This window comes from Salmo salar, chromosome 08, assembly GCF_965601325.2.
Source record: "Salmo salar chromosome 08, fSalSal1, whole genome shotgun sequence".
NCBI classification, from domain to species: Eukaryota; Metazoa; Chordata; class Actinopteri; order Salmoniformes; family Salmonidae; genus Salmo; species Salmo salar.
The window spans coordinates 27,662,209-27,806,387 of NC_138298.1; the positions used below are offsets into that span (position 1 = coordinate 27,662,209).

Sequence of the window (144,179 nt, forward strand, 5' to 3'; positions counted from 1 at the left end):
ATAGAACATACACCAAAACACACAAAACAAACACCCCCTGCCACGCCCTGAGCATACTACAATGACAAATAACCCCTTTTACTGGTCAGGACATGACATACAAGGTATTTATGACCATCATAAAACCAGTGGTGGGAGAGAGAGTGAGAGAGGAGGGCTGTGATACACACACCATAGGGCACATTGTGACGCCTTTGACATCTTTAACAATGCCTGGGTCTTTCTTTCTATGTAGGTCTAAATATACATTAAGTCACCGCTTCTAGAATTAATGTGGTGGTCTTCCAACATGGCCACCAGGAGGCGTTGAACATCAACTGCAAGCCCTCTATTCGTTAAGTCCCTGCTTCTAGTGATATCTCTGTCTCTGAGTCATCTGTGTGTCTCTGTCTGTGTGACTGCTGTAGGTGTTAACTGTAGGGATGTATCAACAAAATGACACGGGTATGCCAATACAAAAATACAGCAAGTTGCATACTTGTGTGCATTTGTGCTTCTGTGTGCATTTGTGCATGTGAGAGATTGTTACAGTGGTTATTGTTAAACCATTTTCTGCGGCACAATATAAATCATTCCATGTCTCTACATGGCCATCTTGTCCAGAGTATATCTCAACACAGTCCTCCTGCCCAGGGAATGGGACTTGCTATTATTTAGAATTCAAGGCACACTTAACCAGCATGGTTACCACAGCATTCTGCAGCGATAGGCATTCCATCTGGTTTGTGCTTAGTGGGACTGTCATTTGATTTCCAATACACCTCCAGGCTGTGTAAGGGCTATTTGACCAAGAAGGAGAGTGATGGAGTGCTGCTTCAGATGACCTGGCCCCCACAATCCCCCAACCTCAACCCAATTGAGATAGTTAGGGATCAGTTGGACCCCAGAGTGAAGGAAAAGCAGCCAACAATTGCTCAGGATATGTAGGAGCTCCTTCAAGACAGTTTGAAAAGCATTCCAGGTGAAGCTGGTTGAGAGAATGCCAAGAGTGTGCAAAGATTTCATCAGACTACTTTGAAGAATCTCAAATATAAAATAAATGTTGATTTGTGTAACACTTTTTTGGTTACTACATGGCTTCATGTGTTATTTCATAGTTTATGTCTAGACTATTATTCTACAAAGTAGAAAATAGTAAAAATAAGGAGAAACCCTCTAATGAGTAGGGGTGTCCAAACCTTTGACTGGTACTGTACATCAACATGTTCAGGAGGTCCAGGACTACAAACATGGGTCATTATAATGTCCATACAATATATTTGACACTACAAACTACTCCAAGTGGATATTGAGGGTGGGTAGTCTTATTAACCAGTGAGGACGAGATGACAACAGCGACCATCGAGGCTCTCTACATTTACCTTTAGTCATTTAGCAGACGCTCTTATCCAGAGAGACTTACAGGCCCAATTAGGGTTAAGTGCATTGCTCAAGGGCACATCGACAGATGTTTCACTTAGTCTGCTCAGGGATTCAAACCAGCAACCTTTCGTACTGGCCAAACCAGTACGTCTAGGCTACTTGCCGCCCTCTCTCTTAATGAACCTGATTGGTCAAGGAGATTTTGAGTGACAGTTGGTTAAACCACTGAAAAGATCCACTTCACTTCCCTCTTTTGGGACCCTTATGGGGGAACAATAGTCAAATATGAGCATTTGATTTTGTGCTTATTTGTAACTTGACAACAAAGACTGACTTTCAAAGATGATTAAGTAACATCCTTTGATACCCTTTGATATCTCTACTACACTCATTGATTGGAGATACAGTCAACTCCTATACAGTTTATGTGATGGTGGATTGGTACTGTTGAGAATGTTATCACCAGGCCTAAATTGGAGCATGTAAATGGAGCATGTAAATATCTGTAGCAAGTAAAAAGAATATATTAAATCTCTCAGATATAAGACAGAACAAACTTCCTTTAGATTGTTTTTTGACTACTTGTTGTTCCGTGTAGTGAATCTGTTATTTAATGCATTTCAATTGGCTAATAGCAGTAATGCCACATTCAGTGTTTCATCCAATAATGTTGTTATATATATTTTTAATATATTAAGGGGTCTTAAATTTAAAAATCCAGTAGCTAAATGATCCTTGGTATGACCATCTTAAAACAATTCCATATTTTAGTTTAGAACCCCCCACCCCATTTTAGACAGGGCTTATACTCTAGATGGATCATTTGTGGCTTTGTTCTTATGATAAAAGCCATGTATGTCAATAATTAAAAAATTCTGGATGAAAACAATAATCCAAAAAACAACCATGTGTAACGGGGTGCATAACTGGTGGCAGTGAAGTCAGATGCAGGAGAGCAGAAACGAGGAAATAGCAGGAGCAGTTTAATATATAAACCACCGGCAAAAACAAATAATCAATCATGTGTACAATACTCGACGCGCACCAGAAAACAATGTGCGCATGCACCTTACAATAAACAATTCCACACAAAGACATGGGGGGAACAGAGGGTTAAATACAGAACACTTAATGAGGGAAATGAGAACCAGGTGTGTAGGAAAACAAGACAAAACAAATGGAAAATGAAAAGTGGATTGACGATGGCTAGACGATCGGTGACGCCGACCGCTGAACGCCGCCCGAACAAAGAGAGGAACCGACTTCGGTGGAAGTCGTGACACCATGAGCCTATTGCGAATTCCATTACATGTTTATAATAAAAACTATTAATACAAGCGGGGGGGTGAACATTTTGGTTTTTGCCCGAGCACTACACAGCTGGTTCAAATAGCCAACTCATTATCAAGTTTGACGATTAGAATCAGCTGTGTAGTGCTAGGGTAAAAAACAAAATGTTCACCCAGAGGAGGGCTCCAGGACCGAGTTTTGGAAACCCTGCTCTATGGCTCTAACTCAATTTGTCTTTCATTGATTCCTCTCCTCCTAACTCCTCATCAGAGTGTTGTAACTGGTCTGTAGCTGGTCTCTCTCTTTAATCAGGGTCTTGTAGCTGGTCTGTCTCCTCAGTCAGGGTGTTGTAACTGGTCTGTAGCTGGTCTTTCTCTTTAACCTGATATGGATAGGGGGCAGTATTTTCACGGCCGGATAAAAAACATACCCGATTTAATCTGTTTATTACTCCTGCCCAGAAACTAGAATATGCATATAATTGTTTGATTTGGATAGAAAACACCCTAAAGTTTCTAAAACTGTTTAAATGGTGTCTGTGAGTATAACAGAACTCATATGGCAGGCCAAAACCTGAGAAGATTCCAAACAGGAAGTGCCCTCTCTGACCATTTCTTGGCCTTCTTTAGCCTCTTTATTGAAAACAGAGCATCTCTGCTGTAACGTGACACTTTCTAAGGCTCCCATAGGCTCTCAGAAGGCGCCAGAACATTGAATGATGACTCTGCAGTCTCTGGCTGAAAAACAGTAGAGCATTTGGATAGTGGTTGATCTGAGAACAATGCGTTTGACATGCTTCGAAGTACAGTAATGGAATATTTTGAAATTTTTTGTCACGAAATGCGCCGGCGCGTTACCCTTCGGATAGTGTCTTGAACGCACAAACAAAACGCCGCTATTTGGATATAACTATGGATTATTTGGAACCAAACCAACATTTGTTGTTGAAGTAGAAGTCCTGGGAGTGCATTCTGACGAAGAACGGCAAAGGTAATCCAATTTTTCTTATAGTAAATCTGAGTTTGGTGAGTACCAAACTTGGTGGGTGTCAAAATAGCTAGCCTGTGATGGCCGGGCTATCTACTCAGAATATTGCAAAATGTGCTTTCACCGAAAAGCTATTTTAAAATCGGACACCGCGATTGCATAAAGGAGTTCTGTATCTATAATTCTTAAAATAATTGTTATGCTTTTTGTGAACGTTTATCGTGAGTAATTTAGTAAATTCACCGGAAGTGTTCGGTGGGAATGCTAGTTCTGAACGTCACATGCTAATGTAAAAAGCTGTGTTTTGATATAAATATGATCTTGATTGAACAAAACATGCATGTATTGTATAACATAATGTCCTAGGAGTGTCATCTGATGAAGATCATCAAAGGTTAGTGCTGCATTTAGCTGTGGTTTTAGTTTTTGTGACATTATATGCTAGCTTGAAAAATGGGTGTGTGATTATTTCTGGCTGGGTACTCTCCTGACATAATCTAATGTTTTGCTTTCGTTGTAAAGCCTTTTTGAAATCGGACATTGTGGTGAGATAAAGGAGAGCCTTGTCTTTAAAATGGTGTAAAATAGTCATATGTATTTGTATTTCGCGCCACGCCCTATCAGTAGATATTGGAGCGGTGTTCCGCTAGCGGAACGTCTAGATGTAAGAAGTTAATCAGGGTGTTGTAACACTTACCTTGGGGTGGTCAGTATTATTATAGAGCAGTTGTCTCTTACCTTGGTGTGGTCAGTGTTATTATAGAGCAGTACTCTCTTACCTTGGGGTGGTCAGTGTTATTATAGAGCAGTAGTCTCTTACCTTGGGGTGGTCAGGGTTATTATAGAGCAGAAGTCTCCTACCTTGGGGTGGCCAGTGTTATAGAAGTATTCACTCACCTTGGGGTGATTTAACCTCTCGTTAATCTAACCACATTGTCCGATTTCAAAAATGCTTTACAGCGAAAGCAAAACATTAGATTATGTCAGGAGAGTACCCTGCCAAATTACCTGGGTGCTGGTCTCCTGGTCCATTATTAGGAGCAGTGTCTGCTGTCTCTTCTCTCTTGGTGCTGGTCTCACCGTCTCTCAGGGTGTCTGCACTGATGTAGATATCCACAATCCTCTCCTCCATCTGACCTCTGTTAAACTTGACCTTCTTGTTCATATCTGGTTCAGCATAGATGACCTTTGACATCTTTAACAATGCCTGGGTCTTTCTTTCTATGCAGGTAAACTATACATTAAGTCTCTGCTTCTTGTGATATCTCTGTCTCTGAGTGATCTGTGTGTCTCTGTCTGTGGGACTGCTGTAGGTGTTAACTCTAGGGAAGTATCAACATGATGACATGGGTAGTTGTGTCTATGCTAATACAAAAAATATAACAAGTTTGCATACTTGTGTGCGTACCTGTGTGCAAGTGCGCATGTGAGAGATTGTTTCAGTGGTTATTGTTAAAATATTTTCTGCAGCACAATATAAATCATTCCATGTCTCTACATGGTCATCTTGTCCAGAGTATATCTCAACACAGTCCTCCTGTCCAGGGTATGGGACTTTCTATTTGTGATGATGGACAGGACACTATCATACCAGGAAGATATAGAGGGGAAGTGGAGAACAAAGGCTAGCTGCTAACATATATTAAATATCATATGAAACAGCCCCAAGATAATTCAGGGAGTTTCCAGAACTCCCCCTTCCTTTCACTTTTCTGCTGATTTGGACCCTCTGTTTACTCCCAAATATACATCAACATGTTCAGGAGGTCCAGGACTACACACATGGGTCATTACAATGTCCATACAATAGATTTGAGACTACAAACTGCTCCAAGTGGATATTGAGGGTGGGTAGTCTTAACCAATGAGGAGGAGATGGCGACAGAAACGGACGCAGCTCTGTTCTCTCTTAATGAACCTGATTAGTGGAGGAGGTTTTGAGTGACAGCTGGTTGAACCACTGAAAATAACAACTTCACTTCCCTCTTTTGAGACCCATATAGCAGAGTCTGATGTACTATCTTCATGTTGTCTCTGGTAAACAGGAAGCTACAATATCAGGAAACAAGTAGGACTTTTATTAATATATTAATACAAACAAATACAACATTTGTGTGCATGAGTTTGAGACAAAGAGAGAGAGAGACAGAGACAGAGGAGGAAGTTCTGTGCACTGTAGTCTACTGTATGTGTTACAGCATGTTGCCATGGTGATTTTAAAACACTTTCTCACAAACCCAGTTGAGTTTGCTGCCACATGACATGTCATTCCATGCCTTTAGAGGACTCTGATCTTTGTGTATCTCAGCACAGTCCTCGTCCCCATTAGGACCTGCATTATCAGGCTGTTTGGCATACCAGTACCTACAGGGTTAAAAACAGTCAGATATCATGGTTAATACCAGTACCTACAGGGTTAAAAACAGTCAGATATCACGGTTAATACCAGTACCTACAGGGTTAAAAACAGTCAGATATCACGGTTAATACCAGTACCTACAGGGTTAAAAACAGTCAGATATCATGATTAATACCAGTACCTACAGGGTTAACAACAGTCAGATATCATGGTTAATACCAGTACCTACAGGGTTAAAAACAGTCAGATATCATGGTTAATACCAGTACCTACAGGGTTAACAACAGTCAGATATCATTGTTAATACCAGTACCTACAGGGTTAACAACAGTCAGATATCATGGTTAATACCAGTACCTACAGGGTTAACAACAGTCAGATATCATGGTTAATACCAGTACCTACCTTGTTAATACAAGTACCTACAGGATTAACAACAATAAGACATCACAGTTATAACATCATAATACTAAATAATATGTAGACATTTGTCATCTGATAGTTAACTGTGTTGACTGCTATCATCAATATCAGTAACCTGCATAGAAAAAGGTTGAAAGGAGCCTTATTGACAGATTAGTTATCATCTCTCACCCTGTGGTCAGTGGGGTGCCGTCCACCCATTTCCAGGTCCCCTCATTAACAGAGTCAGTCAGACCAATCCAGACTCTCTTCTTGAGGTTGAAGAGAAATGTCTGTTGTTGAGAAAGATAAATAAACAGATGTTTATGTTTGATCATATCTACCCCCTGCACACCCATCCCTCTCCCTCTCCCTCTCCCTCTCCCTCTCCCTCTCCCTCTCCCTCTCCCTCTCCCTCTCCCTCTCACCTGTTCCTTATCACTGTTTATGATCACCAGGTCTGCACCTCTCTTCAGACAGTCCTGTCTGCTCTCCTTCCAGGTTTTAGACTCAGTTGACAGGAAGTACCAACTGGATTCAAACTTCTGCCAGCCTTCAAGACAGGTTTGAAAATATTGATAAAAATAAGAATTTTCTTCAATTTATCACACTGGACACTTAATGAAAAAACACACTCATGATCAGTTGTGTATTGTTAATGATAATTTATTACTGTAGGTTTACTCACTGAGATTGGTAAACCTCCCGCTAAGAAAATCTCTCTCAGTCTGTAGCTTGTCTCTCTTTTTAGTCAGGGTGTTGTAACTGGTCTGTAGCTGGTCTCTCTCTTTAGTGAGGGTGTTGTAACTGGTCTGTAGCTGGTCTCTCTCTTTAGTCAGGGTGTTGTAACTGGTCTGTAGCTGGTCTCTCTCTTTAGTCAGGTTGTTGTAGCTGGTGTGTAGCTGTTTTATCTCTGCAGATGAGTTGGTCTTATAGGCTAAGAAGCTCTTAGAGACCCCATCATCTGTTATAACAACAACAAAGTGTATCAATAAAATAGATAATCTGGTGAATTGTAGGTGAATGCTGGTGAATTGTAGGAATTGTAACTTAAGACTTACAGTAGACAGACTGGCCTATGATCCCAGCCAGTAGAACACACAGCAGCCCCAGACACACTGCAGCAACTCTGGAGGATCTCTTCCCTGAGCTATCAGGCTCTGTGGACACAGGTACTGTACATAGCATCATCAATGAGACACAATCACACTTTAAAGTGATGTTTTCTCACCTCATCTCTCTTCCTGTTGGTGGGGACTTGTGGTTGTTAAAGATACAGCTTCACACATTAACAGGAAATATAGTGTCCAGCTACAGCTATCTCCTAGCCTTGCTAACATTAGGTAGCTAGCTAATGTTAGTAGAATTCATATGTTTAGGACATTCGTAAGATATTGTATGTTTTTCAAATTCGTAACATATACAAATTGTAGTTCGTAACATCATAGAAATTGTCATTTGTAACATACAAAATGGATCATGGACATCCACAAATTGATTCATATCATATGAAACCTATCATATTACACTAAATAGAGTGACTCGTATTTACGTTCAGAATAAAAAGAAATGCATTGAGACCAGGTTGGAAGTACACAGTGGCGATTTGCATTGGACTTAATGAACATGATAATGAATGTTTCAGCAGTTAGTAAACATCCTAAAATACAGAGCCTCAAACATTTCAGAACATTTAACCTCTAGTCTTTATAGGAACAACGTTTCATTTAGGAGATGTAGTATTTAGCGTTTCATGTATCCTTTTCCACAAGCATATCAATTCCAAAGCTTTCTCTTGTGAAGTAAGACCTATATTTGGAAGACACAAAGTATTCTGTTTTTGAATATTTAATAATCTGTTTGTTACAGTTTATTTTACTCAGTTGAATTTTGAAGCCTTGGAGCGTGGGGCATCGGCCTTCCTCATCACATTAACATAGGCACAATTGTTTATGCGGCAAGTGGAAGGATAATAACCATTAGTTTAAACTTCCATGTGTGTGTCTCTATGACTACAGTGTACTTACCAGTGTTCTGAGATTCAGGTTGTTTATCTATGCTCCTGTTCACTGTATCCTGTCCCCTGCTCTTCCTGTCAACATTAGCATAAATCTCCTGACTGCTCCATATAAAGGCTCATTCTAATTGCCACCTTAAAATATACTTTGGTACTTTATGTATCTACACACAGTACAACAAACAGTATATTATGTTGTATATCCTGTTATACAGCTGCTTTAGTTTAACAGTCTGTTGTGTCTGAGAACGTACAGTGTTATAGGTGTAGGGAAGACTTCACACCTTAACCAGTGGTTTGAACAGACAGCAACCTCCAGGAAGAGACACAACAGCAGATAGACACCATGATGAGTGTGTAGGTATGTAGTAGACAGGTCCACTGGTGTATGGTACATTGTGTTGCTGTTGGTAACCTACACGTTGTCTCTTGTACAGTGAAGGTTGTGAGTGATTCTCACCTTCTATTAGCATTGATTTTGTGTGAGTGTGTTTCCTCTCAGTAATGTTCTGCCCTCTATGTGTGTCCAGGTCACACTGTTTTAAGTATCCAATCACATTCAGTCAGGAAGCTGGTCGACCTTTTAAAATAACTTTGTTCCTTCATTTATTAATCTGTGCTTTTGTTATTCTTATTGTTGAAGTGTTAAGCATAGGTTAATAATTGGACCCACTTTTTTTGGAAAATCACGTGACATGTTTCTAATAAAACTAATGAAGAATAATTTTCCAGAGTACAGTATGTCTACGTATTCTCCTCTAAAACTAAAAAGATCAATTATTTGTCTTATTTTTTCTCTCTTCCTCATTCTCTAAATGTTCTTCTTCCTTCTCTATATCTCTCTCTGACACTTAGGCTCTATCTCAATTAGTCTCCTCTCCTCCTATCTCTTCTCCTCCTCTTATCTCCTCTTCTCCGTATCGCTGTATCCAACCATCAACATAGTAATTATTACCAGCTAGCTAATGTTAGTAGAATTCATATGTTTAGGACATTTGTAACATATTGTACATATTTGCAAATTCGTAACATATCATACACATTGTAATTTGTAACATATCATACAAAATGGATGACGGGCATCCACAAATTGATATATACCATATGAAAGGTAATATATCACATTAAAATGTAGTGTCTCTGATTTACGTACAGAATAATACGAAAGGTTTTGAGACTAGTTTGGAAATATACAGTGGCAAGTTGGTGTACATACTGTAGGACTTTATCAGCATAATAATTACTAGACTACAAGAAAAACAATGAGAGAGAGAGTTTCCAATCATGTTCCTAAAAGTATATGTTTTGACTCATGGATGTCATTCCATGAGAACTGTAGATGTATCGTAGAAGCCAAGTACTACTTGAATTTGAAAATGTAATGGAAAGAGAGAGAGAAAATATGTGTTGATAATGGTATGCTCATCTTTGACAGTGTCTTTAAAGCTGTAAAAATAGGACCATGTTTATAATTGAGGAGGATGTTTGTACCACAGTGTCTGACTGTCTGGATCTCTGTGTTGTTTAGGTACTGGAGGACAGAACAGCCTGATGGTAATTGGCAGGAGGACTGTGTTGAGATATACTATATACAAGATGAGCCTGTAAAGACATGGAATGATGACAAATGTAGCAAATATCAAAACTGGATCTGTGAGAAAGTGATGTAACAACAACCTACTATGACAATTCTCTCTCTCTCTCTCTCTCTCTCCTCTCTCTCTCTCTCTCTCTCTCTCTCGTTCGTTCGTTCGTTCGTTCGTTTGTTGATGGTGGAATACAGTGCTGAATGGTTAAGTGATGATTCCACCTAGTGGTTAAAGTGAGAGATGAAGTCACCATAGAGGTGAAATAGTGGTATTACAGACTTGTCTATGATCTCTTTCTCAGTTCATCTTTCCTCAATTCCTCCTCACATCCTCTCTCCTCCCCTCTTTCTCAAAACTCATTGGAGAATACAATCCTAGGGGAGGGACCTTGGACCTTCTCCTACAATAGGGTTGAGTGTGTGTTACCAGAGTACGGATCTCCTGGTCCATTATTAGGAGCAGTGTCTGCTGTCTCTTCTCTCTTGCTGCTGGTCTCACCGTCTCTCAGGGTGTCTGCACTGACTTAGATATCTACAACGATCTTAACCGCTAGAAGACCTGCAGCCCTCTCTTTTCATGAACCTGATTGGTTGAGGAGATTTTGAGTGACAGCTAGTTGAATGACTGAAAAGATCCACTTCACTTCCCTCTTTTGGGGCCCATATAGGGAAACAACAGTCAAATATGAGCATTTGATATTGTGCTTATATGTAACTTGACAGCAAAGACTGACTTTCAAAGGTTATTAGAACACACAGCAGCCCCAACAACACTGCAGCATCTCCAGAGGGTCTCTTCCACCACTGAACATTTACTGAATCACAAATTATTAAAGATCTTTGGTAATGTGTTTTACTGTATCATCCAGGATTGGGACAAATAAAGATCTAGTAACACAGGGTAACCTCACCTGTAATATATACTGTGTTATGTGTGTAGTGTGTGTGTGTGTGTTCATGCAATCTTACCTGAAGCAACAACTCCATCTCTTGGACTGGGCTTGAAGGCTCCTACGTTGGCATATAATTGGCCATCAATGTCTGTGTTCTTCATTGCATCAGGTTCATCATCTTCAAATCTATCTGGGATTTCATAGACTCCCTCTGACATCTTAACACACTTCTGGTCAAATACAGTAACTTCTACTTCTAACCTCAACTCTAATGTACGTCTGTAGCTGTGTCTTCTTCCTGCACTGTCCTGGGTCTGTGTGATTTATGGTTGTGAAACTCCTTGTCAGTCAACCACAGTGGATGATAAATTGTGAAATCAACAGAACACTGGCCACCATGTGACTCCAACCAGTGTTAGTGTGACAATATAATACATGATATGACTCCCACCAGTCTTAGTTTGATAATATAATACATGATATGACTCCCACCAGCCTTAGTTAATAATATACTGCACGATATGACTCCCACCAGCCTTAGTGTGATAATATAATACATGATATGACTCCCACCAATCTGAGTGTGATAATATACTACATGATATGACTCCCACCAGCCTTAGTTAATAATATACTGCACGATATGACTCCCACCAGCCTTAGTTTGATAATATAATACATGATATGACTCCCACCAGCCTTAGTTTGATAATTTAATACATGATATGACTCCCACCAGCCTTATTGTGATAATATAATACATGATATGACTCCCACCAGCCTTAGTGTGATAATATAATACATGATATGACTCCCACCAGCCTTAGTTTATAATATACTACACGATATGACTCCCACCAGCCTTAGTGTGATAATATAATACATGATATGACCCCAACAAGTCTTAGTTTGATAATATAATACATGATAAGACTCCCATCAATCTTAATGTGATAATATAATACATGATATGACTTCCACCAGTCTTAGTGTGATAATATAATACATGATATGACTCCCACCAGTCTTAGTGTGATAATATAATACATGATATGACTCCCACCAGCCTTAGTTTGATAATATAATACATGATATGACTCCCACCAGCCTTAGTTTGATAATATAATACGTGATATGACTCCCACCAGCCTTAGTTCGATAATATAATACAAGATATGACTCCCACCAGCCTTAGTGTGATAATATAATACATGATATGACTCCCACCAGCCTTAGTTTGATAATATAATACATGATATGACTCCCACCAGCCTTAGTGTGATAATATAATACATGATATGAATCCCACCAGTCTTAGTTTGATAATATAATACATGATATGACTCCCACCAGTCTTAGTGTGATAATATAATACATGATATGACTCCCACCAGTCTTAGTTTGATAATATACTACATGATATGACTCCCACCAGTCTTAGTTTGATAATATACTACATTGTATGACTATATATCATGTTATATGATGTATGTGTGAATTCACAAGGTCCCAATTTTGGATCTGCTAAAATAAATTGGGATCCTGTTAATATACATATAGACTACATATATCCTGACTGAGTTTACAGCACCCCCAGCCTTCAAATGGAGAGCACATTATGGCTCTCACTCTGTGACTGATGGTGTAGGGAGAAGTTGCACCTAGATGCTGACCTTAGGCCGATATTACATTTCCACCACTAATGGTTGAGGTTAAGATTGGGGAGGGAAACCTGGTCCTAGATCTGTACCAAGGGGAAACTTCCTCCTGAAGTGTGACCGGCCACCAATGACTGTATAGGGGTCTTGTTCTATATATGCTGACTGTGAGAGTTAGAATGAAAAAGCAGAAGTTCTGACAATATCTCCACAGTTTCAGTTTTAAGGGAAAAGAAAGAAGAACAAAAACCCTTAACATGTATTATGATAACAAGTTCATATTTCCACCCTGTCTTTTATTACAACATAACATATACATACTGGTTACATCTCATGACACAACTCTCTCTGCACTGATTCCACTGTTCCACATGACATCTACCTACATTAACTATTATACAACTCTATAGCTCTACTCTTTTCCACATGAGGAGAGAAAGCATCACACAGATCCTTAGATACAGGGACAGAGTCAAAGGTGGCCCCCTGGTGGACGTAGTACTAACTACAGGTACAGCTGTAGTGTTGGTGACAGAGACCTGGGTGGATGTAGTACTAACTACAGGTACAGCTGTAGTGTTGGTGACAGAGACCTGGGTGGATGTAGTACTAACTACAGGTACAGCTGTAGTGTTGGTGACAGAGACCTGGGTGGATGTAGTACTAACTACAGGTACAGCTGTAGTGTTGGTGACAGAGACCTGGGTGGATGTAGTACTAACTACAGGTACAGCTGTAGTGTTGGTGACAGAGACCTGGGTGGATGTAGTACTATCTACAGGTACAGCTGTAGTGTTGGTAACAGAGACCTGTGTGGATGTAGTACTAACTACAGGTACAGCTGTAGTGTTGGTGACAGAGACCTGCGCCCTCTTTCCCAAAAGCATATTATGGCTAAGTGAATCTTAGAACAATAGGATGCTATGGTAATAATAATGGACTTAGCCTTAAGAATTGAAACCTGTCCCTGGGCTGTAGAGCTCTGTCATGACGTTGGCCTCTTTTGGTACAGGGAGGACAGTTGACCTCCCTCCTTTTTGCACCACCACCCAACCTACCTTCCCCCCAATCCACCCTGTGTGTAAAGGGTTGCAAAAACTCTAAAATTCCAGTAGAGTCTCTGGCCACATGGCCCATAGAGAGACAAAGGAAATTCTTCCAACTCATAGAATTGGAGAACCGAGCGACATGTGTGTGCTGGAGAAGGTATGGAAGATTGGTGAAGAATCCAGCTACGAACTGATCCGCTTGGTACAATTTTGTGATACTCAGAAGAGACAATATAGCCATATTACCATAAAACTGTTTATATAATAGCATCAGCTTGAGACTTGCAACATAATGGTTGTATAGAATGTATTAATAAGGATAAAGCTTTTGTAAGACATTGAGATGCTATGTACTGATGTAATGTGATAGAATTGTATTTCTGTAACCAAGTCTAGCTCACTCATCGGCCCGCCCCCAGGGACACATACAGGACCAGGTGTCATTTGACAAGCCTGTTCTATGGGCACTATAAAACACCCCCTGATTTACATTTCTTCAGACCAGGCCTACACTCTATGGCCTATAGGTTTTACCATCCAATTCCTCTACTGAAAGTGAACCATACCACGTGGTTAACTTTTAGACTATTGATACCGACAGAATAAGAACAAGTCTTTGATATTAATTATTAGTCTGCAGCTAAGTAAATTATATCATTGAACGCAAAGACCAACGAAACAACCATTCGATGACGACATTAATAATTGTCGCTTTGAAAAATCCATTCTAACCGAGAGAGAGACTCTCCATCAGAACTACTCTCCAACAAGAATCAGAACGACACACTGAGCGTAAATATATATTGATTGCAATTGTTCCCGAATGAGTGAGCCTTCAATTGTCAATTGTTAATATTAATGAACTCGGTGTGCCACAGCTGACCTTTTATGATCCATTGTTCAACAGGCCGACCTGCCTGTTTTAGCCCACAAGGGCACATTCCTCTACCAATCCTTTGTGACGATAATTACTGTTTGTATGTTTTCTGTTAATTACTTAGTGTAGTAAATAAATGATTTTAAGACAATTGATGTATGGATGATTTTAGTAAAGACTGGGTTCGTGCAGATACAACAATTTACGACGTTTGGAATGAGACTGGACTCGAGGTAAAATACACCATTTAAACCAGAAGATAATCGGCCTATACTATAATAGAATATAATATTATAGTACAGGAAAGTTATATTAGGAAAATTATAGCTTTGTAATCTGAATATTCTCCTTGGTGCCCCGATCTCCTAGTTAATTACAATTGAACGATTCATCGGTTTAATCGCGTGATAATAATTACAGGGAGTTAATTGATAAACATATCTTCAGTTTAATGGTACCCCCAAAGACACGACAGCTCACAACCACCCCCACAGAGTCCTTCACTGAGCCCAGACACACACCCACGTTGCCTGCCCTTTCCACTACCACCAGTTCCACCTTCTTTGAACAGCAGGTGTTGATGTTGGCCACCCGGGTCATTTTATCGGCCCTGGGGCCCACCACCGTAGAAGTTTTGAGGGTCCTGTTGCCCTGGCATAGGGTGACTCAGACGATGCCCGTCCCGTTGATACCGTCGGTGAGGTTGGCAGAGGGCTGCCAGTTTGAGGAGCTGCATGCTACCGGGCTGTTGGAGGAAACCACTGAAGTATATTAAGAACTGGAGATATTGTCCAAGATGTCTGCCCGTTGTTTTCAAGGTATTCACGTTCTCATACGCAGGTTCATGGACATCTATATCCTGGTTGCATCTGGTTTACACAGCCCAACATCACATGCGCAGTAGCACTCAGCTCGAGCAGCAACGATGTCATTACATCATCCAAAAACATGGCAGACATTGGATGAATGTAAAAAAAATCAGGCGACAACAATTTGAATAATACATTGGATGTTTTTTGCGCAAAGGTGATGACTAAAGTGTCTTATTAGGTACATTTCAAATCTGAATTCTCTTTGTGGCCGTGTTTGTAAAATTGTCCTTCGGGGCCGGGCGTCCGTTAAACTGCAATACTGAAACAAAACTGTAGAAGCAATTGAACCCTGGCTTCTTGGAGGAGATGCCCGGTAGCCCGTTCTGGGGAGTGGTAAAATCTGTCACCTGGAGGGAGGAAGGGAGGGAAGGAGAAGGGGGGAAGAGGGAGAGGGGATAGAGAGAGAGAGAGAGAGAGAGAGAGCTAATGTAGCTGATTACAACTGGTAGCTTTCAGCAACCAATTGCTTTCAAATCAGTAGATGTGAGGGAGAGAGGATATGAGAAAGGGAGGCCATTTCAGAGTTTTGAAACAAGACACTTACTTTGCTGACAACGGACAGGGTTACATCCGTTCCTGACGAGGTGCTGGTGGGTGCCATGAGGCCCAAATGGAACCCTATTTCCTATATAGGGATGAACCCTGGTCAAAAGTAGTGCACTATACAGGGAATATGGTGCCATTTGAGACGTGCCCTTAATGTCATTATTCACATTCTGTTTGTCTATAATCTGCTTGTCAATGTGATGCTGGTCAGAAAACTCCCTCTTGTTGTGTATAATACCTACTTTTATAAGTGTTTGTCTCCCCCTACTGGCTGTTTTCTACAAGCTCAGTTTCTTCCTTCTATTATTTTGACCTTGATCCATAGAGATAGATAGAGGACTCATCTGTATATCTGTGCCCTTACAGCTACAATCCATAGAAAAACCAACCCAGTTGACAAACTTGACTTGTTTGAAATGGTGGAAGGACGGTGGACACCCCAGGTTTTCTTCTCAGTAGGAGAGGAAGTAGTACTTGCAGTCAAAGTATCTCCATCCCTCCTGACAATGCTGCTCTGTTGAATAGCAAAGGTGAACTCATTGAGAAAGTTAGCAAGTATCGTTATACTCACAAACCCATATATTTATACACACTATTGCTGTTGATTTTACTTCTAATTAACCATAGTTTATATCTCACCTATCACAAAAAGCTTTGCCTGAGATGGCCTCTCTCTTTAGTCAGGTTGTTGTAACTGGTCTCTCTCTTTAGTCAGGTTGTTGTAACTGGTCTCTCTCTTTAGTCAGGTTATTGTAACTGGTCTCTCTCTGTAGTCATATTGGTTGTATAAGAGAAAAATGCTTCTCTCGAGAGACTTTGATGCATCTGTTATCTGGAAAGGATTGATACATATTGCCACTGGTTAAAACACAGTTTCTTATTGCTACTGTAAGTGACAGGCCCAAAAAAACAGGCTGCACATTTCCTCCAGGAAGAAACGCCGTGCTACAGAGATGGAAGAGATTGAACTTCACTGAGTTCCGCCCCATTAGTTTGCACTATATAGATCAACGTTTTTTTCAGGGATCGAATCAATATTATATCAGCCTCTTTTCAATGCAACAAACCAAAACAAATATAACTTTGCAAGATTGAGTCTGCGATTTTGTTGTAGGCAGACCGAGAGCAGAATGGAGTAAAATTTTATTTGAAAGGGGGTTGCCCACGAGTGGTTTTTAAATAACCCGCGAGTGAATGCGCATTTCACATCAGTTCAGATCAGAGCGCAGAGTCGCTCGTGTGCACATTTTTGATAATCTTTGCTAGTTGAAGAGTTATTAGCCCAGTTATTGTAACATCTGCTTCCAACTCACACCCTCAAACACGTAGATCCCCTGAACGCACTCTCACTCTCCAGCCCACTTTCCAGCTCACACTCTCAAACACACAGATCCCCTGAATGCAGCTCACTGCCCAGATCCCAATTACTTGAATTCTAATCACCTGTTCACACATCTGTAGGTCATTATCACACACTATTTAGTTCAGTTCTTTGCATCCCGTCACTGTGATGTATTGTTTGTTTTGTGACACACGTCTTTCGGAGTGCTGTGTTTCCATGAATTACGCCTCCCGTGTATGATAGTTTTTGCCTGCCTCAATAACAATGCTGTTTGCCTATTCCCTGCATGTACTTTAGCCTATCGGATATCCTGTTACCTACCTATTTCCTGATCTCCTGGACTACGTCACTAGCCATTTCCCTTCCTGTACTGTTGCCTTTTTGAACCCCCTGTGTATGACCTTCTGCTGCCCCTGGACCCAGCTACCTGCCTCCTCCTGTGGTCCTTTGCAATAAACACCTGCTGCGTTTGAAACCAGCTCTCTGCCTCCCCTCGTGTTCATTACAGTTATACATTAGTATAGGTCAGTAATGGGGAGTTACTGCTTCCTACAAGAACACACAACATGTAGGATACATTTCAAGCTGTCTTTGAAAAACCAATCAGGTAAAAAGCTTATGTCTTAATTAAAGGGGCGATCTATTTTGAGACAGGCTTGAATATGCAAATAAGCCAATAGGCAGAGGGGAACCCTACATTGTCTAATTCTCTATGGTAATAACACATTTTATTTTGTAGAGTGGTGTCTTGCATAATACAACACAATACAATTTGTATATCGCTGATTCATCATTTATGCTAGGGTTTGTGCAGATATCCAAGAATTTTGCAACATTCAGAATGAGACTGATGAGGTAAATAATAATTAATGGACAACTAAAATGATAATGATATATTCTGATATTGAGTGAATTTGGGAAACGGTAACTCATTAAACAAACTTCTTCCAGGGTGCCCCAAGATTACTACTTAATTAGTTATATGATTAATTTAATTGCGTAATAATTGAACGTGGTAGTTAATTGAGTTCATAAAATAATCGTCATCGCATTAATGATACAAATGACACGACATAGCGAAACAATGTGAGAGAAGCGGCCGGCTCACCAGGCTACATTCTAAATACACTGCTCCAAAAAATAAAGGGAACACTTAAACAACACAATGTAACTCCAAGTCAATCACACTTCTGTGAAATCAAACTGTCCACTTAGGAAGCAACACTGATTGACAATAAATGTCACATGCTGTTGTGCAAATGGAATAGAGAACAGATGGAAATTATATTCAATAAGCAAGACACCCCCAATAAAGGAGTGGTTCCGCAGGTGGAGACCACAGACCACTTCTCAGTTCCTATGCTTCCTGGCTGATGTTTTGGTCACTTTTGAACGCTGGCGGTGCTTTCACTCTAGTGGTAGCATGAGACGGAGTCTACAACCCACACAAGTGGCTCAGGTAGTGCAGCTCATCCAGGATGGCACATCAATGCGAGTTGTGGCAAGAAGATTTGCTGTGTCTGTAAGCGTAGTGTCCAGAGCATGGAGGCGCTACCAGGAGACAGGCCAGTACACCAGGAGACGTGGAGGAGGCCGTAGGAGGGCAACAACCCAGCAGCAGGACCACTACCCCCGCCTTTGTGCAAGGAGGAGCAGGAGGAGCACTGCCAGAGCCCTGCAAAATGACCTCCAGCAGGCCACAAATGTGCATGTGTCTGCTCAAACGGTCAAAAACAGACTCCATGAGGGTGGTATGAGGGCCCGACGTCCACAGGTGGGGGTTGTGCTTACAGCCCAACACCGTGCAGGACGTTTGGCATTTGCCAGAGAACACCAAGATTGGCAAATTCGCCACTGGCGCCCTGTGCTCTTCTCAGATGAAAGCAGGTTCACACTGAGCACGTGACAGACGTGACAGAGTCTGGAGACGCCGTGGAGAACGTTCTGCTGCCTGCAACATCCTCCAGCATGACCGGTTTGGCGGTGGGTCAGTCATGGTGTGGGGTGGCATTTCTTTGGGGGGCCGCACAGCCCTCCATGTGCTCGCCAGAGGTAGCCTTACTGCCATTAGGTACCGAGATGAGATCCTCAGACCCCTTGTGAGACCATATGCTGGTGCGGTTGGCCCTGGGTTCCTCCTAATGCAAGACAATGCTAGACCTCATGTGGCTGGAGTGTGTCAGCAGTTCCTGCAAGAGGAAGGCATTGATGCTATGGACTGGCCCGCCCGTTCCCCAGACCTTAATCCAATTGAGCACATCTGGGACATCATGTCTCGCTCCATCCACCAACGCCACGTTGCACCACAGACTGTCCAGGAGTTGGCGGATGCTTTAGTCCAGGTCTGGGAGGAGATCCCTCAGGAGACCATCCGCCACCTCATCAGGAGCATGCCCAGGCGTTGTAGGGAGATCATACAGGCACGTGGAGGCCACACACACTACTAAGCCTCATTTTGACTTGTTTTAAGGACATTACATCAAAGTTGGATCAGCCTGTAGTGTGGTTTTCCACTTTAATTTTGAGTGTGACTCCAAATCCAGACCTCCATGGGTTGATACATTGGATTTCCATTGATTATCTTTGTGTGATTTTGTTGTCAGCACATTCAACTAGGTAAAGAAAAAAGTATTTAATAAGATTATTTCTTTCATTTTGATCTAGGATGTGTTGTTTAAGTGTTCCCTTTATTTTTTTGAGCAGTGTAGTATGTAGTATGATTAGAACACAGTAGTTTTAGTCAGTAGTAGTCAAGACAGATGTCAGACACAGTCTAGGTGGTTTGTCTATGAGGCAGGTTGACAATAAACATCAAATAGTACAACAATCAAGGATATATTTTAGTCATTGATATTTTATTGATCTGCCAAAGGGGGTTTTATATTCATATGAATGTCTCACACCTGCAAATGGGCAACACACTTATTTAGGAGTTGGATTCTGGGGAAACAAACATTTTAAATAGAGAGTTGACAGATGCTTCGGTCTAGGTAGGCTGCAGTGACATGGAGCATTCTTCACAGTTACCAAAAGAGGGAAGCATTTCACTTAATCAGCTAAAGGCATGATTGACAGAGAAAGCTTAGACTAGGGTTATTCAAATCCAGTCTCACACAGTAGGGGTTAGTTCCGTGATTGCCTAAATTCAACACACCTGTTCTTCTAGGTCGGTTAAATTCAAAACATGATGTGCCTGCTCCATTCCAGGACCACGGTTGCCTACAAGGTGCAGTACTTCCCAACCCTCTCCTCTGGCTTCACCAGACATGCACACCTGCATCAATTAGTCATGAGGTTGATGATTACTAGACTGAATCAGGTGTATCAGATGAGGACCACAGAAAACCAAACACACACTAGTTTACCCAGAGGCTTTTAGTTACTTGACACAGCTCATTCTGCACAGCAGCCAGAGGAGGGCAGTATTTAACTCCACAAGCTAAAGGAATGATTGGCAGACTAAGCTCTGACTAGGCAAACCTGTTTCTGGAGAGCTACAGGTACTGCAGGATTTTGTTACAACTAGAGACCACATTGAGCTACTTAGCTAATTGATCAGTTCAGTGATTGCCTAAATTCAACACCTGGTCTTCCAGGTCGGTTAAATGAAAAACACTCCAGGACCAGGGTTGCTTACTTGGTGCGGTACCTTCCAAGCCTGTCCTCGGAAATGACTAGACTGGCACATCTGCATCAATTAGCCAAGGGGTTGATGGTTAGTAGACTGAATCAGGTGTGCCAGATTAGGGGAAAAAAAAAAGTGAAACACCCTGGTGGTCCCTGATCAGAGGGTGGGAAACCCTGGACTGGGGACCTCAAGGTTCACTGTAGCGCTGCTTTCCTTTATTCTCTGTGATTGATTAACCTCCCTGGGCAAGGTGGAACGTTTGCAGCCAGTGGAATCGTGTGGCGCGAAATACAAATACCTCATAAATGCTATTACTTCAATTTCTCAAACATATAACTATTTTACACCATTTTAAAGACAAGACTCTCATTAATCTAACCACACTGTCCGATTTCAAAAAGGCTTTACAGCAAAAGCAAAACATTAGATTATGTCAGGAGAGTACCCTGCCAAAAATAATCACACAGCCATTTTCAAAGCATGCATATATGTCACAAAAACCAAAACCACAGCTAAATGCAGCACTAACCTTTGATGATCTTCATCAGATGACACTCCTAGGACATTATGTTATACAATACATGCATGTTTTGTTCAATCAAGTTCATATTTATGCAATCGAGGCGAGCAACAGCTCGAGAAGTACTTAGATATCGTGCACCAGCTGTTATTTACAAAAATACATAGTCCGCCACCCCTGTTCCATCCTGCCGGTGCAGCGTATATTGATAGTGTCGTCGTTCAGCCACGTCTCCGTGAAGCATAAGATATCACAGTTTGAATGTCCCGTTGGTAGCTAAATCTTCCGCGTAGATCAACTATTTTATTGTCCAAAGATTGCACATTTGATAGCAGAATGGAAGGAAGTGGGGGTTTATTCGATCGCCTACGAATTCTCAGAAGGCAGCCTGCCCTCCGGACCCTTTTTCTCCACCACCTCTTCATGCAAATCATGGAGATCTGGGCCTGTTCCCGAGAAAGCAGTATATCGTTCGCGTCGACTTCGTCAGACTCGTTAACCTGTCTGGGCAACGTGGGGCGTTTGCGTCCCACCCTAGTCAACAGCCAGTGGAATCGTGTCGCGCGAAATACAAATACCTCATAAATGCTATAACTTCAATTTCTCAAACATATGACTATTTTACACCATTTTATAGATACACCTCTACTGAATCGAACCACGTTGTGCGATTTCAAATAGGCTTTACAGCAAAAGCAAAACATTAGATTATGTTAGGAGAGTACCCTACCAAAAATAATCACACTGCCATTTTCAAAGCAAATAGCATGCATCACAAATACCCAAAACACAGCTAAATACATCACTAACCTTTGACAATCTTCATCAGATGACACTCCTAGGACATCATGTTACACAATACATGCATTTTTTGTTCGATAAAGTTCATATTTATATATAAAAACAGCATTTTACATCGGCGCATGACGTTCAGAAAATATTTTCCCTCAAATGCTTCCGGTGAATCAGCGCTACAATTTACAAAATTACTATTCGAAAACATTGGTAAATTATAATATTGTCATTCAAAGAATTATAGATGAACCTGTTATGGCTAGGGGGCAGTATTTTCACAGACGGATAAAAAACGTACCCGATTTAATCTGATTAGTACTCCTGCCCAGAAACTATAATATGCATATAATTATTAGCTTTGGATAGAAAACACTCCAAAGTTTCTAAAACTGTCTGAATGGTGTCTGTGAGTATAGCAGAACTCATTTGGCAGGCCAAAACCTGAGAAGATTCTTACAGGAAGTACCCTGTCTGACCATTTCTTGGCCTTGTTGATTATCTCTATCTATTACAGGGGATCTCTGCTCTTACGTGACACTTTCTACGGCTCACATGGACTCTCAGAAGGCGGCAAAATGCTGAATCGTGGCTTTGCAGGCTCTGGCTGAAACAAAGTAGCGCGTTTGGGTAGTGGCTGGTTACAGTACTGTGAGACTCAGGCTCGTGCCCGCGTCGACCGAAAGCTTTGTTTTCTTTCCTCTGTTTAGCTAAACGGAGATTCCCGGTCGGAATATTATCGCTTTTTTACGAGAAAAATGACATAAAAATGGATTTTAAACAGCGGTTGACATGCTTCGAAGTACGGTAATGGAATATTTAGAAATCTTTTGTCACGAATTGCGCCATGCTCGCAACCCTGATTTACCATTTCGGATAGTGTCTTGGAACGCACGAACAAAACGCCGCAATTTGGATATAACGATGGATTATTTTGGACCAAACCAACATTTGTTATTGAAGTAGCAGTCCTGGGAGTGCATTCTGACGAAGACAACAAAGGTAATGAAGCTTTGGTAATAGTAAATCGGAGTTTGATCAGGGCTAAACTTGGTTGGTGTCTAAATGGCTAGCCGTGATGGCTGGGCTATCTACTGAGAATATTGCAAAATGTGCTTTCACCGAAAAGCTATTTTAAAATCGGACATATCGAGTGCATAGAGGAGTTCTGTATCTATAATTCGAAAAATAATTGTTATGCTTTTTGTGAATGTTTATCTTGAATAATTTAGTAAATTGTTAGTAAATTCCCCGGAAGTTTGCGGGGGGTATGCTAGTTCTGAACGTCACATGCTAATGTAAAAAAGCTGGTTTTTGATATAAATATGAACTTGATTGAACAAAACATGCATGCATTGTATAACATAATATCCTAGGGTTGTCATCTGATGAAGATCATCAAAGGTTAGTGCTGCATTTAGCTGTGGTTTTGTTTTTTGTGACATTATATCCTGTTAGGGCTAGGGGGCAGTATTTGCACGGCTGGATAAAAAAAATGTACCCGATTTAATCTGGTTACTAATCCTACCCAGTAACTAGAATATGCATATACTTATTATATATGGATAGAAAACACTCTAAAGTTTCTAAAACTGTTTGAATGGTGTCTGTGAGTATAACAGAACTCATTTGGCAGGCAAAACCCTGAGACATTTTCTGACAGGAAGTGGATACCTGATGTGTTGTATTACATTTAAACCTATGCCATTGAAAAACACAGGGGCTGAGAAATATTTTGGCACTTCCTATTGCTTCCACTAGATGTCCCCAGCCTTTACAAAGTGTTTTGAGTCTTCTGGAGGGAGATCTGACCGAACAAGAGCCATGGAACGATGATGGCCCATTAGACACCTGGCGCGTGAGTTCATGTTGGGTACCCTCGTTCCAATACGTTATAAAAGAGTATGCATTCGTCCACCTTGAATATTATTTATGTTCTGGTTAAAAAAGGCCCTAATGATTTATGCTATACAACGTTTGACATGTTTGAACGAACGTAAATATATTTTTTCCCCTCGTTCATGAAGTGAAGTCCGGCGGGCTTAGATCATGTGCTAACAAGACGGAGATTTTTGGACATAAATTATGAGCTTTTTTGAACAAAACTACATTCGTTATGGACCTGTGATACCTGGAAGTGACATCTGATGAAGAGAATCAAAGGTAATGGATTATTTACATAGTATTTTCGATTTTAGATCTCCCCAACATGACGACTAGTCTGTATCGCAACGCGTATTTTTCTGGGCGCAGTGCTCAGATTATTGCAAAGTGTGATTTCCCAGTAAGGTTATTTTAAAATCTGGCAAGTTGATTGCGTTCAAGAGATGTAAATCTATAATTCTTTAAATGACAATATAATATTTTACCAATGTTTTCTCATTTTAATTATTTAATTTGTGATGCTGACTTGACTGCCGGTTATTGGAGGGAAACGATTTCCTCAACATCAATGCCATAGTAAAACGCTGTTTTTGGATATAAATATGAACTTGATAGAACTAAAAATGCATGCATTGTCTAACATAATGTCCTAGGAGTGTCATCTGATGGAGATTGTAAAAGGTTAGTGCATCATTTTAGCTGGTTTTATGGTTTTGGTGACCCTGTCTTTGAATTGACAAAACATTACACACAACTCTTGTAAATGTACTGTCCTAACATACTCTAAATTTATGCTTTCGCCGTAAAACCTTTTTGAAATCGTAAAACGTGGTTAGATTAAGGAGATGTTTATCTTTCAAAGGGTGTAAAATAGTTGTATGTTTGAAAAATTTGAATTTTGACATTTATTTGGATTCAATTTTGCCGCTCTTGAAATGCACCTGCTGTTGATGGAGTGCACCACGGGTGGGACGCCTGCGTCCCACCTAGCCCATAGAGGATATGCTAGCTTGAAAAATGGGTGTCTGATTATTTCTGGCTGGGTACTCTGCTGACATAATCGAATGTTTTGCTTTCGCTGTAAAGCATTTTTGAAATCGGACAGTGTGGTTAGATAAAGGAGAGTCTTGTCTTTAAAATGCTGTGAAATAGTCATATGTTTGAAAAATTGAAGTTTTTGTATTTTTGAGGAATTTGTAATTCGCGGCACGCCTATCATTGGATATTGGAGCAGGTGTTCCGCTAGCGGAACGTGTAGATGTAAGAGGTTACATCTCGTGAAAGCAACCGCATTGCAAGATTTAAAAATAACTTTACTGGGAAATCACACTTTGCAATAAACGAGGTGCTATGCTCAGAAAAATAGGCTAGGCGATACAGGTTAGCGCCATCTTGGAACCATCTAAAATCAAATATACTATTGTAAATATTCCCTTACCTTTGATTATTTTCATCAGAAGGCACTTCCAGGCATCCCAGGTCCAGAACAAATGTAGTTTTGTTCGAAAAAGTTAATAATTTATGTCCCAATAGCTCCTTTTTATTAGCGCGTTCCGAAGGCTACTCATAATGTACGAGGCCGCGTTACTTGTCGTCACGAATGTGCAAAAAATATATTTACGTTCGTTCAAACATGTCAAACGTTGTATAACATAAATCTTTAGGGCCTTTTTCAATCAGAGCTTCAATAAAATTCAAGGCGGACGATTGCATTGTCTTACTAAATGTTTCTGAACGAGAGGGTACCCACGGGCGCCCGCGTCATAGTAGTAATGGCCCTCCCTCTATGACCAACTTTCCAGTCCTCTCGTTCGGTCAGTTTGTACCGGAGAAGACTCAAACCACTTTGTAAAGACTGTTGACATCCAGTGGAAGCCTTCGGAAGTGCTAAATGAATCCTAACTCACGGTGTGTTTCATAGGCAAAGTGTTGAAGGTGATTCCACAAATCAGATTTCCACTTTCTGCATGGAATCTTCACAGGTTTTGGCCTGCCATATGAGTTCTGTTATACTCACAGACACTATTCAAACTGTTTTAGAAACTTTAGAGTGTTTTCTATCCAAATCTACAAATTCTATGCATATTCTAATTAATGGGCAGGAGTAGTAACCAGATTAAATCGGTATGTTTTTTATCCGGCCGTGCAAATACTGCCCCCTAGCCCCAACAGGTTTTAACCTCCTTCCGGGGACCAAACCATCTCGAGGCCGGATATATTCCCTGTCCGGTCCTGAGACCAAGGCCATGGAGGAGTACATCGAGGACTCACTGGCTGTTGGGAGCATTCGCCCTTCCGCCTCTCCCGCCGGCGCAGGATTCTTCTTTGTGGGAAAGAAGGTCAATACCCTGCGTCCATGTATCGACTAGTGGGGCCTGAATGACATCACGGTTAAAAAAATGTTACCCGCTACCACTCATCGCCTCGGCTTTCGATCCGCCCCAGAGGGCTACTATTTTCTCAAAGTTGGACCTTCGGAACACCTACCATCTGGTGTGGATGTGGGAAGGAGATGAGTGGAGGACAGCCTTCAACACGGCTAGCGGAACTATGACTTCCTGGTGATGCCATTCGGACTGACACACGCTCCTGCGGTGTTCCAGGCCCTGTTTATATAGATATTAATTTCACTTGAAGAAAATGTGTTTGTTCTCAGGTATATTTAGAAGTGGCTGCAAAGATATTTCGATTTAACCTCTCTAGGCTAGGCGGGACGAATTCGTCCCACCTACGTAACAGCCACTGCTATCCTGTGGCGCGATTTTCAAAATCTTCAAAATCCTATTACTTCAATTTCTCAAACATATGACTATTTTACAGCCATTTAAAGATAAGACTCTCGTTAATCTAACCACACTGTCCGATTTCAAAAAGGCTTTACAACGAAAGCAAAACATTAGATTATGTCAGCAGAGTACCAAGCCAGAAATAATCAGACACCCATTTTTCAAGCCAGCATATAATGTCACCAAAACCCAGAAGACAGCTAAATGCAGCACTCACCTTTGATGATCTTCATCAGATGACAACCCTAGGACATTATGTTATACAATACATGCATGTTTTGTTCAATCAAGTTCATATTTATATCAAAAACCAGCTTTTTACATTAGCATGTGACGTTCAGAACTAGCATACCCCCCGCAAACTTACGGGGAATTCGCTAACATTTTACTAAATTACTCACGATAAACGTTCACAAAAAGCATAACAATTATTTTAAGAATTATAGATACAGACCTCCTCTATGCACTCGATATGTCCGATTTTAAAATAGCTTTTTGGTGAAAGCACATTTTGCAATATTCTAAGTACATAACCCAGGCATCACGGGCTCGCTATTTAGACACCCGGCAAGTTTAGCACTCACCATAATCATATTTACTATTATAAAAATGTCATTACCTTTTGTTGTCTTCGTCAGAATGCACACCCAGGACGTCTACTTCAATAACAAATGTTGGTTTGGTCCAAAATAATCCATCGTTATATCCGAATAGCGGCGTTTTGTTCGTGCGTTCCAGACACTATCCGAAATAGTAAAGAAGTGTCGCGCGCTTGGCGCAATTCCTGACAATAAAATTCAAAGTATTCCATTGCCGTACGTCGAAGCATGTCAACCGCTGTTTAAAATCAATTTTTACGTCATTTTTCTCGTAGAAAAGCGATAAAATTCCGACAGGGAATCTCCTTTTCGGCAAACAGAGGAAAAAATCCCAAAGGCGGGGGCGGTCGGGGTCACGCGCATAAGCTAGTGTCTCTTGATGGGCCACTTGAGAAAGGCGATAATGTGTTTCAGCCTGGGGCTGGAATGACGACATTCTCTTTTTTCCCGGGCTCTGAGAGCCTATGGACGACGTGGGAAGTGTCACGTTAGAGCAGAGATCCTTAGTAAATGATAGAGATGGCAAAGAAGTTCCAGAAATGGTCAGACAGGCCACTTCCTGTAAAGGAATCTCTCAGGTTTTGACCTGCCATTTGAGTTCTGTTATACTCACAGACATCATTCAAACAGTTTTAGAAAATGTAGGGTGTTTTCTATCCATATGTAATAAGTATATGCATATTCTAGTTACTGAGTAGGAGTGGTAACCAGATTAAATCGGGTATGTTTTTTATCCAGCCGTGTCAATGCTGCCCCCTAGCCCTAACAGGTTAAACAAAGATTAAAAGTTTTCAAAATATTTGTAGAAATAAATTACATTAATGGCTTCGAAATAAACGTGATGGAGGGAAAACAGTAGCAGGGTTAGTAGTTTCCTGTGTCTGTGAGGTCAGAGTGAGATGGGAGGGAGAACAGTAGCAGGGTTAGTAGTTTCCTGTGTCTGTGAGGTCAGAGGGAGATGGGAGGGAGAACAGTAGCAGGGTTAGCAGTTTCCTGTATCTGTGAGGTCCGAGGGAGATGGGAGGGAGAACAGTAGCAGGGTTAGTAGTTTCTGTATCTGTGAGGTCAGAGTGAGATGGGAGGGAGAACAGTAGCAGGGTTAGTAGTTTCCTGTGTCTGTGAGGTCAGAGGGAGATGGGAGGGAGAACAGTAGCAGGGTTAGTAGTTTCCTGTATCTGTGAGGTCCGAGGGAGATGGGAGGGAGAACAGTAGCAGGGTTAGTAGTTTCCTGTGTCTGTGAGGTCAGAGGGAGATGGGAGGGAGAACAGTAGCAGGGTTAGCAGTTTCCTGTATCTGTGAGGTCCGAGGGAGATGGGAGGGAGAACAGTAGCAGGGTTAGTAGTTTCTGTATCTGTGAGGTCAGAGTGAGATGGGAGGGAGAACAGTAGCAGGGTTAGTAGTTTCCTGTGTCTGTGAGGTCAGAGGGAGATGGGAGGGAGAACAGTAGCAGGGTTAGTAGTTTCCTGTATCTGTGAGGTCCGAGGGAGATGGGAGGGAGAACAGTAGCAGGGTTAGTAGTGTCCTGTATCTGTGAGGTCAGAGTGAGATGGGAGGGAGAACAGTAGCAGGGTTAGTAGTATCCTGTGTCTGTGAGGTCAGAGTGAGATGGGAGGGAGAACAGTAGCAGGGTTAGTAGTTTCCTGTATCTGTGAGGTCAGAGTGAGATGGGAGGGAGAACAGTAGCAGGGTTAGTAGTTTCCTGTGTCTGTGAGGTCAGAGGGAGATGGGAGGGAGAACAGTAGCAGGGTTAGTAGTTTCCTGTATCTGTGAGGTCCGAGGGAGATGGGAGGGAGAACAGTAGCAGGGTTAGTAGTGTCCTGTATCTGTGAGGTCAGAGTGAGATGGGAGGGAGAACAGTAGCAGGGTTAGTAGTATCCTGTGTCTGTGAGGTCAGAGTGAGATGGGAGGGAGAACAGTAGCAGGGTTAGTAGTTTCCTGTATCTGTGAGGTCAGAGTGTGATGGGAGGGAGAACAGTAGCATGGTTAGTAGTTTCCTGAGTCTGTGAGGTCAGAGTGAGATGGGAGGGAGAACAGTAGCAGGGTTAGTAGTTTCCTGTGTTTGTGAGGTCAGAGGGAGATGGGAGGGAGAACAGTAGCAGGGTTAGCAGTTTCCTGTATCTGTGAGGTCCGAGGGAGATGGGAGGGAGAACAGTAGCAGGGTTAGTAGTTTCTGTATCTGTGAGGTCAGAGTGAGATGGGAGGGAGAACAGTAGCAGGGTTAGTAGTTTCCTGTGTCTGTGAGGTCAGAGGGAGATGGGAGGGAGAACAGTAGCAGGGTTAGTAGTTTCCTGTATCTGTGAGGTCCGAGGGAGATGGGAGGGAGAACAGTAGCAGGGTTAGTAGTGTCCTGTATCTGTGAGGTCAGAGTGAGATGGGAGGGAGAACAGTAGCAGGGTTAGTAGTATCCTGTGTCTGTGAGGTCAGAGTGAGATGGGAGGGAGAACAGTAGCAGGGTTAGTAGTTTCCTGTATCTGTGAGGTCAGAGTGAGATGGGAGGGAGAACAGTAGCAGGGTTAGTAGTTTCCTGTGTCTGTGAGGTCAGAGGGAGATGGGAGGGAGAACAGTAGCAGGGTTAGTAGTTTCCTGTATCTGTGAGGTCCGAGGGAGATGGGAGGGAGAACAGTAGCAGGGTTAGTAGTGTCCTGTATCTGTGAGGTCAGAGTGAGATGGGAGGGAGAACAGTAGCAGGGTTAGTAGTATCCTGTGTCTGTGAGGTCAGAGTGAGATGGGAGGGAGAACAGTAGCAGGGTTAGTAGTTTCCTGAGTCTGTGAGGTCAGAGTGAGATGGGAGGGAAAACAGTAGCAGGGTTAGTAGTTTCCTTTGTTTGTGAGGTCAGAGTGAGGTGGGAGGGAGAACAGTAGCAGGGTTAGTAGTTTCCTGTGTCTGTGAGGTCAGAGTGAGATGGGAGGGAGAACAGTAGCAGGGTTAGTAGTTTCCTGTGTTTGTGAGGTCAGAGTGAGGTGGGAGGGAGAACAGTAGCAGGGTTAGTAGTTTCCTGAGTCTGTGAGGTCAGAGCTCAATACTGCTCAATATATCAGCTACAACGAGGAGAGAGCTGTCTCGTTCCAGGCCGACTATATTGCAGTTGAGTTGCAACCAGCGACCAATGCTCATCAGATTTCTATACCATATGATGTGGTTAACTGATATGTTAAACACCTACCAGAAGTTGTGAGTTCTGTCAGGTGTTCGCAATTTAGTCAGCCTGGAACGTGGCCAATGTTATGACAGGGGTGGGAGGAGTGAGGGGGCGGGGCTCAGTTATCAAAAATCCTTTCAGCAGCCACGTGTTGTCTAACAGAGACCACAGTGAGCAATCATAAAACATACTGTCTATCTACTTTGACACTAAAGGGTTGCTTTGACACTAATATAAAACCAAAAAAATTATATAAGAGATGGACATGATAATGAATGTATTTTACAGTAATGGCACATGCAAAGTTACATATTGGTAACTAAATGACATTTATCGTATCTTTGTTCAGTTATTTGTGTGTTGTGGCTTACACCAAACTCAACCTGATGACTGTCTTTCTCACACCTTCAAGAGGGCCTCAAACTTGTTAGCAGGGGGTTTCTGAGGGGGGAAAGATCACTCAAGATACCTGTTAGGGACAGTTAGAAATTGTCCAAAATAGGGGTGGGTTGTCAAACTTTTCTTTTGCATTTGGGAGGGTAGGTCTGGGTTTTCTGGGCACAGGGGCACGTTCTTTCCCTGGTTTACATTTACCATTTGGCAGGTTTTACTATATAATGTACTCTGCAGTTGGATTCAGGCTAAACTTGGAACCTAACAATGTCACTAAGGGAGAGAGGGTAATGTATAACACTTATATTATGTCAGGATATGTTATTGTTAGCCATCAGGGATCCTATGGGAGGAGAGGAGACACAGTCTTGTATCAACAACCATGACAGCCTTGAGTTGGGGAGGAGTGAGCACTTTGGGGTAGAGGTCAGGCTAGATGAAGTGAGGAAGAACAGATATCACAAAGGTTCTGCCTAGCAACAGAGACACATTGGATGTTCAGTTGTGGGGAGGAGACTCAGCCTAGGAGAAAGGGTTAAATATCAGTGCTTGTGTGAAATGTTTTTTTTAAATCTGAATTTCAGCTGTAACAACCCTTTGGGAAGAATTAAACTTGCATAATCGTGAGTTATTTACTCTGAAAAATTAGAACCTAACACTACTGTATATAACCACATGTCTTCATCTGCTTGCATGCACTTCTGCTATCAAGGTGTTTGGTACTTGTCTTATGCACTATGCTTTTCCGCACGCTTACTATACCACAGGTCAATATAGTCTACCAGTCAACTGTCTATCCTGCCCTCTATCCACCATTCATAGTGACAATAGTGGTAGGTGGATCGTTTGTCCAGATCTGCAATAGGCTAACTTGCAATCATAACACACATAAAAGCATTCAAAGCTGCATCAATGTTTAATATAAATCCACAACAACAAATAGGAATTGCTGGTAGGCACCACAGAGGCAGGTGCATCATTACACATGAAAGAACAGTGAAGACACATGCAGCTCCCCTATTGATCTTGCTTAGGGACAATACAATATTTTTACCTAGACTAGCCCACGACTGTCACGTCCTGACTCTAGTAAGATGTAATTTTCTATAGTAGAGTAGGTCAGGGCGTGACAGGGGGTGTTTTGGGTTTTTCTATGTTTTCTATTTCTATGTTTAAGTTCTAGTTTGTCTATTTCTATGCTGGGGTTGTTTGGGTTGTTCTCCAATTGGAGGCAGCTGATCCTCGTTGCCTCTGATTGGAGATCGTAGTTAAGTAGGGGTTTTTCTTCCTGGGTTTTGTGGGTAGTTGATTTCCATTTTGTCTGTGTTACCCAACGGAACTGTTGGTGGTTTTTTTGTTAAGTGTTTTGTTAATAAAGTAATATGAGCACTCTACACTCTGCGCCTTGGTCCCCTTTAGACGACTCACGTTACAACGACACCAAAAACCAATGAATAATTGCATTATTATTCTACTCTAGGCTGTAGACTGCAGTAGAAATGTCATAATAAGACTTGTTATTTGAATGTTTCATTCCATTTGGCTCAGTTGTGGGCCTACTCTCAACAGATTAAAAAAAGGCACAGTAGCAGGCCAGTCTGGCTGTATTTTTACAGCTGATACTGATGCGCTGTCTGGTAAGGATCATTATTCTCTCAAGTTGTTCTATATACTGTGGCACATAGGCCTATGCTCTCAGCAGGCCCAGTTATTCAGAAAAGCTCAACACACATTCTGCCTGCTTTCTGATCTGAGCGGCTATTCCTCAACCTAGAACCTAAAGCTTAAATATAGCCTAAATACTTGTCATTTAACTTTTAAAATGTATCACCTTTTATGTGTGGCATAAACATAACTAGTCACAATGTTTTAGTCTGATTAGGCTACTTTAAAATGATCCAGTAGGCTACCTGCACACGCTCATCCACTCCCCTCTAATATAATTCCAGCAAACAAACTGCGCACCGGCCATTCCATTACACCAGATAATGTAAGGAGATTGTCAAGCCAAGACTTTAATACTGAGCAGGGAGGGTTATATATAACACAAACCATGATGATAAGCACTCAAAGTCAGTAATCGGTATGCAGTTCTGCATTGCTTATTGGTTGGTTGAAAATCTGTTGCATATATCTTACATAATTAAAAATATAGCAGCAAAATGTTGAAACTCTTATATCCCCCTGGTGGGTTGTATAACGTTTTATTCTGCTTTTGGGAGGGTAGTGCGTTTTTTTATTGGGCACAGGGGCACGTTTTTTCCTTGATTTACATTTGCCACTTCGCAGGTTTTACTATATAATGTATTCTACTGTATATAGCTGTCACGTTCTGACCAGTAAAGGTGTTATTTGTTATTGTAGTTTGGTCAGGACGTGGCAGGGGGGTATTTGTTTTATGTGGTTCGGGGTGTGTTAGTATATGTGTTTATGTAGAGGGGTGTTTGGTTAGAGTATTCCGGGGTTTATGGGTTATGTTCTATATTTCGTATTTCTATGCTCTGTCTATGTTGTGTATTTCTTTGTTGGCCTGGTATGGCTCTCAATCAGGAACAGCTGCACATCGTTGTTGCTGATTAAGAGTCATACTTAAGTAGCCCTGTTTTCACCTGTCCCTTTGTGGGAAGTTGTGGTTGCATAGCTGTGTGTTAAGCCTACAATCCTGTTTGTGCGATCGTTTTCTTGTTTTGTTTGTTACGTGTTCAATAAAGTCACTATGGGCGCTCAACCCGCTGCGCCTTGGTCCACTACGTACGACGACCGTCACAATAGCCACATTTCCTCATCTGCTTGCTTGCACTTCTGCTATCAAGGTGTTTGGTACTTGTCTTATTCACTATGCTTTTCCGCATGCTTAATACAGATTTACACCACATAAACACTCAGCCATTTTCACTGGACTATTAAGCCCCTGTTGCTGCCAAATGTATCATCACTAATACAGATTTGTTTCTTTTGAGCATTTCAGATTCAGCATCTGGAGGACCTGCTTTATCAGGAGAACAAACTGGAAACACAGACAATGGGGTCATTGTTCCTGACATCCCATGCCCCCTATTGAGAATCTACTGAGAATCTGTTGTGCTGCAACGTCAATTGAACCCTACCACTGACTTCTCATCTTTTGGTCAGGAGATATACATGCATGCTCTTCGATTAGTTATGAGTCTCCAGCCTTTTTAGGTGCAGTCCTCCCACACTAAGTAGGATATTGTTTTAGCCCCAGTGCCACTCTTGATAATGGCAAACATTTGTATTTTTTGGAGGAGGGTGAAAGGATAGCAGGCCCAGCTGTCAAAGTGAGAGAGTAGACAATTCTGGATAGAGCAGGTACTTTTGTGGAGTCAATTTTTTGTTTTTTCCTTAGCACTACACAGCTGATTCAGATGATCAAATCATCAAGCTTCAAGTGGTATTTATGTATTAATTTGTGACGCTATCCTTGATATGATCCTGCTATTGTCACACGCTACACATGCACATGAATCTATCTATCCAATGTTATCATGATTTGTTATACTTATATTATACAGGAAGTATTATTAAAGAGATGCTTTACATTGAAATACAGATATAGATGTAGTCGTCCCAGAGTTAATGATCCAAGGTCAGTTTTGCTTTTCACCTCCTGATGATTATGATGACTGTCCGTGTTAGAATATAAAAAACAAAGCTTAATCATGCTCTCTCTCTCTATCCATCTATCTCTCGTCTGCAGGTATGTTTTGATGTGAGAGAGGAAGCCAGTTCCGTCAGCGCCACATCACCCAGTCTTAACCTCTCTAGGGTAGGTGAGACGCTAGCGTCCCACCCACTCTTAAGATAACCTTCGGGCCAACTGGGAGCCCAAGGCTGTTTAGGAGACATTGCTAGAGACACTATGTAATTGTGATGAACTGAAAGAATATTAGGGTAACACTGTAATTCATTAATCATATTCTGTCTTCCCTGCTCCTCTGTTTTACCTCTTTCCTTTTCTGTCTTCTACACCTCTCTCCCCACCTCCTCTTTCTTCCTCTTTTTTTTATAATGCACACAATATGTGCATTGAAGTACAGATTGATCTTGCATTTATAATATTACAATTATCATAATTATAATGCATGTATTATGTATTTATAACACCTGAACTTTCAATAAAGTATTTCACATTCTCCACTGGTTGAAATTAACTATCCCATTTGAATTCTACACCTATCCTGTGTCCTCAGATTAATGCAGATGGAGTTAGATATGCGTAGGTGAATTTATGTATATACGAATTACAAATCAGCCTTTACTTGAATCACGTTTCTTGTCTATTGCATAGTTACAATGTGAAATAATTTATTTCCCAGGAGCAGGAGTGGTAAACACTGTTGAAGTGTATAATTGTAATACATACATGTAGACACAGCATCATTTAAAAAATTGAGTTTGATACACCTGGTATTGGATATGACTGAAAAAGAATGTCTGACAGAGATTCATACCTGATCTGCACCTTTGTTTGCCAAGGAAGAGTACATGATCAGTGAATATATTCAATGTACAGGCTACAATGTTGGGATCTCATGCGTGGTAATAACTACAGTACATGTATATAGGACTTGCATCCTTGGCACAGTAAAGTTATTATATTCTACTCAATCCATAGGTTCATTAATGCCATTCAGACTTGAAGTTGATACAACTATGATAGCTGAGGTTCATTGATAGATTCTGAACTAATATTCATACCAAAAGTTTTAGGGTCCGTGCACAGATCGACTACATACTGTAGCTAGCTACATATCCATAAGCATACAGTTATTTTTATCATTGCATGTTTACCAAATGTGATATATTTCATAAAATATTTTAATGGACAATAAAGATGTTCCATTTTATTCTGTCCTATTCTATTCAAATTAGAATACTTGGTACTGCCACAAAAACAATACTGACGTGAAGTTGTCTACACATTAGTGAGCACTGGAGTTTAGAGTGACTTGAATAACAAGTTGCAAAATGGTGCAAAATCAAACCTGAGAAGCAGCTTTTTTGCATTCATCAGAGCATAACAACATACTGACTAAACTGTTGCTTTGACACAAACATAAAACAAAATATCTTGATCTAATGAACTGTCATAACCTACTGACTAAACTGTTACTTTGACACTAACTGTTGCTTTGACACTACTATAAAACACAATATCTCTAAGAGATGGAAATGATCATGAATATCTATTTCAGCAATGATGACACCTGCATAGTTACATCTGGGAAACTGAATGACATTTATCTTCGTCAGGTTGTTTGTGTTGTGGTTGTGGTTTACACCAAACTCAGCCTGATGATGACTGTGTCACACCTTCAAGAGGGTCTCAAACTTTACTGTGGGTTCTGAGTGGAAAAATACTAGAAAAAGACACCTGTTAGTGGGAGAGAGATCAACAGTAGTCAGAAGTCACCCTGATGATTGACTGATGACTGGTATCATTCCACATTTGATCAAATGTGAAATATTTATGAAATATTAAAAAACATTTAATACCATTGACCACTTACAATCGTGGAAATTGACCTATATGGATAGGGCTAAATCGAAATGTTTCTTACAGAAGATATATGCATAACTGTCACGTCCTGACCATAGTAAGAGGTTTTTTTCTATGGTAGAGTAGGTCAGGGCTTGACAGGGGGTATTTTGTGTTTTTCTATGTTCTTTATTTCTATGTTTAAGTTTTAGTTTTCCTATTTCTATGTTGTTGTTTTTTGGTTTGATCTCCAATTGGAGCCAGGTGGTCCTCGTTTTCTCTAATTGGAGAACATATTTAAGTAGGGCTTTTTCTTCCTGTTTTTTGTGGGTTATTATATTTTGAGTAGTGTTTGTTTCGCTCTGCATCACGGTTTGTTGTTTTGTTAACCTGTTAGGGCTAGGGGGCAGTATTGACACGGCCGGATAAAAAACGTACCCGATTTAACCTGTTAGGGCTAGGGGGCAGCATTGACACGGCTGGATAAAAAACATACCCGATTTAATCTGGTTACCACTCCTACTCAGTAACTAGAATATGCATATACTTATTACATATGGATAGAAAACACCCTAAATTTTCTAAAACTGTTTGAATGGTGTCTGTGAGTATAACAGAACTCAAATGGCAGGTCAAAACCTGAGAGATTCCTTTACAGGAAGTGGCCTGTCTGACCATTTCTGGAACTTCTTTGCCATCTCTATCATTTACTAAGGATCTCTGCTCTAACGTGACACTTCCCACGTCTTCCATAGGCTCTCAGAGCCCGGGAAAAAACAGAATGTCGTCATTCCAGCCCCAGGCTGAAACACATTATCGCCTTTCTCAAGTGGCCCATCAAGAGACACTAGCTTATGCGCGTGACCCCGACCGCCCCCGCCTTTGGGATTTTTTCCTCTGTTTGCCGAAAAGGAGATTCCCTGTCGGAATATTATCGCTTTTCTACGAGAAAAATGACGTAAAAATTGATTTTAAACAGCGGTTGACATGCTTCGACGTACGGCAATGGAATACTTTGAATTTTATTGTCAGGAATTGTGCCAAGCGCGTGACACTTCTTTACTATTTCGGATAGTGTCTGGAACGCACGAACAAAACGCCGCTATTCGGATATAACGATGGATTATTTTGGACCAAACCAACATTTGTTATTGAAGTAGCTGTCCTGGGTGTGCATTCTGACGAAGACAACAAAAGGTAATGACATTTTTATAATAGTAAATATGATTATGGTGAGTGCTAAACTTGCCGGGTGTCTAAATAGCGAGCCCGTGATGCCTGGGCTATGTACTTAGAATATTGCAAAATGTGCTTTCACCAAAAAGCTATTTTAAAATCGGACATATCGAGTGCATAGAGGAGGTCTGTATCTATAATTCTTAAAATAATTGTTATGCTTTTTGTGAACGTTTATCGTGAGTAATTTAGTAAAATGTTAGCGAATTCCCCGGAAGTTTGCGGGGGGTATGCTAGTTCTGAACGTCACATGCTAATGTAAAAAGCTGGTTTTTGATATAAATATGAACTTGATTGAACAAAACATGCATGTATTGTATAACATAATGTCCTAGGGTTGTCATCTGATGAAGATCATCAAAGGTGAGTGCTGCATTTAGCTGTCTTCTGGGTTTTGGTGACATTATATGCTGGCTTGAAAAATGGGTGTCTGATTATTTCTGGCTTGGTACTCTGCTGACATAATCTAATGTTTTGCTTTCGTTGTAAAGCCTTTTTGAAATCGGACAGTGTGGTTAGATTAACGAGAGTCTTATCTTTAAATGGCTGTAAAATAGTCATATGTTTGAGAAATTGAAGTAATAGGATTTTTAAGGTTTTGAAAATCGCGCCACAGGCTGGCAGTGGCTGTTACGTAGGTGGGACGAATTCGTCCCGCCGGTCCCATAGAGGTTAACCTGTTAGGGCTAGGGGGCAGTATTTACACTGCCGGATAAAAAACGTACCCGATTTAATCTGGTTACCACTCCTACCCAGTAACTAGAATATGCATATACTTATTAGATATGGATAGAAAACACCCTAAAGTTTCTAAAACTGTTTGAATGGTGTCTGTGAGTATAACAGAACTCATATGGCAGGCAAAAACCTGAGAGATTCCTTTACAGGAAGTGGCCTGTCTGACCATTTATTGGCTTTCTTTGTCATCTCTATCCATTACAAAGGATCTCTGCTGTTACGTGACACTTCCTACGGCTCCAATGGGCTCTCAGAGCCCGGGAAAAACCTGAATGACGTAATTCAAAGCCTTGGCTGAAACACACGAGCGCTTTTGCTAAGTGGTCTATCAGAGGACAAAGGGCTTAGGCTCGTGCACTGGCCGCCCCCGTCTTTCTGTTTTTCCCTCTATTTACCGAAACTCAGATTCCCGGTCGGAATATTATCGCTTTTTTACGAGATAAATTGCATAAAAATTGATTTTAAACAGCGGTTGACATGCTTCGAAGTACGGTAATGGAATATTTAGAAATTTTTTGTCACGAAATGCGCCATGCGCGCGACCCTGATTTACCATTTCGGATAGTGTCTAGAACGCACGAACAAAACGCCGCTGTTTGGATATAACGATGGATTATTTGGGACCAAACCAACATTTCAATCCTACAGACGAAGAACCATATATGTGACAATTTTTCCATTTTAAGATAATCAGTTATTTTTATATTATTCATTGTGTGTACCACATTGGGTGTTTTATGGTTGACAAATAATTCACCATACTCATATCTTCCAACAACAATTGATATTTTTTTGTTATTTCAAAAAATACTTTTTTTATTGTCGTTTTAATTTTTAGAATGTGGAAGAACAGTATATCTCCAGTGATGATTTCAGTTTGTGGAAGAACAGTATATGTGACATTTTGCATGACACTTGTAAGATGTCCTTTTTTAATACCTGATATGATGTTTTAAGTACTTTCAAGTACAGATGCCCTTCATGTAAATAACTTAAATGCAATATGTAGTTAATTCATTTAATGGAGGTTCATTTAAAGGTGGTCTATCAACTTTAGCACCGATGACTTTTCTTAAAAGTTGAGTCATGAAATCTTAGTCTCATTTAAAATGAAGCCCTCAATGTGAACATACCATAGAATAACTACAAAAATAGAATACAATTAAATTAATTCAATCAAAAGAAGTACAACTTGTACATATCAAATATGGATCAATGTGATGTGCCAATATGCATGTCCATTATGCAGGTCCCTAAGGTCAATATTACAAAACGTTCAGAAAACCATTCTCTTTGCGTTTAACACTATGATCTGCAATTAAGTTTTGAATTGCGTTAAACCCATGCTAAAGGCAAGAAACGTCCTGTACTGAGGTGACAGCTGTAAATAAGTATTAACTGCTTAGAGTTGATGCTAAATGTGGTGACAGAGATGTATATTGTAATGAATAAAAAAAAGGGAATCATTAGGATATTTTATTGTTAGAACAACATGTTGCATGTTGATGGGATGTTAGTAAACTATTCTCTGTGCAATACATGTGACTTTTAACCACCTCACTGAAGTGGTCTGTAGTCCAGCTGGTCGCTTGAGAACAGAATCTGGGAGGTGACTGAAGTCTTCACATTGCATCCTCATCACCTTGAATGGTTTTGCTGGTTGTGCTTGTTGTTTCTCGTATGGGACAGTGTAGAAACTGTTGAACAGATGCAGCTTGCGCTCATCAATCAACTTTCCACAATCCTTTCTGCACGTCGTGGAACACGCTCTTCCCTGCAGGATACAGTGTAACGTTACATATAACTAGCTAGCTACTGTAGCCATGTCGAATCATCCGGTGGATGGACAAAAAGTAGCTAGCTATGTTTCTTCTATAATCTAGCAATAACATTTGTAACGATAATGTATAAGTTAGTAGCCAACGAACTTTAGCTAATATGCTTTCTCTATAGTTACAAATTAGACAACCCAGAACATACATGTTAGTTACTGTACTCTATAGCTAGCTAGCTTGATTGTTTGATATACGGTTCTTCCACATACCTCTTTTGGACAGCTTTTCCCAGTTTTTTCTTGACCCTTACGATTTGTATAGGGTTTTCCCGCATCCCGTAAGATCTTCCTTTGCCTGTCTTTCCATTCTTTTAGTTTTGTTTTACGTTTCTTTCCCACATTTCGGTGATTTTCATCAGCAACAGAAAAGTTGTGCGCTTGTCCGTCCATTCTGAGTGGTGCACATAAACGGTTATTCCACGAGAGCCTATCTTTAAATTTAAACATATTGTTAATTAGCGCGTGGAAAGCTTGTGAAACCGGTTCACTATAGAAAAAGGGTGTCCAATAATGATTTTTCATGTATATCTCGTTTTTTTGAAAAATGTCACATATACGGTTCTTCGTCTGTAGGATTCATTTGTTATTGAAGTAGAAGTCCTGGGAGTGCATTCTGATGAAGAACAGGAAAGGTAATAACATTTTTCTTATAGTAAATCTGATTTTGGTGAAGGCTAAACTTGCCGGGTGTCTAAATAGCTAGCCCGTGATGGCTGGGCTATGTACTTAGAATATTGCAAAATGTGCTTTCACCAAAAAGCTATTTTAAAATCGGACATATCGAGTGCATAGAGGAGTTCTGTATTTATAATTCTTAAAATAATTGTTATGCTTTTTGTGAATGTTTATCGTGAGTAATTTAGTAAATTGTTAGTAAATTCCCCGGAAGTTTGCGGGGGGTATGCTAGTTCTGAACGTCACATGCTAATGTAAAAAGCTGTTTTTTGATATAAATATGAACTTGATTGAACAAAACATGCATGTATTGTATAACATAATGTCCTAGGTGTGTCATCTGATGAAGATCATCAAAGGTTAGTGCTGCATTTAGCTGTCTTCTGGGTTTTTGTGACATTATATGCTAGCTTGAAAAATGGGTGTCTGATTATTTCTGGCTGGGTACTCTGCTGACATAATCTAATGTTTTGCTTTCGTTGTAAAGCCTTTTTGAAATCGGACAGTGTGGTTAGATTAATCTGGTTACTACTCCTGCCCAGTAACTAGAATATGCATATAATTATTGGCTTTGGATAGAAAACACCCTAAAGTTTCTAAAACTGTTTGAATGGTGTCTGTGAGTATAACAGAACTCAAATGGCAGGCCAAAACCTGAGAAGATTCCATGCAGGAAGTTGCCTGTCTGACAAGTTGTTTCATCTTGGCTCTTTTTATTGAAGACTGAGGATCTTTGCTCTAACGTGACACTTCCTACGGCTCCCATAGGCTCTCAGAGCCCGGGAAAAAGCTGAACGATATCGAGGCAGCCTCTGGCTGAAACACATTATCGCTTTTGGCAAGTGGCCGATCAGAGTACTATGGGCTTAGGCGCGTGCCCGAGTCGACCAAATGCTTTATTTTCTTTCATCTGTTTACCTAAACTCAGATTCCCGGTCGGAATATTATCGCTTTTTTTATGAGAAAAATGGCATAAAAATTTATTTTAAACAGCGGTTGACATGCTTCGAAGTACGGTAATGGAATATTTAGAATTTTTTTGTCACGAATTGCGCCATTTTCGTCACCCTTATTTAGCCTTTCGGATAGTGTCTTGAACGCACGAACAAAACGCCGCTGTTTGGATATAACTATGGATTATTTTGAACCAAACCAACATTTGTTATTGAAGTAGAAGTCCTGGGAGTGCATTCTGACGAAGACAGCAAAGGTAATAACATTTTTCTTATAGTAAATCTGACTTTGGTGAGTGCTAAATTTGCTGGGTGTCTAAATAGCTAGCCCTGTGATGCCGGGCTATCTACTGAGAATATTGCAAAATGTGCTTTCACCGAAAAGCTATTTTAAAATCGGACATATCGAGTGCATAGAGGAGTTCTGTATCTATAATTCTTAAAATAATTGTTATGCTTTTTGTGAACGTTTATCGTGAGTAATTTAGTAAATTCACCGGCAGTGTTCGGTGGGAATGCTAGTCACATGCTAGTCACATGCTAATGTAAAAAGCTGGTTTTTGATATAAATATGAACTTGATTGAACAAAACATGCATTTATTGTATAACATAATGTCCTAGGGTGTGTGGTTAGATTAACGAGAGTCTTGTCTTTAAAATGGTGTAAAATAGTCATATGTTTGAAAAATTGAAGTTTTTGCATTTTTTAGGTTTTTGAGTAACGCGCCACGGTATTACACTGGCTGTTACGTAGGTGGGACGATTTGGTGCCACCTACCCTAGAGAGGTTAATTCAGTTATTTATGTATTGCAAAGTTTCACGGATTTAATAAAATGTGGAACTACAACCACGCTGCACTTTGGTCCGCTCCTTTCGACAGCCGTGACAATAACCATGGTAACACTTAAAAGGGAACAGTTGGGAGAATATGGAACAATGATTAGACTGAAGGTGAGGACACAACAGGTCACCTGACAAGACTGAATCCAAACATTACTGTTGATTTTATGTGCATTTTACATTGACATTTACACTAAACTATTCCCTGACAATCCAGGTGTGTGTGATGCAACATCCAACATTTACAAATCATTCAACGAAGCCACTCGTACCCAATATAAGAGCTACAACATTTCAGTACCACTCCCTGCACCTTCTGACCAAGGCCTTAGGAATTCTGAACAAGAACAAGAAGCATTTCCAAACCTTCCGAGGAACCAAAGGCTTGCTGTGGTGTCCGAAATACTACAATGCGATTTGGAACTCGCTCCTGTTTTGAGATCACCACCTACCTTGGTGCCCCACTGGGGGGGTACTCTCAGCTGCTGCATGAGAAGGAGGTGCTGATTCCCCCCTATGAAGTGTTCAATAGACAATATTTTCTATTCCATTCATATTAGGACGCTTCCCAATGGGCACACACGTCAATTCAACATCCACTCTACACTGGTTCAACCTAATTTTATTGAAATGATGTGGAAACAACGTTGATTCAACCAGTGTGCCCAGTGGGTTGGTTCTTCCACAAATGTTTTAAATTAAAACGTATCACTGAGAAATCGTTGGAACTCACCCAGTGACGTCATTACCAGTTACTCACACAAACTGAGAGCCTGTGACCGTGTGACCATAGGATCTGGTACTTCTGTGTGGGAACAATGTTTGTGGTTGTTTGGGCTTGTATTAGTCAGATGTCTGACAAGGTATAAGTAGACCTTTGCAGAAAAGCTGCAAACACAAGTCTTGAAGCTGATCAATACAAAACAACCTCAATTGTGCTCCAGTCTGGTAAGTTGAACTATCAGATCATTATTATCTGATAAGATGTTACAACAGTTGTGGTATGATATATAGCATTGTCAGTAGTAGTACTCATTATTTCTCTATAGAGTTTATATCAGTAGTACTAACTAAATGACACTAGGTTGTTGTACGTAGCTAATGTTGTTATTTCTCCATAGAGTTTATATCACTAGTACTAATTAAATACTACCAGATTGTTGTAGCTAACGTAGCTATGATTTTTTTATTTTTGCAAAATGCTATATATCCATTGTTTAGCTGGAATGGAATGTTTTTATCTTTTATATTTGACTGTAATATGTGGTTGTCTCACCTAGCTACTGCACAGAGCCTTCAGAACGTATTCATGCCCCTTTACTTTTTCCACATTTAGTTGTGTTACAAAGTGGGAATGAAATGGATTTAAATGGCTTTTTTTTTCAAAAATGTACACAAAATATGATGAAGTATCAAAGTGGAAGAAATTATTTTACATATGTGAAAAGTTAATGAAAAATAAAACACATATATCTTGATTAGATAAGTATTCAACCCTCTGAGTCAATACATGTTAGAATCAATTTTGACAGCAATTACAGCTGTGAGTCTTTCTGGGTAAGTTAAGAACTTTGCCTACCTGTATTGTACAATATTTGCAATCAATCAAGTTGGTTGTTGATCATTGCTAGACAGTCATTTTCTAGTCTTGCCATAGATTTTCAAGATGACTTAGTCAAAACTGTAACTAGGCCACTTAAGAACATTCAATGTTGTCTTGTTAAGCAACTCCAATGTACATTTGGCCTTGTGTTTTAGGTTATTTCCTGGTGAAAGGTGAATTTATCTCTCAGTGCCTGGTGCAAAGCAGACTGAACAAGATTTTACTCTAGGATTTGGCTTGTGCTTAGCTTTATTCCCCAAAAAACTCCCTAGTCCTTGTCAATGACAATTATACCCATAACATGATGCTGCCATTACCATGCTTGAAAATATGACAAGTGGTTCCCTTATATAACGCTTTGTATTCAAAATATAATAAATTTCTTAGCAATTTTTTTAGCAGTTTTACTTCAGTGTCTCATTGCAAACAGGTTGCATTTTTTGCAATATTGTATTCTGTACAGGCTTCCTACTTTTCCATCTGTCAATTAGGTTAGTGTTGTGGAGTGTGTACAATGTTGTTGATCCATGCTCAGTTTTCTACCATCACAGACATTAAACTCTTTACCTGTTCTAAAGTCACCATTGGCCTCATTGTGAAATCCCTGAGTGGTTTCCTTCCTTTCTCGATAGAGTTTACGTATATCTGTTGTCATTCTGTGGTCAATTGGAAAGAAGTAGCAAGCCAATTATTGAATGAGACTTGATTGACAGTAGTTTTACTTCACAATAAAGGCTTTATTAAATGGTGGCTTTCCAAAAACTCCTATCAATTTTTAGAAGTGAATAATATCAAAGCTACTTTTATAATGAATATAATGATTGCCAGTATGTTTAAGTTTACTATCCGCTTCTATATGGTGCTATTGCAATTCGTTTTAAAACGTGAAAAATATCAAAGCTATGTTGTTTCATATTTGGTATTCTTATGCTGATTGGTATTTGTCTCCTATACATGCTGTTTTACTACAGATGCTGTTGAAGTCATGGGGAGAGAAAACATCCTAACCTTTGCTGTGCTGTGTGTATTCCATGATTGGACTCTGGGTGTGGACTCCAAGATGGTACTTCCAGCATATAGTCTTGCTACTTTTAAGCTGAGAACAAGATTGTTACAGTAAAAAAATATATAATAATAATATATATAAAACTGTTCCTCTGTTTTACACTTTTTGCCTGTTTTTTCCCCTCCATATTCTCTGAAGGTTCATCTTCATCAGTCTGGTCTCAATTCCAGCATACCATTAGACATGGTCCCTGACTCTGTTGATGACATGTATAACACCTGCACTAAACAAATGTACAACAAGGTGGAGAAGGAATATCTTGTACATGAAAACAAAGAGCCCTTCAAAAATGCCTGGAAGTGGGCAGAAAGTTGTGCAAAAAATGTGAAGGAACGATTCCGAAAGGACAATTCAGAGTACAATTTTGACGACAAACTTTCACATAATCATATCAAGGCTATCTGTGCTTACACAACAGGTCATCCTTCAATACACTCAGAGTTCAACCAAGCAGTCCGGACCAATAGATATGAGTATACAACCTCCTTCCAATTCCACTCCCTGCATTTCCTCCTGACTGACGCCATTCGCCTCCTGAAAAAAAAAAAAAAACCTTGTCACACCACATACAGAAGAACCAAAATGAAGTTTGTGGGTAAAGTTAACTAAACTATTAGATTTGGCTTCTTTGCCTCCAGCTCTCTCTACAAGGCAAATTCTGAATTTGGAGACAAGTCCTGCTTTGAGATAAAGACGTGTTTTGGCGCTTACCTGAAGTCTTTCCCCAAAATGGGGATAAAAGAAGAGGAGGTGTTGATTCCACCCTATGAAGTGTTCAACGTTACTGAAGTACTCAAGAAAGAAGATGATCCAACACTTTGGTGTGATGTTGTGAACAAACTACAGAGCACCAAAATACCCAAGAGTAACCTGAATTGCAAAATGTTTAAGAAGCCAATTACTAATTAAATGTTTTATATATTGAGTCATTGTCCCTAAAGAGGATGTAATTCAACTAGCTCGGCTTCTTATTCTTATGCTTCTTACAAAAATAAATACAATAAAATGTTAAGTGACTATAGTTTCTATTGTAATCAGTTAATTGGTTTATTTGTGGATGTTACATACAAACCTCATTCTGACTCCCTGAAATGGTGTTAATTAAGATGTTTGTACTAGCCTGTGTATCAGACTCCATAGGAGACTTTAAACCATATGCCTTCTGCAGCTTGTGGCAAAATGAATAAAGAAAATCATTGAGCATGAATACTGTATTCGTCATGTATTTTTTGTTTCAACTATTACAGTACTACATTTAGACAAACTGAAGTCATACATTGGGGCCATGGATTAAACTATAATATTACATGACAAGTTTAATTGTTCAATAAAATTATGCTTCATTTCTTCCTCCCAGGTGACACATTAAGCCACAAATAAAGTGATACCCGAAACTACCAATTAGTACTGAATTTTTTTCCCTGAAACATTCAAAATCATGTAAAAACATTAAAACATTTACTACTTGCACAAAAAGACAACATAAGGCGACATGGAATAATACAAATAATGTTCTGAAATGTTATTCCATAGAATACTTCTAACAGTCCAAAATGGCTTCTGACCAATCATATGGCCAAATAAGGCTTGACTGGCTGGCTCCACAGTACTGTCACAGAGCAAAGTTGACGTTTTGTCTTCAATTGGCCGAAAGGCATCACTCATCACCAGCGGATTCTCATTGCAGTTGGAGCCCCACCCCAGCTGTCCCTGATTGGCTCCCCTCCTGTTTCTGTCCTCCAATGGGGTGCAAATACACACTTGATTCTCTGCCGGTTGGTTAAGAAGTCAATATGCAGCACACACACACTCAAGTCTCCCTCCCTTCATCCCTCTCTCTCCCTCTCTCTCTCCCCCTCTCTCTCTCCCATATCTCTGTCCCTCCCTCCCTCCCTCAGGTTGGAGGTGTGAAGGGCCAGGATGGAGTCTCTAGCTCCCAGGTAGAGTGTGTCAGAGCTGGGGTCCAGCCTGAGGACGCTGGCATTGGACACCCCCAGAACTGTGCCTGATGAAGAAATGAACTAAGCTGATGCTGTGTTGTTTGTTTATTAATTTGGGTAAAAACAAGACATAACCAATGAGTTTTCAAATAGAATAATGGACATTTTACAGTATATTTTACAGTATATCTCTCATTTCTCAGCATACCATAGATTAAAGCAGCCTTTTTCAAACCTCTACTCTGGAGTCCCAGACATTAAATGTTGTAGCCCTGATCTAGCATGCCTGATTCAAATAGTTAAAGGCTTCATGATTAGTTGACAAGTTGAATCAGGTGTGCTACTTAGTTCTGGAATAGTTAAAATACATGGAACGGCTGGGGGTCCCTGAGGAGAGGTTTGAAAACTCAATACCACTATTTTCACTGGCAAGACACCTTGTTCCCTTCTCCCCCTCCATCCCCATCGTTGGGCTCTCCTTTCCTCCAGAGCCTGGAGAAAACACACAAAGATAGGGCTGGATTCAACCACAGCTGGCTGGAGGCACCATCATTGGGGAGGAAGGGCTCATAGAATGGTATCAAACACATGGTTTCCATGGTTTCCATGTGTTTGATACTACTCCATTCACTCCATTCCAGCCATTATTATGAGCCATCCTCCCCTCACCTGCCACCCCTGGCAACCAAACCACTTCAACACTTATGCATTCTCTTGTTTAGCGATATTGAGTCTTTACAGTTTGACTGTCTGCATGTTCAGTAGTATCTAGTCAATTGACGCAAGGAGCATCAATCTAAGTAACATAACGAAGAAATGCCCTTCAAAATCCGTCAGTTTAAGCTAGAGATATCTGTTTTTTGCATGGGCTGCTTCTCAATCTACCATATCTGCCTATAGTGGCCTTCCAAATCTGCGGTGGAAGGTTTCCAAGTTACAGCTGTGTTTGTCAGACCACGAAACATCCTGAAAAACGGTCTTCTCATGGAAATGTCTGTAGCGTCCTTAACGAGTTGGCCTACAAACTAAATGGATAGATGAGACTCTCACAAACACGATGGTGTTCTCCGTTTTGCTCTACGAACCATACAAGTATCATGGAACTATTTAAAGGTAACTGCGACCGGTAGAAAATGAATGGAAGTATGGAAGTAGTTTTGCGCCTACCCAAAAAAAGGGAAAACGGCTTAGACACTCCATCCACAACTTATGCCTATGTCGCCGTTCAGCATCTGTAGTGGAATGTGCTGTTTGTCAGACAGGAGACAAAATCGGGCTTCTCACAAAAACATCTGCAGCATCTGAATAGTTCAGACTACTGACTAAAATGACCACTCTATGGAAAGTTGGGACTCTCACAAACATGAGAGTCATGGGACTCATCTGAAGGGAATCCATACAAATAAATGGAAGTATGGAGGTACAGTGAGGGAAAAAACGTATTTGATCCACTGCTGATTTTGTGCATTTGCCAACTGACAAAGAAATGATCAGTCTATAATTTTAATGGTAGGTTTATTTGAACAGTGAGAGACAGAATAACATCAAAACTAGACTACAATACTAAACTACATGCTAAATGCATTGCAGAAACGTTATCGTGCAACCAGGGGATCAAATTAAGGTCCTACACCTGTATACAGCACTATCCCCGACACACCCACCACCCCATCCCTCTCCTTGACCTTAGCAGTTCCTACACCTGTATACAGCACTATCCCCAACACACCCACCACCCCATCCCTCTACTTGACCCTAACATATCCTACACCTGTATACAGCACTATCCCCAACACACCCAACACCCCATCCCTCTACTTGACCCTAACATATCCTACACCTGTATTCAGCACTATCCCCAACACACCCACCACCCCATCCCTCTACTTGACCCTAACATATCCTACACCTGGCCATCAACCTGGGAGGATGGAACCCCTTTTTTCAAAACCCCCCCAAAAATGTCTACTGCTGCAGCTAACACAGAGAAACTTCTGGGATTTCCGCTCAATCAGTACAGCACAATTAATAACCATGGTAATAAATGCAAGAAATCTAAAAGGTGTCCTCTCTGGATCTCTCTCTTCAGTCCTACTCCCAGTCGAATCACTCACCCTTGGGCTATGATCTACTTTCCTCACTGCCTCAGCATAGGAAACCTTCTGCCCCACTCTAACTCTGGCAATCTCAGCCTGTCTCTCTCGCACTTCAGATCCCCAGCTGCATGGGTGTCCCCACAGTTGACACACAAGGCTTTCACAATCCCAACTTTACACTCCCTCTGACTACACCCTCCTTCACACTTCTCATATCTTCGGATCTCTCTTCTACACACTGCTGCAACAAATGCTTCGCACCTAAAGCACCGTAACGGGTTCGGAACAAAACCCCCAAATAGTTGATCTAACCTGACCGTCAATTAAGAACTTTCTATTAAAGCTCAACAAGACAGACGGGGTATTGTCAGTCTCAGTCATTGGGTCTACATCTCACCAACAAAGGACATAAAAAAAAATCTGAAATATTGTTTTTCAGATCTATACTCAACACCACCGCACTGATCACTCCATTGAGCGGCACCCTGCTCCGTAGAACAAAGCACACCACAGGTCGAGCCCTGAGATGTGTGATGTGGAGCACCCTCTGCCTCTGGGTGGAGGATGCACACAACATCTAAACAATTCTACTTCTGTGACATATGTAACAGTTCCCAGTTTGTTCTTTGCCCAGCTTGTCAGAACATATGGGTTGGCCAAAGAGCAAGGATCCACTTCATCCCCAAATTTCACTCCTACCCATCCAAAGCATCTCTGGTGTGATCAGGACTGGAAGTTTCTGCCACTCCTGCCGCTGCAGGCACATCATCCTGGTTAGGCTTAATTTTAGAGGAAACATTACTGGCGACCAACTCCACCTCAAGATTCTTAACAGAAGTAGCAGAATGATGGGATCCAAGATCCTCAAGAGAGCAAGTAGATTTATGTCTAAATTTACTTAGCTAGTATTCAGGAGACAAACGTTTGTACTAAGCATCATTGCTTGAGTTTCGCATCACTGCACTTCCTCAATGTTTTGTGGAACATAACTAGTCTACTGGTAGGCAGGAAGCTACAATCTGAAAATAACTTGGAATTGTATTAATATGCTCATACAAACATGTAAACAAGTGTGTGTGGTTTGATATTATAACAGCAAAATTATACATTTTCATTGTTGAATGTATTCTGTTGAGTCTGCTGTACTGACATCATGTTGTATTTGATGATGTGTGAAACATAACTACTGGTACACAGGAGGTTACAAACAGGAAATAAGTAGGACTTTTATTAATATGATACTACAAACAAATACAACAATAGCTGTGTTTGCATGAGTGTTTGTGGGTTTTAGATAGAGAGAGAGAGAGAGAGAGAGAGAGAGAGAGAGAATAAAGGAGGAAGTTGTGTGCACTATAGGATTAAGCATGTGTTAGAGTATGTTGTCATGGTGATGTTAAACCACATTCTCACAAATCCAGTGGAGTATGCTGCCACATGACAAGTCATTCCATGCCTCCAGAGGGCTCTGATTGTTGTGTATCTCAACACAGTCCTCCTCACCATTGTCTGCTTGGCCACCACTGTTATCAGGCTGTGGTTTATAAACAGTGGGTTAAAAACAGTCAGATAACTTGGTTAATACCAGTACCTACAGGGTTAAAAACAGTCAGATATCATGGTTAATACCAGTACCTACAGGGTTAAAAACAGTCAGATATCATGGTTAATACCAGTACCTACAGGGTTAAAAACAGTCAGATATCATGGTTAATACCAGTACCTACAGGGTTAACAACAGTCAGATATCATGGCTAATACCAGTACATACAGGGTTAAACACCATCAGATATCATGGTTAATACCAGTACCCACAGGGTTATTAACAGTCAGATATCATGGTTAATACCAGTACCTACAGGGTTAAAAACAGTAAGATATCATGGTTAATACCAGTACCTACAGGGTTAACAACAGTCAGATATCATGGTTAATACCAGTACCTACAGGGTTAAAAACAGTCAGATATCATGGTTAATACCAGTACCTACAGGGTTAACAACAGTTAGATATCATGGTTAACATGTTGTTACTTTATTTTATAGCCCTGTTCTAAAATGTATTAAATACAAAAATCAATCTACGCACAAAACCCCATAATGACAAAGCGAAAACAGGTTTTTAGAAATATTTGTAAATGTATTGAAAATAAAAAACAGAAATACTTTATTTATATAAGTTTTGAGACCCATTGCTATGAGACCCGAAATTGAGCTCAGGGGCATCCTGTTTCTATTGATCATCCTTAAGATGTTTTTTTAACTCGATTGGAGTCCACCTGTGGTAAACTCAATTGATTGGACATGATTTGGAAAGGCAAACACCTGTCTATATAAGGTCCAATAGTTGACAGTGCATGTCAGAGCAAAAACCAAGCCATGAGGTCAAAGGAACTGTCCGTCGAGCTCCGAGACAGGATTGTGTCGAGGCACAGATCTGGGGAAGGCTACCAACAACTTCTGCAGCATTGAAGGTCCCCAAGAGCACTGTGGCCTCCATCATTCTTAAAGACACTTCCTAGAGCTGGCCGCCCGGCCAAACTGAGCAATAGGTGGAGAAGGGCCTTGGTCAGAGAGGTGACCAAGAACCCAATGGTCACTCTGACAGAGCTCCAGAGTTCCTCTGTGTTGATGGGAGTAGCTTCCAGAAGGAGAACCATCTCTGCAGCACTCCACCAATTAGTGCTTTATGGTAGAGTGGCCAGACGGAAGCCACTCCTCAGTAAAAGGCACATGACAGCCCGATTGGAGTTTGCCAAAAGGCACCTAAACGACTCTCAGGCAATGAGAAACAAGATTCTCTGGTCTGATGAAAACAAGATTGTACTCTTTGGCCTGAATGCCTAGCGTCATGTCTGGAGGAAACCTGGCACCATCCCTACGGTGAAGCATGGTAATCCTAAGCATCCTAATCAGTCAGGTTTCAAGACTGGGCATTCAACTGAGACTGCTCTTCTCTGTGTCACGGAGGCTCTCCGCACTGCTAAAGCTAACTCTCTCTCCTCTGCTCTCATCCTTCTAGACCTATCTGCTGCCTTTGATACTGTGAACCATCAGATCCTCCTCTCCACCCTCTCTGAGTTGGGCATCTCCGGTGCGGCCCACGCTTGGATTGCGTCCTACCTGACAGGTTGCTTCTACCAGGTGGCGTGGCGAGAATCTGTCTCCGCACCATGCGCTCTCACCACTGGTGTCCCCCAGGGCTCTGTTCTAGGCCCTCTCCTATTCTCGCTATACACCAAGTCACTTGGCTCTGTCATATCCTCACATGGTCTCTCCTATCATTGCTATGCAGACGACACACAATTAATCTTCTCCTTTCCCCCTTCTGATAACCAGGCGGCGAATCGCATCTCTGCATGTCTGTCAGACATATCAGTGTGGATGACGGATCACCACCTCAAGCTGAACCTCGGCAAGACGGAGCTGCTCTTCCTCCCGGGGAAGGACTGCCCGTTCCATGATCTCGCCATCACGGTTGACAACTCCCTTGTGTCCTCCTCCCAGAGTGCTAAGAACCTTGGCGTGATCCTGGACAACACCCTGTCGTTCTCCACTAACATCAAGGCGGTGACCCGATCCTGTAGGTTCATGCTCTACAACATTCGCAGAGTACGACCCTGCCTCACACAGGAAGCGGCGCAGGTCCTAATCCAGGCACTTGTCATCTCCCGTCTGGATTACTGCAACTCGCTGTTGGCTGGGCTCCCTGCCTGTGCCATTAAACCCCTACAACTCATCCAGAACGCCGCAGCCCGTCTGGTGTTCAACCTTCCCAAGTTCTCTCACGTCACCCCGCTCCTCCGCTCTCTCCACTGGCTTCCAGTTGAAGCTCGCATCCGCTACAAGACCATGGTGATTGCCTACGGAGCTGTGAAGGGAACGGCACCTCTATACCTTCAGGCTCTGATCAGGCCCTACACCCAAACAAGGGCACTGCGTTCATCCACCTCTGGCCTGCTGGCCCCCCTACCTCTGAGGAAGCACAGTTCCCGCTCAGCCCAGTCAAAACTGTTCGCTGCTCTGGCACCCCAATGGTGGAACAAGCTCCCTCACGACGCCAGGACAGCGGAGTCAATCACCACCTTCCGGAGACACCTGAAACCCCACCTCTTTAAGGAATACCTAGGATAGGATAAAGTAATCCTTCTAACCCCCCACCCCCTTAAAAGATTTAGATGCACTATTGTAAAGTGGTTGTTCCACTGGATATCCTCTCTAGGCTAGGCGGGACGAATTCGTCCCACCTACGTAACAGCCACTGCTATCCTGTGGCGCGATTTTCAAAACCTTAAAAATCCTATTACTTCAATTTCTCAAACATATGACTATTTTACAGCCATTTAAAGACAAGACTCTCGTTAATCTAACCACACTGTCCGATTTCAAAAAGGCTTTACAACGAAAGCAAAACATTAGATTATGTCAGCATAGTACCAAGCCAGAAATAATCAGACACCCATTTTTCAAGCCAGCATATAATGTCACCAAAACCCAGAAGACAGCTAAATGCAGCACTCACCTTTGATGATCTTCATCAGATGACAACCCTAGGACATTATGTTATACAATACATGCATGTTTTGTTCAATCAAGTTCAGATTTATATCAAAAACCAGCTTTTTACATTAGCATGTGACGTTCAGAACTAGCATACCCCCCGCAAACTTCCGGGGAATTCGCTAACATTTTACTAAATTACTCACGATAAACGTTCACAAAAAGCATAACAATTATTTTAAGAATTATAGATACAGACCTCCTCTATGCACTCGATATGTCCGATTTTAAAATAGCTTTTTGGTGAAAGCACATTTTGCAATATTCTAAGTACATAGCCCAGGCATCACGGGCTCGCTATTTAGACACCCGGCAAGTTTAGCACTCACCATAATCATATTTACTATTATAAAAGTTTCATTACCTTTTGTTGTCTTCGTCAGAATACACACCCAGGACTGCTACTTCAATAACAAATGTTGGTTTGGTCCAAAATAATCCATCGTTATATCCGAATAGCGGCGTTTTGTTCGTGCGTTCCAGACACTATCCGAAATAGTAAAGAAGTGTCACGCGCATGGCGCAATTCGTGACAATAAAATTCTAAGTATTCCATTACCGTACTTCGAAGCATGTCAACCGCTGTTTAAAATCAATTTTTACGACATTTTTCTCGTAGAAAAGCAATAATATTCCGACAGGGAATCTCCTTTTCGGCAAACAGAGGAAAAAATCCCAAAGGCGGGGGCGGTCGGGGTCATGCGTATAAGCCAGTGTCCCTTGATCGGCCACTTGAGAAAGGCGATAATGTGTTTCAGCCTGGGGCTGGAATGACGACATTCTGTTTTTTCCCGGGCTCTGAGCGCCTATGGACGACGTGGGAAGTGTCACGTTAGAGCAGAGATCCTTAGTAAATGATAGAGATGGAAAAGAAGTTCAACAAATGGTCAGACAGGCCACTTCCTGTAAAGGAATCTCTCAGGTTTTGACCTGCCATTTGAGTTCTGTTATACTCACAGACACCATTCAAACAGTTTTAGAAAATTTAGGGTGTTTTCTATCCATATGTAATACGTATATGCATATTCTAGTTACTGGGTAGGAGTGGTAACCAGATTAAATCGGGTATGTTTTTTATCCAGCCGTGTCAATACTGCCCCCTAGCCCTAACAGGATATCATAAGGTGAATGCACCAATTTGTAAGTCGCTCTGGATAAGAGCGTCTGCTAAATGACTTAAATGTAAATGTAATGTAAATGTAAATGGTGTTGGCAGCATCATGCTGTAGGGATATTTTTCAGCGGCATGGACTGGAAGACTAGTCAGGATCGAGGCAAAGACGAATGGAGCAAAGTACAGAGAGGTCCTTGATGAAAACTTCAGACTGGGGTGAAGGTTCAACATCCAACAGGACAAAGACCCTAGGCACACAGCCAAGACAATGCAGAAGTGGCTTCAGGACAAGTCTCTGAATGTCCTTGAGTGGCCAACCAGAGCCCCGACTTGAACCCGATTGAACATCTCCTAATAGAACTGAAAATAGCTCTGCAGCGACGCTGCCCATCCAACCTGACAGAGCTTGAGAGGATCTGCAGAGAAGAATGGGAGAAAGTCCCCAAATCAGGTGTGCCAAGCTTGTAGCGTCATAACCATGAAGATTCAAGAATGTAATCACTGCCAAAGGTGCTTCAGCAAAGTACTGAGTAAAGGGTCTTAATACTTATGTAAATGTGATATATTTCAGTATTGTGTATTGATTGATGAGGAAAAAACTATTTAACCAATTTTAGAATTAGGCTGTAACATAAGAAAATTGTTGTAAAAAGTTAAGGGGTCTGCACTGTATTTCACTCAATAGCCATTGTCAATGTTAAGGTTTATAGTTCACTATGTAGGCTGTACACGAATATCCAGTCCTAAACATACAGCTGCCGGCCTGTAGAGTCTTGGTCTTCCATCTGCAGAAGAGCACACACCCACACCCGCACACACACGCACGCACACACACTTACATCACTAATGCTGACAGCTGAAACAAGTGTAAATCAAAACTAGATGTTAAACTGATGTCTGTGCCCAGTGGGATGATTTTACCAACTGAGACACAGAAGTAAATCTATCAAAACTTCAGTAGTGTTTTTTTTATTATATGGTGTTAGTGTTTGTCTAGTTATGTGTGTGTGTGTCACAGGAGGTTGGTGGCACCTTCATTGGGGAGGACAGCCTCATGTTAATGACTGGAGCGGAATAGGTGGACAACAGCAGAATTAAGGGTTGGATCATAAATAAACTTCCAAAAACATTAAAAAGAAGAAGAAGGATGTCAGGGAACAGAATAAACAAGGGATGGAGAGGACGTTATACACAACAGTCTGGTCTACAAGTTTGTGTCCCAAAAGGGATCCTATTTGTCTATGTAGTGCACTATTTAGAGAATAAGGTGCCATAAAGGACACATATCAAGTCTCCTTCTTTAGAGCCTGGAAACATCCTGTCACCTGTTGTGGTCCACAGACAGAGAACACAGAGGGAGAGGGTGTTGACCCCATTACACAACATGCATGAGTGTGTAGCAGACAGGTCCTCTGGTGCTTGGTGTTGCCATTGGTTACCTACACGTTGTCCCTTGTACAGTGAAGGTTGTGAGTCATTCTCACCTTTCATTAGCATTGTTTTTGTGTGTGTGTGTGAGTGTGCCCTCTCAGTATGCAATTCAATCAGGAAGCTGGTAGACTCTGTTAAAGACAATTGTTCCTTTTTTTATTCAAAAGTGACTTTGTTATTCATATCATAAGCATTGGTTAATAATTGGTCCCACTTTTATTTACTAAGCAAATCACATGACATGTTTCTAATAAAACTAATGAAGAATCATTTTACAGAGTACAGTATGTCTACGTATTCTCCTCTAAAACTAAAACTAACAATTATTTGTATTATTTTATCTCTCTTCCTCACGCTCTTAATTTTCTTCCCTCATCTATGTCTCTCTCTGACACGAAGGCTCTATCTCAATTAATTTTTACTAGAGTCCTCTCCGCCTATCTCCTCTCCTCCTTTCAACCCTAATAGAGAAGGTTCAAGGTCCATCCCCTTGGATTCTATTCTCCAATATGTTTTGAGACAGTGTCATACCACTATTTCACCTCTGTTGAGTTCATCTCTCACTTTAACCACTAGGTGGAATCACTTCTTCAGGCTAGGGGCCTTTTTCTGAATTTCTGCCTGACTGACGTGCCCAAAGTAAACTGCCTGTTACTCAGGCCCAGAAGCCAGGATATGCATATAATTAGTACCATTGGATGGAAAACACTTTGAAGTTTGTAGAAATGTTAAAATAATGTATGAGACTATAACACAATAGATATGGTAGGAGAAAATCCAAAGAAAAACCAACCAGAATTTTTTTTTTTTTGAGAGCTCATGCTCTTACAATGGAAGGTATAGGGTCATATACAAATCCAGCTCATAGATTGCAATTCCTATGGCTTCCTCTAGATAAACAGTCTTTGTTCAAGGTTTCTGGCTTTTTTCTTCCCAAACGAGGAAGAATTTTGAGTTTTAGTACTGGCAGTCTGAGTTGAAAATCAGTCTGGTGCGCGACGAAGAGGACACGCACCTGCTAATTTTGCTTTTCTATTGAACATACTTCTTTCCGTATAAAATATTGTAGTTTAATTACATTTTAGGGTACCTGAGGTTTCAATAGAAACGTATTTTTACTTGTTTTAAAGTTTAGCGGTAGATTTTTGGATTCCTTTCGCAAACCTTTGGATTGCAAATCAGAGGAAGATTTTCCAAAAGTAAGTTAATATTTAATCGCTATTTGTGATTTTACGAAGCCTGCGCTGGTTGAAAAATATTTTGATGTGGGGCGCCATCCTCAAACAATTGCATGGCATGCTTTCGCTGTAAAGCCTATTGTAAATAGGACAATGCAGTTAGATTAACAACAATTTAAGCTTTTAACCGATATAAGGTACTTGTATGTACCTAAATGTTTAATATATTTATTTGAATTGCGCGCCCTCCAATTTCCCCCGGAAGATGTCGACAGGTGTCCAGCTAGCGGGATGCTTAGCCTTAAGTGTTAACCATTCAGGACCTTTTCCAACTATTAAAATAATAACTATATGTGAGAGAGAGAGAGAGAGAGAGTAAATCTGACAGTAAATCTCAGAAAGACCAAAATAATGGTGTTCCAAAAAAGGTCCAGTTGCCAGAACCATAAATACAAATTCCATCTTGACACCGTTGCCCTTGAGCACACAAAAAGCTATACATACCTTGGTCTAAACATCAGCGCCACAGTTAACTTCCACAAAGCTGTGAATGTTCTGAGAGACAAGGAAAGAAGGGCCTTCTATGCCATCAAAATGAACATAAAATTCGACATACCAATTAAGATCTGGCAAAAAGACATATCAGTTATAGAACCCATTGCCCTTCATGGTTGTGAGGTCTGGGGTCCGCTCACCAACCAAGAATTCACAAAATGGGACAAACACAAAATTGAGACTGCATGCAGAGTTCTGCAAAAATATCCTCCTTGTACAGTGTAAAACACCAAATAATGCATGCAGAGCAGAATTAAGCTGATACACGCTAATGATCAAAATCTAAAAAATATCCATTAAAATCTACAACCACCTAAAAGGAAGCAATTCCCAAACCTTCCATAACAAAGCCATCACCTACAGATAGATGAATCTGGTGAAGAGTCCCGCAAACTGGTCATGGGGCTCTGTTCACAAACACAAACAGACCCCACAGAGCTCCAGGACAGCAACACAATTAGACCAACCAAATCATGAGAAAACAAAAAGATGCCACAAGACAAGGGCAACTAGTGAAGAACAAGCACCATTGTAAATACAACCCATATTTATGTTTTTTATTTTCCCTTTTGTACTTTAACCATTTGCACATTGTTACAACACTGTATATATACAAAGTATGTCATTTGAAATGTCTTTATTCTTTTGGAACTTCTGTGAGTGTAACGTATACTGTTCATTTTTATTGTTTATTTCACTTCTGTAAATTATCTACTTCACTTGCTTTGGCAATGTTAACATGTTTCCCACGCCAATAAAGCCCTTGAATTGAATTGAACTGAGAGAGAGAGAGACACAGAGAGACACAGAGAGACACAAAGACAAACAGAGACACACAGAGACACACAGGGACACAGAGAGAGAGACAAAGAGAGAGAATGTTTGTTACTGTGCGTTATTGTTATACCACTTTCTCACATATCCAGTCATGATATTTGAGACAATTGTCATCATTCCATGTCTGTACAGGGTCATCTTGTCCATAGTATATCTCAGCACAGTCCTCTTGCCCATTATCATCAGGCTGTCCTCCCCTCCAGTACCTAAACAACACAGAGAACCAGACAGTCAGACAGTCAAACATCCTCCTCAATTATACACATAGTTCTACATATTAAAAGCACCCTCTGTAAAATGATCATACCATTATCAAGAATGGGCAATCAACACATTTCGATACCTCATTTCTATAATCTATAGTTCTCATGAATGACATTCATGATTGGAAATATACCTTTTTATGAACATGATTGGAAGCAATATATCTTTGTTGTTTTTTATCTCCATATCACAAGGTAAAATGGTAAAATATCTCACCCTGTGGTCAGTGATGTGCCGTCCACCCACTTCCAGGTCCCCTCAGTAACAGAGTCAGTCAGACCAATCCAGGCTCTCAGGTGGAGGTTGAAGAGAAATGTCTGTTGTTGAGAAAGATAAAAAACTGTAACTTTTAATATATTTATAAATACCGCACACATGTTATCCTGTTAGGACTAGGGGGCAGTATTTACACGGCCGGATAAAAAACGTACCCGATTTAATCTGGTTATTACTACTGCCTAGAAACTAGAATATGCATATTCTAGCTTTGGATAGAAAACACCCTAAAGTTTCTAAAACTGTTTGAATGGTGTCTGTGAGTATAACAGAACTCATATGGCAGTCAAAAACCTGAGAAGATTCTGTACAGGAAGTGCCCTCTCTGACCATTCCTTGGGCTTCTTGGCTCTGTTTATTGAAAACTTAGGATCTTTGCTGTAACGTGACACTTCCTACGGCTCCCATAGGCTCACAGAACCCGGGAAAAAGCTGAATGATGTAATTCCATCCCCTGGCTGAAAAACATTAGCGCCTTTGGTAAGTGGTCTATCAGAGGACCATCAGACTGAGGTGCGTGCACGGGGCGACACCATGTTTTTATTTTCTCTCTCTTTGAACGTCGGAATATTATCGCTTTTTTACGAGAAAAATGGCATAAAAATTGATTTTAACCTCTTATGGCTAGGGGGCAGTATTTTCACGGCTGGACAAAAAACGTACCCGATTTAATCTGATTATTAGTCCTGCCCAGAAACTAGAATATGCATATAATTATTAGCTTTGGATATAAAACACTTCAAAGTTTCTAAAACTGTTTGAATGGTGTCTGTGAGTATAACAGAACTCATTTGGCAGGCCAAAACGTGAGAAGATTCTGTACAGGAAGTACCCTGTCTGACCATTTCTTGCCCTTCTTTGTCATCTCTATCCATTACAAAGGATCTCTGCTGTTACGTGACACTTCCTACGGCTCCAATGGGCTCTCAGAGCCCGGGAAAAAGCTGAATGACGTAATTCAAAGCCCTGGCTGAAACACAGGAGCGCTTTTGCTAAGTGGTCTATCAGAGGACAAAGGGCTTAGGCTCGTGCACTGGCCGCCCCCGTCTTTCTGTTTTTCCCTCTATTTACCGAAACACAGATTCCCGGTCGGAATATTATGACTTTTTTACGAGAAAAATGGCATAAAAATTGATTTTAAACAGCGGTTGACATGCTTCGAAGTACGGTAATGAAATATTTAGAAATCTTTTGTCACGAAATGCGCCATGCGTGTGACCCTTATTTACCATTCGGATAGTGTCTAGAACGCACGAACAAAACGCCGCTGTTTGGATATAACGATGGATTATTTTGGACCAAACCAACATTTGTTATTGAAGTAGAAGTCCTGGGAGTGCATTCTGACGAAGAACAGGAAAGGTAATCAAACTTTTCTAATAGTAAATCTGATTTTGGTGAGTGCTAAACTTGGTGGGTGACTAAATAGCTAGCCCTGTGATGGCCGGGCTATCTATTGAGAATATTGTAAAATGTGATTTCACCGAAAAGCTGTTTTAAAATCGGACATATCGAGCGCATAGAGGAGTTCTGTATCTATAATTCTTAAAATAATTGTTATGTTTTTTGTGAACGTTTATCGTGAGTAATTTAGTAAATTCACCGGAGGTTTGCTAGTTCTGAACGTCACATGCTAATGTAAAAAAGCTGGTTTTTCATATAAATATGAACTTGATTGAACAAAACATGCATGCATTGTATAACATAATGTCCTAGGGTTGTCATCTGATGAAGATCATCAAAGGTTAGTGCTGCATTTAGCTGTGGTTTTGTTTTTTGAGACATTATATGCTAGCTTGAAAAATGGGTAGTCTGATTATTTCTGGCTGGGTACTCTGATGACATAATCTAATGTTTTGCTTTCTCTGTAAAGCCTTTTTGAAATCGGACAGTGTGGTTAGAGTAACGAGAGTCTTGTCTTTAAAATGCTGTAAAATAGTCATATATTTGAAAAATTGAAGTTTTCGGATTTTAGAGGAATTTGTATTTCGCGCCACGCCCATCATTGGATATTGGAGCGGGTGTTCCGCTAGCGGAACATCTAGATGTAAGATTAAACAGCGGTTGACATGCTTCGAAGTACGGTAATGGAATATTTAGAATTTTTTTGTCACGAAACGCGTTGGGCGCGTCACCCTTCTTTACCCTTTCGGATAGTGTCTTGAACGCACGAACAAAACGCCACTATTTGGATATAACTATGGATTATTTTGAACCAAACCAACATTTGTTATTGAGGTAGAAGTCCTGGGAGTGTATTCTGACGAAGAACAGCAAAGGTAATAACATTTTTCTTATAGTAAATCTGACTTTGGTGAGGGCTAAACTTGCTGGGTGTCTAAATAGCTAGCCCTGTGATGACGGGCTATCTACTTAGAATATTGCAAAATGTGCTTTCACCGAAAAGCTATTTTAAAATCGGACATAGCGAGTGCATAGAGGAGTTCTGTATCTATAATTGTTAAAATAATTGTTCTGTTTTTTTGTGAATGTTTATCGTGAGTAATTTAGTAAATTCACCGGAAGTTTGCGGGGGGTATGCTAGTTCTGAACGTCACATGCTAATGTAAAAAGCTGGTTTTTGATATAAATATGAACTTGATTGAACAAAACATGCATGTATTGCATAACATAATGTCCTAAGATTGTCATCTGTAGAAGATCATCAAAGGTTAGTGCTGCATTTAGCTGTGATTTGGGTTTATGTGACATTCTATGCTAGCTTGAAAAATGGGTGTCTGATTATTTCTGTCTGGGTACTCTGCTGACATAATCTAATGTTTTACTTTCGTTGTAAAGCCTTTTTGAAATCGGACAGTGTGGTTAGATTAACGAGAGTCTTGTCTTTAAAATGGTGTAAAATAGTCATATGTTTGAGAAATTGAAGCAATAGCATTTCTAAGGTACTTGAATAACGCGCCACGGGATTCCACTGGCTGTTACGTAGGTGGGACGAAATCGTCCCACTGGCCCTAGAGAAGTTATTGTACTGATGAAAAGTATTCTCTCTCTCTCTCTCCCTCTCTCTCTCACTCTCTCTCACACACTCACCTGTTCCTCTTTGCTGTTAATGATCACCAGGTCTGCTCCTCTGTCCAGACAGTCCTGTCTGCTCTCCTTCCAGGTTTTCTTCTCAGAGGAGAGGAAGTACAAACTGGAGTCAAAGTATCTCCATCCCTCCTGACAATGCTGCTCTGTTGAAGAGTAAAGTTGAACACATTGAGAAACTTAGCCAATATCTTTATACTCATAAACCCATTGATACATAATTATTGTTGATTTTACTTCTAATTTATCAGTTTATATCCCACCTATCACATAAAGCTTAGCCTGAATATGGCCTTTCTCTTTAGTCAGGTTGTTGTATCTGGTCTGTAACTGGTCTCTCTCTTCAGTCAGGTTGTTGTATCTGGTCTGTAGCTGGTCTCTCTCTGCAGTTGTGTTAGTCTTATAAAGGGAACAACTCTGTGACAAGTTGTTCCTTTTATCCTCAGAATCTTTGATGGCTCTGTTATCTACAAAGTATAAACATATAGTTACCAGCTAAAACACCAGTTAAATAGGCTTAGTAACCTACACTTCTTACAACTAGGTGATAAGCAATGAACTTGGACACAAACTCACAGTAGACAGACAGGCCTATGATCACAGCCAGTAGGAGAACACACAGCAGCCCCAGACACACTGCAGCAACTAGGAAGGGTCTCTTCCCTGAGCTATCAGGCTCTGTGGACACATACAATGTACTGTTATGTTTTGTGTGTGTGTCTGTGTGTGTGTGTTTTACCTGAGTGCTGGTCTCCTGGTCCATTATTAGGAGCAGTGTCTGCTGTCTCTTCTCTCTTGGTGCTGGTCTCACCGTCTCTCAGGGTGTCTGCACTGACGTAGATATGCACAATCCTCTCCTTCATCTCACCTCTGTCAAACTTCACCTTCTTGTTCATATCTTTCTCAGCATAGATGACCTTTTACATCTTTAACAATGCCTGGGTCTTTCTTTCTATGTGGGTCTACTATACATTAAGTCTCTGCTTCTAGAATTAATGTGGTGGTCTTCCAACATGGCTGCCAGGAGGCGTCGTTCGTCAACTACAGTACAAGCCCTCTGTACTTTTTCTGCTTATAGTGATGTCTCTGTTTCTGAGTCATCTGTGTGTCTCTGTCTGTGTGACTACTGTAGGTGTTAACTCTAAGGAAGTATCAACAAAATGACACGGGAAATTGTGGCTATGCTAATACAAAAATGTTTACAAGTTTGAAAACGTGTGTGCGTAGTTGTGTGCATAGTTGTGTGAGTGTGAGAGATTGTTACAGGGGTTATTGTTAAAGCATTTTCTGCAGCACAATATAAATCATTACATGTCTCTACATGGTCACCTTGTCCAGAGTATATCTCAACACAGTCCTCCTGCTCAGGGAACAGGACATGCTATTTGTGATGATGGACAGAACACTATCATACCAGGAAGATATAGATCATAGAGGGGAAATGAAGAACAAAAGCTAGCTTTTTACATATATTAAAGATAATATGGAACAGTCAAATATGAGCATTTGATATTGTCCTTATATGTAACTTGACAACAAAGACTGACTGTCAAAAATTATTAGAACACACAGCAGCCCCAGACACACTGCAGCAACTCCAGAGGGTCTCTTCCACCACTGAACATTTACTGAATAACACATTATTAAAGTAAGATCTTTGGTAATGTGTGTGTCACGTCCTGACCATAGAAAGATTTTATTTTCTATGGTAGAGTAGGTCAGGGCGTGACAGTTTTTCTCCTTCTATGTTTTCTATTTCTATGTTGTCAGGTTCTAGTTTTGTATTTCTATGTTGGGGTTTTGTTTGGGATAATCTCCAATTGGAGGCAGCTGGTCCTCGTTGTCTCTAATTGGAGATCATACTTAAGTAAGGGTTTTTTCCACCTGGGTTTGTGGGAGTGTCACGTCCTGACCAGCAGAGGGAGTAATTGTATTAGTTTTGGTCAGGGCGTGGCAGAGGGTTTGTGTTGTGTATGTATTTCTATGTTCTGTCTAGTTTAGTTTTTCTATGTTTAGGATTGGGTGTTGGACTCTCAATTGGAGGCAGGTGTTTCTAGTTGCCTCTGATTGAGAGTCCTATATAGAGGTGTGTGTTTGGTTTGGTTATTTTGTGGGTAGTTGATTTTGCACTGCTGTATGTAAGTACCTAGCCTGTAAAACTGTCGGTATGTCGTTCTCTTTTGTTTATTGTTTTTTCGTGTTCATGTGTATTGAATAAATTATCATGATGAGCACGCAACCCGCTGCGCCTTGCTCTTCTCTCCAGTACGACAACCGTTACAGGGAGATTGTTTTTGAGTATGTGTATGTTTACTCTGCGTCCCGGTTTGTTTTTGTTATTCAGTTTATATGTGTTGCATAGTTTCACAGTGTAAATAAAATGTGGAACGACACACATGCTGCACTTTGGTCCGCTTCTCCTTATGTCACGTTTGTCGTCGGTGAAGGAGGACCAAAACGCAGCAGGCATGCGGTTGTTCATTTTGAACATTTATTAAATCAAAAAGAACACTCCAAAACAACAAAACGAACAACGAATTACAGACAGTCTGGCCAGGCACAAGGCTAAACTCAGAACAATCTCCCACAATAAACAGACAAACACACCCAACTAATATAGGACTTCCAATCAAAGGCAACACCACACAGCTGCCTTCAATTGGAAGTCCACCCCAATTAACCAAACATAGACATACAACTAATTAGATCAACATAGAAATACGTGAAACTCAAAAAGTGCCCAAAAACCCCGTAATACTAAATCAAATGCCTTACAACAAAAACACCACCCTGAACCACATAAAACAAATACCCTCTGCCACGTCCTGACCAAACTACAATAACAATTAACCCTTATACTGGCCAGGACGTGACACCTTATGACAGTGTATTACTGTATCATCCAGGATTGAGACAAAAAAAGGTATAGAAATACTGAGTAATCTCACCTGTTTAATATATTGTGTGTGTGTGTGTGTGTTCGTGCAATCTTACCTGAAGCAACAATTCCATTACTTGGACTGGGCTTGAAGGCTCTTACATTGGAATATAATTGGCCATCGATGTCTGTGTTCTTCATTGCATCAGGCTCATTGTCTTCAAATCCATCTGAGTTTTCATAGACTCCCTTTGACATCTTAACACACTTGTGGTCAAATACAGTAACTTCTACTTCTTACCTCAACTCTATATGTCTTTAGCTGTGTCGTCTCCCTGCACTGTCCTGGGTCTGTGTGACTTTAGGTAGTGAAACTCTATATCAGTCAACCACAGTGAACGGGAAATTGTGAAATCAACACACTGGCCACCATGTGACTTCCACCAGCCTTAGTTTGATAATATACTACATTATGTGACTATATCATGATGTATGTGTGAATTCACAGGGTCCCAATTGTTCATGTTCTAAAATAAATTGGTATCCTGTTAATTGACATATACACTACATATATCCTGACTGAGTTTAATAGCCTTCCCTGTAGCTCAGTTGGTAGAGCATGGTGTTTGCAACACCAGGGTTGTGGGTTCGATTCCCACGGGGGGCCAGCACAGGAAAAAAAAAAAAAAAAAAATGTATGAAATTGTATGAAATGTATGCATTCACTACTGTAAGTCGCTCTGGATAAGAGCGTCTGCTAAATGACTGAAATGTTTAACTCACCACCAGCCTTCAAATGGAGAACACATTATGGCTCTCACTCTATGACCGGTGGTGTAGGGAGAAGTTGACCCTAGATGCTGATCTTAGGTTGGTTTTACATTTCCACCACTAATGGTTAAGGTTAGGAATGGGGGAGGGAAACATGATCCTAGATCTGTAGCTAGGGGAAACATCCCCCTGAAGTGTGATCGGCAACCGATGGCCATATATGGGTCTTTGTTCTATCTATGCTGACTGTGAAGAATTACTCAGAATGAAAAAGCAGAAGTTCTGACAATAGCTCCATAGTTTCAGTTTTAAGAGAACAGAAAGATGAATAAAAAGCCTTCACATGTATTAAGACAAAAAGTTAATATTTCCACCCTGTCTTTTAGTACAACATAGCATATACATACTGGTTACATCTAATGACACAACTCTCTCTGCACTGATTCCACTGTTCCACATGACATCTACCTACATTAACTATTATACAACTCTATAGCTCTACTCTATTCCACAGGAGGAGAGCAAGCATCACACAGATCCTTAAATACAGGGACAGAGTCAAAGGTGGCCCTCTGGTGGACAGAGTACTAACTACAGGTACAGTTGTAGTGTTGGTGACAGAGACCTGGGTGGATGTAGAACTAACTACAGGTACAGCTGTATTGTTGGTGACAAAGACCTGGGAGGACTTAGTACTAACTACAGGTACAGCTGTAGTGTTGGTGACAGAGACCTGGGTGGATGTAGTACTAACTACAGGTACAGCTGTAGTGTTGGTAACAAAAACCTGGGTGGATGTAGTACTAACTACAGGTACATCTGTAGTGTTGGTGACAGAGACCTGGGTGGATGTAGTACTAACTAAAGGTACAGCTGTAGTGTTGGTGACAGAGACCTGGGTGGATGTAGTACTAACTACAGGTACAGCTGTAGTGTTGGTGACAGAGACCTGGGTGGATGTAGTACTAACTACAGGTACAGCTGTAGTGTTGGTAACAAAAACCTGGGTGGATGTAGTACTAACTACAGGTACAGCTGTAGAGGTGATGACAGAGACCTGGGTGGATTTTCTACTAACTACAGGTACAGCTTTGGGCTGTAGAGCTCACAACCACCTCCACGGAGTCTTTCAAGGAGACCAGACTTACACCTACTTTGCCTGCCCTGTCTGCTACCACCAACTCTACCTTCTTTGAACAGCAAGTGGTGCTGCAGGCACATTCTCGGCTCTGGGGCCCATCGCCGTAGAAGTGTTGAGTGTCTCATCACCCATGCCTCTCTCGTTGACACCGATGGTGAGGTTAGCGGAGGGCTCCCAGTTTGAGGAGCTGCATGCTAACGGGCAGTCAGAGGAGACCACTGAGGTATAATAAGACCTGGAGACTGCGTCCAAGTCACGCCTGCTCCCGCTCTACCCCCTGGCGCTCGAGGGCGCCAAGCTCCCCAGCATTGTGCACACCTGCCATCATTATGCACACCTGCCTTCCCCCGTCACGCCCATCAGCGATTATTGGACTCACCTGGACTCAATCACCTCTGTCATTACCTTCCCTATATCTGTCTGGTTCCCCGCTCTGTTCCCAGCTTCTGCATTAATTGTTGTTTGTCTTTGTATACCCGTGTGCTGACGCTGTTCCTATCCTGTTACCTGTCTGTTCCGCATTAAATGTTCAACTCCCCATACCTGCTTCTCATCTCCAGTATCGGTCCTTACAGAATGCAGAAGCCATCATATGAAGCATCGGGGAGTGCTGACGTTCCCGGTTGGTGGTGACGTCGGGTCCGGGGCTCGACACCACAATTCAATTTTCTCAAACAATCAACTATTTTACACCATTTTAAAGATAAATCTCTCGTTAATCTAACCACATTGTCCGATTTCAAAAAGGCTTTACAGCGAAACGAAACATTAGATTATGTTAAATAATCACACAGACATTTTCCAAGCAGGGAAATATGTCACAGAAACCGAAAACACAGCTAAATTATGCACTAACCTTTGACGATCTTCATCAGATGACACTCCTAGGACATTATGTTACACAATACATGTATGTTTTGTTTGATAAAGTTCATATTTATATCCAAAAACAGCATTTTACATTGGTGCTTGATGTTCAGAAAATGTGTTTCCCACCAAAAACTTCCGGTGAATTTACAAAAATACTCATCATAAACGTTGACAAAATATATAACAATTAATTAAAGAAGTATAGATGAACTATTCCTTTATGCAACCGCTTTGTCAGATTTCAAAATAACTTTACGGAGAAAGTACATTGTTCAATATTCTGAGTACTGAGCCCCAAGCTATTCAGTTAGCCGTCCAGCCACGGCATCCACAAAACGCTGAAATATGTTAAAAATATTATCTTACCTTTGCTGATCTTCGGCTGAATGCACTCGGAAGGTCTCCCACTTCCACAAGAAATGTTCATTTGTTCGATAAAGTCTATAATTTATGTTGAAATAAATCAGTTTTGATGGCGCATCCAGATCACCATTCCAAAATGCATCTATCCACCGTCGATGAAAAGTTATAAAGTTCCCTCAGCATTTGTAGAAACATGTCAAACCATGTTCACAATCAATCTTTAGGGTGTTTTTTAACTTAGAATTTCGATAATATTCCAACCGGACAATAGCAGATTAATTACAGAAGAAAAAGAAAAATGGCTAGCCCTACATGAGTGTGCACGAGGTAAGTCAATGACACCAGGTCGACCACTTACTGTTCCCGGTATCATTCAATCAAATTGCATTGTAGAAGCTTCAAACAAGGTTCTAATGACTGTTGACATCTAGTGGAAGCCTTAGGAAGTGCAATATGACATCACAGACACTGTAGTTTAGATAGAACATCATTTGAAATGACTACAACCATGTGAGGTCAAACTTCCTGGTTGGATTTATCTCAGGTTTTTGCCTGCCATATGAGTTCTGTTATACTCACAGGCATCATTCAAACAGTTTTAGAAACTTCAGAGTGTTTTCCATCCAAATCTACTAATAATATGCATATCTGAGTAGGAGGCAGTTTAATTTGGGTATGTTTTTCATCCGGCCGTGAAAATACTGCCCCCTATAGTGAAGAGGTTAAACCATTTTCTGCAGCACAATATAAATCATTCCATATCTCTACATGGTCATCTTGTCAAGAGTATTTCTCAACACAGTCCTCCTGTCCAGGGAATGGGACTTGCTATTTGTGATGATAGAAAGGACACTATCATACCATGAAGATATAGATCATAGAGGGGAAGTGGAGAGCAAAGACTAGCTGTTAACATACACTGCTCAAAAAATAAAGGGAACACTTAAACAACACATCATAGATCTGAATGAAAGAAATAATCTTATTAAATATTTTTTTCTTTACATAGTTGAATGTGTTGACAACAAAATCACACAAAAATAATCAATGGAAATCCAATTTATCAACCCATGGAGGTCTGGATTTGGAGTCACACTCAAAATTAAAGTGGAAAACCACACTACAGGCTGATCCAACATTGATGTAATGTTCTTAAAACAAGTCAAAATGAGGCTCAGTAGTGTGTGTGGCCTCCACGTGCCTGTATGACCTCCCTACTACGCCTGGGCATGCTCCTGATGAGGTGGCGGATGGTCTCCTGAGGGATCTACTCCCAGACCTTGACTAAAGCATCCGCCAACTCCTGGACAGTCTGTGGTGCAACGTGGCGTTGGTGGATGGAGCGAGACATGATGTCCCAGATGTGCTCAATTGGATTCAGGTCTGGGAAACGGGCGGGCCAGTCCATAGCATTAATGCCTTCCTCTTGAGGGAACTGCTGACACACTCCAGCCACATGAGGTCTAGCATTGTCTTGCATTAGGAAGAACCCAGGGCCAACCACACCAGCATATGTTCTCACAAGGGGTCTGAGGATCTCATCTCGGTACCTAATGGCAGTCAGGCTACCTCTGGCGAGCACATGGAGGGCTGTGCGGCCCCCCAAAGAAATGCCACCCCACACCATGACCGACCCACCGCCAAACCGGTCATGCTGGAGGATGTTGCAGGCAGCAGAACGTTCTCCACGGCGTCTCCACACTCTGTCACGTCTGTCACGTGCTCAGTGTGAACCTGCTTTCATCTGTGAAGAGCACAGGGCGCCAGTGGCGAATTTGCCAATCTTGGTGTTCTCTGGCAAATGCCAAACGTCCTGCACGGTGTTGGGCTGTAAGCACAACCTCCACCTGTGGACGTCGGGCCCATATACCACCCTCATGGAGTCTGTTTCTGACCGTTTGAGCAGACACATGCACATTTGTGGCCTGCTGGAGGTCATTTTGCAGGGCTCTGGCCGTGCTCCTCCTGCTCCTCCTTGCACAAAGGTGGAGGTATCGGTCCTGCTGCTGGGTTGTTGCCCTCCTACGGTCTCCTCCACGTCTCCTGATGTACTAGCCTATCTCCTGGTAGCGACTCCATGCTCTGGACACTACGCTGACAGACACAGCAAACCTTCTTGCCACAGCTCGCATTGATGTGCCATCCTGGATGAGCTGCACTACCTGAGCCACTTGTGTGGGTTGTAGACTCCGTCTCATGCTACCACTAGAGTGAAAGCACCGCCAGCATTCAAAAGTGACCAAAACATCAGCCAGGAAGCATAGGAACTGAGAAGTGGTCTGGGGTCTCCACCTGCAGAACCACTCCTTTATTGGGGGTGTCTTGCTTATTGCCTATAATTTCCACCTGTTGTCTATTCCATTTGCACAACAGCATGTGAAATTTATTGTCAATCAGTGTTGCTTCCTAAGTGGACAGTTTGATTTCACAGAAGTGTGATTGACTTGGAGTTACATTGTGTTGTTTAAGTGTTCCCTTTATTTTTTTAAGCAGTATATATTAAATATCATATGTAACAGCCACAAGATAATTCAGAGAGTTTCCAGAACTCCCGCTTCCTTTCACCTTTCTGCTGATTTGGACCCTCTGTTTACTCCCAAATATACATCAACATGTTCAGGAGGTCCAGGACTACAAACATGTGTCATTAGAATGTCCATACAATAGATATGACACTACAAACTGATCCAAGTGGATATTGAGGGTGGGTAGTCTTAAACAGTGAGGATGAGATGACAACTGAAACCACCAAGGCTCTCCACTCTCTTAATGAACCTGATTGGTTTAGTTTTTGAGTGACAGCTGGTTGAACCACTGAAAATATCAACTTCACTTCCCTCTTTTGGGACCCATATAGGGGAACAACAGTCAAGTATGAGCGTTTGATATTGTGCTTATATGTAACTTGACAACAAAGACTGACTGTCAAAGATTTTTAGAACACACAGCAGCCCCAGACACACTGCAACAACTCCAGAGGGTCTCTTCCACCACTGAAAATGTACTGAATAACACATTATTAAAGTAAGATATTTGGTAATGTGTATTACTGTATCATCCAGGATTGGGACAAATAAAGGTATAGAAATACTGGGTAATCTCTGACAAAGAGACTGTCAAAGATTATTAAGTAACATCCTTTGATATCTCTACTACACTCGTTGATTAGTGATACAGTCAACTCCTATACAGTGTATGTAATGGTGGTTTGGTACAGTCTGGAATGTTTGCCCCCGGGCCTAAAATGGAGCATGTAAATATCTGTAGCAAGTGAGAAGAAGGTATTAGAATTGGAATTGATGAAATGTACTGCATACAGTGTGGACAAATGTAACGGCTGTCTACGGAAGAAGTGGACCAAAATGCGGCGGAGTTAGGGTTCGTCATTTTTAATGTTACGAACACTATGCAATTAACAAAACAACAAAACTGACAGCCAACACAGTCCTGTCAGGTGCAACAACAGTGACAAGCACAATTACCCACACCACACAACGGAAACGTAGGCAACTTATGTGTGACTCCCAATCAACCACAACCCTCTACAGCTGTGCTTGATTGGAAGTCACACGGCCAAAATTAAATGAAACAATAAAACACTTACTCCCTTCTGCCACGTCCTGACCCAACTACACCCTCTACTGGTCAGGACGTGACAGTACCCCCCCCTCAAGGTGCAGACCCCGGGATGCACCTAAAAAAAAAGGAAAACACAAAAAAAAATCCCCAACAAAAAGGAACACCTAAACAATAAGGGAGGGAAGGGAGGGTGGCTGCCGTCACCGACGGCACTGTGCTACACCCTCCCTCCCCAACCCACCTATCCTGGAGGTGGCTCAGGTGCAGGACGTGGACCTCGCTCCACCTTCGGCGTCGCCCACTCTGTTGGCGCCGATCGCTGCGCCGGGCAGACGGGCCACTCGGGCTGACCCTGGCAGACGGACCACTCGGGCTGGGTCGGAAGGCATGCGGGCCACTCGGGCTGGGCCGGAAGGCATGCGGGCCACTCGGGCTGGGCCGGAAGGCATGCGGGCCACTCGGGCTGGGCCGGAAGGCATGCGGGCCACTCGGGCTGGGCCGGAAGGCATGCGGGCCACTCGGGCTGGGCCGGAGGGCAGGAGGACCACTCGGGCTGGACCGGAGGGCAGGAGGACCACTCGGGCTGGACCGGAGGGCAGGAGGACCACTCGGGCTGGACCGGAGGGCAGGAGGACCACTCGGGCTGATCCTGACAGGCCGGGCACCCTGGCAGATCAGGGCAGGCGGGCACCTCTGGCAGAACCGGGCAGTCCGGCCACTCCGGCAGAACAGGGCAGTCCGGCCACTCCGGCAGAACAGGGCAGTCCGGCCACTCCGGCAGAACAGGGCAGTCCGGCCACTCCGGCAGAACAGGGCAGTCCGGCCACTCCGGCAGTTCAGGGCAGTCCGGCCACTCCGGCAGTTCAGGGCAGTCCGGCCACTCCGGCAGTTCAGGGCAGTCCGGCCACTCCGGCAGTTCAGGGCAGTCCGGCCACTCCGGCAGTTCAGGGCAGTCCGGCCACTCTGGCAGTTCAGGGCAGTCCGGCCACTCTGGCAGTTCAGGGCAGTCCGGCCACTCTGGCAGTTCAGGGCAGTCCGGCCACTCTGGCAGTTCAGGGCAGTCCGGCCACTCCGGCAGTTCAGGGCAGTCCGGCCACTCCGGCAGTTCAGGGCAGTCCGGCCACTCCGGCAGTTCAGGGCAGTCTGGCCACTCCGGCAGTTCAGGGCAGTCTGACCTCTCTGGCGACTGTTGACTGGCGGGCAGCTCTGACGACTGTTGACTGGCGGGCAGCTCTGACGACTGTTGACTGGCGGGCAGCTCTGACGACTGTTGACTGGCGGGCAGCTCCGACGACTGTTGACTGGCGGGCAGCTCCGACGACTGTTGACTGGCGGGCAGCTCCGACTCAGGATTCACCAGGCTGGGGAGACATAACGGAGGCCTGGCTTGAGGAGGTGGCACAGGAGAGACCAGGGTGGAGAGACCCACTGGAGGACCGGTCCGTGGAGGAGACACGGGCTTGACCAGGATAGGGAGATCCACTGGAGGACTGGTCCGTGGAGGAGACACGGGCTTGACCAGGATAGAGAGACCCACTGGAGTACTGGTCCGTGGAGGAGGCACGGGCTTGACCAGGATAGGGAGACCCACTGGAGGACTGGTCTGTGGAGGAGACACGGGTTTGACCAGGATAGGGAGACCCACTGGAGGACTGGTCCGTGGAGGAGACACGGGCTTGACCAGGATAGGAAGACATGCAGGAGGCTTGGTTCTGGGCGTAGGTACAGGATGTGCAGGGCTGGGAAGACATGGAGGAGGCCTGTTTCTGGGCGCAGGCACAGTCTTTACCAGACAACCAGCACGCACCTCAGGACGAGTATGGAGAGCTGCCTCAGGTGACATCATACCCACGACACGCTCATTAGGGCGAATGCCGTACTTTATGCACCACACTAGCAGCTCTCTCATCTCTCTCTCTCCTAATTTTCCCATTAACCCCGTCACAGTCTCTGTCTCATAGCCCTCGCTCACCTCCAATGTCATCCCGACTGGCTCTGGTTCCGACCTCAGCTCCACCGACTGTCCCGTGTGCCCCCCCCCAAAACAATATTGGGGCTGCCTCTCGCGCTCGTTGCGCTCTCTCTCCTCGTAGTATCGCCTCTCCGCTCTCGCCGCTTCAATCTCCCACTGCGGGAGGCGATAATCCCCAGCCTGAGTCCATGGTCCCTCTCCGTCCAGGATCTGTTCCCATGTCCATTTGTCCATAACGCAGTAGTCCTGCTGCTCCTTCCTCTTCCGCCGCTTGGTCCTGGTTTGGTGGGTAATTCTGTAACGGCTGTCTACGGAAGAAGTGGACCAAAATGCGGCGGAGTTAGGGTTCGTCATTTTTAATGTTACGAACACTATGCAATTAACAAAACAACAAAACTGACAGCCAACACAGTCCTGTCAGGTGCAACAACAGTGACAAGCACAATTACCCACACCACACAACGGAAACGTAGGCAACTTATGTGTGACTCCCAATCAACCACAACCCTCTACAGCTGTGCTTGATTGGAAGTCACACGGCCAAAATTAAATGAAACAATAAAACACTTACTCCCTTCTGCCACGTCCTGACCCAACTACACCCTCTACTGGTCAGGACGTGACAACAAAGTCAAACGTACTAACTTCATGTTGACTCTGTTAAACAGGAAGCTACAATGTTGGAAATAGGTCAGACCTTTATTAATATACTAATACAACATGTGTGTCTTTGGTTTGAGAGAGAGAGAGAGAGAAGTTGTGTACACTGTAGGCTGCTGTATGTGTTACAGTATGCTGTCATTGTGATGTTAAAACACTTTCTCACAATCAAGTCGAGTTTGCTGTCACATGACAAGTCATTCCAGGCCTCCAGAGGACGCTGATCATTACGTATCTCAACACAGTCCCCAGTAGGACCTGCATTATCAGGCTGTTTGTCATACCTGTACCTACAGGGTTAACAACAGTCAGATACCATGGTTAATACCAGTACCTACGGGGTTAGCAAGAGTCAAATATCATGGTTAATACTAGTACCTACAGGGTTAAAAACAGTCAGATACCATGGTTAATACCAGTACCTACAGGGTTAAAAACAGTCAGATATCATGGTTAATACCAGTACCTACAGGGTTAATAACGATCAGACGTCACAGTTAGAACATCATAATCCTAAATAATATACAGAAATGTTTCATAGTTAATTGTCTTGACTGGTATAATCAATGACAGTATAGAAAGAGGATGAATGGAGCCTTATTGATAGAATAGTTATCATCTCTCACCCTGTGGTCAGTGGGGTGTCGTCCACCCATTTCCAGGTCCCCTCATTAACAGAGTCAGTCAGACCAATCCAGACTCTCTTCTTGAGGTTGAAGAAAAATGTCTGTTGTTGTGAAAGATACATATATATTCATATCATTGATCATATCTACCCGTCTCTCTATCTCTCTCTCTCTCTCACCTGTTCCTTATCACTGTTTATGATCACCAGGTCTGCTCCTCTCTTCAGACAGTCCTCTCTGCTCTTCTCCCAGGTTTTAGTCTCAGTTGACAGGAAGTACCAACTGGATTCAAACTTCTGCCAGCCTTCAGGACAGGTTTGTTACAGAAGATGGAAACATGAATTTCCTTCAACTTATCACCCTGGATACTTAATGAAAGAATACAGACACACTATAAAGTTTGTGGGATGAATGATAATTTATTAGTGTAGGTTTACTCACTGAGATTGGTAAGCCTCCCGCTAAGAAAATCTCTCTCAGTCTGTAGCTTGTCTTTATCTTTAGTTAGGTTGATGTAATTGTTCTGTAGCTGGTCTCTCTCTTTAGTCAGGTTGTTGTAACTGGACTGTAGCTGGTCTCAATCTTTAGTCAGGTTGTTGTAACTGGTCTCTCTCTTTAGTCAGGGTGTTGTTACTGGTCTGTAGCTGGTCTCTCTCTTTAGTCAGGGTGTTGTAACTGGTCTGTAACTGGTCTCTCTCTTTAGTCAGGGTGTTGTAACTGGTCTGTAGCTGTTCTCTCTCTGCAGATGAGTTCTTTGAGACGTTGCTGTCTGCAACAACAATAAAGAAGTTTCTCACTAAAATAGATCACATCAGAACTACTAAATCTGAATCATAAGAACTATTTAAACAGTGAACAAAAATATAAATGCAACATGTGTTGGTCCCATGTTTCATGAGATGAATTAAAAGATCCCAGAATTGTTCCATATGCACAAAAAGCTTATTTATCTCAAATGTGTTTACATCCCTGTTAGTCAGCATTTACCCTTTGCCAAGATAATCCATCCACCTGACAGGTGTGGCATATCAAGAAGCTGATTAAACAGCATGATCATTACACAGGTGCACCTTGTGCTGGAGACAATAAAATTCAACTTTAAAATGTGCAGTTTTGCCACAGGTGTCTCAAGTTTTGAGTGAACGTGCAACTGGCATGCTAACTGCAGGAATGTCCACCAGAGCCGTTGCCAGATAAATGAATGTTCATTTCTCTACCATAAGCTGCCTCCAATGTTGTTTTAGAGAATTTGGCAGTACGTCCAACTGGCCTCACAAACGCAAACCACGTGTAACCACGCACGCCCATGACCTCCACATCTGGCTTCTTCACCTGTGGGATCGTCTGAGTGTTGGGGGGTGCCGAGGAGTATTTCTGTCTGTAATAAAGCCCTTTTGTGGGGAAAAACTCATTGTGATTGGCTGGGCATGGCTCCCCAGTGATTTGAATCTGGCTGCCAAGTGGGTGGACCTATGCCCTCCAAGGCCCACCCACGGCTGAACCTCTGCCAGTCATGTGACATCCATAGATTAGGGACTAATGAACTCATTTCAATTGACTGATATGAACTGTAACTCAGTAAAATCTCACAAATGTTTGCATGTTGCGTTTATATTGCTGTTTAGTATAGATATACTGTAGACTTACACTGGACCGACAGGCCTATGACCCCAGCCAGTAGGAGAACACACAGCAGCCACAGACACACTGCAGCAACTCCAGAGGGTCTCTTCCACCACTGAAAAGGTACTGAATCACAAATGATTAAAGATCTTTGGTAATGTGTTTTACTGTATCATCCAGGACTGGGACAAATAAAGCTTTAGTACTACAGGGTAATATCATGTGTTTAATGTTTTGTGTGTGTAACTTATTTGCGTGTGTGTGTGTGTGTGTGAGTGCGTGTGTGTGTGTCCTCATGTGTGTGTGTTACCTGAGTGCTGGTCTCCTGGTCCATTATTAGGAGCAGTGTCTGCTGTCTCTTCTCTCTTGGTGCTGGTCTCTCAGGGTGTCTGCACTGACGTAGATATCCACAATCCTCTCCTCCATCTCACCTCTGTCAAACTTGACCTTCTTGGTCGTATCTGGCTCAGCATAGATGACCTCAGACATCTCCAACAATTTACTGTGTTTTCTGTCCATATTCAGGTTCTGGTACTATCGTTGACCCTCTGTCTGTGTCTGTCTGTTTCTGTCTCTGCTCTGAGTGTGAGACTAACTGTTTAAGATGCCATCCCCAGAATAAAAGGAAAATGTAAAAAGAGGAAGACGATGAAATAGTAACATGGTGGTTGAGGTTGGGACATTTTATTCTTCTTTAAATCTTGACACACAGGGTGCTGATATGTAGTGATTACATTAATATGTTCATACAAAAAAATAAATTGAGTGAGTGTGTGTTTGTGTGTGTGGTTTGCTGTTGTGGCAGTGGCGTAGCTCAGTTTATAGCTAATCTCCACATTTTGCCATGAGGCTGAGAGAAAATGTTGCTGTTTTAGAGCTCAGGGATTCTTGAAAGACGGGACAATTACAACTTTCTTTCCACAAACATTTGTCTTAATATTAACCACCTTGCGGGGGCTGTGGGGGCGTGTGCTATGCCAGTGTGTTGTGGTCGCAAAATGGTCTGTTTTTATTGTTAAATCTAATCTGTTGAGTCTTCTGTGCTGACTTCACTGACTTCATGTTGTGAAACATACTGGTACACAGGAAGCTACAAACAGGAAATCAGTAGTAAACATTTTCATATGAAAATAGAAAACCATGCAATGTGTGGGAGTCTGTGTCCCCCCCCATTTCCAGGTCTCCTCTTCATCATATCAGTCAGGCCAATCCAGCCTCTCTTGTTAAGGTTGATGAGAAATGTCTGTTGTTGACAAAGATGTTGTTAACTGAAATGGTCTGTATGTGTAAAATAAAATACATTACTGACCAAGGATTGTTAGATCAGAACCCCATCCAGCTCTCTGTCTCTGACACCTGTTCCTGTTCTCTGTTAATGATCACCAGAGGCCTCATCAACCGCAGATAGACACACATCTGTGTGTAAACCATGCACAGCATTATTTCCATGCAAAGTCTGAGATTTAAATGAACGTTTGCTTGAATTGATGCACAGCATGATCATCCAAAGGAACAGTGAGTGCCAAGTGGTGGAATAAGGGAACTGCTTGCAATTGTGAAAGTAATCATTTAATTTGATTTGCATTGTAAATTAATGCAGCAGATCTTGACAGGATGTGTGTAATCAAATCAAATCTAATTTTATTGGTCACATACATATATTTAGCAGTTGTTGTTGCAGGAGTAGTGAAATGCTTGTGTTGGTAGCTCCAACAGTGCAAAGGCTGCAATAATGGAAATGGAATTAGAGATGCCTGATGTTGCTCTGTTAAAAGATTTGCCGCATGCTACATTTTACAAACTATTTTTTTAGAGACCAATGGGACTTTTTTCCAGAAAGTACAGATTGGCTCATCAGATATCGTTTCTCAAAAGTAACTGTATAGAACTTTTGAGGATACAAGACCTACCTAAGAAAGGCAAAAACATGCCATTCTGGTGCACATCAAGTGTTTTTTAGCAATGGGGACTTTTGAGTGGGAGCTTGCCAATTGGCTGTAACACACAATATCCATACTCCATCACAAACATGTTGAAATCAAGAGGGGTTTCTATCCTATCAATGGATTCCCAAATACAAACTGAGCATAGACAGCACCAACATCCCATTCACCATCTCAAAATGAGTTCAACTATGTGCACAGAAAAGGCTTCCACTCTTAATGTGCAGGTGATAGGTTATATGATGACAACAAAAACACTGCTGAATGTGGTTTCAAGGTGGCCCGTTGGAACCATGACTCATCCATTCTGTAGAACAGCAATGTTGGTCTATACACCTACAGGAAGGAGCTGTTGAGGATGGATGGCTTATTGGTGAGTGTTGACTACTCATTTCAAGTAGATTTGCCATTGCTAAAGCAACTTGAATTGTCCTAATGGTCCTCTCTTAGTTGTATATTCTCACAGGATTTAAAGGGATGATTTTAACCATAAATAGTAAATTAGGGACTTTAAAGGGATGATTTTTACCATATATAGTTAATTAGGGGCGTTTTGTAAGCCGAATAGCCAAGGTCCTGCACAAGCACTGAGGCTGAGAACAAATGGTATTCATCAAAGGTCATCTGCTACTGGTGTGTGTGTGTGTGTGCCCCCCCCCCCCCCCCCCCCCCCCCGGATGGAACAGGGCTTACACTATGATGGGAAAGTAGTATATAATAATAATAAATTGATAAATGAGGCCTCAATGCTGTTCCTCTATTCATTCAGTCCTTTCTGCTGTCTCTCCAGTTTTTTCTCTTGGTCGAGATGTAGTACCAGCCCTCAAAATCATCTCTCTCCCTCTGTAGCTGGTGTCTCTCTTTAGTCAAGTTGTAGTAGCTTGCCTGTAGGTGGTCTCTCTCCTCAGTCAGGTTTCTGTAACTGGTCTCTCTATTTAGTCAGTTTGTTGTAACGGGTCTGTAGCTGTTGTCTGTCTTTAGTCTACTTGTTGTAACTGGTCTGTAGCTTGTCTCTCTCTTCAGTCAGGGTGTTGTAACTGGTCTGTAGCTGGTCTCTCTCTTCAGTCAGGGTGTTGTAACTGGTCTGTAGCTGGCCTCTCTCTTCAGTCAGGTTGTTGTAACTGGTCTGTAGCCTCTCTCTTCAGTCAGGTTGTTGTATCTGGTCTGTAGCTGGCCTCTCTCTTCAGTCAAGTTGTTATAACTGGTCTGTAGCTGGCCTCTCTCTTCAGTCAGGTTGTTGTATCTGTTCTGTAACAGAGGAGGAACTTAGCTATTGTACAAAGATAACATCTGAATTTAGGATCTTGTTGTGAAAGTCTGATATAGTGTAATGACTAGATAAGAATACACTCACAGACTAGTCTCAGGGAGATGTTGAGTGACTTGTAGAACACACAGTATCCCAAAGCTCACAGCAACCATCCTGTAGAGTGTTCTCCCTGAATCCTCAGGTCCTGAGGAGATACACACTGATGGGAGAACACACACACACACACACACACATACCCACACACACACGTACACATGCACACACAAACACATACATGCATACACACACACGTATAAGAGGGTGGGGGTTTGACAAAATCAGCTACAATAGGACCGTTTCTTACAGCTGTGTTATAATATAAAGTCTACCAATAAATTATTAAAGATGATAACTTATAAATGCCTCATGAACTTAGTTAAACAGCCGTACTCCATCAGAACCCAAAATACATGTTTTTTATTCCATAGTTTGTCAGTAATGATATTGTAAATAAACTGTATGTATATCCTTAAAACACGATGTGATGGATGATCAGTCGTGTGTGTGTGTGTGTGTGTGTGTGTGTGTGTGTGTGTGTGTGTGTGTGTGTGTGTGTGTGTGTGTGTGTGTGTGTGTGTGTGTGTGTGTGTGTGTGTGTGTGTGTGTGTGTGTGTGTGTGTGTGTCAATCTGCCTGAAGTGCAATGATTTTGTTTTATCTGCCTCAGTATTGGTTCTCTCTACCTCAGTAACTGGTCTCTCTCCCACTGTAACTGGTCTCTCTCCCACTGTAACTGGTCTCTCTCCTTCAGTAACGGGTCTCTCTCCTTCAGTTACTGGTCTCTCTCCCTCTGTAACTTGTCTCTCTCCCTCAGTAACTGGTCTCTCTGCCTCAGTAACTGGTCTCTCTGCCTCAGTAACTGCTCTCTCTGCCTCAGTAACTGGTCTCTCTGCCTCAGTAACTGGTCTCTGTCCCTCAGTAACTGGTCTCTGTCCCTCAGTAACTGGTCTCTGTCCCTCAGTAACTGGTCTCTGTCCCTCAGTAACTGGTCTCTCTGCCTCTGTAACTGGTCTCTCTGCCTAAGTTACTGGACTTTCTCCCTCTGTAACTGGTCTCTCTCCCTCAGTAACTGGTCTCTCTCCCTCAGTAACTGGTCTCTCTCCCTCAGTAACTGGTCTCTCTCCCTCAGTAACTGGTCTTTCTCATTCAGTAAATGGTCTCTCTCCCTCAGTAACTGGTCTCCTTGCCTCTGTAACTGGTCTCTCTCACTCTTTAACTGGTATCTGTTCCTCAGTAACTGGTCTCTGTGCCTCTGTAACTGGTCTTTCTCACTCAGTATCTGCTCTCTCTCCCTCAGTAACTGGTCTCTCTCCCTCTGTAACTGGTCCCTCTCCCTCTGTAACTGGTCTCTCTCCCTCTGTAACTGGTCTCTCTCCCTCTGTAACTGGTCTCTCTCCCTCTGCAACTGGTCTCTCTCCCTCTGTAAATGGTCTCTCTCCCTCAGTAAATGGTCTCTCTCAATCAGTAAAAGGTCTCTCTCTCTCAGCAACTGGTCTCTCTCACTCATTAACTGGTTTCTGTTCTGCCTGCACTGATCTCTCTCCTTCAGCAGCTGGTTTCTGTCTATACACAGGTCAGTGATACCACTACTGGTATCTGGCTGGTCTCTGTCATGCGCCAGGCCAGTGGTGTTGTAACAGGCCTCTACTTGGTCTCTCTCTTCTGTGGAGCCGGCTAAAATTACACATCTGGAGTCGGGTAATGTTTTCCCTAGATGCTGATCTTGGGTCAGTATTGCTTTTCCCCCTGCTAAATGGTTAAGGTTAGAATTGGGGGAGGAGAAGTTGATCCTAGATCTCAATTCTCTATTGATGTTGTCTACAGTCCCAATAGCTATGTAATGTCAAGTCTCATCTGTAACTGGTCTCTTGTGATACTTTCTGTAGTGAGAAAATGAAATACAAGTTATGTTCCAAATTGCACCCTATTCCTGTCAGCCTATTCTGGTCAAAAGTAGTGTACTAAACAGAAATAGGGTGCCATTTGGGACACCGCCTCACTCACAGAAAGCAAGCCTCAGGGAGATGTTGAGTGTGACTTGTAGAACACACACAATTCCTAAACACACAGCAGCCAGCCTGTAGAGTCTTGTTCTTCCATCTGCAGAGGAACACGCACGAACACACACTAACACACCCACACGAACTCACACACACACATCCTACAACACTAACGCTGACAACTGAACCAAGTGCAAATCAAAACTAGACGTTAAACTGATGTCTGTGCCCAGTGGGATGATTTTACCAACTGAGACACAGAAGAAAATCTATCAAAACTTCACTAGTGTTGTTTTATTATATGGTTTTAGTGTTTGTCTAGTTATGTGTGTGTGTGTCACAAGAGGTTGGTGTCACGTCCTGACCATAGTAAGTTATTTTCTATGATAGAGTAGGTCAGGGGGTGTTTGTCCGTTTTTGTATTTCTATGTTTAGTTTCTAGTTTTGTATTTCTAGGTTGGTTTTTGTTTGGCATGACCTCCAATTAGAGGCAGCCAGTTGTCGTTGTCTCTAATTGGAGGTCATATTTAAATTGCTGTTTGTCCAACTTGTGTTTTGTGGGTGATTATATTTTATGAGTGTGTTTGTTCCTCCTGCGTCACGGTTTGTTGTTTTGTTCCTTCAGTTTATTTTGTATCGCAGTAAGTTTCACAGTACAATAAATATGTAGAATGAAACCGACGCTGCATTTTGGTCCGATCATTCGAACAGACGTGACAGTTGGTGGCACCTTCATTGGGGAGGACGGCCTCGTGTTAATGACTGGAGCGGAATAGGTGGATAACACCAGAATGAAGGGTTGGATCATAAATAACCTTCCAAAAACATTAAAAAGATGATGAAAGATGTCAGGGAACAGAATAAACAAGGGATGGAGAGGACGTTATACACAACAGTCTGGTCTTTAAGACTGTGTCCCAAATGGCATCCTATTTCCCTATGTAGTGCACTATATAGAGAATAGGGTGGCATTAAGGACATATATCAGGTCTCCTTCCTATTGGTGGATAGAGCCTTGAAACATCCTGTCACCTGCTGTGGTCCACAGACAGAGAACAGAGAGGGAGAGGGTGGAGACCCCATTAGATACCATGATGAGTGTGTAGCAGACAGGTCCTCTGGTGCTTGGTGTTGCCATTGGTCACCTACACGTTGTCCCTTGTACAGTGAAGGTTGTGAGTCATTCTCACCTTTCATTAGCATTGTTTTTGTTTGTGTTTGTGAGTGTGCCCTCTCAGTATCCAATCACATTCAATCAGGAAGCTGGTAGACCTTGTTAAAGACAATTGTTCCTTTTTTTATTCAAAAGTAACTTTGTTATTCTTATTATTAAAGTGATCAACATAGGTTCATAATTGGACCCATTTTTTTTGTATTAAGCATAAGCCTATGGCAAATCACATGACATGTTTCTAAAAAATCATGAAAAGTCATTTTCTACAGTACTCTCCTCTAAATCAAAACAAAACAATTATTTGTCTTATTTTTTTCTCTCTTCCTCCTCTCTGTCTCTCTGACACTAAGGCTCTATCTCAATTAGTCTTTCCTAGAGTCCTCTCCGCCTATCTCCTCTCCTCCTTTCAACCCTATTAGAGGAGAAGGTCCAAGGTCCCTCCACTAGGATTCTATTTTCCAATGTGTTTTGAGACAGAGTCTGTCATACCACTATTTCACGTCTGTTGAGTTCATCTCTCACTTTAACCACTAGGTGGAATCATCACTTCTTCAGGCTAGAGTCCTTTTTTCTGAATTTCCGCCTGACTGACGTGCCCAAAGTAAACTGCCTGTTACTCGGGCCCAGATGCCAGGATATGCATATAACTGGTACCATTGGATAAAGAACACTTCTAACACTTCCACGCTAGGGGGCAGTATTGAGAATTTTGAAAAAAATATGTGCCCATTTTTAACTGCCTCCTACACCAACTCAGAAGCTAGGATATGCATAGTATTACCAGATTTGGATAGAAAACACTCTGAATTTTCTAAAACTGTTTGAATGGTGTCTGTAAGTATAACAAAACTCATATGGCAGGCAAAAACCTGAGAAAATAAAATAATTTTGTGGCTGTACTATTTTTTTTTGTCATTGTTATTAGATACCACAGTGAGAAAGGATTCATTTCGCACTTCCTACGGCTTCCACTAGATGTCAACGATCTTTATAAAGTTGTTTGAAGCGTCTATGATGAACAGAGACCGGATGACAAGGAAGAGAAGTTGACCTCCCTGGGATGTCGTCACTTCATTATTGGCTGCACCTGCGCAATCATGTGATGCGATACATTTTTCAAATACGTTTTTCAAGACACAGGAGAGGTCGGGTTGAAACATTACTGATGTTTCACGTTAAAAATGGCTCTAAAGATTGATGCTAAACAACATTTGACATGTTTGAACGAACGTAAATAGATAATTTTTTTTACTTTTCGCCGTGACTTCCCCCCCCCCGCGCTACTTTTTAGTAGCCTACCGAAGCGCTAACAACTTGGAGTTATTTGGACATCAATTATGAACTTTGTTGAAAGAAACCACATTTGTTGTGGACCTGGGAATCCTGGAAGTGCCAATGGATGAAGATAATCAAAGGTAAGGGATTATTGACAATAGTAATTTTGATATTACATGGTTACAAGATGGTGCTAACCTGTATAGCCTAGCCTATTGTTCTTAGCACAGCACCCGGTTTATTGCAAATTGTGATTTCCCAGTAAAGTTATTTTGAAATCTGGCATTGCAGTAGCATTTACGAAATGTTAAACTATAAATATTTGAATGACAATATTATAATTTACCAATGTTTTCGAATAGTAATTTTGTAAATTGTAACGTTGTTCACCGGAAGCATTTGAGAGAAAAAAAAATCTGAATTTCACCGCTACTGTAAAATGCTGTTTTTGGATATAAATATGAACTTGATGGAACAAAAAATGCATGTATTGTATAACATAATGTCTTAGGAGTGTCATCTGAGGAAGATTGTCAAAGGTTAGTGCATAATTCTAGCTTGTTATCCGCTTTTGGTGACGCCTGTCTTTGAATTGACAAAACATTACACACAGCTATTTTCAATGTACTCTCCTAACATAACCTACCTTTATGCTTTCGCCGTAAAGCCTCTTTGAAATCGGACAATGTGGTTGGATTTAGGAGATGTTTATCTTTTCAATGGTGAGAAATAGTTGATTGTTTGAGAAAATGAAATTATTAGATTCTTGCAGTTTTGAATTTCCCGCCATGGTCTCTTGACAATGAATCCCTATACCGGGCAGGGATCCCCAATATAAGATACTGGTATGTACCTAAATGTTTAATATCCATAATTTTTATGATTATTTATTTGAATTGCGTGCCCTCCAATTTCACCGGAAGTTGTTGACAGGTGTCCGGCTAGCGGGATGCTTAGACTTAAGTGTTAACCATTCAGGACCTTTTCCAACTATTAAAATAATAACTATATAAGAGAGAGAGAGAGAGAGAGCCTACAACAGCACCTAGATCTTCTGCAAAGATTCTGCCAGACCTGGGCGCTGACAGTAAATCTCAGAAAGACCAAAATAATGGTGTTCCAAAAAAGGTCCAGTCGCCAGAACCACAAATACAAATTCCATCTTGACACCGTTGCCCTACAGCACACAAAAAACTATATATACCTTGGCCTAAACATTAGCGCCACAGGTAACTTCCACAAAGCTGTACATTTTCTGACAGACAAGGCAAGAAGGGCCGTCTATGCCATCAAAATGAACATAAAATTAACATAAAATTAACATAAAATTCAAATACCAATTAAGATCTGGCTAAAAATACTTGAATCAGTTATACAACCATTGCCCTTTGTGGTTGTGAGGTCTGGGGTCCGCTCACTAATCAAGAATTCACAAAATGGAACAAACTGTAATGCTTGATGTAGTGGGTGTGGAGTCAGGCGCAGGAAACAAGAGCGTTTGCTATCGTGCTTTAATAAATGCATCGTCAAAGAGAGTATACACCCAAAAATAACAACAGGGTGTAATCAAAAATACAAGGACCCAAAAACACGTTCCACTCACACAAAACACAGTGAAAGACAGAAATAAGCCCGCACACAGAACAGGTGGGGAAACAGGCTAAATACCCAACTAATCACTAATCATACACAGGTGAAACCAATAAAGACAAAACCAACAGAAAAGGGAAAAAGGGATCGGTGGCTGCTAGTAGGCTGGTGACGACGACCGCCGAGCGCCACCCGAACAGGGAGAGGAGTCACCCTTGGCAGGAGTCGTGACAGTACCCCCCCCCCCGACGCGCGGCTCCCGCAGCACGCCGACACCGGCCTCGGGGACGACCCGGAGGGCGAGGCGCAGGGCGATCCGGGTGGAGGCAATGGAAATCCCTCAACAGTGCTGGATCCAGTATGTCCCCCGCCGGCACCCAGCACCTCTCCTCCGGACCGTACCCCTCCCAGTCCACGAGGTACTGCAGGCCCCTCACCCGGCGTCTTGAGTCCAGAATGGCATGTACTGAATACGCCGGGGACCCCTCGATGTCCAGAGGGGGCGGAGGGATCCCCGGCACCTCACTGTCTTGTAAGGGCCCAGCTACCACCGGCCTGAGGAGAGACACATGAAACGAGGGGTTAATACGATAATACGAAGGGAGTTGTAATCGGTAACATACCTCGTTTATCCTCCTCAGGACTTTGAAGGGCCCTACACGCTGCGGACCCAGCTTCCGGCAGGGCAGGCGAAGGGGCAGGTTTCGTGTCGAGAGCCAGACCCTGTCCCCTGTTTGGAATACGGGGGCCTCACTGCGGTGGCGGTCAGCGCTCCTCTTCTGTCATTCCCCTGCTTGTTTAACCTGTTAGGGCTAGGGGGCAGTATTTGCACGGCTGGATAAAAAAATGTACCCGATTTAATCTGGTTACTAATCCTACCCAGTAACTAGAATATGCATATACTTATTATATATGGATAGAAAACACTCTAAAGTTTCTAAAACTGTTTGAATGGTGTCTGTGAGTATAACAGAACTCATTTGGCAGGCAAAACCCTGAGACATTTTCTGACAGGAAGTGGATACCTGATGTGTTGTATTACCTTTAAACCTATGCCATTGAAAAACACAGGGGCTGAGGAATATTTTGGCACTTCCTATTGCTTCCACTAGATGTCCCCAGCCTTTACAAAGTGTTTTGAGTCTTCTGGAGGGAGATCTGACCGAACAAGAGCCATGGAACGATGATGGCCCATTAGACACCTGGCGCGCGAGTTCATGTTGGGTACCCTCGTTCCAATACGTTATAAAAGAGAATGCATTCGTCCACCTTGAATATTATTCATGTTCTGGTTAAAAAAGGCCCTAATGATTTATGCTATACAACGTTTGACATGTTTGAACGAACGTAAATATATTTTTTCCCCTCGTTCATGACGAGAAGTCCGGCTGGCTTAGATCATGTGCTAACAAGACGGAGATTTTTGGACATAAATGATGAGCTTTTTTTAACAAAACTACATTCGTTATGGACCTGTGATACCTGGAAGTGACATCTGATGAAGAGAATCAAAGGTAATGGATTATTTACATAGTATTTTCGATTTTAGATCTCCCCAACATGACGGCTAGTCTGTATCGCAACGCGTATTTTTCTGGGCGCAGTGCTCAGATTATTGCAAAGTGTGATTTCCCAGTAAGGTTATTTTTAAATCTGGCAAGTTGATTGCGTTCAAGAGATGTAAATCTATAATTCTTTAAATGACAATATAATATTTTACCAATGTTTTCTAATTTTAATTATTTAATTTGTGGTGCTGACTTGACTGCCGGTTATTGGAGGGAAACGATTTCCTCAACATCAATGCCATAGTAAAACGCTGTTTTTGGATATAAATATGAACTTGATAGAACTAAAAATGCATGCATTGTCTAACATAATGTCCTAGGAGTGTCATCTGATGGAGATTGTAAAAGGTTAGTGCATCATTTTAGCTGGTTTTATGGTTTTGGTGACCCTGTCTTTGAATTGACAAAACATTACACACAACTCTTGTAAATGTACTGTCCTAACATACTCTAAATTTATGCTTTCGCCGTAAAACCTTTTTGAAATCGTAAAACGTGGTTAGATTAAGGAGATGTTTATCTTTCAAAGGGTGTAAAATAGTTGTATGTTTGAAAAATTTGAATTTTGACATTTATTTGGATTCAAATTTGCCGCTCTTGAAATGCACCTGCTGTTGATGGAGTGCACCACGGGTGGCACGCTAGCGTCCCACCTAGATCATAGAGGTTAACCATTTGCACATCGTTACAACACTGTGTATATATACATAATATGCCATTTGAAATGTCTTTATTCTTTGTGAACTTCTGTGAGTGTAATGTTTACTGCTCATTTTTATTGTTTTTCATTTTTGTATATTATCTACTTCACTTGCTTTGTCAATGTTAACATATGTTCCCATGACAATAAAGCATGTTTAACTGAATTGAAATTAATTGAGAGAGAGAGACACACAGAGAGACACAGAGAGAGAGAGACAGAATGTTTGTTACTGTGGGTTATTGTTACACCCCTTTCTCACAGATCCAGTTATGATTTGTGCCACATATGTCATCATTCCATGTCTTTACAGGGTCATCTTGTCCATAGTATATTTCAACACAGTCCTCCTGCCCAGAGAACAGACGACCATTATCAGGCTGTCCTGTCCCCCAGTACCTAAATAACACAGAGAACCAGACAGTCAGACACTGTGGTAAAAACATCCTCCTCAATTAAACACATTGTCCTATGTTTTAAACACACACTCTGTAAGATGATCATACCATTATCAAGAATGGGCCATCAACACATTTTGCTACATTCAAATGTAAATATTACCTTGTTTCTATGATACATCTATAGTTCTCTTCAATGACATTCATGAGTCAAAACATATATTTATATGAACATGATTGGAAGCAATATATCTTTGCTGTTTTTTTTATCTCCATATCACAAGGTAAAATGGTCAAATATCTCACCCTGTGGTCAGTGATGTGCCGTCCACCCACTTCCAGGTCTTCTCAGTAACAGAGTCAGTCAGACCAATCCAGGCTCTCATGTGGAGGTTGAAGAGAAATGTCTGTTGTTGAGAAAGACAAAAAACTGTAACTTTTAATATATTTATAAAATACTGCACATATTAGTGCACAGATGAAAATTATATTTGCTCCACCTCTCTCTCTCTCTCTCTCTCTCTCTCTCTCTCTCTCTCTCTCTCTCTCTCTCTCTCTCTCTCTCTCTCTCTCTCTCTCTCTCTCTCTCTCTCTCTCTCTCTCTCTCTCACCTGTTCCTCTCTGCTGTTTATCATCACCAGGTCTGCTCCTCTCTCCAGACAGTCCTGTCTGCTCTCCTTCCAGGTTTTCTTCTCAGAGGAGAGGAAGTACAATCTGGAGTCAAAGTATCTCCATCCCTCCTGGCAATGCTGCTCTGTTGAAGAGCAAAAGTGAACACATTGAGAAACTTAGCCAGTATATTCATACTCATAAACACATTGATATATAACTACTGTTGATTTTACTTCTAATTTATCACAGTTTATATCTCACCAATCACAAAAAGCTTTGCCTGAATATGGCTTTTCTCTTCAGTCAGGTTGTTGTATCTGGTCTGTAGCTGGTCTCTTTCTTTAGTCAGGTTGTTGTATCTGGTCTGTAACTGGTCTCTCTCTGCAGTTGTGTTGGTCTTATAAAGGGAAAAACTCTTTGACAAGTTGTTCCTTTCATCCTCAGAATCTTTGATGGCTCTGTTATCTACAAAGTATTAACACATAGTTACTTGGTAAAACACCAGGTAAATAGGCTTAGTAACCAGCACTTAATACAACTATGTGAAAAGCAATGAACTTGTACACAAACTCACAGTAGACAGACAGGCCTATGATCCAAGCCAGTAGAACACACAGCAGCCCCAGACACACTGCAGCAACTCTGGAGGATCTCTTCCCTGAGCTATCAGGCTCTGTGGACACATACAACATACTTTCATGTTTGTGTGTGTGTGTGTGTGTGTGTGTGTGTGTGTGTGTGTGTGTGTGTGTGTGTGTGTGTGTGTGTGTGTGTGTGTGTGTATGTGTGTATGTGTGTGTTACCTGAGTGCTGGTCTCCTGGTCCATTATTAGGAGCAGTGTCTGCTGTCTCTTCTCTCTTGGTGCTGGTCTCACCGTCTCTCAGGGTGTCTGCACTGACGTAGATATCCACAATCCTCTCCTCCATCTCACCTCTGTTAAACTTGATCTTCTTGTTCATATCTGTCTCAGCACAGATGACCTCAGACATCTCCATGTAACTCTGTGTTGTTATTTCTGTCGCACTGCTTTGCTTTATCTTGGCCAGGTCGCAGTTGTAAATGAGAACTTGTTCTCAACTACCTTACCTGGTTAAATAAAGGTGAAATCTCCAATAACGTCCTGTGTTTTCTGTCTATATACAGAGTCTGGTAACATAGTTGCCCCTGTGTCTGTTTTCTTTACTGTACCTGTCTCTGCTCTGAGTCTTTGACTAACTGTTTTTGATGTCATCCACAGAATAAAAGGGAAATATCAAAAGAGGAAGGTGATGAAATAGTAACATGGTGGTTGAGGTTGGGACATTTTCTTCTCCTGTCCATGTTGTCTAATGTCCTGACCTCATGGTTTGTCTAATGAAATAACCTCATGTTTTGTCTAATGTACTAACCTCATGTTGTGTCTACTGTACTGACCTCATGTTGTGTCTAATGTACTGACCTCATGTTGTGTCTAATGAAATGACCTCATGTTGTGTCTAATGTACTGACCTCATGTTGTGTCTACTGTACTGACCTCATGTTGTGTCTACTGTACTGACCTCATGTTGTGTCTAATGTACTGACCTCATGTTGTGTCTACTGTACTGACCTCATGTTGTGTCTAATGTACTGACCTCATGTTGTGTCTAATGAAATGACCTCATGTTGTGTCTAATGTACTGACCTCATGTTGTGTCTAATGAAATGACCTCATGTTGTGTCTACTGTACTGACCTCATGTTGTGTCTAATGTACTGACCTCATGTTGTGTCTAATGTACTGACCTCATGTTGTGTCTAATGTACTGACCTCATGTTGTGTCTAATGTACTGACCTCATGTTGTGTCTAATGTACTGACCTCATGTTGTGTCTAATGTACTGACCTCATGTTGTGTCTAATGTACTGTGAATCTGCCAGAACATATGCAGTTAGGATGACCACGTGTTTCACAATGTTTCCTGCTCTGCTAAGTATTCAAAATGTAATGAGTACTTTGGGTTGTTTTTTTATGACATTTTTTATTTCACCTTTTTTTAACCAGGTAGGCCAGTTGAGAACAAGTTCTCATTTACAACTGCGACCTGGCCAAGATAAAGCAAAGCAGTGCGACACAAACAACACAGAGTTGCACGTGGGATAAACAAACGTACAGTCAATAACACAATAGAAAGATATACCCTACAGTGTGTGTAAATGTAGTAAGATTAGGGAGGTAAGGCAATAAATAGTCCAGAGTGGTGAAAGAATTACAATTTAGCATTAACACTGGAGTGATAGATGTGCAGAAGATGAGTGTGCAAGTTGTCAGGGAAAAAGTATGTAGTAAAAAGTATTGAAGTAAAGTGAAGTAAGTTGTCAAAAATATAAATAGTAAAGTACAGATACTCCCAAAAATGACTTAAGTAGTACTTTAAAGTATTTTATCTTAAGTACGTTACGCCACTGCTCATTACTGTAAGTCGCTCTGTTAAATGATGAAATTGGAGCGAGAGACAGGAGGAGGAAGTTGTGTGCACTAGGCTGCTGTATGTGTCACAGTATGTTGTCATGGTGATGTTCAACCACTTTCTAACAAACCCAGTGAAGATTCTCCTCACATGTTTCTGTGTTTGTCTCAGCATAGTCCTCCTCTCCAGCAGGACCCAGATTATTGCATTTGGATAGATACACCTGTACCTAGATGGTTAACAACACAGAGAGCCAGCGAGTCAGACACTGTGGTAGAAAACATGCTTGATAAGTACAGTGCCTTCAGAAAGTATTCACACACCTTGACTTATTCCACATTTTGTTTTGTTACAGCCTGAATTAAAAATTGATTAAATTGATTATTTCTCACCCATCTAAACACAATACCCCATCATAACAAATTGAAAACATGTTTTAAAAATGTTTGCACATTTATTGAAAATGAAATGCAAAAAATAAGTTTTCATACCCCTGAGTCAATACTTTGTAGAAGCACCTTTGGCGGCGATTACAGCTGTGAGTCTTTCTGGGTAAGTCTCTAAGAGCTTTCTTCACCTGGATTGTGCAACATTTTCTCATTATTCTTAAAATGAAATTCAAGCTCTGTCAAGTTGATTGTTGATCATTGCTAAACAGACATTTTCAAGTCTTGCCATAGATTATAAAGCCAATTTAAGTCAAAACTGTAACTGTAACTAGGCCACTCAGGAACATTCAATGTTGTCTTGGTCAAACTGTGTTTTAACTTATTGTCCTGCTGAAAGGTGAATTTGTGTCCCAGTGTCTGTCGGAAAGCAAACTGAACCAGGTTTTCCTCTAGGATTATAGCTGTATTCAGTTTCTATTTATCCTAAAAAAAACTCCCTAGTCCTTGTTAATGACATGCATACCCATAACATGATGAAGCCACCACCATGCTTGAGAACATGAAGAGTGGTACATAGTGATGTGTTGGTTTTGCTCCAAACATAACACTTTTTATTCAGGTTTATTCAGGTTAGTATTGTGGAGAAACTGCAATGTTGTTGATCCATCCTCAGTTTTGTCATATCTCAACCATTAAGTCTTTGTCTCTCTCTGTGTGTGTGTGTGTGTGTGTGTGTGTGTGTGTGTGTGTGTGTGCGCATGTATTTGAGAGCTTTCTTAACTCGTACCTGAACGATGGGTCTCAGTCTTCACTCTCCTTTCTGCTCTCATTTAATTCAATAACCGGGTCACTGACATAGTCATCCATCTTAACTAACTGTATGATTACCTTTCTAACTGACTCCTAATCGTAATATCTACTGTATGATTACCTTTCTAACTGTCTCCTAATGGTAATATGCTAGTTCTGAACATCACATGCTAATGTAAAAAGCTGGTTTTTGATATAAATATGAACTTGATTGAACAAAACATGCATGTATTGTATAACATAATGTCCTAGGAGTGTCATCTGATAAAGATCATCAAAGGTTAGTGCTGCATTTAGCTGTGGTTTTGGTTTTTGTGACATATATATTTATATCAAAAAACAGCTTTTTACATTAGCATGTGATGTTCAGAACTAGCATACCCACCGCAAACTTCCGGTGAATTTACTAAATTAGTCACGATAAACGTTTACAAAAAACATAACAATTATTTTAAGAATTATAGATACAGACCTCCTTTATGCAATCGCGGTGTCAGATTTTAAAATAGCTTTTCGGCGAAAGCACATTTTGCAATATTCTGAGTAGATAGCTCGGCCATCACAGGCTAGCTAATTTGACACCCACCAAGTTTGGTGAGCACCAAACTTGGTGGGTGTCAAATTATCTAGCCTGTTTGTTTAGTTCACTCTTGTGCTGTTGCCTTGTTCCTGCATAGATTTTAAGTAAACATCTGGATTTACCCTTACCTCTGCTTGCTGTGTTTCTCTGTGACTGGGTTCGACTTCGTACAAGCATCAGGAGAATCATGGCTGTAGCCTGACAACACAACATCATCAAACTGCTTGCTTTATTTTGTCCAGGTCGCAATTGTAAATGAGAACTTGTTCTCAACTTGCCTACCTGGTTAAATAAAGGTGAAATATATATATTTTTTAAATAACAATGAACCATTTTATCCAAACACATCAGAATGTTTGCTAAACGTTGCTGGAATGCAGACATTCAACATTCTGTTCTGCAGTGTTCTTGAGAGAACATTGTCACCCACTTTAATCTGAAATCTGTAGAAATCTGTGATTGTGTCATTGTGTGTCAATGTATCCTCCTTCACAAGGCTTCTGCTGTTACGACACAGTCACCCACAGGGCCAACTGTTAACATCCACTGTATGTGCATACGTGCTTGGGTGTGTCCAATGTGTTGACATTCTGAACGACAGCAATCCATCAGTCTTTATCAACGGAAACTATACTTTGAACATACTGTAGATTTGAGGTCAACAACTTCTGCAACATGGGTGGTGGATATCTCTTAATTGATAGTGAGATTTTTTTATAATGTTTTACAATGACAACAGTTTTGTATGTATCTGTAACTTATTTGTATGTAAAGGCACAATGGAAATGTTTATCATCCTTTCACTGGTTTTGTTCTCATCTTTAGATGTGAAGAGAACTGAGAAGAAGACAAACACAATATTTGTCTTGATGTTGATTCTCTGTCTTCACTTTGGACTGGTGAAACAGGTACCCTAAGAAAAATACAACCTCACATTTAATATTTAATTTACCTAGTTTAGTTTATTTACCCTGCTTATAATAAATTGTCAAATCAGGAAATCAAGTTGAGTAAACGAAAAGCCAATGAAATACAGTTACATTGTAACATATTTGTTACACGTTCCTACAACTTTACATTTAACACCAGCAGGGTTCATTTATATTTTTAAGTTGAACAAGTACTCCTTTTACAGAGACATAAGAAAATAAAATATTGTCCCACTACTGTTTTTTTCTGACAAGAAAAGAGAGTCCTTAAATGTTATGGGCAGTACCTGTGAATAGGTTTCATGTTGTTTTGACTACGCCCTGAGCTATGCAGAAAAAAATATTGTGGATCATATCTTTGGCATCCTGCTTTAGGACTTGGGCAGTGCTATCATGTTGTACTTTCATTTTGCACATTGACTTACTATTGTTTTCATCATATTTGGCATCACAAATAGGAAACTGAGGCCAATAAGGGATTGGTAAACATTTTATCACCCAAGCAGGGACCTGTTAGGTCTGTATCAGGAGAATGTCACTAAAGAATGTTACTGTTACAGAACAAGATTTTCCCACTGGACACGGCACCTGATTCTGTTGACGACAAATATGATGGCTGCAGAGACGAAGCCTTTAAGAGGGTGGATAGCTACTGTCTCCCACATGAGAAAAACACCACCGCTAACTTCATAAAAGCCTGGGACATAGCAGAGAAACATGCATCCATTCCAAAAGATGGTCTGCAAAAAGTGCATTCCATCTCTATGTATTTGTACACAAATAACAAACCCCAACCTCCATCCGAATCCATCTACCTAGACTTCAACGAAGCAGTTAGAGAAGGCAGATATGGGTATGGAAGATCATTCCAGTACCATTCCCTGCACTTCTATCTAACTGACGCCATTCAGATTCTCAAACATTGTCAAACAACATGTAGGACCACCTACCTTAGAACCAACGTAACTTTTGATCTGGATGTTATCAACAAAGAAATGCGCTTTGAATATTTTGTCTCAAGTTCTATACATAAGACCTTATACGATTTTGGAGACACATCCTGCTTTGAGATCAACACACGTTTTGGTGTTAACCTGACATATTACTCAGCCTATGGAAACGAGGGGGAAGTTTTGATTCCTCCCTATGAGGTATTCAAAGTCACCAACATCCAGACAAAGTCAGCAGTCAGTAACCTGTGGTGTAAAGTCGTCTACACTCTAAAGAGCACTGGGAAATGGAAGAGTGACCTGAATTGTAAAGCAATAGAAACAGGCTACTGCTACATAAAGCTATTAACTGTGTTCATAGTCACAATAGTGTTCATATATTTACAACACTAAATCAGACAGCACAGTTAGCAGCTCTGTGGAGATGATTATTTAGAATGAAAGAATAAAGTCATCAAATCAAAGAAATGTAATATACACAACTGAATTATTTTATTAAAGAAATGTAATATACACAATAACGGAATTATTTTATTAAATAAATGTAATATACACAACTGAAATATGTTATTAAAGAAATGTGAATAAATGATGGTTAATAAGTGATAAGCAGTATTGGGCAGTCACTACCATCATTGGACTTTTATTCATTGTTTTATTCTGTGTTGTTACGGAATTCAAGCCACATAATGCATCGTGTATTTAATGTAATTTTTTTTAATCAAAACTGAAATCCGTGATTATTTTTTAATAATCAGACTGAAACCAAACCAACCTCAAAAAGCACTAATCTCTCAGCACTACTAGCTATCATAGAACCAAAGTGTATTTTGATCAGAACGTTGTCAACAAAAAAGATTTGTTTAGGCACCTTCACCTCGGACACTCTATGCAGGGAAATAGACAGAGATTCATTTGGAGAGATGTCCTGCTTTGAGATCTCCACGTGTTTGGAGCTGACATATCATATTACTCTGTATTTACAGGAGAGAGAGAAGTCTTAATTCCTCCCTATGAGGTATTCACAGTGACCAACATCCAGATGATATCACCAGAGAATTAACTGTGTTGTGAAGTCGTCTACACACTAGTGACCACTGGAGTTTGTAAGAACTGAACTGCAAATTGGTGCCAAAATTAATCAGAAAAGTATTTATTTGTATTTTTTAAATCAGAAGAACAGCTGATACAGGCAACATAATGCTCTTTAATTATGTTCTGTATATTACTGATCATCCTCCCACCAATGTACAACGGGAAGTAATCTGAAACAAAGATATCTTTCTCAGCTCTCAGGTGTAATGATCCTGTTAAATGGTTAAACCCACATTACTTCCTCAGATTAAGAACACGGTAATTTTGTAATATATATAGGGATAGCCCATTTTTTTCAATTTTCACCTAAAATGACATACCCAAATCTAACTGCCTGTAGCTCCGGCCTGAAGCAAATATATGCATATTCTTGGTACCATTTGAAAGAAAACACTTTGAAGTTTGGGGAAATGTGAATTGAATGTAGGAGAATAAAACACAAAATATATGGTAGAAGAAAATACAAAGAAAAAACTAAATGTTTTTTTCCTTCCTTTCTACCACCATCTTTGAAATGCAAAAGAAAGGGCCCACATCTAGCCATCACAGTGGTTGTAATTTTCATGGTGTCCACAAGATGGCAGCAGTGTATGTGCAAAGGATAACTTTCAGATGGATAACTTGAAGTATGAGCACACTACATGACATTTGGTAGCTCAGTTGGTAGAGCATGGTGTTTGCAACGCATGGTGTTTGCAACGCCAGGGTTGTGGGTTTGATTCCCACGGGGGGCCAGTATGGGGAAGAAAAAAAATAAAATAAAAGTATGAAATGTAAGTTGCTCTGGATAAGAGCGTCTGCTAAATGACTAAAATGTAAAAAAAAATGTAAATGTAAGTCCCCCAGGTGCATTTGGGCAAATTTTTCATGGAGACAATCACATTCATATTACATTTTTCTGTAAGAATATCGTAAAATCTGTATACTTGGACTTTGATTTAGCTTTTCCAGTATTAGTAGACATATTATAAGTTCAACATTTGCAACCCAGTTTTCATAATTTCATAACTCTCGAAATTCTAATAATTTTTGTCCAAAATGAAAAAGGTTTAATGACACACAAGGTTAGCAGCTACATTTTGCAACAGATACGGGGTTTCCCGACACTGCCATAAAGCCCAGCTCATTGGCTATCTAGCTAGCTTTGTTTGACCCCGATTGGTGCCTATTTGACAGGGGTTAGAGTCGATCAAGGGAAAACCACCGTCAAAACCACCGTCATCGGCATGCCGTGAAGGTGTCGATTTCTGACCAAATATGGTGTCCTATAGGATATACTGCACTCCTAATGATATAGTGAAGTCTGGTTTTGTTCTAGGATCTCTTTTATCTAACAAAACTACACTTCATGTTATCTCTGGGACCCTTTGGATGATAAATAAGAGCAATATTTCAGATTGGAAGTACACATATCACCTTCAAAGATTAATTTATCAAACCTATCGCGGTGAAGAAAGTGTTTTGCTGTTAGGAGCTCTCCTCAAACAATAGCATGGCCTTTTTTTCAGTAGTAATATCTACTGTAAATTGGACAGTGCAGTTATATTAACAAGAATTTAAGCTTTCAGCCGATATAAGACACTTACATGTACCGACATTTGTTGTTTCTCTAAAATTAGCGATAGTGACACAAGGCGCTGAATGATTTACAACTGTCCCGTTAACGGGACGCCTATCCCTAAGTCAAATTGTACGGTAATGAGCTGAAATGGAATGTAATGGTAATTTGAAATGTGTTTATATTTTTCAGCATGTGCACTCCAGCTTTTGTTGAATAAATAAAAACATTGAGCATTATTAAATCCCATGTCCTATATATCCACTACCTGTACATCAATTATAAAGATATGAATTTCATTTCACTTCAAGAAAATTTGTCTGTTCTTAGGTTATAATTAGAATGAACTACAAATATATTTAGATTGAAGGAAAGATTCAATGATCTAGACAAAGGTAACCTAAATCTGAGTGAGATTGTGGCTAACATGGTCAAACCCATTAATCAACATAGAAGAACAAATAAATGAGTTATGGCTTTGAAATGAACTTGAGGCCAAAGAGCTGAATAGGAACCATAGTGATAAGAGAAAAGGAAACTGTCAGAGTGAGATGGGATGGAGAGCAGGTTAAGGTTAGCGTTAACGTCAGGGTCAGTTTTAGGTTTTGTCAATGTGATGCTGGTCAGAAAAGTCCCTCATGTTGGGTATAATAACTACTTTTATAAGTGTTTGTCTCCCCATATTGGCTGTTTTCTACAAGCTCAGTGTCTTCCTTCTACTACTGTGACCTTGACCCATAGTGATAGATATAGGACTCATCTTTATATCTGTGCTATTATAGCGTCTGTTTCAATGCGTGCAGCACCATTGAGGCGACAACCCATAGGAAAACCCACCCAGTTAACTACCTTGACTACTTTAAAATGGTGGAAGCATGGTGGAATCCCTCAATGGAGCTGCCCGTGTCTTTCTCTCCAACATCTAGTTCATCATTTGTTATTCTATCACATCACACAAGTCTTCAGACCACCATTAACAAACAGTAGAGAGTTCCTTAACAGCTGAGTTCTCACAGATCCAATCCTCTGGATTAGAACACCCAAAGTCCCACCATTCTCCTTGGCCTGATAACCAGTAATGTACCATCGCACAGTTCTGACCTCCACCACCATTAGAATCTCCACTCCACCAATACCAGCAGTAGAACACAGTTAGACTGACCACTCTCTCAGAACCTAGAGTATGACCAACACAGAGTTAGACTGACCACTCTCTCAGAACCTAGAGGATGACCAACACAGAGTTAGACTGACCACTCTCTCAGAACCTAGAGTATGAACAACACAGAGTTAGACTGACCTCTCTCTCAGAACCTAGAGTATGAACAACACAGAGTTAGACTGACCAATCTCTCAGAACCTAGAGTATGAACAACACAGAGTTAGACTGACCAATCTCTCAGAACCACAGAAAACCAGTCCTACTCCTTAAACTGTGGTCAATGTTATTATAGAGTAATAGTCTCTTACCTTGGGGGGATCAGTGTTATTAGAGCAGTAGTCTCTTACCTTGGGGTGGTCAGTGTTATTATAGAGCAGTAGTCTCTTACCTTGGGATGGTAAGTGTTATTATAGAGCAGTAGACTCTTACCTTGGGGTGGTCAGTGTTATTAGAGCAGTAGTCTCTTACCTTGGGGTGGTCAGTGTTATTATAGAGCAGTAGTCTCTTACCTTGGGGTGGTAAGTGTTATTGTAGAGCAGTAAACTCTTACCTTGGGGTGGTCAGTGTTATTATAGAGCAGTAGTCTCTTACCTTGGTGTGGTCAGTGTTATTAGAGCAGTAATCTCTTACCTTGGGGTGATCAGTGTTATTATAGAGCAGTAGTCTCTTACCTTGGGGTGGTCAGTGTTATTAGAGCAGTAGTCTCTTACCTTGGGGTGGTCAGTGTTATTATAGAGCAGTAGTCTCTTACCTTGGGGTGGTCAGTGTTATTATAGAGCAGTAGTCTCTCACCTTGGGGTGGTCAGTGTTATTATAGAGCAGTAGTCTCTTACCTTGGGGTGGTCAGTGTTATTATAGAGCAGTAGTCTCTTACCTTGGGGTGGTCAGTGTAATTAGAGCAGTAGTCTCTTACCTTGGGGTGGTCAGTGTAATTAGAGCAGTAGTCTCTTACCTTGGGGTGGTCAGTGTAATTAGAGCAGTAGTCTCTTACCTTGGGGTGGTCAGTGTTATTATAGAGCAGTAGTCTCTCACCTTGGGGTGGTCAGTGTTATTATAGCAGTTGTCTCCTTCCTTGAGGTGGTCAGTGTTATTATAGAGCAGTAGTCTCTTACCTTGGGGTGGTCAGTGTAATTAGAGCAGTAGTCTCTTACCTTGGGGTGGTCAGTGTAATTAGAGCAGTAGTCTCTTACCTTGGGGTGGTCAGTGTAATTAGAGCAGTAGTCTCTTACCTTGGGGTGGTCAGTGTTATTATAGAGCAGTAGTCTCTCACCTTGGGGTGGTCAGTGTTATTATAGCAGTTGTCTCCTTCCTTGAGGTGGTCAGTGTTATTATAGCAGTTGTCTCCTTCCTTGGGGTGATTTAACCCCATTGATAAATGTCTGTTGTTGTGACATAGAAAACAACATTGTTAATAGAAAGTTCTCTCTCTCTCATGTTGATGGTTGGATACAGTGCTGAATGGTTAAGTGAATATTCCACCTAGTGGTTAAAGTGAGAGTTCCTCCTCACATCCTCAATCCTCCCCTCTTCTCAAAACACATTGGAGAATACAATCCTAGGGGAGGGACCTTGGACCTTCTCCTATAATAGGGTTGACCTATGTTGGTCTACTATTCTTTTCTTCTAGAATTAATGTGGTGGTCATCCAACATGGCCACCAGGAGGCGTTGTACATCAACTGCAAACCCTCTATACATTTTGTCTCCGCTTCTAGTGATGTCTCTGTCTCTGATCAATCTGTATGTCTCTGTCTGTGTGACTGCCGTAGGTGTTAACTCTTGGGAAGTATCAACAAAATGACAAGGGTAGTTGTGGCTATGCTAATACTAAAAACAGAACAAGTGTGCATACTTGTGTGTACACTTGTGTGCATGTAATCTTTTGAGAGATTGTTACAGTGGTTATTGTTAAACCATTTTCTGCAGCACAATATAAATCATTCCATGTCTCTACATGGTCACCTTGTCCAGAGTATATCTCAACACAGTCCTCCTGTCCAGGGAATGGGACTTGCTATTTGTGATGATGGACAGGCCACTATCATACCAGGAATATATAGATAATAGAGGGGAAGTGGAGAACAGAGGCTATCTGTTAACATATATTAAATATCATATGTAACAGCCCCAAGATAATTCAGGGAGTTTCCAGAACTCCCCCTTCCTTTCACCTTTCTGCTGATTTGGACCCTCTGTTTACTCCCAAATATACATCAACATGTTCAGGAAGTCCAGGACTACAAACATGGGTCATTATAATGTTCATACAATAGATTTGACACTATAAACTGCTCCAAGTGGATTTTGAGGGTGGGTATGCTTAACCAATGAGGATGAGATGGCGACACAATTTTCCACAGCCCACATCTCTCCTAATGAACCTGATTGGTTGAGTTTTTGAGTGACAGCTGGTTGAAACACTGAAAAGACCCACTTCACTTGCCTATTTTGGGACCCATATAAGGGAACAAAAGTCAAATATGAGCATTTGATATGTGACTTGACATCAAAGACTGACTGTCAAAGATTATTAAGTAACATCCTTTGACACCCTTTGATATCTCTACTACACTCATTGATTGGTGACACAGTCAACTCCTGTACAGTGTATGTAACGGTGGTTTGGTACTGTCTAGAATGTTTCCACCAGATCTAAATTGGAGCATGTAAATACCTGTAGCAAGTAAGAACTGGAAATTATAAAATGCACTGCATGCAGAGTGTGGACAAAGTCAAACATACTAACTGCATGTTGACTCTGTTAAACAGGAAGCTACAATGTCAGGAAATAAGTAGGACTTTTATTAATATGCTATACAAAGAAATACAACATGTGCACTGGTTTGAGACACAGAGAGAGAGAATAAACGAAGGAGGAAGATGTGTGCACTGTAGTCTACTGTATGTGTTACAGTATGTTGTCAAGGTGATGTTAAAACACTTTCTCACAAATCCAGTTGAGTTTGTTGTCACATGACAAGTCATGCCATGCCTTTAGAGGACTCTGATCTGTACGTATCTCAACACAGTCCTCCTCCCCTGTAGGACCTGCATTATCAGGCTGTGGGTTATACCAGTATCTACAGAGTTAAAAACAGTCAGATATCATGGTTAATACCAGTACCTACAGGGTTTAAAACAGTCAGATATCATGGTTAATACCAGTACCTACAGGGTTTAAAACAGTCAGATATCAGTACCTACAGGGTTAAAAACAGTCAGATATCATGGTTAATACCAGTACCTACAGGGTTAACAACAGTCAGATATCATGGTTAATACCAGTACCTACAGGATTAACAACATTCAGATATCATGGTTAATACCAGTACCTACAGGGTTAAAAACAGTCAGATATCATGGTTAATACCAGTACCTACAGGGTTAAAAACAGTCAGATATCATGGTTAATACCAGTACATACAGGGTTAAAAACAGTCAGATATCATGGTTAATACCAGTGCCTACAGGGTTAAAAACAGTCAGATATCATGGTTAATACCAGTACCTACAGGGTTAAAAACAGTCAGATATCATGGTTAATACCAGTACCTACAGGGTTAACAACAGTCAGATATCATGGTTAATACCAGTACCTACAGGGTTAAAAACAGTCAGATATCATGGTTAATACCAGTACCTACACGGTTAAAAACAGTCAGATAACATGGATAATACCAGTACCTACAGGGTTAAAAACAGTCAGATATCACGGTTAATACCAGTACCTACAGGGTTAAAAACAGTCAGATATCATGGTTAATACCAGTACCTACAGGGTTAAAAACAGTCAGATGTCATTGTTAGAACTTCACAATCCAAAATAATATGTAGACATGTTTTATCTTAACGTGAACATGCATGAAAAGGTTAAATGGAGCCTAATTGACAGATTAGTTATCATCTCTCACCTTGTGGTCAGTGGGGTGTCGTCCACCCATATCCAGGTCCCCTCATTAACAGAGTCAGTCAGACCAATCCAGACTATCTTCTTGAGGTTGAAGAGAAACTTCTGTTTTTGAGAAAGATAAATATGAACAATAACAATTAGCATACAGTAGAGGACATGTGCAGGTTGATTGGTCTGTCAGACACTGTCCCTCATCTTATGGCAGGCAGCAATGTAGTGCGCTGCCAACCCACATTCCTCTGCGTCCTAGTAGAACAGGTTTGTGAACTCAGCCCCAGGACCAGCTGGATGAGGGGACTCTTTTCTTTGCTCAGCTGCGTGCTCTCTCACACTCACTCACTCACTCACTCACTCACTCACTCACTCACTCACTCACTCACTCACTCACTCACTCACTCACTCACTCACTCACTCACTCACTCACTCACTCACTCACTCACTCACTCACTCACTCACTCTGTCACGTTCTGACCAGTAAAGGGGTTATTTGTTATTGTAGTTTGGTCAGGACGTGGCAGGGGGGTGTTTGTTTTATGTGGTTCGGGGTTTGTTGGGATATGTGTTTATGTAGAGGGGTGTTTGTTTAGAGTATTCCGGGGTTTTTGGTTATGTTCTATGTTTTGTATTTCTATGCTCTGTCTATGTTGTGTATTTCTTTGTGTTGGCCTGGTATGGCTCTCAATCAGGAACAGCTGTACATCGTTGTTGCTGATTGGGAGTCATACTTAGGTAGCCCTGTTTTCACCTGTCATTTGTGGGAAGGTGTTTTTGCACTGCTGTGTTTAGCCTGCAATACTGTGCGGCCGTTGGTTTTCTTGGTTTTTTTTGTCAGTGTTCTAATAAAAGTTTAAGAATGAGCACTCAACCCGCTGCGCCTTGGTCCACTATATACGACGACCGTTACAGAACTTTCCACCACCAACGGACCAAGCAGCGGGGTATGGAGCTAGAATGGAGTTATTGTGAGTCGTGGACTTGGGAGGAGATCCTAGCCGGAGAGGGACCATGGAAAAAGGTTGGAGAGGACCGGGACTGTTATATTGGAACACAATTGGCATGGAAGCCTGAGAGGCAGCCCCAATATTTTTTTTTGGGGGGGGCACACGGGTAGTTTGGCTGGGCCAGGGCTAAGCCCCAAGCCAACTCCCCATGCTTACCGGAGGCAGCATGTTACTGGTCAGGCCCCGTGCTATGGGGTGATGCGCATGGCGTCGAGGCCGAGCATTCACAGGCCGGTGTGCACGGTGCCAGCGTCCCGCATTTGCCAGGGGGAAGCGGGCATCCAGCCAGTAAGGGTGGTGCCAGTACTGCGCTCGAGACCGCCAGTGTGCCTTCACGGCCCAGTGTATCCTGTTCCCGCTCCCCGCACTAGCCCTGAGGTGCGTGTATCCAGTCTGGCGGCTCCAAAGCCAGCACCACGCACCAGGCCTTCAGTGCGTCAGCCCAGTTCAACACGTCCTGTTCCGGCTCCTCGCACTAGCCTTGGGGTGCGTGTCTCCAGTCTGGTACCTCCAGTACCTGCCCCACGCACCAGGCCTCCAGTGCGTCAGCCCAGTCCAGCTCGTCCTACTCCTGCTCCTCGCACTAGCCCTGAGGTGTGAGTTTCCAGTCTGGCACTTCCAAAGCCAGCACCACGCACCAGGCAATACTGTGCGTCCGTTCGTTTTCTTGTTTTGTTTTGTCAGTGTTCTAATAAAAGTTTAAAAATGAGCACTCAACCCGCTGCGCATTGGTCCACTATATACGACGACCGTCACTCACTCACTCACTCACTCTTGTTCGAACCTGTTCCTCATCACTGTTTATGATCACCAGGTCTGTTCCTCTCTCCAGACAGTCCTCTCTGCTCTTCTCCCAGGTTTTCTTCTCAGTAGACAGGAAGTACCAACTGGATTCAAACTTCTGCCAGCCTTCAGGACAGGTTTGTTCTACAAGGTGAAAACATGAATTTCCTTCAACTTATCAACCTAGACACTTAATGAAAGAATACAGATATGATCAGGTGTGTGGGATTAATTCTTATTTATTACTGTAGGTTTACTCACTGCAATTGGCAAGCCTGCCGCTAAGAAAATCTCAGTCTGTATCTGGTCTCTCTCTTTAGTCAGGGTGTTGTATCTGGTCTGGAGCTGGTCTCTCTCTTTAGTCAGGGTGTAATAACTGGCCTGTAACTGTTCTCTCTCTGCAGCAGATTTCTTTGGGACCTTGTTATCTGCAACAACAATAAAGAAATAGCTAACTGAAATAGATCACATCAGATCTACTAAAGCTGAACCGTAAGAACTATATATGCACTGAACCAAAATATAAACGCTACATGTAAAGTGTTGGTCACATGTATGTTCATACGCACAAAAAGCTTATTTCTCTAAAATGTTGTGCACAAATGTGTTTACATTCCTGTTAGTGAGCATGATCATTATACAGGTGTACCTTGTGCTGGGGACAATAAATGACCACTTTAAAATGTGCAGGTTTGTCACAACACACAATGCCACAGATATCTCAAGTTTTGAGGGTGCATGTAACTGGCATGCTAACTGCAGGAACGTCCTACAGAGCTGAATGTTCATTTCTTTACCATAAGCTGCCTCTAATGTCGTTTTAGAGAATTTAGCAGTACGTCCATCTGGCCTCACAAACACAGACCATGTGTATCCACGTCAGCCCAGGATCTCAACATCAGGCTTCTTCACCTGTGGGATCGTCTGAGGGTTGGGGGTGCTGAGGAGTATTTATGTATGTAATAAAGCCCTTTTGTGGTGAAAAACACATTTTGATTGGCTGGGCATGGCTCCCCAGTGGTTGGAATCTGGCTGCCAAGTGGGTGGACCTATGCCCTCCAAGGCCCACCCATGGCTGAACCTCTGCCAGTCATGTGACATCCATAGATTAGGGCCTGATTAATTTATTTCAATTGACTGATATGAACTGTAACTCAGTAAAATCTTAGAAATGTTTGCATGTTGCGTTTATATTGCTGTTTAGTATAGATATACTGTAAACTTACAGTAGACAGCCAGGCCTATGATCGCAGTCAGTAGGAGAACACACAGCAGCCCCAGACACACTGCAGCAACTCCAGAGGGTCTCTTCCACCACTGACAATGTACTGTGTCACAAATGATTAAAGTAAGACCTTTGGTAATATATTTTACTGTATCATCCAGGAATGGAACACGTAAAGGTATAGTACTACAGGGTAATCTCACCTGTTTAATGTGTGTGTGTGTCATTTATTTGTGAATGTGTGTGTGTGTGTGTGTGTGTGTGTGTGTGTGTGTGTGTGTGTGTGTGTGTGTGTGTGTGTGTGTGTGTGTGTGTGTTTGTGTGTTACCTGAGTGCTGGTCTCCTGGTCCATTATTAGGAGCAGTGTCTGCTGTCTCTTCTCTCTTGGTGCTGGTCTCTCAGGGTGTCTGCACTGATGTAGATATCCACAATCCTCTCCTCCATCTTACCTCTGTCAAACTTGACCTTCTTGTTCATATCTGGCTCAGCATAGATGACCTCAGACATCTCCAACAATTTACTGTGTTTTCTGTCCATATTCAGGTTCTGGTACTATTGTTGACCCTCTGTCTGTGTCTGTCTGTTTCTGTCTCTGCTCTGAGTGTGAGACTAACTGTTTAAGATGCCATCCCCAGAATAAAAGGAAAATGTAAAAAGAGGAAGACGATGAAATAGTAACATGGTGGTTGAGGTTGGGACATTTTATTCTTCTTTAAATCTTGACACACAGGGTGCTGATATGTAGTGATTACATTAATATGTTCATACAAAAAAATAAAGTGAGTGAGTGTGTGTTTGTGTGTGTGGTTTGCTGTTGTGGCAGTGGCGTAGCTCAGTTTATAGCTAATCTCCACATTTTGCCATGAGGCTGAGAGAAAATGTTGCTGTTTTAGAGCTCAGGGATTCTTGAAAGACGGGACAATTACAACTTTCTTTCCACAAACATTTGTCTTAATATTAACCACCTTGCGGGGGCTGTGGGGGCGTGTGCTACGCCAGTGTGTTGTGGTCGCAAAATGGTCTGTTTTCATTGTTAAATCTAATCTGTTGAGTCTGCTGTACTGACTTCACTGACTTCATGTTGTGAAACATACTGGTAAACAGGAAGCTACAAACAGGAAATAAGTAGTAAACATGTTCATATGCAAATAGAAACCATGCAATGTGTGGGTGTCTATGTGTCCCCCCATTTCCAGGTCTCCTCTTCATCTATGTTAGTCAGGCCAATCCAGCCTCTCTTGTTAAGGTTGAAGAGAAATGTCTGTTGTTGACAAAGATGTTGTTAACTGAAATGGTCTGTATGTGTAAAATAAAATACACTACTGATCAAGGAATGTTAGATCAGAACTTTATCCCCCTCTCTGTCTCTGACACCTGTTCCTGTTAATGATCAGCAGAGGCCTCATTTATCAACCACAGATAGACACACATCTGTGTGTAAACCATGCGTAGCGTCATTTCCAAGCAAAGTCTGAGATTTATATGAACGTTTGCTTGAATTGATGCACAGCATGATCATCCATAGGAACAGTGAGTGCCAAGTGGTGGAATAAGGGAACTGCTTGCAATTGTGAAATTAATCATTTAATTTGATTTGCATTGTAAATGAATGCAGCAGATCTTGACAGGATGTGTGTAATCAAATCAAATCAAATTTTATTGGTCACATACATATATTTAGCAGTTGTTGTTGCAGGAGTAGTGAAATGCTTGTGTTCGTAGCTCCAACAGTGCAAAGATGTCACGTCCTGACCAGTATTAGAGATTATTTGTAATTGTAGTTTGGTCAGGACGTGGCAGAGGGTATTTGTTTTATGTGGTCCGGGGGTTGTGTGTATTGTAGAGGGGTGTTTTATTTATGTGTTCCAGGGTTTGGGTGTATGTTCTGGTTATTGGTATTATAGGGTTTTCTGGTTTGTGTATTTCTTTGTTGTCTGTGTGGCTCTCGATCAGGAACAGCTGTACTTCGTTGTTCCTGATTGAGAGTCATATATAAGGAGCTTGTTTTCACCTGGGGTTTTGTGGGTAGTTGATTTTGCACTGCTAGTTGTCATAGCCTGCGAAACTGTCTTTCTGTCGTGTTTCTTTGTTTGTTGTTTTTTCGTGTTCACGTGTTTAATAAATTAATGATGAGCACGCAACCCGCTGCGCCTTGGTCGTCTCTACATTACAACAGCCGTGACAAAAGACTGCAATAATGGAATTAGAGATGCCTGATGTTGCTCTGTTAAAAGATTTGCCGCATGCTGCATTTTACAAACAATTTTTTTAGAGACCAATGGGACTTTTTTCCAGAAAGTACAGATTGGCTCATCAGATATCTTTTCCCAAAAGTAATTGTATAGAATTTTTGAGGATACAAGACCTACCTAAGAAAGGCAAAAACATGCCATTCTGGTGCACATCGAGGGGTTTTTAGCAATGGGGACTTTTGAGTGGGAGCTTGCCAATTGGCATCTCACATCCCTCGATGAGCCAATGCTTTGGAGGCAATCATCAGCAAAACGAACTGTAACATACAATATCCATACACCATCGCAAACATGTTGAAATCAAGAGGGGTTTCTATCCCATCAATGGATTCCCAAATACAAACTGAGCATAGACGGCACCCACATCCCATTCAACATCCCAAAACCAGTTCAACTATGTGAACAGACAAGGCTTCCACTCTTAAAGTGCAGGTGATAGGTTATATGACAACAACAAAAACACTGCTGAATGTGGTTTCAAGGTGGCCCGTTGGAACCATGACTCATCCATTCTGTAGAACAGCAATGTTGGTCTATACACCTACAGGAAGGAGCTGTTGAGGATGGATGGCTTATTGGTGAGTGTTGACTACTCATTTCAAGTAGATTTGCCATTGCTAAAGCAACTTGAATTGTCCTAATGGTCCTCTCTTAGTTGTATATACTCTCACAGGATTTAAAGGGATGATTTTAACCATAAATAGTAAATTAGGGACTTTAAAGGGATGATTTTTACCATATATAGTTAATTAGGGGCGTTTTGTAAGCGGAATAGCCAAAGTCCTGCACAAGCACTGAGGCTGAGAACAAATGGTATTCATCAAAGGTCATCTCCTACTGGTGTGCGTTCACACCTCCCCCCCCAGATAAAACAGGGCTTACACTATGATGGGCTAAGTAGTATATAATAATAATAAATTGATAAGTGAGGCCTCAATGCTGTTCCTCTGTTCATTCAGTCCTTTCTGCTGTCTCTCCAGTTTTTTGTCTTGGTCGAGATGTAGTACCAGCCCTCAAAATCATCTCTCTCCCTCTGTAGCTGGTGTCTCTCTTTAGTCAAGTTGTAGTAGCTTGCCTGTAGGTGGTCTCTCTCCTCAGTCAGGTTGTTGTAACTGGTCTGTAGCTGGTCTCTCTATTTAGTCAGTTTGTTGTAACGGGTCTGTAGCTGTTGTCTGTCTTTAGTCTACTTGTTGTAACTGGTCTGTAGCTGGTCTCTCTCTTCAGTCAGGTTGTTATAACTGGTCTGTAACTAGCCTCTCTCTTCAGTGAGGTTGTTATAACTGGTCTGTAGCTGGTCTCTCTCTTTGGTCAGGTTGTCGTAGCTGGTCTGTAGTTGGTCTGTTTCCTCAGTAAGTGTGTTGTAACTGTTATGTAACTGGCCATTCTGCAGATGTATCGTGGAGCTGATCTCACCGTTCCACCAGGGTCTCTGCACTGATGTAGATATCCACAATCCTCTCCTCCATCTCAACCTCTGTCAAACCTTATTGGTCATATCCGGCTTGGTATAGATGGACTCAGACATGTTCAACAATGTTTGTTGACTCTAGCTACAGTACCATAAAACCTCTTACATCTAGACGTTCCGCTAGCGGAACACCTGCTCCAATATCCAATGATAGGCGTGGCGCGAATTACAAATTCCTCAAAAATACAAAAACTTCAATTTTTCAAACATATGACTATTTCACAGCATTTTAAAGATAAGACTCTCCATTATCTAACCACACTGTCCGATTTCAAAAAGGCTTTACAACGAAAGCAAAACATTAGATTATGTCAGCAGAGTACCAAGCCAGAAATAATCAGACACCCATTTTTCAAGCTAGCATATAATGTCACAAAAACCCAGAAGACAGCTAAATGCAGCACTAACCTTTGATGATCTTCATCAGATGACAACCCTAGGACATTATGTTATACAATACATGCATGTTTTGTTCAATCAAGTTCATATTTATATCAAAAACCAGCTTTTTACATTAGCATGTGATGTTCAGAACTAGCATACCCCCCGCAAACCTCCGGTGAATTTACTAAATTACTCACGATAAACGTTCACAAAAAGCATAACAATTATTTTAAGAATTATAGATACAGAACTCCTCTATGCACTCGATATGTCCGATTTTAAAATAGCTTTTTGGTGAAAGCACATTTTGCAATATTCTAAGTACATAGCCCAGGCATCACGGGCTAGCTATTTAGACACCCGGCAAGTTTAGCACTCACCAATATCAGGTTTACTATTATAAAAGTTTGATTACCTTTTGTTGTCTTCGTCAGAATGCACTCCCAGGACTGCTACTTCAATAACAAATGTTGGTTTGGTCCAAAATAATCCATCGTTATATCCGAATAGCGGCGTTTTGTTCGTGTGTCCCAGACACTATCTGAAATGGTAAATCAGGGTCGTGCGCATGGCGCAATTCGTGACCAAAAAAATCTAAATATTCCATTACCGTACTTCGAAGCATGTCAACCGCTGTTTAAAATCCATTTTTATGCCATTTTTCTCGTAAAAAAGCGATAATATTCCGACCGGGAATCTCCTTTTAGCTAAACAGAGGAAAGTAAACAAAGCTTTCGGTCGACGCGGGCACGAGCCTGAGTCTCACAGAGTCTCTTACTGTAACCAGCCACTACCCAAACGCGCTACTTTTTTTCAGCCAGAGCCTGCAAAGCCACGATTCAGCTTTTTACCGCCTTCTGAGACCCTATGGCAGCCGTAGGAAGTGTCACGGGACAGCTAAGATCCTCACTCTTCAATAAACAGAGACAAGAAGAACGACACCTTGTCAGACAGGCCACTTCCTGCATGAAACCTTGTCAGGTTTTTGCCTGCCAAATGAGTTCTGTTATACTCACAGACACCATTCAAACAGTTTTAGAAACTTTAGGGTGTTTTCTATCCATATGTAATAAGTATATGCATATTCTAGTTACTGGGTAGGAGTGGTAACCAGATTAAATCGGGTACGTTTTTTATCCAGCCGTGAAAATACTGCCCCCTAGCCATAACAGGTTAAAGCAGGGTTTCCCAAACTCAGTCCTGGGGCCCCCTTAGTGAGCATTTTGGGTTTTACCTTAGCACTTCACAGCTGATTCAAATAACCAACTCATCATCAAGCTTTAATGATCAGAATCAGCTGTGTAGTGCTAGGGCAAAAAACTAAACGTTCACCAAGGGAAGGGCCCCCAGTACAGAGTGTCTGGGTCTGAAGCTGACTGCTTTTGACCCTGTTGTAGATGGGGATTTGTGGAACAGAAACATGTCATGCCTGGTTATACAGTAACATGTCCTGGCTGGTTATAGAGTAACATGTCCTGGCTGGTTAAACAGTAACATGTCTTGGCTGGATATACAGTAACACATCATGGCTGGTTATACAGTAACATGTCCTGGCTGGTTATACAGTAACATGTCCTGGCTGGTTATACAGTAACATGTCCTGGCTGGTTATACAGTAACATGTCCTTTCTGGTTATACAGTAACATGTCCTGGCTGGTTATACAGTAACATGTCCTGGCTGGTTATACAGTAACATGTCCTGGCTGATTATACAGTAACATGTCCTGGTTGATTATACAGTAACATGTCCTGGTTGGTTATACAGTAACATGTCCTGGCTGGTAATACAGTAACATGTCCTGGCTGGTTAAACAGTAACATGTCCTGGCTGGTTATACAGTAACATGTCATGTCTGGTTATACAGTAACATGTCATGGCTGGTTATACAGAAACGTCCTGGCTGGTTATACAGTAACATGTCCTTGCTGATTGTACAGTAACATGTCCTGGCTGGTTATACAGCAACATGTCATGGCTGGTTATACAATAACAAGTCCTGGCTGGTTATACAGTAACATGTCCTGGCTGGTTATACAGTAACATGTCCTGGCTGGTTATAGTTGGGACACTTTCTTCTTCTTTTCACCTTATCTGATTCCTGAGTAACTTCATGGTCTACTGGGGGAAGTTCCACACACTTACTGTGAAGCAACACAAACATAGACACAGACACATGCAGACACACACGATAACATAGGCACTATACACACACACGTACACATGGATTTTGTGTTGTAGATATGTGGTAGTAGAGTAGGGGCCTGAGGGCACACACTTAATGTGTTGTGAAATCTGTTGTGAATGTCTTGTAATGTTGTTAAAATTGTTTGCGTCTTAATTTTTCTAGACCCAGTGTAACGGCTGTCTTCGTGAAGAGAGGACCAAGGCGCAGCGGGTTGCGTGCTCAACATTATAATTTATTAAATGTGAACACCAAAAACAATAAACAAAGAAACGACGACAGGAAACAGTTTTGCAGGCTACACCAACGCAATGCAAAAACAACTACCAACAATTAACAAACAAAACACATCCCTATATATAGGACTCTCAATCAAAGGCAACTACAAACACCTGCCTTCAATTGAGAGTCCAACACCCAATAACCTAACATAGAAATACTAAAGTAGAAAGAACATAGAAATAAAGAAATCATAGAACACAACCCAAAACCCGGAAATAATAAATCAAACACCCTTCTAAACAAACCACCACCCCGAACCACATAAAATAAATACCCTCTGCCACGTCCTGACCAAACTACAATCACAAATAACCCCTATACTGAACATCATTTGAAATGACTACAGCCATCTGAGGTCAAACTTCCTGGTTGGATTTTCCCTGGTTTTTGCCTGCCATGTGAGTTCTGTTATACTCACAGACATCATTCAAACAGTTTTAGAAACTTCAGAGTGTTTTCCATCCAAATCTACTAATAATATGCATATCCTACCTTCTGAGTCTGAGTAGGAGGCAGTTTAATTTGGGTACGTTTTTCATCCGGCCATGAAAATGCTGCCCCCATAGTGAAGAGGTTAACGTCCCACCCACGGTTCACACTATTCAACAGCCAGTGAAAAATCAGAGCGCCAAATTCAAAACCACAAAATGTCATAATTCAAAGTTCTCAAACAAAGGACTATTTTAGACCATTTTAAAGGTACACTTCTCCTTAATGTAACCACTTTGCGTCACAAAAAACACAAAACCAGCTAAAATGACGCACTAACCTTTGACGATCTTCATCAGATGACACTCCTAGGACATCATGTTACACAATACATGCATTTCTGTTCGATAAAGGTCATATTTATATCCATAAACCCATTTTACATTGGCGCGTGATGTTCAGAAAATATTTTGCCTCCAATACTGCCAGTGAATCAGCACAAAAATAAATAAAAAATACTCACCATAAACGTTGATAAATTTTAAACTGTTATTCAAAGAATTATAGATGAACATCTCCTTTATGCAAACGCTGTGACAGATTTCAAAAAAGCTTCACGAGGAAAGCACACTTTGCAATAATCTGAGTACTGCGCTCAGAAAAATACACTAGGCAATACAGATACCCGCCATTTTGGAGTCATCTAAAATATTAAATAGCATTAGAAATATTCACTTACCTTTGATGATCTTCATCAGAAGGCACTTCCAGGATATCCCAGGTCCACAATAAATGTTGCTTTGTTTGATAAAGTCCATAATTTATGTCCAAATAGCTCATTGTTGTTCAAATAGCTAATCCAAGTGTAGGAAGCGTGCGGAAAATGTCACGACGAAAAGTAAAAAAAGTTATATTTACGTTCGTTCAAACATGTCAAACGTTGTATAGCATCAATTTTTAGGGCCTTTATCACTTAGAACTTCAATAATATTCCAACCGGACGATTGCAATGTTTTGAAAAACGTTTTGGAACACAGTTAACTCTCACGTGAATGTGCGCCAATGAACGCCAGTACCTTCCTGAGTCAACAACTTCCAACTTCCTCTGTTCGCTCTCAGTTCATCATAGACGCCTCAAACAACTTTCTAAAGACTGTTGACATCTAGTGGAAGCCTTAGGAAGTGCAAAATGAACCCTAAGTCACCGTGTGTTGGATAGGCAATGACTTGAAAGGACTACAAGCACCAGAATTCTCACTTCCTGGTCAGATTTTTAAATTTAAATTTACGTCATTTAGCAGACGCTCTTATCCAGAGCGACTTACAGTAGTGAATGCATACATTTCAATTCATACCTTTTTTTCTTTTCTTTTTTTTCCCCCTCGTACTGGCCCCCCGTGGGAATCAAACCCACAACCCTGGCGTTGCAAACACCATTGCAAACACCATGCTCTACCAACTGAGCCACAGGGAGGCCATTTTTCTCAGGTTTTTGCCTGCCATATAAGTTCTGTTATACTCACAGACATCATTCAAACAGTTTTAGAAACGTCAGAGTGTTTTCTATCCAAATCTACTAATAATATGCATATTCTAGTTCCTGGGCCCGAGTAGTAGGCCGTTTAATTTGGGTACGTTTTTCATCCGGCCGTGAAAATACAGCTAGAGAGGTTAACTGGTATCTGTTCCTCAGTAACTGGTCTCTGTGCCTCTGTAACTGTTCTCCCTCACTCTTTAACTGTTATCTGTCTTTCAGTAACTGGTCTCTATCCTTCAGTAACTGCTGTCTCTCCCTCAGTAACTGGTCTCTCTCCCTCAGTAACTGGTCTCTCTCCCTCAGTAACCTCCCTCTGTAACTGGCCTCTCTCCCTCAGTAAGTGATCTCTCTCCCTCAGTAACTGGTCTCTCTCACTCAGTAACTGGTCTCTCTCCCTCAGTAACTGGTCTTTCTCACTCAGTAAATGGTCTCTCTCCCTCAGCAACTGGTCTCGCTCCTTTAGTAACTGGTCTCTCTCACTCTTTAACTGGTTTCTGTTCTGCCTGCACTGATCTCTCTCCTTCAGCAGCTGGTTTCTGTCTGTACACAGGTCAGTGATACCACTACTGGTATCTGGCTGGTCTCTGTCATGCGCCAGGCCAGTGGTGTTGTAACAGGCCTCTACTTGGTCTCTCTCTTCTGTGGAGCCGGCTAAAATAACACATCTGGAGTCGGGTAATGTTTTCCCTAGATGCTGATCTTGTGTCAGTTTTGCATTTTCCCCTGGTAAATGGTTAAGGTGAGAATTGGGGGAGGAGAAGTTGGTCCTAGATCTCAATTCTCTATTGATGATGTCTACAGTTTTATGTTTGTTTCAAACTACAGGTCCCACTAGCTATGTAACGTCAAGTCTCATCTGTAACTGGTCTCTTGTGATACTTTCTGTAGTGAGAAAATGAAATACAAGTTATGTTCCAAATTGCACCCTATTCCTGTCAGCCTATTCTGGTCAAAAGTAGTGTACTAAACAGAAATAGGGTGCCATTTGGGACACAGCGTCACTCACAGAAAGCCAGTCTCAGGGAGATGATGAGAGTGACTTGTAGAACACACAGCACTCCTAAACACACAGCTGCCAGCCTGTAGAGTCTTGTTCTTCCATCTGCAGAGGAACATGCACGAACACACACTAACACACCCACACGCACGCACACACACACACACACACACACACACATATCTTACATCATTAACGCTGACAACTGAACCAAGTGTAAATCAAAACTAGATGTTGAACTGATGTCTGTGCCCAGTGGGATGATTTTACCAACTGAGACACAGAAGAAAATCTATCAAAACTTCACTAGTGTTGTTTTATTATATGGTTTTAGTGTTTGTCTAGTTATGTGTGTGTGTGTCACAGGAGGTTGGTGGCACCTTCATTGGGGAGGATGTGCTTGTGTTAATGAATGGAGCGGAATAGGTGGACAACACCAGAATGAAGGGTTGGATCATAAATCACCTTCCAAAAACATTAAAAAGAAGAAGAAAGATGTCAGGGAACAGAATAACCAAGGGATGGAGAGGACGTTATACACAACAGTCTGGTCTTTAACTGTGCGTCCCAAATGGCATCCTTTTTCCCTATGTAGTGCACTATTTAGAGAATAGGGTGCAATTAAGGACACATATCAAGTCTCCTTCTTATTGGTGGATAGAGCCTGGAAACATCCTGTCACCTGCTGTGGTCCACAGACAGAGAACAGAGAGGGAGAGGGTGGAGACCCCATTAGACACCATGATGAGTGTGTAGCAGACAGGTCCTCTGGTGCTTGGTGTTGCCATTGGTCACCTACACGTTGTACCTTGTACAGTGAAGGTTGTGAGTCATTCTCACCTTTCATTAGCATTGTTTTAGTTTGTGTGTATGAGTGTGCCCTCTCAGTATCCAATCACATTCAATCAGGAAGCTGGTAGACCTTGTTAAAGACAATTGTTCCTTTTTTATTCAAAAGTGACTTTGTTATTCTTATTATTAAAGTGATAAACATAGGTTCATAATTGGACCCACTTTTTTTGTACTAAGCATAAGCCTATGGCAAATCACATGACATGTTTCTAATAAAAATAATGAAAAATAATTTTCCAGAGTACAGTATGTCTACATACCCTCCTCTAAATCTAAACAAAATGATTTGTCTTATTTTTTCTCTCTTCCTCCTCTGTCTCTCTCTGACACTAAGGCTCTATCTCAATTAGGCAGAGAGGACTCTAAGAAAGATTATCTCCTCTCCTCCTTTCAACCCTATTAGAGGAGAAGGTCCAAGATCCCTCCCCTGTCATACCACTATTTCACCTCTATGTTGAGTTCATCTCTCACTTTAACCACTAGGTGGAATCATCACTTCTTCAGGCTAGGGTCCTTTTTTCTGAATTTCCGCCTGACTGACGTGCCCAAAGTAAACTGCCTGTTACTCAGGCCCAGATTCCAGGATATGCATATAATTGGTACCATTGGATAAAAAAACACTTTGAAGTTTGTAGAAATGTTAAAATAATGTATGAGACTATAAGAGATATATATGGTAGGAGAAAATCCAAAGACAAACCAACCAGATTTTTTTTTGGAGAGCCCATGCTCCTACAATGGAAGGTATGGGGTCATATACAAATCCAGCTCATAGATTGCAATTCCTATGGTTTCCACTAGATGTCAACAGTCTTTGTTCAGGGTTTCAGGCTTGTTTCTTCCCAAACAAGAAAGAATTTTGAGTGTTAGTACTGGGAATCAGAGTTGGAAATCAGTCTGTGCAATTACGATGAAGAGGACGCGCACTTGTTAATTTTGCTTTTCTATTGAACATACTTCTTTCTGTATGAAATATTATAGTTTAATTACATTTTAGGGTACCTGAGGATTAAATAGAAATGTATTTTGACTTGTTTTAACAAAGTTTAGCGGTAGATTTTTGGATTCCTTTCTCTGCATGTTGAACGAGTGTATTACTCAAATCAGTGGCGCCAACTAAACATACTTTTTTGGATATAAAGAAGGATTTTATCTAATGTTGTAGCTGGGACCCTTTGGATTGAAAATCAGATTTTTTTTTTAAAGTAAGTGAATATTTCATCGCTATTTGTGATTTTATGAAGCCTTGTGCTGGTTGAAAAATGTTGATGTGGGGCGCCGTCCTCAAACAATTGCATGGCATGCTTTCGCGGTAAAGCCTATTGTAAATCGGACAATATAGTTAGATTAACAAGAATTTAAGCTTTTAACCAATATAAGATACTTGTATGTACCTAAATGTTTAATATCCATACTTTTTATGATTATTTATTTGAATTGCGCGCCCTCCAATTTCACAGGAAGTTGTCGACAGCTGTCCGGCTAGCGCGATGCTTAGCCTTAAGTGTTAACCATTCAGGACCAATTCCAACGTTTTAAAATAATAACTATATGAGAGAGAGATCGAGAGAAAGCGAGAGAGGGCCTACAACAGCACCTAGATCTTCTGCACAGATTCTGCCAGACCTGGGCCCTGACAGTAAACCTCAGAAAGACCAAAATAATGGTGTTCCAAAAAAGGTCCAGTTGCCAGAACCACAAATACAAATTCCATCTTGACACCGTTGCCCTACAGCCCACAAAAAACTATACATACCTTGGCCTAAACATCAGCGCCACAGTTAACTTCCACAAAGCTGTGAATGTTCTGAGAGACAAGGCAAGAAGGGCCTTCTATGCCATCAAAATGAACATAAAATTCGACATACCAATTAAGATCTGGCTAAAAAAACTTGAATCAGTTATAGAACCAGTTGCCCTTTATGGTCTGGGGTCCGCTCACTAACCAAGAATTCACAAAATGGGACAAACACCAAATTGACACTCTGCATGCAGAAATCAGCAAAAATATTGTCCATGTACAATGTAAAACACCAAATAATGCATGCAGAGCATAATTTTGCCGATACCCGCTAATTATCAAAAAACAGAAAATATCCATTAAATTCTACAACCACCTAAAACGAAGCAATTCCCAAACCTTCCATAACAAAGCCATCACCTACAGAGAGATTAACCTGGAGAAGAGTCCCCTAAGCAAGCTGGTCCTGGGGCTCTGTTCACAAACACAAACAGACCTCACAGAGTCCCAGGACAGCAACACAATTAGACCCAACCAAATCCTGAGAAAACAAAACAATAATTACTTGACACACTGGAAAGAATTAACAAAAAACAGAGCAAACTAGAATGCTATTTGGCCCTAAACAGAGAGTACACATTGTCAGAATACCTGACCACTGTGACTGACCCAAATTTAAGGAAAGCTTTGACTATGTAGAGACTCAGTGAGGATAGCCTTGCTATTGAGAAAGGCCACCGTAGGCAGACCTGGCTCTCAAGAGAAGACAGGCTATGTGCACACTGCCCACAAAATAAGGTGGAAACTGAGCTGCACTTCCTTACCTCCAATTCCTAACCCCCTGCCAAATGTATGACCATATTAGAAACACATATTTCCCTCAAATTACACAGATCCACAAAGAATTTGAAAACAAACCAGATTTTGATAAACTCCCATATCTATTGAGTGAAATACCACAATGTGCCATCACAGCAGCAAGATTTGTGACCAGTTGCCAGAAGACAAGGGCAACTAGTGAAGAACAAGCACCATTGTAAATACAACCCATATTTATGTTTATTTATTTTCCCTTTTGTACATTAACCATTTGCACATCGTTACAACACTGTATATATACATAATATGACATTTGAAATGTCTTTATTCTTTTGGAACTTCTGTGAGTGTAATGTTAAATGCTCATTTTTATTGTTTATTTCATTTTTGTATATTATCTACTTCACTTGCTTTGTCAATGTTAACATGTGTTCCCATGACCATAAAGGCTGTTTAATTGATTTGAAATTAATTGAGAGAGAGAGACACAGAGATACACAGAGAGACACAGAGAGACACACAGAGACACACAGAGACACACAGAGACACAGGGAGAGAGAGACAGATAGAATGTTTGTTACTGTGGGTTATTGTTACACCCCTTTCTCACAGATCCAGTTGTTATTTGTGCCACATTTGTCATCATTCCATGTCTGTACAGGGTCATCTTGTCCATAGTATATCTCAACACATTCCTCCTGCCCAGAGAACAGACCACCATTATCAGGCTGTCCTGTCCCCCAGTACCTAAACAACACAGAGAACCAGACAGTCAGACACTGTGGTAAAAACATCCTCCTCAATTATACACATAGTCCTACGTTTTTACAGTTTTAAAGACACACTCTGTAAGATGATCATACCATTATTAAGAATGGGCCATCAAAACATTTCGCTACATTCATATGTAAATATTACCTAGTTTCTATAATACATCTATAGTTCTCTTCAATGACATTCATGAGTGAAAACATACCTTTTTATGAACATGATTGGAAGCAAAATATCTTTATTGTTTTTTATCTCCATATCACCTGGTAAAATGGTCAAATCTCTCACCCTGTGGTCAGTGATGTGCCGTCCACCCACTTCCAGGTCTTCTCAGTGACAGAGTCAGTCAGACCAATCCAGGCTCTCATGTGGAGGTTGAAGACAAATGTCTGTTGTCGAGAAAGATAAAGATTATTTCACATTTGATATATTTATAAAATACTGCACACATATTAGTGTACTGATGAAAAGTATACTTGCTTCACCTCTCTCTCTCTCTCTCTCTCTGCTGTTTATGATAACCTGGTCTCCTCCTCTCTCCAGACAGTCCTGTTTGCTCGCCTCCCAGGTTTTCTTCTCAGTAGAAACTGGAGTCAAAGTATCTCCATCCCTCCTGACAATGCTGCTCTGTTGAAGAGCAAAGTTGAACACATTGAGAAACTTAGCCAGTATCTCTATACTCATAAACCCATTGATATATAGTTATTGTTGATTTTACTTTTAATTTATCAGAGTTTATATCTCAAAAAGCTTTACCTGAATATGGCCTTTCTCTTCAGTCAGGTTGTTGTATCTGGTCTGTAGCTGGTCTCTCTCTTTAGTCAGGTTGTTGTATCTGGTCTGTAGCTGGTCTCTCTCTGCAGTTGTGTTGGTCTTATAAAGGTAAAAACTCTGTGACAAGATTTTCCTTTTATCCTCAGAATCTTTGATGGCTCTGTTATCTACAAAATATAAACATAAGGTTATGGTCCATTATTAGGAGCAGTGTCTGCTGTCTCTTCTCTCTTGGTGCTGGTCTCACCGTCTCAGGGTGTCTGCACTGATGTAGATATCCACAATCCTCTCCTCCACCTCACCTCTGTCAAACTTGACCTTCTAGTTCATATCTGGTTCAGCATAGATGACCTTTGACATCTTTAACAATGCCTGGGTCTTTCTTTCTATGTAGGTCTACTGCAGGGGCGAAAAGCTGATATCAACTTTGGATTGGACAATTACATGACATTTTTTCAAGAGCAATTCCTGAGGGGGACACCAAAAGTAGTGCTGTAACACATAGGCTACGTTGTAATATGTTAAATGTAATATGTTAAATGTATATTGAGGAACCATAATTACTAGAACTGGATAATTGATAGGTACAGTAGTTAATTGAAGGGTTGTCCCAACTTTTAAATCATTATAATACAACTACTAATAATAGTTATAGCAGTGTTCCTTATCAGTCCAGTATGTATGCAGGTATTTGTATTTACAACCAGCAATACCAAGAAAGGCCAGTAGGTGGTAATGGTACACTGTGTATGGGTGCAGTTTTCGTAAATACAATGAACATGGTGTGATCTCATCTAAAAGAATCTCTATTGAGAACCATCACAAAGTTGGACTCCATATTGAATTTACATTTATATTTATATTTTACTTTTTCTGATACATTCATATAGTCATTAAATATGTGCCACTGGCCTGAGTCTACTACAATAGCTTTACAAGAACAAAAAGCTCAAAATAAGTACAGTTGTAAAAGCAAAATAACTACTTCAGTGAATAACCCAATTTTATCAACCAAAATATCCTTCAAAAATACTTATTTATTGCTCAGTCAGTGCCTCAACTCTTCAAACAGCAGCTATGGACAAGTAAAGTAAAATAAAATAACATAAAATAAATAATTAGTAAGTGTACTGTCATGTACTAAAAACTGAAAACGACTAAACAAAAGCACAAATATCATTCTATACAGTAGGGGTTCTCAAACAGGGGTCCGTGGACCCCTAGGGGTCCCTGGTGTAATTGCAAAGGGCCCATGAAATAAAAAAGTGTAATGAACGTATTCAGCACCACAAGGATTCCAGTAACTTTACATATAATATAGAGGGGTTGGAGGTCCCTGAGGACCATTCTAAACGTTGCCCACCTTGCCTCAAAATATGCAGGGGTACCAGTACCCCAAAAAAGTTGAGAACCACTGCTATACACACTACTGAACAGAAGAAACAAACATATGTTGGTAGGTTTCAAAGGATCCAACAAATTGCTGGCAGATATTTTCCCTCAAGACTATCCAGCCTGTCTTTATGTACAGTACAGACAACTACGGCCGTTCAGTTTCTCTTGGTCCATGCTGGCCCGTAGCCAAGTCTTTAACCTGCGGAGTGCACTGAAACTCCTCTCAGCCTCACTTGAAGACACTGGCACCACAAACAAAATTCTGATCAGCACCTCAACTTGGTCAAACAACCCCCTGCACCTCCACTGGAAGCCTCCTGAGGACCTCTGCTGCCTTTCCACTGCTGCTACAGGGGTATTTGTTGCAAAAGAGAGGGATCTGCACTGAAAGACAATCTATGTTCAGCTCAGGGTACTGATCTAAAGACTCATCCAACTCCCCCGTGAGAAACACTCTTTCCAACTTTTGCAGGATGTTTAGACTGTCCTGGTCAAAACGGTCGCCAAACTGAACCTCCACACCGTCCAACACTTAAAAACATATTCTGCCCTATAGTGATCCACTGCTTTGCCAGCAAATCGTCTTGAGTGTGTCTCAATGGATTCAATAGAGTCAATCAATGTTGTTGCTTTCTCATACAGTGCAAGGTAGCTTTCGTCATTTCTGCTGTTTACCCCACCGCTGGATAACTGGGCACTGACTGGATTTAACTGGTGTGCTGTTACAGTTACAAAGTGGTGGTGGGTTTGGCAGTTTTGATGTGCTGTGAATTTTTCAATGGCTTTTATACCAGTTCCTAAATCCTGCACTAATGAAGGCAACATCCGCTCTTCAGCCAAAAGATGGCTGGCTTGAAAACCCTTGGCTACAGTGAAAACACAACACTCATTTTATTGATGGATTATAATGTAGCCAGGGGAAATCGCAAAACCATCTCTCTTGAAACCTCAACACTCTGTTGGCAAGAGTTTGCGGTTCTATAAATTGTGCGTGTGGCTCATATGGTTTTGTGCCATCACTGAGGTAACTGGACAATGCTGTGCCACTGTCCCTTATACTGGTGCTGCTGGCAACAAGGTTCACACCTGGTCCTGCCGTGGCTGTGACACTGTCCTCTGAAGTCTCTCTCCGTGGCTCTTTCCCTTTCACCACCCTCACTGACTCACAGTCTGTCTCCTAGAAAAGCAATAAGGTGTTTGCCATACTCCTAACTACTGGTACCCAAAACTACACAATTAATCACAACAGCAATACCATTGCCTTTAACAAATCTTAGTTCAGTCACCAGTTTAAGTTGAGAGTGGGGGTATCCATGGCATTTTCCAATTATGTCCCAATTTTACAAGTCTAAAAAAGAGAGAACCTTTCATAATGTTGCCAAACAAAGACTCAACAAACTTACCTGAGACTCCATGTCTCTGCCAGTCTGTTCCTGCCTGTTAGTCTCTGCCAGTCTGTCCCTGCCCATCTGTCCCCAGCTCTGCTGTCTGTGTGCCATCTGTTGCCTGCTCTGCCTAATGACATCATTATGAAACATGTCCATTATCATTTCACTTCTTTCTTATGAACATTTTATCAACAAGTCTTTGAGATATTAGGCTAGAAGGGGGTTCTTACTTTGCATTTTGGTGTACTGAATATACCCTTGATGTCTGTCTTTTTTCTGTCATTTTTCTACCTGGCTGGCTGGCTACACGCACACACACACACACACACAGTGTGCAGGTTATTTACAGTAAGAGATGGGCTTCTATCATCTATTATCTTCTATATGGGTTTCTATTATTTATTATCTTCTATTTGGGCTTCTATCATCTTCTATCATTCTATATGGGCTTCTATCATCTTCTATCATTCTAGATGGGCTTCGATCTAAAAGGTAGCTAGCTGGTCAGCTAGCAAATATGAAACGGATTGCAGTGACAAGGGTTGACAACTGTATGAGTTCACCATTTACACAACGTATGCTGCAACCTTTTGTAATTGTAATATAGTTTATGTTTTATATTGGCTGGCTTCCAACAATAGCTGAATTTGCAGAGCTAGCGAGCACCAATACCGTTTCTGTGGTGTTTGCTATAATCTTTGTTATCGTCAGTTTACTCCAAGATCGGCACACAGGTGCTTCAAAGTCCCCTAGCGTCAATTTAGTGTTTTGCAACGAGACCATTAAAGATATTTAAGACAATGGTAGAAAAGAGTGTAGTTCTGTTTGGAGTTCAGTTTATCGTTAACCTTATCACAGGGACTTCGAAGCACTACAGCTGCATGCTGATCTTGGAATAAACTGACGACTGCAAAGATTCCATCTTTGACCACGCCACATAAATTGAATAGGTACTAGCTAGCTTGCTAGCTAATGTTTTCTTTAGTTTGCCCGCTAGCTTTGCAAATGTAGCTATTGTGTGTGTGAACCCTGCCAACATAAAACAACATCGCTATGGTGAGATTGAGTGGGTCAACCTCACGTTAGTTATGTGCATTGAGGGCCTTTTAGACGGTAGACATGAACCCACTGTTACCTTACGAGCTAAGGAACACTACATTGCATTGCTAGCTTCTCTCATTGACTCAAATTCAAATAGCTGCAAAAACTGGTTGATGTTACTGTAGCTAGCTAGCAAACATAAGCTAACCGCTAGCTATCATAGAGAGTGATCTGTAATTTAATGCAGCGAAAATGAGGTCTGGTGACGGTTATAAATGTGTTTTCTTGTATTGAGTGGTAGAAGTAAAGAAATGTCTAACATATCCTTTGTTTGAACTACTTACTGGAGGTCAACCACCAACAACAGACTCTGTCAGACTCCCACACATGCACAGTACCTGCATCATGTGCCACTGCTGGGGGGTGGGAGGCAGTGGATCAAACCATTGTGAGGCAAAGGGCAGGGGGTCGCAATCTTTTGAAACTTAAAAACACACTATTAAGTGGTTATAATCTGCACAAGTGCTTTCATTGCGAATTATTAATATTATTGATATTACATAGTTATGTTTACAGTGATATATTGGGGGGACAAATCATATTTTTCCCAGGATGGGGGGGTCGTGTCCCCTCCGTCCCCCCTGGGATTTCCGCCTATGGTCTACTATACATTAAGTCTCTGCTTCTAGAATTAATGTGGTGGTCTTCCAACATGGCCGCCTGCAGGCGTTGTACGTCAACTGCAGGCCCTCTATACGTTAAGTTTATGCTTCTAGTGATATCTCTGTCTCTGAGTCATCTGTGTGTCTCTGTCTGTGTGTATTGTAGGTATTAACTCTAGGGAAGTATCAGCAAAATGACACGGGTAGTTGTGGCTATGCTAATACAAAAAATGGAACAAGTTTGCAAACATTTGTGCATACTTGTGTGCGTGCTTGTATGTGTGTGAGAGATACAGTGGTTATTGTTAAAGCTTTTTCTGTGGCACAATAAAAATGATTCCATTTCTCTACATGGTCATCATGTCCAGAGTATATCTCAACACAGTCCTCCTGCCCAGGGAATGGGACTTACTATTTGTGATGATGGACAGGACACTATAATACCAGGAAGGGGAAGTGAAGAACAATGGCTAGCTGTTAACATCTGTTAAATATCATATGTAACACCCCCAAGATAATTCAGGGAGTTTCCAGAACTCCCCCTTCCTTTCACCTTTCTGCTGATTTTAGACCCTCTGTTTAGTCCCAAATATACATTAACATGTTCAGGAGGTCCAGGACTACAAACATGGGTCATTATAATGTCCAGACAATAGATTTGACACGACAAATTGCTCCAAGTGGATATTGAGGGTGGGTAGGCTTAACCAGTGAGGATGAGATTTTGAGTGACAACTGTTTGAAAATATCCACTTCACTCTTTTGGGACCGTTATATGGGAACAGCAGTCAAATATGAGGATTTGATATTGTATGTGACTTGACAACAAAGACTGACGGTCAAAGATGACTTAGTAACATCCTTTGAGATCCTTTGATAACTCTACTACAGTCATTGAATGGTGACACAGTCAACTCCTATACAGTGATTATAATGGTGGTTTGGTACTGTGGAGAATGTTTGCACCAGGCCTAAATTGGAGCATGTAAATATATGTAGATACATTTGAATTGAACATTATTTGTACGCACAAAGTCAAATGTCCTAACTTCATGTTGACTCTGATGATGTGTCAAACATAACTACTGGTACACAGGAAGCTACAAACAGGAAATAATTAGGACTTTTATTAATATGATACAACAAACAAATACAACAATAGGTGCATTTGAATGCGTGTGTGTACCTGCATGCATGTGTGCGTGCGTGTATGAAAATGTGAGAGAGAGAGAGAGAATGAAGAACAAAGTTGTGTGCAGTGTAAACTGCTGTATGGGTTATAGTATGTTGTCATGGTGATGTTAAACCACTTTCTCGCAAATCCAGTTGAGTTTCTTGTCACATGACATGTCATTCCATGCCGTAAGTGGAATCCAATCTTTATGTATCTCAACACAGTCCTCCTCCCCACTAGGATCTTCACTATCAGGCTGCTTGTCATTCCAGTACCTACAGGGTTAAAAACCATCAGATATAATGTTTAATACCAGTACCTACAGGGTTAACAACAGTCAGATGTCATGTTTAATACCAGTACCTACAGGGTTAAAAACAATCAGATAGCATGTTTAATACCAGTTCCTACAGGGTTAAAAACAGTCAGATATCATGGTTAATACCAGTTCCTACAGGGTTAAAAACAGTCAGATATCATGGTTAATACCAGTACCTACAGGGTTAAAAACAGTCAGATATCATGGTTAATACCAGTACCTACAGGGTTAAAAACAGTCAGATATCATGTTTAATACCAGTACCTACAGGGTTAAAAACAGTCAGATATCATGGTTAATACCAGTACCTACAGGGTTAAAAACAGTAAGATATCATGGTTAATACAAGTACCTACAGGGTTAAAAACAGTCAGATATCATGGTTAATACCAGTACCTACAGGGTTAACAACAGTCAGATATCATGGTTAATATCTGTACCTACAGGGTTAAAAACAGTCAGATATCATGGTTAATACCAGTACCTACAGGGTTAACAACAATAAGACATCATAATACGAAATACTATGTAGACATTTGTCATCTGATAGTTAACTGTGTTGACTGCTATCATCAATATCAGTAACCTGCATAGAAAAAGGTTGAAAGGAGCCTTATTGACAGATTAGTTATCATCTCTCACCTTGTGGTCAGTGGGGTGTCATCCACCCATTTCCAGGTCCCCTCATTAACAGAGTCAGTCAGACCAATCCAGACTCTCTTCTTGAGGTTGAAGAGAAATGTCTGTTGTTGAGAAAGATAAATAAACAGATGTTTATGTTTGATCATATCTACCCCCTGCACACCCTCTCCCTCTCCCTCTCACCTGTTCCATATCACTGTTTATGATCACCAGGTCTGCTCCTCTCTTCAGACAGTCCTCTCTGCTCTCCTTCCAGGTTTTAGACTCAGTTGACAGGAAGTACCAACTGGATTCAAACTTCTGCCAGCCTTCAAGACAGGTTTGAAAATAATGATGAAAATACAAATTTCCTTCAATTTATCACACTGGACACTTAATGAAAGAACACAGACTCATGATCAGTTGTGTATTGTTAATGATAATTTATTACTGTAGGTTTACTCACCGAGATTGGTAAGCCACCTGCTAAGAAAATCTCTCTCAGTCTGTAGGTTGGCTCTCTCTTTAGTCAGGTTGTTGTAACTGGTCTGTAGCTGGTCTCTCTCTTTAGTCATGGTGTTGTAACTGGTCTGTAGCTGGTCTCTCTCTTTAGTCAGGGTGTTGTAACTGGTCTGTAGCTGGTCTTTCTCTTTAGTCAGGGTGTTGTAACTGGTCTGTAGCTGGTCTCTCTCTTTAGTCAGGTTGTTGTAGCTGGTCTGTAGCTGTTCTATCTCTGCAGATGAGTTGGTCTTATAGGCTAAGAAGCTCTTAGAGACCCCATCATCTGTTATAACAACAAAGTGCATCAATAAAATAGATCATCTGGTGAATTGTAGGTGAATGCTAGTGAATTGTAGGAATTGTAACTTAAGACGTACAGTAGACAGACAGGCCTATGATCCCAGCCAGTAGGAGAACACACAGCAGCCCCAGACACACTGCAGCAACTCTGGAGGATCTCTTCCCTGAGCTATCAGGCTCTGTGGACACAGGTACTGTACATAGCATCAATGAGAAACAATCACACTTTAAAGTGATGTTTTCTCACCCCATCTCTCTTCCTGTTGAGGGGGACTTGTGGTTGTTAAAGATACAGCTTCACACATTAACAGGAAATATAGTGACCAGTTACAGTTATCTCCTAGCCTTGCTAACGTTAGCCAGCTAGCTAATGTTAGTAGAATACATATGTTTAGGACATTCGTAACATATTGTACCTTTTGCAAATTCGTAACATATACAAATTGTAATTCGTAACATATCATACAAAATGTAATTCGTAACATCATAGACATTGTAATTTATAACATACAAAATGGATCATGGACATCCACAAATTGATATATGTCATATGAAACCTATCATATTACACTAAATGGAGTGACTCGGATTTACGTTCAGAATAATAAAAAAATGCAATGAGACTAGGTTGGAAATACACAGTGGTGAGTTACAGTACATACTGTCAGACTTTATCAGCATAGTAATTACTAGACTACAAGAAAAACACAGAGAGAGAGTTTCCAATCATGTTCCTAAAAGTATATGTTTTGACTCATGGATGTCATTCCATGAGAACTGTAGATGTATCATAGAAGCCAAGTACTATTTGCATTTAAAAATGTAATGGAAAGAGAGAGAGAAAAAAAATGTGTTGATAATGGTATGCTCATCTTTGACAGTGTCTTTAATGCTGTAAAAACATAGGACTAGATGACCCTGTAAAGACATGGAATGATTACAATTGTGGAAAATATCAAAACTGGATCTGTGAGAAAGTGATGTAAAATCAACCTACCATGACAACGTCTCTCTCTCTCTCTCTCTCTCTCTCTCTCTCTCTCTCTCTCTCTCTCTCTCTCTCTCTCTCTCTCTCTCTCTCTCTCTCTCTCTCTCTTCCACCCCCCTCTCTCTCTGTCATGTTGATGGTGGAATACAGTGCTGAAAGGTTAAGTGATGATTCCACCTAGTGGTTAAAGTGAGAGAGGAAGTCACCATAGAGGTGAAATAGTGGTATGACAGACTTACCTATGGGCTCTTTCTCAACTAATATTTCCTCAATTGCTCCTCACATCTTCTCTCCTCCCCTCCTACTCAAAACTCATTGGAGAATACAATCCTAGGGGGGTGACCTTGGACCTTCTGCTCTAATAGGGTTGAGTGTGTATTACCTGAGTACGGATCTCCTGGTCCATTATTAGGAGCAGTGTCTGCTGTCTTCTCACTGACGTAGATATCCACAATCCTCTCCTCCATCTCAACTCTGTCAAACTTGACCTTCTTGTTCATATCTGGCTCAGCATAGATGACCTTTGACACCTTTAACAATGCCTGGGTCTTTCTTTCTATGTAGGTCTACTATACATTAAGTCTCTGCTTCTAGAATTAATGTGGTGGTCTTCCAACATGGCCACCAGGAGGCGTCGTACGTCAACTGCAAGCCCTCTATACGTTAAGTCTCTGCTTCTAGTGATATCTCCGTCTCGGAGTCATCTGTGTGTCTGTCTGTGTGACTGCTGTAGGTGTTAACTCTAGGGAAGTATCATAAATAAGACACGTGTAGTTGTTGCTATGCTAATACAAAAAATATAACAAGTTTGCCTTCTTGTGTCCGTGCTTGTGTGTGTGTGTATGTGAATGTGTGTGTGTGCGTGTGAGAGATTGTTACAATGGTTATTGATAGACCATTTTCTGCAGCACAATATAAATCATTCCATGTCTCTACATGGTCACCTTGTCCAGAGTATATCTCAACACAGTCCTCCTGCCCAGGGAATGGGACTTGCTATTTGTGATGATGGACAGGACACTATCATACCAGGAAGATATAGATCATAGAGGGGAAGTGGAGAACAAAGGCTAGCTGTTAACATATATTAAATATCATATGTAACAGCCCCAAGATAATTCAGGGAGTTTCCAGAACTCCACCTTCCTTTCACCTTTCTGCTGATTTGGACCCTCTGTTTACTCCCAAATATACATCAACATGTTCAGGAGGTCCAGGACTACAAACATGGGTCATTATAATGTCCATACAATAGATTTGACACTATAAACTGCTCCAAGTGGATATTGAGGGTGTGTAGTCTTAACCAGTGAGGATGAGATGACAACAGTAACCACCGTGGCTCTCCTCTACATTTACCCTTTAGTCATTTTTTAAAATGTTTTTTATTTAAAAAATGTATTTAACTAGGTAAGTATGTTAAGAACAAGTTCTTATTTACAATGACGGCTTACCCCGTTCAAACCTTCCCCTAACCCGGACGACACTGGGCCAATTGTGTGCCGCCCTATGGGACTACCGATCATGGTCGGTTGTTATCTTCTCAGGGCTACGTGGGAAGCTACCATCAGACCCACGGTTCACACTATTCAACAGCCAGTGAAAAATCAGAGCGCCAAATTCAAAACAACAAAATGTCGTAATTCAAAGTTCTCAAACATACGACTACTTTACACTATTTTAAAGATACACTTCTCCTTAATGTAAACACATTGTCCGATTTCAAAAAGGCTTTACGGCGAAAGCATAAAGTTAGATTATGTTAGGACAGTGATAACACAAGAAAAACCACACAGCCATTTTCCAAGCAGGAGAGGGGTCACAAAAACCATAAATTCAGCTAAAATTAATCACTAACCTTTGACGATCTTCATCAGATGACACTCCTAGGACTCAATGTTAGACAATACATGTGTGTTTTGTTCGATAAAGTTCATATTTATATCCAAAAACAGCATTTTACATTGACGCGTGATGTTCAGAAAATATTTTGCCTCCAATACTGGCGGTGAATCAGCACAACAATTTACAAAAATACTCATCATAAACGTTGATAAAATATTAAACTATTAAACTGTTATTCAAGGAATTATAGATGAACATCTCCTTTATGCAACCGCTGTGACAGATTTCAAAAAAGCTTCACGGGGAAAGCACACTGCAATAATCTGAGTACGGCGCTCAGAAAAAGACATCAAGCAATACAGATACCCGCCATTTTGGAGTCATCTAAAATCATAAATAGCATTATAAATATTCACTTACCTTTTGATGATCTTCATCAGAAGGCACTTCCAGGGATCCCAGGTCCAAAATAAATGTTGTTTTGTTCCATAAAGTCCATAATTTATGTCCAAATACCTCTATGTTGTTTACGCGTTCAGTAAGCTACTCCAAATGTAGGAAGCGCAGCCAAAATGTCACGACAAAAAAAGTTATATTTACGTTCGTTGAAACATATCAAACGTTGTTTAGCACCAATCTTTAGGGCCCTTTTAACTTAAAACTTCAATAATATTCCAACCGGACGATTCCAATGTCTTGAAAAATGTTATGGAACATAGCAACCTCATCATGTAAATGCGCGCCAATGAACTCATGTCACCAAATTCCCGGCCTTCTTGTTCGCTCTGTGTTCACAGCAAAAGCCTGAAACTAGGTTCTAAAGACTGTTGACATCTAGTGGAAGCCTTAGGAAGTGTAAAATTAACCCTAAGTCACTGTGTGTTAGACAGGCAATGACTTGAAAAGACTACAAGCACCAGATTTCCAACTTCCTGGTTGGATGTTTTTCAGGTTTTTGCCTGCCATATGAGTTCTGTAATTAAAAAAAAACAACATTTTTAGTCATTTAGCAGACGCTCTTATCCAGAGCGACTTACAGTAGAGTGCATACATTTTTATTACATTTTTACATACTGGCCCGCCGTGGGAATTGAACCCACAACCCTGGCGTTGCAAGCACCATGCTCTACCAACTGAGCTACATCATTCAAACAGTTTTAGAAACTTCAGAGTGTTTTCTATCCAAATCTACTAATTATATGCATATTCTAGTTTCTGGGCAGGAGTAATAACCAGATTAAATCGGGTACGTTTTTTATCCGGCCGTGAAAATACTGCCCCCTATCCCAAACAGTAATAGCGTGTTTTTAAGTTTCAAAAGATTGCGACCCCCCGCCCTTTGCCTCACAATGGTTTGATCCACTGCCTCCCACCCCCCAGCAGTGGCACATGATGCAGGTACTGTGCATGTGTGGGAGTCTGACAGAGTCTGTTGTTGGTGGCTGACCTCCAATAAGTAGTTCAAACAAAGCATAATATGCATATCCTACGTTCTGAGCCCGAGTAGTAGGCCGTTTAATTTGGGTACGTTTTTCATCCAAACTATTCAATACTGCCACCGGTCACAGAAAGGTTAAACAGCCTAGGATTGAACACAGGTCTGTAGAGACGGCTCTTGCACTTCAATGCAGTGCTTTAGACTGCTGCGCCACTCAGCCCCCCCAATTTAGCAGACGCTCTTATCCAGAGTGACTTACAAAAGCAATTATGTTTAAGTGCCTTGCTTAAGGGCACATCGACAGATTTTTCACGTAGTCGGCTCGGGAATTCGAACCAGCAACCTTTCCGTTACTGGCCTAGCGATCTTAACTGCTAGATGTCCTGCCGCCCTCTCTCTTCATGAACCTGATTGGTCGAGGAGATTTTGAGTGACAGCTGGTTGAATGACTGAAAAGATCCACTTCACTTCCCTATTTTGGGACCCATATGGGGGAACAACAATCAAATATGAGCATTTGATATTGTGCTAATATATAACTTGACAACAAACACTGACTGTCAAACATTATTAGGACACACAGCAGCCCCAGACACACTGCAGCAACTCCAGAGGGTCTCTTCCACTACTGAAAATGTACTGAATAACAAATGATTAAAGCTAAATCTTTGGTAATGTGTTCTACTGTATCATCCAGGAACGGGACACATACAGGTCTAGTACTACAGGGTAATCTCACCTGTTTAATGTGTGTGTGTGTGTGTGTGTAATTTGTGTGTGTGTGTGTGTGTGTGTGTGTGTGTGTTCGTGCAATCTTACCTGAAGCAACAACTCCATCTCTTGGACTGGGCTTGAAGGCTATTACGTTGGAATATAATTGGCCATCAATGTCTGTGTTCTTCATTGCATCAGGCTCATCGTCTTCAAATCTATCTTGGATTTCATAGACTCCCTCTGACATCTTAACACACTTGTGGTAAAATACAGTAACTTCTAATTCTAACCTCTACTCTAATATACGTCTGTAGCTATGTCTTCTCCCTGCACTGTCCTGGGTCTGTGTGACTTTAGGTAGTGAAACTCCTTGTCAGTCAACCGCAGTGGATAATAAATTGTGAAATCAACACAACACTGGTCACCACATGACTTCCACCAGCCTTAGTGTGATAATATAATACAAGGTATGATTCCCACCAGCCTTAGTTTGATAATATAATACAAGATATGACTCCCACCAGCCTTAGTTTGATAATATAATACAAGATATTACTCCCACCAGCCTTAGTTTGATAATATAATACATGATATGACTCCCATGAGCCTTAGTTTGATAATAAAATACATGATATGACGCCCACCAGCCTTAGTTTGATAATATAATACACGATATGACTCCCACCAGCCTTAGTTTGATAATATACTACATGATATGACTCCCACCAGCCTTAGTGTGATAATATACTACATGATATGACTCCCACCAGTCTTAGTTTGATAATATACTACATGATATGACACCCACCAGCCTTAGTTTGATAATATAATACATGATTTGACTCCCACCAGTCTTAGTGTGATGATATAATACATGATATGACTCCCACCAGCCTTAGTTTGATAATATACTACATGATATGACTCCCACCAGCCTTAGTGTGATAATATACTACATGATATGACTCCCACCAGCCTTAGTGTGAGAATATACTACATGATATGACTCCCACCAGTCTTAGTGTGATAATATAATACATGATATGACTCCCACCAGCCTTAGTTTGATAATATACTACATGATATGACTCCCACCAGCCTTAGTGTGATAATATACTACATGATATGACTCCCACCAGTCTTAGTGTGATAATATAATACATGATATGACTCCCACCAGTCTTAGTTTGATAATATAATACATGATATGACTCCCACCAGCCTTAGTTTGATAATATAATACATGATTTGACTCCCACCAGCCTTAGTTTGATAATATAATACATGATATGACTCCCACCAGCCTTAGTTTGATAATATAATACATGATATGACTCCCACCAGCCTTAGTTTGATAATATAATAGATGATATGACTCCCACCAGCCTTAGTGTGATAATATAATACATGATATGACTCCCACCAGCCTTAGTTTGATAATATAATACATGATATGACTCCCACCAGCCTTAGTGTGATAATATAATACATGATATGACTCTCACCAGCCTTAGTTTGATAATATAATACATGATATGACTCCCACCAGTCTTAGTGTGATAATATAATACATGATATGACTCCCACAAGCCTTAGTTTGATAATATAATACATGATATGACTCCCACCAGTCTTAGTGTGATAATTAACTACATTGAATGACTGTATATCATGCTATATGTTGTATGTGTGAATTCACAGGGTCCAAATTTTAGATGTGATGAAGTAAATTGGGATCCTGTTAATTGACATATAGACTACATATATCCTGACTGAATTTACAGCACCCACAGCCTTCAAATGGAGAGCACATTATGGCTCTCACTCTGTGACTGGTGGTGTGGGGGGGAAGTTGCTCCTAGATGCTGATCTTAGGTTGGTTTTACATTTCCACCACTAATGGTTACGGTTAAGATTGGGGGAGGGAAACCTGGTCCTAGATCTGTACCAAGGGGAAACATCCCCCCGACGTGTGACCGGCCACCGATGGCCATGTAGGGGTCTTTGTTCTATCTTTGCTGACTGTGAAGAATTACTCAGAATGAAAAAGCAGAAGTTCTGACAATATCTCCATAGTTTCGGTTTTAAGAGAACAGAAAGAAGAATAAAAAGCCTTCACATGTTTTATGATAAAAATACATTTCCACCCTGTCTTTCACTACAACATAACATACACATACTGGTTACATCTAATGACACAACTCTCTCTGCTCTGACTCCACTGTTCCACATGATATCTACCTACATTAACTATTATACAACTCTATAGCTCTACTCTACTCCACAGGAGGAGAGAAAGCATCACAAAGATCTTTAAATACAGGGACAGAGTCAAAGGTGGCCCTCTGTTGGATGCAGTACTAACTACAGGTACAGCTGTAGTGTTTGACAGAGACCTGGGTGGATGTAGTACTAACTACAGGTACAGCTGTAGTGTTGGTGACAGAGACCTGGGTGGATGTAGTACTAACTACAGGTACAGCTGTAGTGTTGGTGACAGAGACCTGGGTGGATGTAGTACTAACTACAGGTACAGCTGTAGTGTTGGTGACAGAGACCCGGGTGGATGTAGTACTAACTACAGGTACAGCTGTAGTGTTGGTGACAGAGACCTGGGTGGATGTAGTACTAACTACAGGTACAGCTGTAGTGTTGGTGACAGAGACCTGGGTGGATGTAGTACTAACTACAGGTACAGCTGTAGTGTTGGTGACAGAGACCTGGGTGGATGTAGTAGTCACTACAGGTACAGCTGTAGTGTTGGTGACAGAGACCTGGGTGGATGTAGTACTAACTACAGGTACAGCTGTAGTGTTGGTGACAGAGACCTGGGTGGATGTAGTTCTAACTACAGGTACAGCTGTAGTGTTGGTGACAGAGACCTGGGTGGATGTAGTACTAACTACAGGTACAGCTGTAGAGTTGGTGACAGAGACCTGGGTGGATGTAGTACTAACTACAGGTACAGCTGTAGAGTTGGTGACAGAGACCTGGGTGGATGTAGTACTAACTACAGGTACAGCTGTAGTGTTGGTGACAGAGACCTGGGTGGATGTAGTACTAACTACAGGTACAGCTGTAGTGTTGGTGACATAGACCTGGGTGGATGTAGTACTAACTACAGGTAGAGCTGTAGTGTGGTGACAGAGACCTGGGTGGATGTAGTACTAACTACAGGTACAGCTGTAGTGTTGGTGACAGAGACCTGGGTGGATGTTGTACTAACTACAGGTACAGCTGTAGTGTTGGTGACAGAGACCTGGGTGGATGTAGTACTAACTACAGGTACAGCTGTAGTGTTGGTGACAGAGACCTGGGTGGATGTAGTACTAACTACAAGTACAGCTGTAGTGTTGGTGACAGAGACCTGGGTGGATGTAGTACTAACTACAGGTACAGCTGTAGAGTTGGTGACAGAGACCTGGGCACAGTTTTCCAAAAGCATATTAAGGCTAAGTTAATCTTAGAACATCATTGAAACGATGGACTTTGCCTGAAGATACTTTTGGGAAACCAGGCCCTGGTTGGTTATACAGTAACATGTCATGGCTGGTTATACAGTAACATATCCTGGCTGGTTATACAGTAACATGTCCTGGCTGGTTATACAGTAACATGTCCTGGCTGGTTATACAGTAACATGTCATGGCTGGTTATACAGTAGCATGCCCTGGCTGGTTATACAGTAACATGTCATGACTGGTTATACAGTAACATGTCATGGCTGGTTATACAGTAACATGTCTTGGCTGGTTATACAGTAACATGTCCTGGCTGGTTATACAGGAACATGTCCTGGCTGGTTATACAGTAACATGTCCTGGCTGGTTATACAGTAACATGTCCTGGCTGGTTATACAGTAACCTGTCCTGGCTGGTTACACAGTAACATGTCCTGGCTGATTATACAGTAACATGTCCTGGCTGGTTATACAGTAACATGTTATGACTGGTTATACAGTAACATGTCCTGGCTGGTTATACAGTAAAATGTCCAGGCTGGTTACACAGTAACATGTCCTGGCTGGTTATACAGTAACATGTCCTGGCTGGTTATACGGTAACATTTCCTTGCTGGTTATACAGTAACATGTCCTGGCTGGTTATACACTAACATGTCCTGGCTGGTTATACACTAACATGTCCTGGCTGGTTATACAGTAACATGTCCTGGCTGGTCATACAGTAACATGTCCTGGCTGGTTATAGAGTAACATGTCCTGGCTGGTTATACAGTAACATGTCCTGGCTGGTTATACAGTAACATGTCATGGCTGGTTATACAGTAACATGTCCTGGCTGGTTATACAGTAACATGTCCTGGCTGGTTATAGTTGGGACACTTTCTTCTTCTTTTCACCTTGTTATCTGATTCCTGAGAAACTGCCTGGTCTACTGGGGGAAGTTCCACCCACTTACTGTGAAGCAACACAAACATAGACACAGACACATGCAGACACACACGATAACATAGGCACTATACACACACACGTACACATGGATTTTGTGTTGTAGATATGTGGTAGTAGAGTAGGGACCTGAGGGCACACACTTAATTTGTGATGAAATCTGTTGTGAATGTCTTGTAATGTTGTTAAAATGGTATAACTGCCATAATTTTTCTCGACCCAGGAAGAGTATCTGCTGCCTTGGCAGGAACTAATGGGGATCCATAATAAATACAAATACATAGACCAGACACACACACCCTCTTATATGGTCTCTTACTACTCTATATCACTGATTAACATATTGAATTTATACAGCTTAATAATATCTCTGGATGCTTTAATAAATAACTAATAACCAGACCTGGGTTTAAAAACGATCTAATATCTATAAAATACTTTGAACATTTGGGACAATTCTGTTGATTCCATTAAGCCAGGCAAGGTCAACCAAGCACAGCTAAAGTATGTGGGTCATATTCATTAGGCACAAACGGAAGAAAGCAAACTGAAACAGGGTGGGACTAACTGTACCTGTCCAATAAGAATGTGTTTTCATTTGCTGTTGCTATGGTGTGCCCTAATACAGTGGCGCAGGTCTGCTAATAACCACCAACCACTGACAGACAGACACACCTACAGGAAGCTGTTATTAAAGGAAGTCAGTGGTATGGCTAAATATGAGTTGGCACAGCAACGCATGCTGAATCAACTGAAATTACAATCCAATAGGTGTTGCAGCAAAAACTTCCCTAAACTTACTGTATCCCAAATGGAACCCTTTTTCCTACATATTGATGGACTCTGGTCATGTCATTATTCACATTCTATGTAGGTCTTATGCACTGCATCTGTCCTAAAAACACAGGCCACTTTTCATCCATGGATATAAGGTCACCATAAGTACAACAGGACATCTAGAAAGGAAAATGCTTCATTTTAAACTTTAAGAACATCATTTTATTTAATCATACATTCATCATCTGTTCAGTTTCTGAATTAGTTCAAATTTCGTGAAGGTTAGGGTTAAGGTAGGGGTCAGTTTTAGGTTTTGTCTATAATCTGCTTGTCAATGTGATGCTGGTCAGAAAAGTCCCTCATGTTGGGTATAATACCTACTTTTATAAGTGTTTGTCTTCCCCTACTGGCTGTTTTCTACAAACTCAGTTTCTTCCTTCTATTACCGTGACCTTGACCCTTAGAGATAGATAGAGGATTCATCTTTATCTGTCCCATTATAGCTAAAATCCATAGAAAACGCAACCCAGTTGACAACCTTGACTACTTTGAAATGGTGGAAGGCTGGTGGAAACCCAGGTTTTCTTCTCAGAGGAGAGGAAGTAGTAACTGCAGTCAAAGTATCTCCATCCCTCATGACAATGCTGCTCTGTTGGAGAGCAAAGGCGAACACATTGAGAAAGTTAGCAAGTATCGTTATACTCTCAAACCCATATATATTTTGCCTGCCTCACTAACAATGCCTTTTGCCTATTCCCTGCATGTACTTTAGCCTATCTGATTTCCTGTTACCTACCTATTTCCTGATCTCCTGGACTACGTCACTAGCCGTTTCCCTGCCTGTACTGTTGCCTTTTTGAACCCCCTGTGTATGACCTTCTGCTGCCCCTTGACCCAGCTACCTGCCTCCTCCTGTGGTCCGTTGCAATAAACACCTGCTGCGCCCTGCGTTTGAAACCAGCTCTCTGCCTCCCCTCGTGTTCATTAGTTATGCATTAGTATAGGTCAGTAATGGGGAGTTACTGCTTCCTACAAGAGCACACAACGTGTAGGCTACATTTCAAGCTGTCTTTGAAAAACCAGTCAGGTAAAAAGCTTGTCTTAATTAAAGGGGCGATGTTGTATTTTGAGACATGTTTGAATATGCAAATAAGCCAATAGGTGTCCCCTCTGCCTACATTGTGTAATTCTCTATGTTAGTAACACTATTTTGTAGAGTGGTGTCTTGCATAATACAACACAATGCCATTTACAGTCACCTATTTGGCCCATGGTGTTACAGACAAAAAAAAAAAAAACATTAATGTCAAGCCCTTTAATGTAAAACGTTAAGCCAATTTGTATATCGCTGATTCATCATTTATGCTAGGGTTTGTGCAGATATCCAATAATTTTGCAACATTCAGAATGAGACTGATGAGGTAAATAATAATTCATGGATGACTAAAATGATAAATTCTGATATTAAGTGAATTCGGGAAACGGTAACTCATTAAACAAACAAACTTCCATGGTGCCCCAAGATTACTACTTAATTAGTTATGATTAATTTAATTGCACATGGTAGTTAATTGAGTTGATAAAATAATCGTCATTGCATTAATGATACAAATGACAACATAGCGAAACAATGCGAGAGAAATTAAAACAATTTCTCACAAATCCAGTTTCCTTTGTTGTCACATGAAGGGGCGAAAATCTGATATCAACTTTGGAGGGGACAATTACATGAAATTCTCTCAAGAGCAATTCCTGAGGGGGACACCAAAAGTATTGCTGTAACACATAGCCTATGTTGTAATATGTTAAGTGTATATTGAGGAACCATAATTACTACAACTGGATAACTGATAGGTATAGTAGCTAACTGAAGGGTTGTCACAACTTGTTCAAATGTTTAAATCATTATAATACTAATAATAATAATATTAGTTATAGCAGTGTTCCTTATCAGTCCAGTATGTATGCAGGTATTTGTAATCGCAACCAGCAATACCAAGAAAGGCCCGTAGGTGACAATGGTACTGTACACTGTATGGGTGCAGTTTTCGCGTTCTCATCTAAAATAATCTCCATTGAGAACCATCACAAAGTTGGCCTCCGCATTGAATTGACCTTTTTATTTTACTTTTTCTGATACATTTATATAGTCAATAAATATGTGCCACTGGCCTGAGTCTACTACAATAGTTTACAAGAACAAAAGCTCAAAATAAGTACAGTTCTAAAAGCGAAAGAACTACTTCAATGAATAACCCAAATAAATCAACCAAAATATCCTCAAAAATACTTATTTATTGTTCAGTCAGTGTCTCAACTCTTCAAACAGCAGCTATGGACAAGCATGTCACAAAGTATGCAATTTTAAATAAAATAACATAAAATAAATAATTAGTAAGTCTACTGTCATGTACTAGAAAGTGAAAACTACTAAACAAAAGAACAAATATCATACTATACACCAGGGGTTCTCAAATGGGTCCGTGGACCCCTAGGGGTCCCTGGTGTAATTGCAAGGGGTCCGTGAAAGTGTAATGAACGTATTCAGCACCACAAGGATTCCATTAACTTTACATATAATAGAGGGGGTGGGGGTCCCTGAGGACAGCTCAAAACCTTGCAGGCCTTGACTTAAAATATGCAGGGGTTCCAGTTGTCACATTCTTCGTCGTCTGATGATAAAGAGAAATCACTTCGGACCAATATGCAGCGGGTTGCGTGCTCATCATGATATTTATTAAACATGTTGAATACGGAAAAAACAAGAAATGCAGACAACACGACAGGGGACAGTTTTGCAGGCTATGACAACTAGCAGTGCAAAATCAACTACCCACAAAACCCCAGGTGAAAACAAGGTCCTTATATATGACTCTCAATCAGGAACAACAAAGTACAGCTGTTCCTGATCGAGAGCCACACAGACAACAAAGAAATACACAAACCAGAAAACCCTAGAATACCAATAACCAGAACATACACCCAAACCCTGGAACACATAAATAAAACACCCCTCTACAATACACACAACCCCCGGACCACATAAAACAAATACCCTCTGCCACGTCCTGACCAAACTACAATTACAAATAATCCCTAATACTGGTCAGGACGTGACACCAGTACCCAAAAAAGGTTGAGAACCACTGCTATACACACTACTGAACAGAACATATGTTTGCGGGTTTCACTGGATCCAACAAATTGCTGGCAGATATTTTCCCTCGAGACTGTCAGCCTGTCTTTATGTATATTACAGACAAAATTCTGATCAGCACCTCAACTTGGTCAAACAACCCCCTGCACCTCCACCGGAAGCCTCCTGAGGACCTCTGCTGCCTCTCCACTGCTGCTACAGGGGTATTTGTTGCGAAAGAGAGGGATCTGCACTGAAAGAGAATCTATGTTCAGCTCAGGGTACTAATTTAGAGACACATCCAACTCCCCCGTGAGAAGCACTCTTTCCAACTTTTGCAGGACGTTTAGACTGTCCTGGTCAAAACGGTCGCCAAATTGAACCTCCACACCGTCCAACACTAAAAAAATTCTGCCAGCAAATCGGCTTGAGTGTGTCTCAATGGATTCAATCAATGTTGTTGCTTTCTCATACAGTGCAAGGTAGCTTTCGTCATTTCTGCAGTTTACCCCACGTTCTGGATAACTGGACACTGACTGGATTTAGCTGGTGTGCTGTTACAGTTATAAAGTGGCAGTGGGTTTGGCAGTTTTGATGTGCTGTGAATTTTTCAATGGCTTTTCTCCAGTTCCTAAATCCTGCACTAATGAAGGCAGCATCTGCTCTTTGGCCAAAAGATGGATGGCTTGAAAACCCTTGGCTACAGTGAAAACACAACACTCCTTTTATTGATGTATTATAATGTAGCCAGGGGAAATCGTGATACCATCTCTCTTGAAACATCAACACTCTGCTAGCAAGAGTTTGCGGTTCTATAAATTGTGCGTGTGGCTGATATGGTTTTGTACCATCACTGAGGTAACTGGACAATGCTCTGCCACTGTCCCTTATACTGGTGCTGCTGGCAACAAGGTTGAAACCTGGTCCTGCGTGGCTGTAACACTGTCCTCTGAAGTCTCTCTCCCTGGTTCTTTCCCTTTCACCACCCTCACTGACTCACAGTGTGTCTCCTAGAAAATAAATAAGGTGTTTGCCATACTCCTAACTACTGGTACCCAAAACTACACAATTAATCACAACAGCAATACCATTGCCTTAACCTCTCTGGGACATGCGCGGGACACACTAATCAACAGCCAGTTAAATAGCAGGGCGGCAAATTCAAAACAACAAAAATCTCATAATTCTAATTTCTCAAACATACAACTATTATATCCCATTTTAAAGATACACTTCTCGTTAATCCAACCACATTGTCCGATTTCAAAAAGGCTTTACGGCGAAAGCATAACATTAGATTATGTTAGGACAGCGCCTAAACAAGAAAAACCACACAGCCATTTTCCAAGCAAGGAGAGGCGTCACAAAAACCACAAATACAGCTAAAATTAATCACTAACCTTTGATGATCTTCATCAGATGACACTCCCAGGACTCAATGTTAGACAATACATTTATGTTTTGTTCGATAAAGTTCATATTTATATCCAAAAACCCCATTTTACATTGGCGCGTGATGTTCAGAAATGGTTTGCCTCCCAAAACTTCCGGTGAATGAGCACATCAATTTACAAAAATACTCATCATAAACGGTGATAAAATTTACAACAGTTATTGAAAGAATTATAGATACACTTCTCCTTAATGCAACCGCTGTGTCAGATTTCAAAATAGCTTTACGGCGAAAGCACATTGTTCAATATTCTGAGTACATTCTGAGTACAGAGCTCAGCCATCAAAGCAAGCTATACCGTTACCCACCAAGTTCTGGAGTCAACAAAACTCAGAAATAGTATTATAAATCTTCACTTACATTTGCTGATCTTCGTCGGATTGCACTCCCAGGACTCCCACAAGAACTGTTCGTTTTGTTCGATAAACTCCATATTTATGTTCAAATACCTCCGTTTTGTTCACGTGTTCAGATCACTATTCCAAAGGCATAATGCGCGAACGCAAAACCCAAGACGAAAAGTCAAAAGGTTCTATTACCGTTCGTAGAAACATGTCAAACGATGTTTACAATCAATCCTTAGGGTCTTAACATAAATCTTCGATAATATTCCAACCGGACAATATTCATTACAGAGGAAAAAAGAAGGAATGGCGGGCCTGCGTGACCGCGCATAAACAACTCATAGGTCTCAGGCTTGAGTCAGCTCTTATTCTCTCCCCAGTAACAGTAGAAGCATGAAACTAGGTTCTAAAGACTGTTGAGATCTAGCGGATGCCTTAGGAAGTGCAAAATGACCCCACAGACACTAGTTTGGATAGCCTATCACTTGAAAAGCTACAAACCACTTCCTGGTTGGATTTTTCTCAGGTTTTTGCCTGCCATATGAGTTCTGTTATACTCACAGACATCATTCAAACAGTTTTAG

At 41.2% G+C, this 144,179-nt stretch overlaps 4 protein-coding genes, 2 long non-coding RNA genes and 1 pseudogene across 8 annotated transcripts; 1 reads left to right on the forward strand and 6 right to left on the reverse strand.

Annotated features, from left to right (window-relative positions):
* Positions 1-5,696: 5,696 nt before the first annotated feature.
* LOC123723751 (uncharacterized) lies at positions 5,697-11,232 on the reverse strand. Of its 2 annotated transcripts, none has more exons than XM_045722962.2 (6): positions 10,975-11,232; positions 7,462-7,560; positions 7,089-7,364; positions 6,829-6,953; positions 6,593-6,693; positions 5,697-6,003 (listed from the first exon to the last, which is right to left on the reverse strand). In XM_045722962.2, exons 1-6 carry the CDS (start codon positions 11,114-11,116, stop codon positions 5,856-5,858), a joined length of 891 nt encoding a protein of 296 aa, XP_045578918.1. In that variant the 5' UTR covers positions 11,117-11,232; the 3' UTR covers positions 5,697-5,855. The 2 variants fall into 2 exon arrangements, with proteins under 2 accessions (XP_045578918.1, XP_045578917.1); XM_045722961.1 differs by having other exon boundaries at positions 7,462-7,575.
* Positions 11,233-39,919: 28,687 nt separating this feature from the next.
* On the reverse strand, positions 39,920-40,849 carry LOC123744211 (uncharacterized). The gene is made up of 2 exons (XR_006770807.2): positions 40,503-40,849; positions 39,920-40,232 (listed from the first exon to the last, which is right to left on the reverse strand). It is a non-coding gene; the product is annotated as an uncharacterized LOC123744211 (long non-coding RNA).
* Positions 40,850-45,345: 4,496 nt separating this feature from the next.
* LOC106610445 (T-cell ecto-ADP-ribosyltransferase 1-like) lies at positions 45,346-46,624 on the forward strand (annotated as a pseudogene).
* A 12,209-nt stretch (positions 46,625-58,833) lies between these two features.
* On the reverse strand, positions 58,834-65,955 carry LOC106610446 (uncharacterized). The gene is made up of 6 exons (XM_014209824.3): positions 65,724-65,955; positions 63,306-63,407; positions 62,993-63,196; positions 62,733-62,875; positions 59,622-59,722; positions 58,834-59,347 (listed from the first exon to the last, which is right to left on the reverse strand). Exons 1-6 carry the CDS (start codon positions 65,863-65,865, stop codon positions 59,206-59,208), a joined length of 834 nt encoding a protein of 277 aa, XP_014065299.3. The 5' UTR covers positions 65,866-65,955; the 3' UTR covers positions 58,834-59,205.
* Positions 65,956-88,826: 22,871 nt separating this feature from the next.
* Positions 88,827-91,111, reverse strand: LOC106610444 (uncharacterized). The gene is made up of 6 exons (XM_014209823.3): positions 90,584-91,111; positions 90,355-90,453; positions 90,042-90,245; positions 89,780-89,922; positions 89,475-89,575; positions 88,827-89,169 (listed from the first exon to the last, which is right to left on the reverse strand). Exons 1-6 carry the CDS (start codon positions 90,774-90,776, stop codon positions 89,016-89,018), a joined length of 894 nt encoding a protein of 297 aa, XP_014065298.1. The 5' UTR covers positions 90,777-91,111; the 3' UTR covers positions 88,827-89,015.
* A 284-nt stretch (positions 91,112-91,395) lies between these two features.
* LOC145881529 (uncharacterized) lies at positions 91,396-94,417 on the reverse strand. The gene is made up of 3 exons (XR_014393080.1): positions 94,117-94,417; positions 92,701-92,786; positions 91,396-92,438 (listed from the first exon to the last, which is right to left on the reverse strand). It is a non-coding gene; the product is annotated as an uncharacterized LOC145881529 (long non-coding RNA).
* A 32,266-nt stretch (positions 94,418-126,683) lies between these two features.
* On the reverse strand, positions 126,684-133,825 carry LOC106610443 (uncharacterized). 2 transcript variants are annotated; one of them, XM_082978530.1, is made up of 6 exons: positions 133,582-133,825; positions 128,569-128,670; positions 128,157-128,474; positions 127,895-128,019; positions 127,712-127,812; positions 126,684-127,025 (listed from the first exon to the last, which is right to left on the reverse strand). In XM_082978530.1, exons 1-6 carry the CDS (start codon positions 133,721-133,723, stop codon positions 126,878-126,880), a joined length of 936 nt encoding a protein of 311 aa, XP_082834656.1. In that variant the 5' UTR covers positions 133,724-133,825; the 3' UTR covers positions 126,684-126,877. The 2 variants fall into 2 exon arrangements, with proteins under 2 accessions (XP_082834656.1, XP_082834655.1); XM_082978529.1 differs by having other exon boundaries at positions 128,569-128,685; positions 133,582-133,819.
* Between the last annotated feature and the right edge of the window lie 10,354 nt (positions 133,826-144,179).

Bases quoted from the DNA above. Each gene is read 5' to 3' on its own strand.
- LOC123723751 (XM_045722961.1), bottom strand. From the start codon at position 11,116: ATGTCAGAGGGAGTCTATGAAATCCCAGATAGATTTGAAGATGATGAA. The intron at 7,576-10,974 runs GTAAGATTGCAT...TGCTATGTACAG, and splicing joins AGATGGAGTTGTTGCTTCAG to TACCTGTGTCCACAGAGCCT. The intron at 6,694-6,828 runs GTGAGAGGGAGA...TCTCAACAACAG, and splicing joins TAAACAGTGATAAGGAACAG to ACATTTCTCTTCAACCTCAA.
- LOC106610446 (XM_014209824.3), bottom strand. From the start codon at position 65,865: ATGTCAAAGGGAGTCTATGAAAACTCAGATGGATTTGAAGACAATGAG. The intron at 63,408-65,723 runs GTAAGATTGCAC...ATGTGTCCACAG, and splicing joins TAATGGAATTGTTGCTTCAG to AGCCTGATAGCTCAGGGAAG. The intron at 59,348-59,621 runs GTGAGATATTTT...TGTGTTGTTTAG, and splicing joins GGCACATCACTGACCACAGG to GTACTGGAGGGGAGGACAGC.
- LOC106610444 (XM_014209823.3), bottom strand. From the start codon at position 90,776: ATGGAGATGTCTGAGGTCATCTGTGCTGAGACAGATATGAACAAGAAG. The intron at 90,246-90,354 runs GTGAGTTTGTGT...AATACTTTGTAG, and splicing joins CATAGGCCTGTCTGTCTACT to ATAACAGAGCCATCAAAGAT. The intron at 89,576-89,779 runs GTGAGAGAGAGA...TCTCAACAACAG, and splicing joins TAAACAGCAGAGAGGAACAG to ACATTTCTCTTCAACCTCCA.
- LOC106610443 (XM_082978529.1), bottom strand. From the start codon at position 133,723: ATGTCAGAGGGAGTCTATGAAATCCAAGATAGATTTGAAGACGATGAG. The intron at 128,020-128,156 runs GTGAGTAAACCT...CCTGTCTTGAAG, and splicing joins CAGGTGGCTTACCAATCTCG to GCTGGCAGAAGTTTGAATCC. The intron at 127,813-127,894 runs GTGAGAGGGAGA...TCTCAACAACAG, and splicing joins TAAACAGTGATATGGAACAG to ACATTTCTCTTCAACCTCAA.